At 52.7% G+C, this 138,216-nt stretch overlaps 3 protein-coding genes across 9 annotated transcripts; 1 reads left to right on the forward strand and 2 right to left on the reverse strand.

Moving 5' to 3' along the window:
- Window positions 1-7,413: 7,413 nt before the first annotated feature.
- TMCO4 (transmembrane and coiled-coil domains 4) lies at window positions 7,414-96,597 on the forward strand. Of its 3 annotated transcripts, none has more exons than XM_045898550.3 (16): window positions 7,414-7,487; window positions 14,699-14,805; window positions 18,821-18,968; window positions 23,231-23,408; window positions 27,150-27,324; window positions 27,949-27,976; window positions 41,290-41,422; window positions 48,178-48,275; window positions 48,546-48,689; window positions 49,319-49,438; window positions 53,374-53,538; window positions 54,420-54,556; window positions 57,519-57,603; window positions 83,603-83,720; window positions 89,499-89,616; window positions 95,501-96,597. In XM_045898550.3, exons 4-16 carry the CDS (start codon window positions 23,239-23,241, stop codon window positions 95,876-95,878), a joined length of 1,869 nt encoding a protein of 622 aa, XP_045754506.1. In that variant the 5' UTR covers window positions 7,414-7,487; window positions 14,699-14,805; window positions 18,821-18,968; window positions 23,231-23,238; the 3' UTR covers window positions 95,879-96,597. The 3 variants fall into 3 exon arrangements, with proteins under 3 accessions (XP_045754506.1, XP_045754507.1, XP_064445901.1); XM_045898551.3 differs by having other exon boundaries at window positions 18,873-18,968; XM_064589831.1 differs by lacking the exons at window positions 7,414-7,487; window positions 14,699-14,805; window positions 18,821-18,968 and adding an exon at window positions 22,404-22,423.
- A 993-nt stretch (window positions 96,598-97,590) lies between these two features.
- On the reverse strand, window positions 97,591-108,678 carry HTR6 (5-hydroxytryptamine receptor 6). Its single transcript, XM_045895502.3, has 3 exons — window positions 107,751-108,678; window positions 99,355-99,513; window positions 97,591-99,155 (listed from the first exon to the last, which is right to left on the reverse strand). The coding sequence occupies exons 1-3, from the start codon at window positions 108,462-108,464 to the stop codon at window positions 98,706-98,708; spliced, it is 1,323 nt and encodes a 440-aa protein (XP_045751458.1). The 5' UTR covers window positions 108,465-108,678; the 3' UTR covers window positions 97,591-98,705.
- A 5,720-nt stretch (window positions 108,679-114,398) lies between these two features.
- NBL1 (NBL1, DAN family BMP antagonist) lies at window positions 114,399-126,534 on the reverse strand. Of its 5 annotated transcripts, none has more exons than XM_064589833.1 (4): window positions 126,273-126,534; window positions 117,394-117,588; window positions 117,156-117,267; window positions 114,399-115,876 (listed from the first exon to the last, which is right to left on the reverse strand). In XM_064589833.1, the coding sequence occupies exons 2-4, from the start codon at window positions 117,558-117,560 to the stop codon at window positions 115,628-115,630; spliced, it is 528 nt and encodes a 175-aa protein (XP_064445903.1). In that variant the 5' UTR covers window positions 117,561-117,588; window positions 126,273-126,534; the 3' UTR covers window positions 114,399-115,627. The 5 variants fall into 5 exon arrangements, with proteins under 5 accessions (XP_064445903.1, XP_045755107.2, XP_054369079.1 ...); XM_045899151.3 differs by lacking the exon at window positions 126,273-126,534 and adding an exon at window positions 125,730-125,864; XM_054513104.2 differs by lacking the exon at window positions 126,273-126,534 and adding an exon at window positions 125,514-125,667.
- Window positions 126,535-138,216: the final 11,682 nt, after the last annotated feature.

Raw genomic sequence — 138,216 nt, forward strand, 5'->3', positions numbered from 1 at the left:
ATGGATGGGAAAATGAGGCTCAGAGAAGCCCAGTGACTCCCTCCTCCTCCTCCTCCCCCCACAAAAAAGTGCCCAACGTGTTAGAGATGGAGTTAGATCCATCACCCACATTTCCTAAATACCCTTAACCTTTGCGACAACCATATGAGAATTACTGAATTATTATCCCTGTTTCACAGATTAAAGACTTAAAACCCAGAGTCAGTGTCTACATCTTGCACGTGCTTTTCTGTACATATTTCATAGTTTAAAAACAACCGAAGCCCCACATAACAATGCTATGGAGTCTAAGCAGCTGGAGGACAAAGACTCAGTGTGAAACTGGTGCCCAGGGCTAATCCCGTGCTGAGCTGTCTGCCCCAGGGTTACGGAGCTTTGTGGGTTACTCTGCAGACAGTCTGGTTTGAGTCCCAACTCTACTACTTGCTGGCTGCATGAACGAGTTCCTAATCTCAAGCTCTCTGAACCTTGGTTCTCACATCTATAAAAAGGGGAAATAATCACAATCACAGATTCGTGAGCATCAAACAAGAGTACCTGTAGAGACCCCTTAGCACAGTATTTTGGCACAGAGGACATGCCAATTACCCAAACGCTAACTGCTTTAGTTAGGCAAAAAGATGAATGTACTGGCTCATTTAACCAAGTAGTGGCAAAGGCAGTCTCCTGGTGGACCTTGGTAGGGATGATGCTGGGGCCGGGCCTTCTCCATTCAGACCGTTTCTCCCCATTTCTGCCTCCTTTTCTCTTTGCATTTGGATTTTTTTCTTTCTGACCAGCTTTTTCCAATAGCTTGGAAACTTGACCATCTCCTGCTGACGTCTTCCTCGCTTCACCTCCAGAAAGAGATAAAGTTTCTTCCTTGGGTAAATGATGACAAATCCCAAGGAAAGACTCTGATTGGTCCTCTTGGGTCACATGCCCTCCTCTGTGACCAGCAGGGCTGTGACTGGCAGCCCCAGTAGAATCTTGTGATGGGGAGGAGAAGGACCTGGAACATTCTGCTGTTTGCAGAAGAATGAGGGGCACTGAGCAGACGGACAGTAGTGGATGGCCCTGTAGAGAACATAGTGTGTGCACCAATCCCCCACCCTGACCCCAGCTAATGAGAAGTGACCTTCCACCTTGATGGGAGTCCTCTTTGAGGGGCTGGCCTCCTCCCCACCCAATCTCTGTCCAGGTGGGTTCTCATGGTAATAATACCATATTTGTCTTTTGAGGGGAGGCTTTGTGTCTCAAACCTGCCAATCAAAGCATGACGTGCCCTGGCCACAGGGTCTGGTTCAAGGCTAAGCCAGTAACAGCTTTACCCAGGAATCTTGCTGGAGCTACCTGGAGGGAGTGTTTTCTCCACCAGAGCTGCTAAGCTGGTAGAATGTTTGACTGGACTATCTGATGGCAGTCTTGCCACCCCCAAGGGAAAGATTTTTCTACTGGTAACGCCAACCCAGAGGAAAGCTGAGCCCAGCTTTCTCTCTAATAGAGAGAAGTTCCCAATCATATTATTTGAGTACCCGGATCTGGCATGCCTGAAACCTGATTTTCCTCTGGAGTTTTCAGTAGCTACATAAGTCAATAAATACCCTTTCTTTGCTTCCACCATTTTGACTGGGTTGTTTCTCTTGTAACCTAAAGGAACCCTGACTCATTTGCACATGCTTGAGTTATAAGGTCACGTGCAGTGAAAGTTAAGGAGCTGATACAGAGCCAGGTGCGTATCAAAGGCAGGAAGCTGAACACAAGTGACTAATGGAGCTGACACTCACAGAGAGGCAGACAAGAGGGAGGTCATGTGGCCTCTAGAGGCAGAGAGAGAAGCCTCCTGTCCTGACTTCCCCAGTCACCAGTCTTGGTGGGTCCTAGCTGTTTGCCATTCCTCTCCTGCCTGTCCACGAGACCCCCTGTCATATACTTTCACATCTCTCTTTAAGTCAGCTGGCTACCTAGAGAATTCTGATACCTCCTTCTCCCTTCCCCAGTGTAAGGCCTGTGCTCTTTGTTAAGTGGAAGAGTGTCTGGGGCAGGACAAGGCATATGTGAATTCCCACGGCAGACCTCAGGAAGGCTACGGGAACTGGCTGGGCTTTGAAGCCAGGATTTTATTTGAACAGCCAGGAAAAAACGGGCTGAACGAGAGCACTGCAGGCAGCAGGAAGCTGGTCAGTACACAGATAGTCAGGGGCCGAGAGCAGACCTGTCTGAGCCGGGGATTTGTCAGGGGGAGGAAGGCGGGCCTGATGGCGCGGAGTCCCATATGCCAGGTGGCAGAGGTCCACTCCTGGACAGGGAGGGCTTGGTGTGGGAACGCTCAGAGTTCCTAGTAGCCATAAGGCTCTGAAATGCCAACAGCAGACCCTTGCTGGCAGACCCCGGGGAGAAGGCTGTGGCCGTGAGCATGAGAAAGATGTGTGCCCTGGAGGTGAGCATGGTGTGGGGCAGGGGGACAGCGCACAAGGTGTCAGGAGTCCTGGGCTGTTGCTCCACCATGGACCCCGAACAAGCTCCCTCGGGCTTTCCCTTCTAGACCCTGGCCTCCAACTGCATCCATCCCTCTGGTTTCAAACAGTGCTAATAGTGATATCCGTCCATTCATTCATGCCCTCAATCATTAAGTATTTATTGAGCACCTACCATATACCATGCATTGAGTTAGGTCCTAGAGAGGCAGAGGTCAATAAGACTTAAGATCACTGAACTTGCACTGGGGCAGACATTGAGGGCTGCCTGCTCAACAGCCCTTCCACCTCCTGCCTTAAGAGGAACCTGATTTGGGGGCACCTGGGTGGCTCAGTCGGTTAAGCGACTGCCTTCGGCTCAGGTCATGTTCCCAGGGTCCTGGGATCGAGCCCCACATCTGGTTCCTTGCTCAGCAGGGAGCCTGCTTCTCCCTCTCCCTCTGCTGCTCCCCCTCCTTGTGCTCTCTGTCTCTGTCAAATAAATAAATAAAAATTCTTAATAAAAAAAAAGGATCTTTAAAAAATAAATAAATAAATAAATAAAAATTAAAAAAAAAAAGGAGAGAAACCTGATTTTTTCTGGGCAGCAAGGTGCCCAATCCACACTGGCAAGAGTAGTCTCTGCTCTGGGCCCCATCCTGCAGAGAGCCCCACTCTGACCCTCCTCCAGCCATGCCCATCCCCAGGGAGAGAGGAGTTCTACAAAACCAAGAGGATGTGCCTACCTAAGTCCACACTCTGTATACCTAGTACCCCAACATTCCCTGTCCAAGCAGCCCCAAGCCCACTTCCAGCCTGCAGGAGTGAGCCTCTTCCTTGACCCATTCTCCCAAGGGTGCAGCCAGTGCCCACATTCCTAGGTTTGAGGAGTGGCCAAGGAGGGGTTGTATGTGGGAGGGGTAGACAGAGCTCCAATGTGTGGGCTGGAGTGTCCACACACCTATGTGTGAGACCTCACGTGGTATGGGATGGAACTGGGGATGGGAGAGAAGGAAGATGGGCAGCAAGCCAGGAGCCACGTCCTGGCATGGAACTCTGATAAGTTGAAGGATTCTAAATTCACACCTGATCTTCCACATGGTTCTCAAGGTGTATCTGCAGGACTTGTTTTATTTCTCACTTCATGTTCTTGTCCTGAGTGCCACAAATGTTAGGACTGGCTTGTTCCCACCTACAGGGATCTGAGCCAGTCAATGATCCTTGCCAGAGCCTTGCTTTCCCAGACTCCCTTGCAGCTAGGGATGGTCATGTGAGGCAGACATGTGATCCCAGCAAGGGGGCTTCTGAGAAATCATTTCCACCCTGACCATGGGGGAGAAGCCCATGAGCAAAGGCTCATGGGGAGAGTTCCCTTTTTCCTCTTTTCTCCTCTGCTTTTGAACATAACTGCTGAAGGATGTGTGCAGCTGAGAGAGCTCTCTTTGGACCACAGGACAGAGTGGTCCAACATGCTGAGGATGACATACAGTGGAAAGAGTATAGGTCCTTGCTGACATCACTGAGCTACTGGGCCAACTCTGGAACCACCTCCCTCTGGCTTTTATGTTCCATGAGTCCTCAGTGTCATGATTTGGGCCACCATGCTGCTCGTGTCTGATATTCACAGCAGTGGCCGGCCATCCTAAGGGAAACATATGTTCTCAAGGCGAGTGAGAGAAACCAGTCTGGCTGGAAAACCACCCATCTGGCTGGTGACCATCATGCCAGCCCATGGTGAAGTCGACCCAGAGGAAATTGAGAATTTTTTTCCATGTCTGCATACCACTTTTACTATTATAGTTTTTTTTTAATAATCCCATTTTTCTTTGCTTAATGTTTTAAAAGGAAATAGATCACTGTCATACATTAAAAAAAAACTATTTGCTTTATAAAAAGTATAAAAAAAAAACTTAACAAGTGAAATCAAGGCTGAAAAAAAGACAACCCAAAAAACAGACTGTTGAATACAGAGAACAAACCAATGGTTGCCAGAGGGGAGGTGAATGGGGGATGGGTGGCAGAGATAAAGGGGATGAAGAGTACACGTATTGTAGGGAGCACTGAGTAATGTATAGAATTGCTGAATCCCCACACTCTACACTTGAAACTAATATAGTACTCTATGTTAATTACACTTCAATAAACAAAAAAGACTGAAAATAGAAAATAAATAACACTAAGTATGTGTGGTATCCTAGACCGGATTCTGGAATGGTAAAAGGACATTAGGAGAAAAACCAGCAAATCAAGTCCATACTTTCGTTAATAGTAATTTACCAATATTGGTGTCTTAGTCGTGACAAACGTAACATAATCATGTAAGATGCTAACACTGGGGAAACAGGGTAAAGGATACATGATTCTTAGGCAAGAATTCTGTACTACCTTTGTACCCTTTCTGTCGATCTGAGCTCATTCCAAAATAAAAAGTTTATTAGGGGTGCCTGGGTGGCTCAGTCATTAAGCGTCTGCCTTCGGCTCAGGTCATGATCCCAGGGTCCTGGGATCGAGCCCCGTATCGGGCTCCCTGCTTCTCCCTCTCCCACTCCCTCTGCTTGTGTTCCCTCTTTCACTGTGTCTCTCTCTGTCAAATAACTAAATAAAATCTTAAAAAAATAAAATTAAATTAAAATTAAAAATAAAAGGTTTATTAAATAAATAACAGAAGGATCAAATCATAACTCAGTATTTTGGAGAGCCAGAGGCTCTGAGCGGAGGTCTATTCCCCCTTTGTTAAGAAGGAAGATTAGCAAATGTTAGAGGACAGTGAATATTGCTCAGCCTTAGAAAAGAAGGAAATCGTCCAATTTGCGGCAACATGGATGCACCCGGAGGACATTGTCCTAAGTGAAATAAACCAGACACAGAAAGGCAAATAGTGCCTGATCTCACTCATGTGTGGAATATAAAATAGTCAAACTCATAGATGCAAAGAGCAGAATCGTGGTTGTCAGGGCCTGGGGGCAGGGGGGAAGGGAGAAATGAGGAGACGTTGATCAAAGGTCAAAGTTTTAGTTAAGCCAGATGAATGAGCTCTGGAGTCTAATGGACAGAATGGCGACCATAGGTAACAACACCATATTGGAGACTTGAAATTCCCTAAGAGGATAGGATCTTTTTTTTTTTATTCAAAGATTTTATTTATTTGACAGAGAGAAACACAGCGAAAGAGGGAACACAAGCAGGGGGAGTGGGAGAGGGAGAAGCAGGCTTCCGGCCGAGCAGAGAGCCCGATGCGGGGCTCGATCCCAGGACGCTGGGATCATGACCTGAGCTGAAGGCAGACGCCCAACGACTGAGCCACCCAGGCGCCCCAGGATCTTTTTTTTTAATTTAAGTTCAATTAATTAACATATAATGTATTATTAGTTTCAGACGTAGAGTTCTTATATAATATCCAGTGCTCATCACATCATGTGTTCTCCTTACTGCCCATCTCCCAGTTGCCCCATTCCCCAACCCTTCCCCTCCAGCCACCCTCAGTTTGCTTCCTATGGTTAAGAGTCTGTTATGGTTTGTCTCCCTCTGATTTTGTCTTGTTTTATTTTTCTCTCCCTTCCCCTATGATCCTCTGTTTTGTTTCTTAAATTCTACATATGAGTGAGATATGAAAATTATCTCTCTGATTAACTTATTTTGCTTAGCATAATACCCCCGGTTCCATCCACATCATCACAAATGGCAAGATTTCATTTTTTTGATGGCTGAGTAGTATTCCATTGTATGTAGAGACCACGTCTTCTTTATTCGTCTGTCAAAGGACATCTGGGCTGTTTCCATAGTTTGGCTATTGTGGACATTGCTGCTATAAACATTGGGACCCTTTCGGATCCCTACATTTGTCACAAAGAAAAATGGTTTAAACAGGAGTTTAATTAATGGCCTTGATTAGTAGTTTATAAGAAACAAATAAAAATTGTACCATGTCACCTTCTACAACTCTCTATCTCAGCAGAATAAAATCCATAGACAAGGCCCTACAACAGAGGTTCCTGAAGCTAAGCACACATTAGAAATACCTGGTGAGCTGGTGAGCTTGAGAACAGTGCCTATGCCTGGCCAGACCCCAGACCAACAGAATCAGAATCTCTGGGGATGGGGCTCAAGTAGGACTGCCAGATAAAATATAGGACACCCAGTCACATTTGAATTTCAGATACACAATGAATAATTTTGCATTCATAATATTCTAAACACCTACCAAGTGCCCAGTACAGTCCCTGGTGCTGGGCACACAGCAGGGGACAAGGCAGCCGAGACCCCTACACTAAGAGTTCAGTGGGGATGGCAGACAGTAAACTGCAAACAGGAAACATTCAATCACTGAAGACACAGATACCACCCTGAGTGGAGACCGAAACGGAAAGCTGGAAACAGACGCAGGAAAAGGGAGGTCTCGGGGTTAGAGTGCCAGGCAAGGGAACCTCAAACGCGAAGGCCCCGAGACTCGCCCAAACTTAGAGCAGTAGACAAACTAAAAGAAGAATCAGAGAGAGCATGGCTATCTCAATACTCTGGAAACTCCAAAGTGCTGTATATACATGCAGGAAGGTGTTTCTCTGGCTGGCACCCTTTACTTTTGAAGGTTTCCATCCAAGTCGCTTTCCGGCCCTCCACTCTGGGACCAAACCCCTGGCTAGCAGTGTGGCCCAGTGGAACCTGCAGGGCCCTCTCTGGCCCTGAGGTCCTGCTGCTTCCTGCAACGCAAACAGACCCACACGCCGCGTTTCGCGCCCGGGTTGGCCCGTCACTTCCTGATGCCGGCACCCCTGTCGCAGGGTGGCGGCGAGAAGAGCCGTATTGGGACACGCAGTACGTGAGGCCGGGCCCGGAAGCCCGGACCACGCGCCCGGGCGGTCTGCGCAGGCGGCGGGACGAGCCGGGGAGGAGGGGCGGGGCCGAGCGGGAGGGGCGGGGCGGCCGGGAGCTCGGGGCGGGGCAGGCTGCGGAATCGGCCGGGCGGGGCCGAGGGGGCGGGGCGGGGCGAGCCCGCGGGCGGGGCCGAAGGGCGAGCCGGGCGGGAGGAGTCCGAGCCTTTGCCGCCGCCGCCAGGTAGGAAACACGGGTTCAAATGGGCCGCGGGCGAGGTTCGCCCACGCCGGGGCCGCTCCCCACCGCGGGCCTCACGAGGGTTGCTCCCGCAAGGCCCGACCCGGCCCCGCGGGCCTTTGCCCCCCACCCCGCCCTCCGCCCCCCGTGGGCGCCAGGCCGCCCAAGGAGTGGCCGCACGCTGCTCCCGGCGCTGACTGCCAGGAGTCCAGGCTGCCTGGTTGTTGCTTGGTTGCTTTTAGAGCGGAAAGTGCCCTTAGGAATTACGTAGGGCGGCAGATGGGGAAACTGAGGCCGGGCGGAGTACCCAGGCATCTCCTGCCTTCCAGCTCGGGCTCTGAGCCCGCAAAGATCGCCCAGCACCTTCCTGGATAAGTGAGGACGCTGCTCTGGTCCGGGCAGAGAAAGGAACTTGGCCAAGGTTACACAGGGTCACTGGGCTTACCCTTGTCCCACGAGCCCCTCCACGGGCCAGTGAGGAAGGTCTCCCGGCACTCCTCACCCCCTTTCTCCTTGCCCTTACAGCCCTGTGAGCTCATAGCACACATTCAAACTGAGAATTCCAGTAGGGGACTGGGAATTCCTTCTGGGAAAAAGCCCAGGCCCTCAGTTACAGATGGGCCATGTTTCTCACTCTGCCACCTGTTGGTATAGCAGGAAAGAAGAACTGATACTAACTTTTGGGGGGACTATACAGTGAGGTAAACAGGCTCAGAGAGATGACTTCCCCAAGACAGCTCCCCTAGGAAGGAGAACATTTTCAGAACCTGGGTTACCTGACTCCAGAGGCTGACCCAGTGCCTGGCACAGGGACAAAGTAGGTTTTCACCGCATCCTTTCTCTGTTCTGCCCCGGAGAGCACAGCGGGCCTAGACTCTGGGTCTTGGCCTAGAGACCACTGCCTAACACAGAGTAGGAGTTAACATGTTACTTCTCTTTTCCCTGACTCAGTACTCATTTCACTGCCAAAAACATGAAACCCCTTTAAGTTTTAGGGGCATCCATTCATTTATTAGACACAGAGCACCTACTGTGTGCCAGTGTGTGAACTGTTTAGGCACTGAAAATACAGCATTGAACAAGAGAAGTGTTGCCCTTGGGGACTACACTAGGAAGAGTGGGACAAAACACTGCTCTCCATTCCGGGGGGGGGGGGGGGTGAAGGGGTGGGGAGGGCTGGGCAGAGAGGACCAACCGCTGGAATCTTACCAACTGAAGTATGTGCAGAGGGCAGAGAGAGATTGAACCTCATAGTGTCAAACCCTCGTGGGCCTTGTTCGAGATGCCCAGCCAGCCTGAGCTTTCTCCCGACTCCCCAGGGATTTGGTGGGGAGGAGCTAGGTGGGTAGAGGGTGGTCCAAAGGAAGCCCTAAACTAACGTCAGAGTCTGGAAACCTGGCATTGCCCCTTCCTAGCTGTGTGACCTTGGTTATGTCACATCACCTCTGTGGGCCTCTGTTTCACTTATCATTCAACAAGTGTCATAAAAGTGCATGGCATTGATTATATCGTGTCAGAATGCTTCTTAAAGCATTTGGATTCTCAATATATTTAAAAGATAGAGCTAATGGGGCGCCTGGGTGGCTCAGTTGGTTGAGCGTCCAACTCTTCCATTTCAACTCTGGTCATGATCTCAGTGTCATGGGATCGGGCCCTATGTTGGGTTCCTCGCTGAGTGTGGAGCTTGCTTGGGATTCTCTCTCTCACTCTCTCTCTTTCCCTCTCCCTTTGCCCCCCTCCCTGCTCACACATGCTCTCTCTCTCTCTCTAAAATAAATAAATAAATCTTTAAAAGGTAGAGCTAAACAGAATTTTCTTACAAATTGGATGTTGGGCATGAGAGAAAAAAGTCAAGAATGACTCCAGGTTTGGGGGTTGAGTATCCAGAAGAAAGAAGTTGGTATTTACTGAGTGGTAGCAATCTGGGAATACAGTAAGTTTTGGGAAGCAGCCAAGAAATTCATTTGGTTTTGTTATGTTTGGGACTTCCAAGTAAAGGAGTCTTGTAAGCAGATGTACACACAGTTCTGGAGTTCAAGGGGAAAGTTCTGAGCTAAAGTTATAAATGTGAATGTCAGCAGCCAATAGATGAAACTTAAAGCCATGGAAATTAGCAGGATAGAAAAGAGAAGAATTATGAGAACTGAGCCTTGAAGTACTCAAACATTTAGGGAAAGAGAAGATAACTAGGAACCTGCAAAGATGACTGAAAACAAGCCGGTGGTGAGAAAGAGGAAAACAGAAGGAGTGGTGTCTTGGAAGCTACTAAGCCAAATTTCAGAAGATTCTCCTCATATATCCTCCCTGTGGATAAGTACTCTTCCCATGAAGGCTTAAGGTTGATTATTCCCAAGAATTTAAGGAATTCAAATATATGTCTGTAAATTTAAAAATAGTAATTTTTAAAGTTGCATTACAGTAGCAGGATCATGAATAATATAATATTAATTTTATTTTAATTAAGTGTTTAATCATGTTTTCAATAAAATAAAGCTTCATGAAAAGAATTGGGAAAAAAAAAAAAAGAATGCTTCTTAAATGGTAAAGCATGGTCCAAAGTGTGGCCTCCAGCAGAGGCCCTGCCAAATCAGGAGTAAGCAAGGGTGGATTTTATTAGAGCATAGTTATTTAGAGGCTCCAGCGACCCTGTTGGTAACCTGTTACCACTCTCTGTAGAGAAATGTAAGAGGCAGGGGTGGAGGTGGCCAAGTTCCAGGCAAGGGGGCTGAGGCCCCCTGCCAGGGTCGAGAAATGGAATTTTTGCCACACAGCATTTCAGTTTCTACAGCGCTTGCTATCACGTGCGTGGTAGCAGACAGATGTGGGCTCAGGTCCTAGCTTAGTAGCCTCCTGAGTCATCTTGGACAAGCCACGTGACCTCTCTGTGCCTCAGTTTCCTCATGTGTAAAATACTGTCTCTAAGGTTGTTGTGAGGATGAAAGTAGCTGAGAACACAAAGGCCCTGGGTCTGGCGCTCTGGGAGCCTTTTTGCTTTTTCGACCAAAGGCCCAGGAGCAACTGGATGGGCACCGTTGACCGAGTAGGTTGCCACAGCTCAGCATGGAAAGCTCATGAAGGCTGGAGCCTAGAGAATTTCTCCTGAGCCTGAAACCATGTCTCCTTGCGCTGGTGCTCCAGACCGCAAAGGTGGAGCCAGCTACCTGGGCCCACACCTGTGAGACCTGAGACAGGTCGTGAGATTTATCACCGGGTCCTTTTTGGCCTGTGTGTTTTGTGAACACTGCTATACATTATAAACTGAGGCTGCAGATGAAATGGGGGCGGGGGGGGCTTGCTGCCTTGAATGTGTTCTAGTGGGCAGAAGGGGGGGCATCAGTCCATTTTCTACTTAGCCACCCTCCACTTGGGCAGTCAGACCAATTCAGCTGTACCACCCTCTGCTTAAAATTCTGCTGTGGCTTCCTGTTCGTTTTAGGGCAAAGAACAAAACCCATGAATATGGGCCATAAGGCCCTGCACAGTCTGGCCTATTATACCTCCAGCTACATCTCAGATCACTTTATCAGTAGCCCTGTGCTTGAGGCATGCTGCCCCCTCCATCCTCAGGGCCTTTGCACATGCTCTTCTAGACCACCGTTCCCCCCTTATCTCCCTTTTCCCAGGTTAACATCTCCTTATCCTTCAGATCTGAGCCCAACCCCAGGCCATGAGATAGCCCCAGGAGTGTGGGGGGTTTAGTTCCGGAGGGAGTTGCATACTCATTTGGGGGGTAATTTCTGCCTGTACCCTGTCCACCACCTCTAACGTAACCCTCCTGACTTTCAGGACTGGACTGAGTTTGCTGAGAGGTGCTGAGGGATGAAATCTACATTTAGGAGTACCTCTTGAGCAAATATGGAAACCTCACTTTATATAAAACTGTATTGTCCTTCTTCAAAAATGTAAGGCTGAGGGGTGCCTAGATGTCTCAGTTAGTTGAGCATCTGCCTTCGGCTCAGGTCATGATCTCAGGGTCCTGGGATCGAGCCCCGTGTGGGGCTCCAAGCTCAGCAGGGAGTCTGCTTCTCTCTCGCTCTCTGCCCCTCTCCCCCCCCGTGCATGTGTTTGCACGCGCGCAAAATATATAAGGCTGAAGTCATTTCGCTGTTGTAGGGGTAGGTGTTCGCGCATTCGTTCCTTCATTCATTCATTCCGCACACAGGGAGTGAGCACCTACACTGCCAGGCACCATTCCAGGGTACATCAAGGAAAGACACAAAAGCCACTGCCCTGGTGGAGCTTTCTCTAGACAGATCGCCCACAAACAAGTAAACCTGTAGCCTGCTGCGTGGGAAGGAAGTCATGCAGGGTCTGCTGGGAGGGAGGAGAGGCGGGTCTGCTCTTTCTGCTGGCCAGCCGGGGGAAGCGCTGATGTCCTGAGCCTCGTCCACTCTCACCCTGACCTTCCCGGGCTGGGAGACCGGCACTTAGGCAAGCAGCCTTTGGGGAGGGGGCTGCCCAGACGAAGCCTGGGGGCTTTAGAGGCAGCAGGCTCCAGGTCAGCTGAACAACTCCAGGGAGGCTCGTGGCAGTCCTTGGGCCCCTTTGTAAAGTGGAGAAAATCTTGGGGTTTGAAGTCACACAGGCCTGCAGGCTGCATCGTGGCACTGCCAGCCAGGTGGCCGTCACCTCCACTGGCCTCAGTTTTCCCATCCGTAAAATGGGGACAGTGACAGTTTCTTCCTCGTGAGGTCATTGTGAGGCTGAAATGCGTTCCTGAGAGTAAGCCCGCAGGAGATCTTTGCTGATTTTGTTATGAAACTGTGCTTTTGAAAAACAATCCGTTTGGACATGAGGGCCCACCTAGAGGTCAGCAGGAGTTGAGGCCTGAGGTGGGAATCCCGGTATGGGCAGGAAGCAGCGGATGGTGTGGTTTGGCTGAGGCCTGGCTGGAAGAAGGGAACTGGAGGAAAATGACCCCGGAAGGCAGGTTAGGTCTGTCCCAGAGGTGCTTAGGGCAGGCTGAGAAGTGGGGTATTAGCCTATGCACAGATGGGAGTGAGTGAGATTCGTCTAACCTGGTGGCTTTCAGTTTGTGTTTGAGATCTCCTGGCCCTGCCCAGGACATCGACTAGACTAAAGAGAGCCATGCAGCATCAAAGTTGAGATGGCTGCCTCGGGGCTAAGACCCAGGTGTGTTCAAATCCCACATTACTTGCCCTGTGGCTTTGACCTTCATTTCTTTTTTTTTTTTTTTTAAGATTTTATTTATTTATTTGACAGAGACAGAGACAGCGAGAGCAGGAACACAAGCAGGGGGAGTGGGAGAGGGAGAAGCAGGCTTCCCACAGAGTGGGAATCCCGATGTGGGACTCAATCCCAGGACCCTGGGATCATGACCTGAGCCGAAGGCAGATGCTTAACGACTGAGCCACCCAGGCGCCCATTGACCTTCATTTCTTAGGGCCTCTGTGTCCCTCTTGTAAATTGGGGATAACAGCACCTACCCTGGAGGACTATTGGGAAGAAATGAAACAATGGGGGAAAGGGGAGGCCCGTGGCTAACATTTACCAAACATTCACTGTTATAATTTATAAAAATTTAATTGTGATAAAATAACATAAAATTTATTGGGGTGCCTGGCTGGCTCAGTCGGTGGAGCGTGCGACTTTTGATCTCCGGGTTGTGAGTTCGAGCCCCACCATGGGAGTGGAGATTACTTAAAAAATGAAATTAAAAAAAAAACAAAACATGAAATTTACCATCTTAACCATTTTTAAGTGTGCAGGTCAGTAGTGTTAAGCCTATTCACATCACTCTGCAACCAGAACTTTTCCACTTGCAAATCTGAAACTCTGTATCCATTCAACAACTGCCCGTTTCCCCCTCCCCCAGCTCCTGGCACCCACCATTCTGCTGTCTGTCTGTATAATTTTAGGGTACCTAGGGTACCTCCCGTGAGTGGAATCAGACGATATTTGTCTTTCCGTGACTGGCTTATTTCGCTTAGCACAGTGTCCTCAAAGTTCTTCCATGGTGTAATTCCCTTCCTTTTTTAAAAGCTGAATAATATTCCATTGTATGGATATATTGCTTTTTTGTTGTTGTTCATCCATTCATCCATTGATGGACGCTCGGGTTGATTCTACCTTTTAGCTATTGTGAATAATGCTGCTATGAATATGGGTGCACAAATATCTTTTTGAGACCCTGCTTTCATTTCTTTTGGAGGGATAATACCCCCAAAGTGGTCTTGCTGGATTATTTACTGCTATAATTTGAAGGTGAGGCATTGAGGGTCCCCATCGTATCTCCTTTTGCCCACCAGAGTAAGAGAAATCCCTGGGGCCCTGTGGGACAGTTTGAAAACCAGCAGATCAAGTAAACCATAACAAACTTTGCCATTCCCCCCCCACCTCCTTCCTCAGCACATGTGCCTCCCATTATGTTTTAGTTATTCCCAAGTAGAAACCACCATTCATTCATCAGATGTTTATAAGTGCCTACTGTGCTTGCATAAGGGCAGAAAGAAATAGACAATAAGCAATGGGTGTAAACAAGTAAATGATCCAGTATGTCGGACAGTGATTCGTGCTGGGGACCAAGCAGAGGAGCCAGGGAAAGGGGATTGGGATGAAAGGCAGGGGCAGGGTGGTCTCACTGATCTGTGAGATTTAAGCAGAGATAGGAAGGAGGTGAGGGAGCTGGCCATGTGGTTGTCTGCAGTAAGAGCATTCCGGGCAGAAGGAACAGACTATGCAAAGACCTTGAGGTGAGAGCATGCCTGATGGGCTCTAGGAGCAGCGAGGAGGGTGTGCAGCTAGAGGAGAGCGAGTGAAGGGGAGAGGGGGAGGAGGGTGGAGAGGCTAGGGGCCAGATTGCATATAGCGCAGGCACCACTGGAAGAACTGTGACTCTGGAAAGGGGGTTAATGGAGGTTTGGAGCCGAGAAGGACATGATGACTTCAGGTGGAGATGGAGCTCTCTGGCTGCAGCGTGGTGGACAGCTACTGGGGAGAACAGACAGAGCAGGAGTCCAGTGGGGAGGCTCCTGCCGGGATCCACCTGAGATGAGGTTGGCTTGCACCAGGGTGCTAGTGGGGGAGGAATGAAGCAACCGTAATGTGGACGGAGTGTCATACAACCTGAGCGTCCATCCCAATGGCACACTGTCCCCCCACTCCACCACCTGCCCATCCTCCAGGCTGCTGAAGTGAGATGGGATAGGAACTTTCCCTCTGTGCCAACATCCCTCTCTTCCTCTGGTCTGTAGTGGGATTGTCCGAAACGCTCTGGATTCTTCTGTGTTGGAACTGTTGCCATGGAGACCTCCTGAGATGCTACAATACCAGTGGCTTCCAGTTTAACGTCCAGAGAGAGGTATCGAATGAATGGGCTTCTCTCCTAAAATGCTGGAGGGGGGCAGGGTGGGGGAGTGGACTGGGACTGCCTAGAATCCTCCATTCTAGGACCGTCTCAAGGTTGTGTGTGTGTATGAACTTTGAACTACCATCTTCAGAGTTTCTGGCCTAAGAACGGTGCTGTACCTCTATTTGTTTTGAAGGGTTTCTTCAACCAAATGCTTTTCTTTCTCCTCGGCTCCAGAACAGTTAGTCCCCAGCCCTCCCATAATACCATTGTTATCCCACTATCTGTTCTTCTGTTATCGTACTGCAGGCTCATTTAAAAACTCAACTGTAGGGGTGCCTGGGTGGCTCAGTCAGCTAAGTGTCCGACTTGATTGCAGCTCAGGTCATGATCTCAGGGTTGTGAGATCAAGCCCGCCATCAGGCTCTGCGCTGGGCATGGAGTCTGCTTGAGATTCTCCCTCTTCTTCTCCCCCTCCCTCCATCCCCCTCTCTAAAAAAAAAAAAGAAAAAAAAATACCTCAATTCTAACCAGTTCACCAGAAAAAGAAGGAAAGAGAAAGAGAACACCTCTCCCCACCTGCCCCATACACATACATTCACATCAAATTTGACCTTGGCCTTTACTGGCTGCTCCGCGGGGTGAAAAAGGCCATAATGGGCTGCCGTGTAAGGAAGTTTAGGGGCGCCTGGGTGGCTCAGTCAGTTAAGCATCTGCCTTTGGTTCAGGTCATGCTCTCAGGGTCCTGGGATCAAGCCCCGCATTGGGCTCCCCACTCAGCAGGGGCTCTGCTTCTCCCTCTCCCTCTCCCTCTGTCCCTCCCCACCACTCATGTATGCGCTCTTTCTCTCTCAAATAAATAAATAAGATCTTTATTTAAAAAAAAAAGAAACACAAAAGAAGTTCATTCTTGCATGTGATCTCCTAAAAGCTCCGGTCATGGAGTTTTAAGGATGATTTAAAGGATGGTCCAGGATGATATTGATCATATTTGTTTTCTCCTCGGTGCTGACTTGGGGACTTTCATCTCCCCAAGAGGAAATCCTGCTGAGTCGTTTACAGCGTTACTTAACAAATACGGGCTGGGCACCTACTGTGGGTGCTTGCAGAGCCAAGGACAACTGTTGTGGAATGGCTCTCTACCCCCACTACTGATAATAACAGCTCAGCCAGCATTTTCTTTGGCGGTAGGTAATGTAGCTGGCTAGATAAAACTCACAATCATAGACCATCATGCCACCGCCCATGCCGACGTAATGCTCGTCTATCCTGGGCCCAGGCTTTGCAGTCCAGCCATGGGTGAGCGTTCGCCGTGCTGGCTCTCGCTATGTATATGTTCTCTCCCTGCCAATTGGTGCTCTTCTGGGTCAAGTGCAGGACTCTGAGTCTCTTGGTGTCTTCACAGCACCTGGACAGGGACAGATCCCCAGGAGACCCGTGATATCGGGAAGTTACTCCGTCCATCAGTGACCTCCTAGGCCCTGGGTGCCGCTGGACCAGCTCTCTGCACACTACTTGGCCCCAGGGCGTGGAGTCACCACTGGCCCTGACCACTGGTCTTTTTCTCACTGCGGGAATCCAGCACTCCGTCTTAAAACCAGTTTAGCTTCTCAGACATACTTGAGAATCTCAGCTCCTCTTAGACAGACCCTGATCCCAAATCAGACCAAGCAAGGGGTAGAGTCCCCTGAGGACCAGTGTACACAGTTCAGATGATAGATTTTCCAGCCCACAGCTGCCAGCACACTTCCTCAGCTGGGAGAGTTTGGGGGCCCAGCCCATCCAAGGGGACAGTCCACAGGGTTGGAAACAGTCCTCCATCACGTCATCATGGGTAGCTGGGATTGCCTCAGCCTGTCATACTACCCTTTGTCCATTTTGTTGATTACAAGACCTGGTTGTTGGTCAGTGGAATGGGACTTAAGTGTGACCTCAGCCCCATGGGCTTGGTGGGCCACACGGGGCCAGGGCTGTTCGAGGTAAAGCACTCTTCTTCTGGGGATCGAGAGCAAAATTGGTTTTGATTAAAAAATTTTTTTCGTTGGGCGCCTGGGTGGCTCAGTTGGTTAAGCGACTGCCTTCGGCTCAGGTCATGATCCTGGAGTCCCGGGATCGAGTCCTGCATCGGGCTCCCTGCTCAGCAGGGAGTCTGCTTCTCCCTCTCCCACTCCCCGTTTGTGTTCCCTCTCTCGCTGTGTCTTTCTCTGTCAAATAAATAAATAAAATCTAAAAAATAAAAAAATAAAAAATAAATAAAAATAAAAAATTTTTTTCGTTATAAAAGCACCAATGCGCTCAGGATGGAAAATGTTAAAAACACAGAAAACTGGGGCACCTGGGTGGCTCAGTCAGTTAAGCGTCTGCCTTCGGCTCAGGTCATGATCCCAGGGTCCCAGGGTCGAGCCCCGCATCGGGCTCCCTGCTCTGCGGGAAGCCTGCTTCTCCCTCTCCCTCTGCCCTGCCCCTGCCTCCCCACCTCCAACCTCGCTCTGCTTGCTCTCTCTCGTGCTCTCTATCAAATAAATAAAATCTTTTAAAAAATACAGAAAAATAGGAAGAACAAAACCCAATTACTTCTAGTCCCACAGCCCCGCCACCGAGAGACAATGATCATTGACTTTTGGCTAGATTTCCTTGTGATCTTTTTGTTCGGTGAAACGTTTTTTTAAAAAACCTACCTGGAATCATATTGTATATCCAGTGGTAGGCTGTTAACCATCTCTCTGGAAAATAAAATCCGTCATGGGTAGCATCTGCCACTTTCTGTGGTGTCACTGCTCCCACTATGGCCCATCTCAGGCTGCCAGAGTCGTGCAGAATCAGTTCTCCCCAGCCAGAATGAGCCTGTGTTGGCACCAATGTTATAATTTAAAATCATGACCTTTTTTTTCTAATCTTAAAATCAATATATACTCATTACCACAAATTTTTAAAACATAAACAATAAAGAAAAACAGTCAACGGTCCAGAATCCAAGACCCTCCTACTTAGAGATAAGAGACACTCTGCTGGCCTCCACATACACTAGGGAGCTTTCTTCAGAGTTCAGAAGCAACACATATTTATGGCAGAAAATTGGGAAAATCCAGAAAAGTCTCTGGTATCTCGCCTTTCATAGAGAATTTGGGAGAATATCCTTCCAGCCGTTTTGTCTTCTCTGCATCTTTCTAACATGAATGGACTCATAGCTTGAATCTCGTAGTTTGTAGGCGTGGTGTTGGCACATTCTCACGCCCCAGGGGAAGGGGCTATCCAGGAGAAGGACCTTATCCCTGATAACTCCTTTAAAAAGGATTAAAGAGGCAGAAAATAATGTTCTGGTTCTTTGGCATGGAAAATGGCCATTAGGATGAAACTCAGATTATTTGAAGTTTTGGGGGACCCTGGGTAATTCCAGATACTTGGCCCCTGCCCCATCTCCCTTCCTCATCTGATGCTCGATTTAAGTGTAAGAACAGGAGTGCCTTTGGGGAGAGAATTAGCAGGAAAATCTAGCTCTTGCTTAAGCCTAAAAGCTAGTTCATTCATTCATTCCTGTAACAGACATCTTTTTTTTTTTTTAATTAATTTATTTTTTTAAAGATTTTATTTATTTATTTGACAGAGAGAGACACAGCGAGAGAGGGAACACAAGCAGGGGGAGTGGGAGAGGGAGAAGCAGGCTTCCCGCCAAGCAGGGAGCCCGATGTGGGGCTCAGTCCCAGGACCCTGGGATCATGACCTGAGCCGAAGGCAGACGCTTAACGACTGAGCCACCCAGGCGCCCCATCTTTTTTTTTTTATTAAAGATTTTTTTCATTTATTCATTTGAGAGAGAGAGGGCGAGTGAGCTAGAGCACAGGCAAGGGGGAGGGGCAGAGGGAGAAGGAGAAGCAGACTCCCCACTGAGTGGGGAGCCCGATGTGGGGCTCGATCCCAGGACCCTGAGATCATGCTGGGGCCAAGGCCCAGAGGTAGTAGGTAGAAGTGGTAGCGAGGCTCCCCTGAGCCCCAGGCTAACCCGATCCCTCTGTCTCTCCTCCTCCAGATCCCACACCCTATGGACCCACAGGCTGGTTTTTCTGGTTTGTTTCCCCTAGGGCAATTGGCATATTTCTCCAAGAACCTTCAAGAAGCTGAACAGCCTGTTTTCAGACTTAGAGAGGGGAGGCCAACAACTGTTTCCTGAAATTTGGGTAAGTGTTATTTAAGGTTTCTTTTCCTTCACAACCTCACCATTATTTAAGATTGTCTTATTTTAAATGTTATGAGTTTGCATATTGTCTATCTCCTTCGTGGGAACATACCTCCACGATGGAGGGGTGCTGTCTGCCTTTGTCTCTGCTGTGCCTGCAGTGTGTGGGGTGACACCTGGCACCTATAGGCGCATATATGTATTTATTAAATGCACTAGTTCATTTGGGGTGAGGTGGACATTTATTTTTCATTTACTTAGAACTTAAGAAAAGGTCTTTAAAATTCTGTAGAGACATCCTGCTGCTTTTTTCAAAGCTTTGTGTCTTAAAATAATTACAGTCTCACAGGCAGTTGCAAAATAAGTACCGAGAGGTCCCACAAACCCTTACTCCGCATTCCCGTGGCCGCTGCCTTTACAATGAAGTCTGACTCCTGAGCTGGAAGAACGTGGTCCGGCATGGTGTGGCCCCCAGCAGCTTCCCCACCTGCTCATTTCTTCCCTCGCACCCCTCCATGCCCACCTACTGTCCAAGACCTGGCTACACTGAGCATCTTTTTGGTTCTTCAAAAGCATCTTCTCTCTTCTACCTCTGGGTCTTCATACATGCCATCCCCTGTGCCCAGAACGTGCTCTTCCTACCACCCCACCCCTATCTGATGCCACCTTCTCTTGGAAGCCACTTCTGGGCTGCAGGCCCCTGTTTGTATCCCTCCATCTGTGCACCCCACCCCCACCCCATCCCAGTGTTTGTCCTGCTGGTTTGTCATCGTCTGTTTGCTTGTCTGTCTCTACCATGGCGCAGTTTCTTCTGCGGAATACCCTCTCCCATCCACCTGCTGGGCTGTCCCCTTGTTTCCTGCAGACACCTTTCAACCATATACTGTTGTCACCCCCTCCTACCCCATCACTTCGTAGCCCCTCACCCTAATTGTTCTTCCCAGATGATGGCTTCCTGACCCAGTTGTTTAGGGCGTGGATCCTACAGTCAGACCTGAGTGTGAATCTTGGTTCCACCACTAACTACATGATCTTGGGCAAGTTACTTAGATTATTATCATGTATTGCTGTATTCTTTTTTTAAAGATTTTATTTATTTATTGGGGCACCTGGGTGCCTCAGTCATTAAGCGTCTGCCTTCAGTTCAGGTCATGATCCCGGGGTCCTGGGATCGAGCCCCCCATCAGGCTCCCTGCTCGGCGGGGAGCCTGCTTCTCCCTCTCCCACTCCCCCTGCTTGTGTTCTCTCTCTTGCTGTCTCTCTTTCTGTCAAATATATAAATAAAACTAAAAAAAAAAAAGATTGTATTTAGATTGTATTTATTTATTTATTTTAGAGAAAGAGAGCGAGTGAGCTGAGGCAGGGGCAGCAGGAGAGGGAACCTCAAGTAGACTCTGCGCTAAGCACATAGCCCAATGTGGAGCTCAGTCTCACGACCCTGAGATCTTGACCTGAGCCAAAACCAAGAGTCGGACGCTTCACCGACTGAGTCACCCAGGTGCCCCCTGTCTCCCACCAGAATGCAAGCAGGGAAAAGCACTTAGCCTCTCTGAGTTTGTTTCTCAGCTATAGGAGGGGTGAATCATAATGGCTCACGTCATACTTAACCTTACATGATACTTGTGAGAATTAATTGCTTGGAAAGTGCTTTGTAAACTGTTACATGCTGTACAGATGTTGGTTTGTTGCCTTTAACTACTTCAGGGTTATTTTGCAAAGCTAATGAAATATTCGCTGTGCGCAGACTTTTATTCATTTTTTTAAATATTCATTGTTTATTTAATTTTTTTTTCTTTAAAGATTTTATTTATTTATTTATTAGAGAGCGAGCGAGAGAGAAACAGCATGAGAGGGGAGAGGGTCAGAGGGAGAAGCAGGCTCCCCACCTAGCTGGGAGCCTGATGCGGGACTCGATCCCAGGACTCTGGGATCTTGATCTGAGCCGATGGCAGTCACTTAACCAACTGAGCCACCCAGGCGCCCATGCACAGACTTTTAAATAAGTCCTCTGTAGAAGTAATATTTCAAGGACAAAAATTTTTATTGCTCAGCTGGATGAGAATGAATTTAGGGACCAAAGCCAGTGTGGAGTGTGGATATTAGACTCGAAATCTCTTGATCAAGGACAAAAATTTTTATTGCTCAGCTGGATGAGAATGAATTTAGGGACCAAAGCCAATGCAGAGTGTGGGTATTAGACTCGAAATCTCTTGATAATATGATGAGTGTTTAAGCAGAAGTGGTGGCCAAGAGCTCTGGCTTTGGGCTCCAGCCTGCCATTTACTGGCTGTGTGATTCAGGCCCAGTTACTTCTCCTCTGTTTGCAGACTGGACATGATGGTAGTGCCTGGCTCATAGAGTCAGCTGAGACTGGGCGCGTTAACACTGCAGCCCCAGGGCCTGGCCCCCAGCGACAGGCACATAATGTTAGCTCTTGCCATTATGTGGGCACCTCTGCTATGTGCCAGGCACTGTGCTGAGCATTTCATTGATTTGTTTGTTGGTTTTTTAAAAAGATTTATTTATTTATTTGAGAGAGAGTGTGCATGCATGTCAGCGAGCACGAGTGGGGGGAGTCAGATGCTTAACCGACTGAGCCACCCAGGCCCCATGTTTGTTGATTGTTTAATGCATTTATTTCTTTAACAAACATTTATGTGGCATGAGTCCAATGCCAGGCTTTGTTCTAAGTGCTTTACAAATACTAACCCACATAGCTATGTCACTTGCTGCCAATCCAGGTCCTCCAGGCAGATACTGTTATAGTCCCATTGTCAGATGAAGAAGTGTAAGTGCAGAGAGGTTGAGTTGCCCAGGGCTCCATAGGTGCTTGGATTCATGCCCAGGTCTGTCTGGTCCTGAGCCTGCATTCATATCCATAATGCCATGTGGTCAAGGAAGGTTCCCTTCCTAGTACTCACTCCTAGGACCCTTCCTGCCCCTTGGATGTCTGACTTGGCTTGGTCTGTCCCCTCCCCTGCTTTCCCTGCTTCCCCTTCTGCCCCTTGGAAAGAAGGAAAGAATAAAGGGAGGGGAAAAAGGAGAGCTCCCCCATCCCTTCCTTCTCTCCTTCCTTCCCTTCATTGAAGTGTAACATATATAGAGTACACAAATCTTTTTTTTTTTTTTTAAGTGGGAAACAAAGCAGTTTATTGAGTGATAGCAAAGTGATAGTACAAAGCTCCCAAGGAGGGAGGGGATCCAAGAGGATTGCCCTAGAGTACACAAATCTTAAGTCTTAAGCCTTAAGCTTGATGAATTTTTAAATATATTTATACCCATGTAATCACACTGGGTGATACAGATACAGAACATTTCCATCATCCAGAAGCCTCACTGTGCCCCTTCTGAGCCAGTACTTACTGCCTTCCATGGGCAACCTCTCTTCCATCTTCTTTCACCCTAGATTGGTTCGACCTGTTCTTCAAGTTCATATGAACACAGTTCCACAGATAAGTATGTCTGCTTATCATTGTGCCTGTGGGGTTCGCTCCTGTTGTTGTGGTTAGCCAGACTTCATCCTTTTTCACTGCTTTGTAACATTCCATGGTCTGAATATGGTGCAGTTTTTCCATTCCACTGTGGACAAACATGTGACTTGCTTCTGGTTTGGGACTATTGTGAATGAAGCTGTGAATGGAGCGTTCATGTACATGCCCTCTGGTGGACATAAGTCCTCGTTTCTCAGGAGTAGAATTACTGGGGCACAGAAAAGACATACATTTAGCTTTAGTGGAAAATGTCAAACCATTTTCCAAAAGACTGTACCACAAATAACTCCCACCAGCAGCATGTGGAAGTTCTGTGTCCCTTTCCTCATCAACACTTAGTATTGTCAGACTTTTAATTTTAGCCATTCTGACGAGTAAGTAGCAGTGTCTCTTTGGAGCTTTAATTTATTTCTCTGATGACTACAATGTTGAACTTCATGTGCTTATTGGCCATTGGGTATCTTTTATGAAGTACCTGTTCAGGTGTTTTGCCCATTTTTAAACTTGCCTTATTTCTTTTTCTTCATGACTTATAGGGGTTGTTTATATACTAGGGTACAAATCCTTTGTTGATACACATTGAAATATCTGCCCTAGTCCATGGTGTGTGTTTTCACTCTCTTGAAGATGATGAATAGCAGCTCTTAATTTGAATGAAGGTTCATTTATCAGCCTTTTCTTTCATGATTGGTAGTCATTGTGTCCCATTTAAGTAACTTTTACCTTCCCCCTGGTTGCATTTTTCAGAGATTTTTTTTTTTTTATCCTGCAGGGCTGGAAATGGCCACACGGGACAGAGCGAGCCAGAGGCTGCCTCTGGTGGCCGAGCCGGCCGTGGAGGGGGGTCCGCATCTGCCCACGGGCCGCGAGCTGGCCGAGGCCAGCCGCTTTGCCTATGCTGCCCTCTGCGGCATCTCCCTGTCCCAGCTCTTTCCAGAACCTGAGCAAAGGTGAGTGCTCTTGTATCACAGAGGAAATGTCATGATTCTTCAAGGAGACCATTATTAACAGCCAGGCCACCTACTGGGTGCTACCGGCAAAGGGGAGAAAGTCATTGTCCTTACCTTTAAAGAGTTCACAATCTGGGGGATAAGACATACCTCATTCAGTACTTACTCATTTACCTACACCAAGCATTTTCTGAGCACCTACTGTGTGCCAGGTATGATTTAGAGTACATGGAAGGTATACATGAATGAGATGAATACAGACACTCCCTGCCCTCAAATAGAACACAGTCTAATGGGAGAAAAGATACTTATTCATGCATGCAACATGCATTTATTGAGCACCTACTCTATACTAGGTGTACTGCTGGGAGAAAAACAAGGCCTGGCTCCTGCCCTCTAGGGGCTTATAATCTGGGGTAGAGCACCCGAATAACTGACTACCATTACTAGAAGACAGGGTAAGTGCCTGGATAGGTTTAAACCAGGTGTCACAGGAACAAAAGATGGACAGGTTGAATGACACCAGGAGGAGGGCCGCACAGGTGAGACAGACTTTCCTCGGGGAGAACAGAGTTGACTCAGGGACAGATTAGATGCTGTGGATGTTGCAGAGAGAGGAACTCACTATGGCCCCAAAGCTCCAGGTGGTGGGCGGAGCTAGAAGGACAGAAATACCATTACTGTGGCAGGAAACAACAGATGGGAGCAGGAAAAGACAGGAAGATTTTGGGTCTGCAGTATTTTCAAGACTTACCCCAAAAACGTCCCCCATGAGTAAACTTGCCCACGCCTTAGGTCTTACCTGGGTTTTTATTTGTTTTGTTTGTCTTTTCATCTCTCCCACCGGATTGAATACTTGAGCGTATTCGTCTCCTTGGGCGTCACCTCCAGGAAGCCTTCCCAGAGCCTCCCCAAGCCCCAGACCAGGGTGTTTCTCCAGCCATATGTTCGGCGACCCAGCCCTGCAGCCACCATGCTGCCCTGCAGCTCTTCCCACACCCACCACCCCTCCGGTTTGGGCTCCTGGAGGGCGGGAGCTGCCTTGTTCACCTGTGAGCCCCTAGAGTCTCTGGTACAGCTCGGTGTACCCCACAAACCGGTACATGGTGGGGGAAGACCTTTGTGTACTTTGTTTCCATAAACAAATGTTCATGAGCCTGCACTGTGTGCCAGGCCTGTGCTGAGCACCTCCTGGGAGGGCACATAGAGAAGCGAGTCATTGTCTTGTGTGCCCCCCGCCCCGCAAACACACACACATCTGGGTACCACTGTAAGTCCACGTGCTCCTGCCCGGCCAGAAGCCCGGAAGCATTTACCCTGGGGTGTTTCCTTCCTGAAAGTTTCCCTTTCAGAAGGCCAGTTCATTCCACGTGGTTGATCTCTGTGTTCTTAGGCCCAAAACACATTTGAAAAACAATTTTGACCATGTTACAACTCAGATAGGCCATTGCTTTCAGTAATCTTTAGAAGGCACCCTGTGGACGTTTTTGTTCCACACAGGACATGAAAGCAAGCCTTTTTTACTGTATTTCGTATCTGAGCCGTAAACGTCGCAGATGCCATTCCCTACAATTAACTCTGTTTATTAAATGTGGAGAAATTATGGGGGGGAGCAGGGACGGCACATGTGTTCTGTGAAGGGCCAGGTGCCTTAGGCTCACAGGCCATGTAGCTTTTGTAGTAGTCAGAGGATGGGTGTGGCTGTGTTCCAATAAAACTTTATTGGAACAAAAGCAGGCTGCAGGCCCACTCTGGCCCACATGGGTACTTTGCCAGCCCCTGGCGAGTAGGAGGAGCTTTGGACTCAGGATGAGAAACCCTGGATTTCGGGTGAGGTTTTGCCCCTTCCCAGTGCTGAGACCCTTGATTTAACGTCTGCAGCCAGGTGCTCCATCAGCAAGTGGGGGCCAGGACGCAAGGGAATGTTTGGTGCACCTGCTTAGCGCCCGGCGCTTGGTGAGCGCCCAGGCAGGTAATCACTGAGGAGGAGCAGTGTCTGTTGTGGTTAAGCAAGACCTCTGGTGTCGTGGAGATAGATGAACCCTAGACCTGTCACTTCAGCTCTCTGGGGCTGCCTTTCCTTATCTCTAGACTGGGGGTAAAAATAACACCTCCCTCTCTGGTGGGGGTGTGGTGAGAAGTAAATGAGTCGGTGTGAATAAAGCACTTATCTGGCCCAGAGGCTGACAGATCATTGCTCTGTGATTGTCATTTGTTATCATTGTTGCTGCTGATTTTCACCCATTTTGGCTAAACCAGCAAGCACATTAGAAGCAATTTCCAAAGCCCTGCAGTCTAGAACACTGTTATGTAATCTGTTGCTGTATTGCCAGTTTATGTACGTATTCATTAATTCATTCGTTCATTTATTTTTTTTTAAGATTTTATTTATTTATTTGACAGAGTGAGCGAGAGAGAGCGAGAGAGAGCGAGAGAGAGCACAAGTAGGGGGAGCTGAAGAGGGAGAGGGAGAAGCAGACTCCCCACTGAGCAGGGAGCCCGATTCCTCAACTAACTGAGCCATCTGGGCACCCCTCATTTCTTCATTGAAAGAAACGCATATGTAGCGCTTTATATGGGCCAGATTTTGTTCTAAGTACAAGGACAAATGTTAACATAATCCTTTCAGCGACCCTATGAAATGGGTTTCTTCATTATCGCCACCATTTTATAGATGAAGAAACTGAGGCTCAGAGAGGTTGAGTAACTTGTCCAAGATCACACAGGTAGTAGCAGTGCTGGGACTGGAACCAGAGTCTGTGCTCTTGACCCCTCCTCTCTTATGATGAGGTGCTTTTCTACATCCAAGATTTTTTTCCTGGACACAGGGCCAGGCCATGCCCTCGTTGACCTGTAAGTAATGTTTAGCTCACGAAGTCATTCCCTGCCTCCGTACGTACCCACATAACCGCCCCGGGGTTATCCTGGTAGATTGCCACGGGGCAAATGATAATAACTGTACTAGCAGTAGCTAACATTTATTGGGGGTTATCAGGTGCCAGGCCCTATTACAATGTCACTTAATCTTTCTATCTAGTCTCTGAGGCATATCCTGTTATCGTCCGCATTTTATAGCAGAGGAAAACCAAGCTAAGAGAGGTGAAGTACGGGCATGAAAACAGTCACCGAGGGAGCCAGGACTCCCCACCGGGCCCTGGACGTCAGAGCCCGACTCTGAAACCTCTTCTCCACTGCCTTCCCTTGGTCACCTTAGGAATAAAAGTCGGGAGGCCAGCCGACATTCCTTGGGCATCTCCTACAGGCTCTGCTCTGGGGGCTTCATGTGCACTGTCCCGTTGAATCCTCAGACAGCCTAATGAGGTTGGTCTCTTAAATGCATTTGCAGATAGGGAAACTGAGGCACGGGGAGGTCAGTTTACTTGGCAGTGTGCTGCGTTGCTCAGATGTCCCTTTGGCAACGGCCTCCTCCCGCTGCAGAGAGGGCTGCCTCAGCTGAGCAGAGCCACCCTGCCCACGCTTCCGCCCCCCTCCCCCGGCGTGTGCATCCCGTGCCTGTGTCCACCCTGCCGTGAGCTTCTCACCCGACATGGTGTCTTGCACCTCTGGTTCCTCAGCCCCTTAGGTGTCTGGCTGTCCATCTTCTTCCATGGGCCACCATCACCATGGTTTCCGTACGTGCTGGCTGTTCCCACCCGTGACTGTGTCTGACCTACACTTCCCAGCGGCCTTGTGAGACCTGTTCTGGAAGCCTTGGGGATCTAAGGCACGTCTGTCTTTCAGCTCCTTCTGCACAGAGTTTGTGGCGGGCCTCGTGAAGTGGCTGGAGTTGCCCGAAGCCGTCTTGCCAACCATGACTGCTTTTGCCAACGGCCTGGGAGGCGAAGGCGCAGACGTGTTTGCTCCGATTTTATTGAAGGACCCCATCTTGAAGGACGACCCATTGGTGATCATTCAGGTACACCCACCACCCAGGGGGCGGCTTCTGGGGAAAGGAGAACAAAGTCAGTCTGAAAATCGCTTCTAGTGGGGTGGTATAGTTGAAAGATCAAATATTTTGGGGCACCTGGGTGGCTCAGTCAGTTGAGCGTCCGGCTCTTGGTTTTGGCTCAGGTCCTGATCTCAGGGTCCTGGGATCGGGCCTCACGTCGGGCTCCACACTCAGTGCAGAGTCTGCTTGTCCTTCTCCCTCCCCCTCTGCTCCTCCACCCCCACTCACTCATGTTCTCTCTCTCTCAAATAAATAAAATTTTTAAATAAATAAATAAATATATCATTATAATATCACAGGATGATGATCATAGCTAATAGTAAATTATCATATTGAATATTTACCATTGATTTAATGTAATACTTACATGGTGCTTATTATGTACCCTATAAATACTAACTCATTTAATTCTCAAAGCAACTTTTTGAGGGTAAGTAGGTAGTATGATCCTCCCCTTGTTATAAATGAGGAAACTGAGCCACAGAGAGGTTAAGTGACTTGTTCGGAGTGATGCAGGTGACAAGTGGCTCGGCCAGGAGCAGGCTAATTACCTATCAACATATTGCTAATTCCTGTTATTTTTTTCCCCAGGACCTTCTGAGCTTCTCACTCAAGGATGGTGAGTTGATTTTTCTAAGTTCTATAAATTTTTTTTTTTAAGTTCTGTAAATTTGGGGTGCTCATCTTGACACTTGGCCAATAAAGCCAGTGATGGGTGTTACCACCTGTGGGACCATCCCCCATGGTCTTTTTAGTGCAGGGAAAGAAAGGGAACCCTGTGTAGTCAGGGAGCCAGTGAGCCCCTCGTTCGTGCCAAACACCATTGGGGCTCCGTAGCCATTATTTCAACTCTCCTCACAGGGTCCGGTGGTTTTACCTGCTAAGTAGCTCTTGAATCTGGTCCCTTCCCTAGCTGCACCCACCGCCCTGGTCTGAGCCACCATCGCCCACTCCTGGATGACGGCAGGGGTGTCCTCACTGTTCTTCCTGCCCCCACTCTGGCCAGCAGTTTGGTCTCCGCACGGCAACTCAGTAATCTTTCCAGAGGCACATGGGACGATGCTGGCTCCCGGCTCCGTCCCCACGTGACTCCCCCTGCCCTCAGGAGGGTGGCCCGTGTGGGCTGGCCCCAGCCCCAGCCCTACCTCATCTCTCAGCACACCCCTTCCCGCTCTCCACGCCGGCCTCCCTCCCCGAGTGCCTGTGCTTCCATGCACTTCGCAGGTGCCCTTCCCCTGCCCACAGAGCGTCCTGCTCCTCTTGCCCTCCTCCCTCTGCTCAGGCAGCACTCCCTGGGGAAGCCTCTGGCCTCTGCCTGGGATGCTCATCCCAGCACCATGAGGCCATGGCTGTGGTTGAACAGTTACCGGATTCTTTGCGGGCTTCCCCTCACACCGTAGCTCCAGGCAGGCAGCGCCACATCTGGTTTCCTTCACCGTGTGTTTCTAGTCCCTAACCCAGCACCTGGAACATAGTACATACTCAGTAGATATCTGATGAACGAATTAATGAGATAGATCTTATTGCCCTGTTTTGTGGATGAGGAAGTCGGCTCAGAGAGGTTAAGCAATTTACCCAAGGCTGCACAGTAAGTGGCAGTGTGGGATTCCACCTACTTTCTTTCCTGTGGCTGTCGTAACAAATTACCGTACGCGGGGAAGCTCGAAGCCACAGAAATGTATTCCCTCACAGCTTGGGAGGCCCAGATTCAGGAAGCAAGGTGTCAGCGGGATCTCGCTCCCTCAAGGCTGTAGGGGAGAATCCCTCTTGCCTCTCTCTGGGCATTCCTCAGCCTGCAGCCGCATCTCTCTAGTCTCTGCCTTCATCGTCCCGTGGCCTGCTCCTCCCTTTCCTCTCCTCCCTGTACCTCCTGTAAGGACCTTGTACAGGGCGGCCTCATCCAGAGCCCTTTAATTTAATTATATCTGCAAAGACCCTCTTTCCAAATAAGGTCACCTTCCCAGCTTCCAGGACGTGGCTGTATCGTTCTGGGGAGTCACCATGCAACGCACTGCAGCGCCCAGGGTGTCCCACATCAGACCGCTACAGGGCTCCCTCACGAGCACCTCCCTGCCCCCCGTAGCTCCGCATCCGTTTGTCCCCACCCCTCTCTGCCTGGGCCCCCCTGTCATTGTGTGTGTGGCTTCTTCTATTCCCTGTGCTGGCGAGAGGTTTTGGCACAAAGACCCCCGATGTTTATTCTGATGGCAGGGAGGAGAGGCACAGAACTGCAAGTGAAATCCCAACAGCCTCCAAACCATCGCATGGGAAAAAGGTTATACCTTTATGAAAAATTACGTAGGGAAAGTTGCACCAGCCCCTTGGAACCCCGGATTTTGGGGAGTGGAGGGGCGGGAGGAGGAGGAAGAACAGGATTAGGAGAACAGGAAGAGCAGGTGCATGAACATAGGCAGGAAAGAGCCCACAGGGGAAGGTCCCTGGGGCAGCAGCCCAGGGGGCTGGGCTTTGGGCCCGTTGGCGGCCTCGGGCAGGTGAGCTGGGGAAGGGAGCAGGATGCATTTCACCTGGGCAGACTCTAGGAGGCGTCCCCATCAGCCCAGTGTGAGGAAACGCAACTTCAACGAGGGAGCAGAAATCTGGGGGTGAAGAGCTGACCCAGGAGTCGTTCTGATGGAAGAGACGGCAGGATCCCTGACAGACCAGATAGAGGGAATGCAGGAGAGGAGCAGGAGTGATGTCTCAGCTCTGGAAGTCTGGTTGCCTGATGCCAGTTGCCAGGGTGTTGGGATCCACCTGATACTTGTCTTGAGTGACCCTTTCATGCAAAGTGGGTGGTTCAGGGACCCTAAGAGAGAAGGGCACTGGGACTTCCTCCAGCCCTACACAAGAGGTCATAGGGACTGTCTTCCCATGCATGCCTGTTCATAAAGCTGTGTTCAGCATGGTCAACGTCCATGAGGGTGGCAGGGTGCACAGGTCACTGCACCTTAGGGCTTCTGATTATGAGACTAACACATTGTCATTTTTATTTTTTAAAAAGAAAGAACCTTAAGTCCTTGCTCTTCACAGTATGGTCCCGTAGACCAGCAGCATCAACATCCAGGAGCTTTGTTAGAAAGCCAGACTTCCGGGCCCCACCCACACCTCCTAAATCAGAATCTGCTCATTGACCAGACCCCCCAGGCGCTTCCTTGATAGTCTGAGAAGTGCGGCTCTCAGGCTCAAAACCCAATGTATATTTTTGGCCCTGTTCTACCCAAACAAAGTATTTTCACTTCCTATCTCAGAGCTGAATGGGACCTCAGGGATGATCTGCTGAGCCCCTGCGCTCAGGTAGGCATGGCGTTAAGTAATTACTCCCATTTGCTGTTGAGGCTTGCCCCAGGAAGTGGCAGAGATGGTCTGAGAACATTGCCCAATCATAGCACTTTTTTTTTTTTTTTAACAGAAGTAAGGGAGGAATAATCCTATCTGATGCTCCTGGACACTCATAGAGTCAGGGGTTGAGTTTGCACAGAGGTTTGAGACTCCAGTAGCTAGAGAGTACAGACACGCTCACGTTATAATCCTGTAACAACAAAGCCATGTGTTACTGAGCGCTCACTGTGGGCCTGGCCCGCGGCAGAGGGGCCGCACAGGCATGGAGCCCACTCAGCCCCCTGCGGGCGGTTGGGGCTATAGATCCGAGACGCGTGGTCCCAGGGGCATCTTGGATGAGCCTCTCATTTTTCCAGGTGGAGAGGGGAAGGGGCTTTCCCTGAGACACACAGCGCTAGAAGCAGACTGGGAGTCAGAACCTGGTCTCTGGCCTCCGAGGCCAGCACTTTGTCCCGTTGCCTTATCACCGGGTAGGAGGGGCAGGTGTCCCAGTGAGCCTGCCTCTGCCTCAGTTTCTCCCTTTCCTTACCTGGAGAGCCATGTTCATCTTACCCCCTGCCCCCCACCCACAAACCACAAACCACAAATCCTCCTGAGCCCTCTTGAGCAACTAGGACACGACCTAGCCCTCTCTGCTGTGGGGGACCTCAGCCTGGTTCTCGCAGAACAATTGGAGTGGGTTTAAAACAGCATGTCTCATGTCACCACGTGGTACTTTGTGCCCTCCCAGGGGCATTCTCTGAGCAGCACTGAAACCATTATTATCTGATAGCCTCCCCAGATCCCTGCGGCTTTAGCCGCGCAGGGACCCCACAGGGGCAGGTGCTAGGGCTCCAGAAGGCCTATAGAGGTCAGGGGTGGGTGGATCCTCAAACCATCTAGACCACCCTCTCAGCGCATAGATGGGAAAATGAGGCCCAGAGGTGGGCCTGGTTTGCCAGTGATTGTGGTGTCCAACTCTTTAACCATATTCATGAAGAACCAGGGACCAAGAAGTGGGGGCATTTGGGGAGTCAGCCTGCCCGGGTGTTAAAATTCAGGCTCCACTTTGGCAAGTTACTGAATGGTTCTGTGCCTCGGTTTCTCACGTAGCAAATGGGAATAACAGTAGTCTTTACCTTAGAGGGCAGTGGTGAGGATTAAATGAGATACACCATGCAGAGTGCTCCTAACAGAGCACATGTGTGGTGATGGTTAGAGGTAAAGTGGCAAAGCCCTGTGAATCAGAAAACCTGGATACTCATCCTGTCTCTGACACTCTCTCGTTGTGTGACCTTGGTCAAGTCACTTAACCTCTCTGAACTGCAGCATCAAATCCAAATAAGGGGCAAGAGACAGATACTCCTTAAAAACAAAAAACTAACAAAAAACCTGTCTAGGACCCAGCATTCATCCATGTCACGTGGGGCCGGTTTATTTGTAGCCGATCATCTTTGTAAGTTATTCTAGTTGCCCTCCTAGGTCCTGTGAATTGCTGCATGGTATATAATCCTCAGGTCAACTGCAAAGGAAGGTAATATTACCCCCATGGACAGGGGAGGAGGTCTGGCTCAGGAGGTTAAATAAGTAGCCCAGGGTTCCCTTTAAAAGTAAGTTTCAAAATTCCATGTAAGGCAAAGTGAATGTTACTGTGAGCTCTGCACTGCTGTCCAGGCAACTTCACCCGAATCACAGGGTTCGCCCTCTCACCCTCTGGACTCTGAATCCAAAGATAACAACTCCAAGCCACGGAACTGAAGGAGGTGCATGCCACATGGGACAGCTGTCTTACCGCAAACTTGACTCCACTTTGTGCTCTGGTCTTTATTACTGAATTGCAAACCCTACCTCCCTGATGAATGAGAAAAGTTTGAGATATTGGTGTTCTGACATGCTGAAATGGCACACACTGGGTTTTCTGTCAGCATCCCTGAGACTCATGCGACCTGTTATCAGTATCAAAACTGACTGGTTCATCAGTCAGCCAGAACCAAGCACCCACTGTGTGCACCAGATCCTGTGTGAAGCCCTGGGAGTAATTCTCATCATAGCTGATGCCCCTCGGGGGCCCACTATGTGCCGGCCCTGAGCCAAATGCTTTATACTCATTCATTTAAACCCCACAGCGACCCTAGTACACAGATGCCATTACTGTTTCCATTTTATGAAAGAAGAAACCGTAGCACAGAGAGGGAAATGACGTGCCCAAGGTCACACAGCTACAAAGTGGTGGGGCCAGGATGCAAACACAGGCAGTGTGGTTCCAGAATCTTCTCTTAACTACTGCTATGCTTCCCACGTGCATAGAAAGTGATAAAAGACCTCCTCCTTATAGCTGACTTTAAGGAGATTTGACAAGGTCAGAACAAAGAGTGGGGGCCCCAGGTGGCAGGAGCAGAGGAGCAAGAAGGCCAAGCTGAAGGAGGGTCCCAGAAGTGGCCCCTCTACTCCCATGACCCCTGGTCCTGAAGGAACCTTGTCACCACCTTCATGCCCTTATTGTCCCCCTAAAATACAAGCCAGTGGGAGAAAAGGCAGGAGTCATGCCTGAAACAATCTACGTTCAATTCCTGCCATGTTGGGGGGGGGGGTCCATCCTCAGAGTCCCATTGCCCCAGCTGTGTTCTGCCTTGCAAAGTGAAGACACTAAGCAGACATAAAAGCTTAAACCCAGTGCCGAGTGGTGGCCAGGGTGGGGTGGGGTTGGAGTAAGGCGTAGATTCTTCATATGCAGAAAAGCTCACTTAGAGTGAAAAATGGGGATAGATTTTTTAAATTTTCTAAAAGTTGGTCAATTGGGGACGGTGGTAGAGCAGGCTGGGTGACAGTTGTGTGAATACAGCCTGAGAAGTGTGTCCTCAGACCGTAGGGGGAGAAGTAAAAAAGAGTCCCTGGCCTTCCTGACACTAGCAGGGTGGTACCAGCAGCCCGGGTTTCTTAGCCAGGGTCTTAGCCTAAGGATCAAGGAGGTGTCAGAATCTACTATGAAAAGAGCAACATTAGCCACCCCTTACTGAACAGGTACGGCATCCCAGGTGTTGGCCAGGCGCTCATGGGCGTCCTCCTATTTCATCTCAACAAAAGCCAGATTAAGAAAATATTCTTCTGCCCATTTTACAGACAAAGAAACTGAGATTCAGAGAGGTCAAGATACTTGCCTGAAAACAAACTGAGGGTTGCTGGAGTGGGGGGTGGGGTGGGAGGGATGGGGTGACTGGGTGATAGATATTGGGGAGGGTATGTGCTCTGGTAAGCGCTGTGAATTGTGCAAGACTGATGAATCTCAGATCTGTATCTCTGAAACAAATAATGCAATATATGTTAAGAAAAAAAAAAAGAAGAAGAAGGTAGCGGGAGGGGAAGAATGAAGCGGGGGAAATCGGAGGGGTAGACGAACCATGAGAGACGATGGACTCTGAGAAACAAACAGGGTTCTAGAGGGGCGGGGGTTGGAGGAGGGGTTAGCCTGGTGGTGGGTATTGAGGGGGGCACATTCTGCATGGAGCACTGGGTGTTATGCACAAACAATGGATCATGGAACACTTCATCTAAAACTAATGATGTAATGTATGGGAATTAACATAAGAATTAAAAAAATAAGTAAATAAATGTATGCCATTCCCAAAAAAAAAAAAAAGATTCTTGCCTGAAGCTATTCAGCTAGGTAGCTGAGAATTCAAACCCAGTCTGTGTGACAACAAAGATGAAGGTGAAGCTTCTGCCCCTGGGCTCCCTTTCTTTGGCCTAGGGGGTGGCCCCCAAGGGAAGGGAGTGACCATGAACTCTTCCCAAAGGTCTGGGATCCTGCTGCTCTGCAGGAAGTACAAGGTCAACTCTGGGCCCACCATGTGGCTCTACACTTGGAGATGGGGCCATACTGAGAACAGAGTCTGGTTCAGTGCCTTGCAATGAAGATTATACCACCCCCTCCCAGGGGGATGCATTTGAAAATGTGGGGAGAGTGGGGTTGTTCTCACAACACCTGAGGTGCAACTGGTGTTTAGTGCCAAGCTCCAGGGGTGCCGCTCATCCTTCGATGCATAGGACAGCCCTGGACAGTGAAGGACAGGATGCAATAGCAGATGCTGGTGGAGGGAAGAGCCCAGAAGTGTTGGTTCTGGCCCCTGCCCTGTCATGAACATAGCGGGTGACTTCGGACACACCCCCTTGCTCTTCCTAAGCCAGAGGGACCAGTTGGGCACCAGGGGCTTCTGCAGTATGGGGTTGTATGTCTGGGGTGGGCACCTGGGCTGTCCGGTAGTTATGTGGGGCTGGTGCACTCCTGCCCCCTGGTGGCAGAGCTGAGATCCCTAGGTTCCCCCCGCCCCATCACCACCACCCCCACCAAGATTTTCCAAAGAACAGGGTGACCTGTCTTGTGGACCATAAGCTAGGGCTGTGCCTGGAATTGTGTGTGCACACCACATACCCCTGAACACAGAAAATAGGATTCGCTGCTGACCACGTGGGATTGTTCTGGAACCCTCAAACTCACTCAAGAGTCAATCTGCTTTTAAGAGACAGCCACACTGGACTGGACAGAGATGTTGACATCAGATAATCCTGGCTTGTTATCCGAGCTCCCCCACTCTCTCAGCTGAGTGACTTAGAAAGTTTCTCTGCACCTGTTCTTCCCTCTTAAGCAAAGCCAAGCATTGTCATACCAAGCTCCTAAGACCGTTGGGAGGTTGAGCAATCAGTCGCATGGGCTAACTCCTCTGGTGATGCCTGGCACTTAGTAGGAGCGCCACGGATCACGGTTTTCCTTCCTGCAGAGACAGCACAGGGCATCTCGATCACTCCCCTGCCTCCGGGCGTGAGGGTGCCCAGACCTTCTCAGACCTGGAAGCACTAACCTGCTTGCCCACTGTTGTGTTTCTCAGAGTGGGGACCACCTGCTTCAGAATCACATAGGGAGCTTGTGAAAAGTACAGATTCCGAGCCCCACGCCAGGCCTGAGTGCGGGGCCGGGGAATCTGAATTTTCACGAGCTTCCCTGTGACCTCCCATTGTGGGTCTCAACCCTACATCGCATCATCTGGATTCACGTGCTCAGTGACTTGCAGACTCTGGTCTCCTGAGGTCGATGAAAGATAGGGCAGAGGCTGCTTTGGAGCTATTTCAAGTCCAAGTGACCTTGGACTTTTGAAGTTTCCTCCCGGGGGGTGGGATAGGGAACAGACACCCAGAGGCTGACCCTTAGATCTCTGAGCTGGAAGGGACCTCGGGAGACCAGTTTCTCTGGCCTTGGTCCTTCGGGTGGGTTTCCAGAAATGCCGGCCCAGGCTCTGGACTGGGATCTGAGCAGTCCTCAGGAGTAGCAGGGGCGACCTTGTGTGCCCACTGCCCACTGCTGGGCAGGCTGGGGAAGATCAAGGCCTGACCCAGATTCAAGGGGACGCCAGGCGGGAGGAGCGGAAGCCAAAAGCAATATGTGAGTTTTGTTGCCTCAGCCACGGTTCCCATGTCCTGGGCAGGGCCAAGGGCACAGCCTCTGCAGTCGGACCATCCGCTTCACCACCCACCAGATGGGTGGCCCAGGGCAAGTGACCCAGCCGTCTCTGTCTCTGTGTCCTTTCTGGATTGAATGAGCTATGACAGCAGCTGCCTGCTGCGGTGGCTGTGAGGATTCAGGGAACCGGTACATGCGGAGGGCACCACCACGTCTAGTTTCGAGGAGGCAGGGCGTAAATGAAGCTTCCAGTATTGATATGAGTATTAATCATAGGGTGTTTCTGCTGGAAGGAGATACAAATCTTATCCAGCATAATTATTCTCCCCTATTTTGGACCACTCCCAACAGAGATCCGTTCATTCATTCATTCCTACAAATAGTCTATTCTTTACTCTTACAAAGATAATTACACATCCGCTTTGTTTTGGGCACACACCTGGATGCTAGGACTGTACAGTGAATTTGGAGCTTCTGTTCCAGAGGGGGAAACATCATAAACAAGTCGGCCAATGTAAAAATCAATTTTTAAAAGGTGATAAGAAAATACCTCCTGATAAGGGAGTAGAAAGCAGTGGAGTCAGGGAGGACTTCTCAGAGGCGGTGACATTTGAGGAAGAAACTGAGTGATGAACAGATCCAAGAGAGGGTGTTTGAGGCGTTGTCAAGACTTTGACATTTAAAAGTAACTCGTCACTGTAAGAGATGACCTTACCCAGAGGAGGAGAGAGGCCTTACCCAGCAAACCCAGTGTCTCCCTTGTCCCTGGGGATGCAGGGCTCAGAGGGTACTGGAAAGAGAGAATAAGTCTAAGCTGGCGGTGGGAGGAGAAATGGGTGGGCATATCAGAGAACCTGGCAGACAAGGGAGAGTTTCAGTTAGTTACTGAGCCAACACATCTTACTAATTGCTGGGCATCATCCTGGGCACTGGGAGACAACAAGGAACAAAGCAGAAGTTTCTGCCGTCATGGGTCTGACAGTCTGGTGGGGAGAGCCAGACAGTCAAGCTCTTCACAGATACAACAGTGGTAGGAACCACGAATGGGACGGCGTGACCAGCAGTGGGCTGCTGTACTTCAGAGGCTGATGGCTTCTGTAAGGAGATAAAATTTGTGACCTGACTGATGAGAAGGGACCAGCCAGGCAGAGCTCTGGGGGAGGAGCCTTCTAGTTAGAACAGCAAGTGCAAGGCCCTGGGGTGGGAAAGAGCTTGGCTTCTTGGTGGGCCAGGTACTGGTGCGTGAAACAGGGATCAGGGGAAAGTGAAGGGGGAGAGGGTGGTGGGAAGGGGCCAGGTAATGTCCAGCCTTGTGGACCACGGGAAGAAATGTGGATTTTATTCTGAGTGCATTGGGAGAGTTTTTAGTTGGGCAGAGAGCACAATTAGCCATATGACTTTGCCCCTCTGACTCTGGGCGACACATAGAGTGCTGGCATGCGTGAAAGATGAGAACCAGGGTGATGGCCGGTAGTTGAAGAGGGAAGGTGGTCACAGTGGCCGTGGCAGGCAATGGGTGTGGAGTGCCGGGATCTGACTCAGGATACATTTTGAAGGTGCAACTGACAGCATTAGCTGGTGGATTGGATGTTGGAGTAGGGCAACCAGAAAAACCAGGAACGATGCCCAGGCTCTTGACCCGAGCTCCGCAACAGGATAGTCAGCCCCTTGAGTGAGTTGGCCAACCTGGCAAGTTGGCAGTAGAGCCAGGACCAGAAAACCCCAGTGTCGGGGTCGCCTCAGACTCATGCCCCTCCCCAACCACCTACCATCTGCCTCATATAGGACCTCAGCTCCAAGTCCAGCAGCCTGGCCACCAGTGACCCTTACACATTCCAGAACCCCGTGCCTGAGTATACATTGGAAGCTGACCACCTATGTACCTGGCAACCTTTATTCCAGAAGCTGAATCACAGGAGCTTTAACCAGCAGAGTATGAATTCACAGCTAATTATAATTGCCACCGATTAATCACCATGGCCAAGGCTGGCTGGCTTTCCACAGCTCAACTATCACCTGGATGCAATAGTCTGTGAGAGCGGGGAGCTCCTTTATGAAGCTTTAACTGACCTAGTAATCCCGAGATAAGACGTGTCTACTCCCCAGCATGCAGACAGTTGCAGTCAAGGACAGGGGGGCAAACACTGCCAGTTCGCAGCTCGCTGAGTGCTCTATGCCAGGAAGGAACTGGTTTATCCTGCAGAAGCTGAAACTTCAAACTTCAGGGCTTTGGAGGGCCGTGCATGGTGAAGGCTAGCTGCTGCTCTTTTAGTATAATATAATTGCCCACATCGCGGGTGCCCAGCGGAGGAGTCTAATGCCGTAACGTTCATTAGGGGCCTCTCGTGGACCGGGAGTCCTCTCCTCAAACCTTTGTGAGGTGACTCTCACCATTTCCACTTTCCACCCAAGCAAGGATGAGCTGTTTGCCCAGGGTTTGACACACAAACAGGATCCCTCCCCAAGTCCGTCAATTTATTCATTGAACATTTGGATGACTGGAGGCTGTGGTGGAGGTTTGGGGGCTTGAGGTGCTGACGTGCTGCACCCCAAGGGGCCTCACTGCCCCGCTATGCCCACCATGTGGCGGAACACGCAGGTTCTCTACAGAGAACAGAGACCCCCAGACCGGTCCCAGTCAGAGCGGCCACCCTCCCAGTGGGGGCTGGGAAGCCGGGACAGGGATGCAGTGATTTTTTTTCCCCCCCAGTGGAGATTTTTTAGATAAACTAACAGTCTCGGGGACTTTGGGTGTGCGGGGTGAAGGAGGAGGATGGGCGAATCCCCCGTCTCCAGCTTGGGCGGCTGAGTGATGTCATGTTCGGAGGTAGGGCACCCTCACGTCCCTCGTGCCTCACTAGCCAGGTAGTAGTAATGCATTCGTACAAGCTTCTGGGCTTGGACAGACCACCTTTGGTTAAATTTTGATTGATTAATTTTTCCAGTTATAAAATTAACCCAAGTTCATTAGGGATAATTTTGAAAAGACCAAAAAAAAAAAATCCTATTTGACCTCTCTCTCTCCCTTTTTCCTCAGCAGTGGGCTTTTTTTTCCTTAGCTGGGACCCTATTCTCAAGTAAATCTATCTATTTTAAAAATTCTGTTTCGGGCGCCTGGGTGGCTCAGTCGTTAAGCGTCTGCCTTCGGCTCAGGTCATGATCCCAGGGTCCTGGAATCGAGCCCCGCATGGGGCTCCCTGCTTGGCAGGAAGCCTGCTTCTCCCTCTCCCACTCCCCCTGCTTGTGTTCCTGCTCTCGCTCTCGCTCTCTCTCTGTCAAATAAAGAAATAAAATCTTTAAAAAATAAAAAAATAAAATAAAAATTTTGTTTCATTATATAAGCATCTTTTTCAGATTTACAAACTTTTCTTAAGAATCTTTTTTTTATGGGGGTGCCTGGGTGGCTCAGTCGTTAAGCGTCTGCCTTCGGCTCAGGTCATGATCCCGGGGGTCCTGGGATCGAGCCCCGCGTCGGGCTCCCTGCTCCACAGGAAGCCTGCTTCTCTCTCTCCCACTCCCCCTGCTTGTGTTCCCTCTCTCGCTGTGTCTCTCTCTCTGTCAAAAAAAAAAAAAAAAAAAAAATCTTAATTAAAAAAAAAAAATCTTTTTTTTATGGCTTATTCTCCACGGGGCGGATGTGCTGTAGTTTACATAACGGATCCCCTGATGTTAGAAATCTCCAGATTGGGCGCCTGGGTGGCTCAGTTGGTTAAGCGACTGCCTTCGGCTCAGGTCATGATCCTGGAGTCCCGGGATCGAGTCCCACATTGGGCTCCCTGCTCAGTGGGGGGTCTGCTTCTCCCTCTGACCCTCTTCCCTCTCGTGCTCTCTGTCTTTGATTCTCTCTCTCAAATAAATAAATAAAATCTTTTAAAAAAAAAAAGAAAAGAAATCTCCAGATTGCTATCACTTCTGCATTATAAAGGCAGTGGTAGGGTCTTTACTTACTATTTGCCACATTCAGGATTGTTTTCTTAAGATTAGCATTTCAGAAATAGAATTCCTGGGCCAGCGGGGATGCACATCTTTCCCCCCTCCTTTTTTTTATTGGGTAAAATACACATAACATAAAATGTAGTATTTTAGGCATTTTTAAGGATACAGTTCAGTAGCATTAAGCATATTCACTGTGTCTGCCACCACCACCGTCCATCTCCAGAGCTCTTTTTTTTTTTTAAGATTTATTTATTTTAGAGAAAGAGAGAGAGCATGAGCAGGGGGAGGGACAGAGGGGGGAGAGAGAGAGAGAGAGAGAGAGAGAAATCCTCAAGCTGACTCCCTGCTGAGTGTGGAGCCCGACATGGGGCTCAATCCCACAACCCCGAGATCATGACCTGAGCTGAAACCAAGAGTAGGCCACTCCACCGACTGGGAGCCCCCCAGAGGGCCTCCCCTTCACTGACTGAGCCCCCCAGGTGCCCCTGCAGAGCTCTTTTCATCTTGCAAAACTGAAACTCTGTCCCCCTAAATGCTAACGCCCTCCTTTCCCCCTCCCCGAGCCCTTGGTCACTGTTCTACTTTGTGTCTCTATGATTTTGGGAGTACACGCTGTTCTCAGGGTTTTTTTGTTTTTTGTTTGTTTGTTTGTTTGCTTTTAAAGATTTTATTTATTCCTTTGAGACACAGAGATACAGAGAGAGAGAGAGAGAGAGCATGAGCAGGGAAAGAGACAGAGGGAGAGGGAGAAACAGGCTCCCCGCTGAGCCAGGAGCCCGATGTGGGGCTTGATCCCAGGACCTTGGGATCATGACCTGAGCCAAAGGCAGACAGACGCTTAACCATATGAGCCACCCAGGCACCCCTGTTCTCAGGTTTTGATCCGTATTGTTAAATGGCCCTCCGGGCCGTTTATATCAATGCACACTCCCACCAGCGAGGTCCTCGAGCACCCACCTGTTTTCATCACCTCCTTAACAGCTTTGGGATTAAAAAAATTGATCTTTGCTAATTTGGTGAAAAATACCACCTTGCCTCTGGTCGGTGGTTTTCAGCGTTGCACCGTATCCCATCCAGGAGGCTGGCCTGTGGTTTAGCTGACCACCTCCGGTGGGGTTGTGCATGTAGGGCGTTTCCAGGCTTGGGGCTGTACCTGTTACACTGCCGTTAAGGTCTCTGTGCTTAAAACCTAAACTGATTCTCTGCCCTTGTTTCTCTCTTTCAAGGGCGCTATGATGCACGGGCCCGCGTCCTCATCTGCCACATGACCTCCCTCTTCGGAGTGCCTTTGGGGGAGCTGGATCTCCTTGAAGAGACGTTCCTTGAGAGCCTGAAGGAAACCAAAGAGGAGGAATCTGAGTAAGGGAGCCCCGTGACCCCAGCCCTGCCTGCCAGGAATTGAGGATTTCCACTTGAGTGCCCTGCAGATAACAGATGCTCCCCTCTTCCCTCCCCACCATTAAGAGCTGGTGCAGGAGGATGGAAGGAGCACTGGACCAAGAGTCCCAATGCAGCCCTGACTCGATGTGTGGCCTTAGCAAGTCACTTCCCCTCTCTGGTCCCCAGTCCTCAGTTGTACAAAGTGGGGATTCAATGGATTATGGCTGGGGGAGAGGGGCGTGAGTCTGTAACATCAATAGTCTGTGACCCTGGCACCCCGTTTCACCACCTCAGGCTCTTGGAATACCTTGTCCATGGGCCAGAGTGGCCTGGATCAAAATCCTATCTCTGACACCCATCTACTTGTTGACCTTGGACAGCGCCCCCCTTCCCTAAACCACAATATTCTTATCTGTAAAATGGGAATAAGGATAGCATCTTCCCAGGGTCACTGTGAAAACCTAACATGGTCATGTGGAGGGCTCGGCCCAGGGCTGGCCCATAGCAGGGGCGCAATAGATAGGAGTCCTTCCCTTCCGGTACCTTCCAGCTGCAGAGCGGCTTTGCTATCTATGCATGGTCAGGCGTGTATAGAGGGAAATTGTCCTGGTCGCTTGGCCAGAGCTCAGCTCTTGGCGGAACACGTTCCATGGGATCTGATACCACAGCAGTCAATCCCGGTCACAGTCTAACTGCGGGCTCTTTGCACCAGGCATGTCTCCCAGCGCCCTCTTTGTCCAGCACGATGGCTCTCTTGGAGTGGCCAGTTTGCGCCAGTCCCACGTAGCTTTGAAGCCAACTTCAGAGCTGGGGAGCTGCCCTCCTGCCTGGGGTTAGTAGGGCAAAGGAAGGGGCTGTTTCCTGGAGAAAGGAAGCAACTTGATCTGTTGAAATAACCTGAGAACAAACAGGCTTGTGTTAATTCCCAGAGCTGTGTCAGTAAAGAAACACCTGGATCCAGGCCCATGACCATAGTCACGAGCAGGGCCCAGAGCCTTGTCTTGTTGCACACGGACACGCACATGCATGTATGTATGCTTGGAAAATCTTAGCTGTTTGTTTGGAAATGTTATTATCAGAAGAAAAACATGTTACCGAGAGGATCTGTTTTGCCGATACTCATAATGCCAGATCAGAGATGATGCAGAACAGAAGTTCTAGGAAAGCCCAGCTCAGCGTGTGACATTGGGGAAGTTATTTAACCTCTCTGGGCTTCCATTTTCCTCATCTGCAAAATGGGACAATAATAGCACCCTCCTTATAGGGTCCTTGGGAGGGCTCAAATGAGTTCATATATGGGAAGTGCTTCGAGCAGGACTTGCACAGAGTAACTGGTTGAAAAATATCATTATTTGCTGTAGTACATCATCATCGTTCACATTCCTACACATGAGCCCTTTCCTCAGAAAAATACTCCACATGTGTAAGTTTTAAATTCTGCTTTAGGGACTCTGGAGACCTTTCAGATTCTTCCTGTGGTCTCTGGAAGGGTCTGATGCCCAGGGGAGGCCTAGAGACTATTGGGCCAGGAGACCTAGTTCTCAGTGTGATTCTGCTACTAAATGTCTGTGTGGCCCTGGGCATGTTGCTTTCCCTCTCCGGGCAACGGCACGTTTTTTTCACCTAGACAAGTAGAGGATCAAATTCTGTGCAGGTTCCTTTTAGCTCCACGGTTTGTGTTTCTGCAAGGTGAGCTTATCACTCGACACCCTGAGGCGATCCTTTGCAGCTCGGGTTCGGGGGATGATGTACATTTCTGTTCTTGGGTTCCCCCCACCCCGCAGAGCCCAGAGGCCACCCGAGCTTCCCCCACATGTTCGGTGACTTCACTTCCCTGTGCCTCAGCTCCTTCACCTCCAGCAGAGGGGTGATGGCTGTATCTCCATCGCAGGGCTATTAGGAGGATTAAATGAATGGATGCAGATCAGAAGCTTGGACCAGCACCTAGCACATAGTAGGTGCCCATAAATGTTAGTGCATGTCCTGCTGGCTTAACACTGACCACATCAGAATGACATGGTCAACACGTAGCTGTCCCTGAGCGCTCAGTAGATGCAGGACAAGATGCCATCTCATCTGATGCACAGACAGTCCCCTGATGGTTCTGCAGAGGAAGAAACAAGGTCAGAGGGGTGACGTACCTCGGCCAAGGTCACACCACTGGCCAGTGGCACCATCGGATTCAACCACCGTATCCATCTGAACGGCACTCAGTGCATCCCTCACGGCATGGTTGACACCCCCAGGTTCCCTCCTTAATTCTAAAGAAAGCAGTAAAGATACTTTTTTTTTTTTTTTAAGTAGGCTCCATGCCCAGTGTGGAGCCCAATGCGGGGCTTGAACTCATGACCCTGAGATCATGACCTGAGCCGAAATCAAGAGTCAGATGCTTCACCGACTGAGCCACCCGGGCGCCCCAGTAAAGATCATTCTTAATGGGGCTTTCTGTGCTTTTACTTAGGAATCTGTCTCTAGAACTCCCAGAAATAAGCTCTCCCTCTATCAGCTGGAGAAGGTGATTTTAAAAAAAGACAAGGTGTCGATAATGGTGCTAAGGATAAGAAACACCCTCTCATGGTGGGAGATGAGTGGCAGGGGGTGACCTTTATTTGTGGATCCATGAGATGGGCAACATAGGTGTCTTGTTCTTCACCATGTATCCATGGCTTCAACCTCTGTCCTTGGAAGGCTGACGTGGAACACCAACTCAGGGTCATTTCTGGCACCCCAGAGCATGAGCGTGGCAGAGATTGCCATGGTATCTGACCTGTGGGCGGTCAATAATGGGAACGGGGCTCCATTTGGATTTAGCGTCATGCCCTGAATTCCCATATCCAAATATAGGAAGCATTGTAGACGTAACTCCCAGCCAGCATCTCCTGTGGTGCTTTAGACGTTGAAATTCAGTCAGACAATGGAATTAACTGCAAGAGTAAAATGCTGTGTTAATTAATGAAGAATGGCAAAGCCCTTCATTTCATGTACAAAACAGTTATTAAGAACGTTCGAGTACTTAAATAAGTAAAGAAATCAGTTTGGGTTAATATTGAGAGAGAAGTCCTTAGCTAAATAACTTGGGGGGAAATACTGTATTCTCTTTGATTCAGCAAATTTTTATAAACATTTAAATAATAATGCTAGAGATTAGAGTATATCATCCATCTAATCTTTGTTAAATGGATTTGATACACTAGGATTCATACATTTAAGTAAAACAGCTTCAAGAACCCTATTTACTGTATAGGTATTTTATTCCCTTTAGGGTATGAGCTCCCCCCCACTACGCATAAACTCCGCTAAAAGGGAAGATTATCTAGTATCATGGTTGCACAGATGTCGCTGCAGGAGGAATCTAGAAGCAGAAATTTATATAACTTTACAACATTTCAGATGGGTCCTAGTAGCTCAGAAGTTTTATGCTTGATGGTGACTGGCCTGTTCTCTGGCTAAATAAAATATTTAGCCAAAATGCCTCGCCGGCTTTATAGATGTGGGCAGTGCATGGGGGAGTAGATACTGTTGCAACATGTTCACGTCCAGTCCTTGTCGGAATGATTAGGTTCTGTTCAAGAGAAGGTTTTCTGAGCACCCTCCAGGTCCCGAGCCCAGGACAAGCTGCTGAGGGTAGAGAGCAAGAAGGGTCCTGTCCGGGCAATTGTCCAACTTAAGATACAGCAGGTCCCTGGAGGGCTTGCTGTGGGTACAGCTCCCTGACCACCTGCATGCCCAGAGCTTCTGGCCCAGAAAGCTGTGATTTTAACAGCTACCCTGGGGGCTTGTGATGCAGTTGATACAAAAGCCCCACCCTTTGAAAACCAGTGGTCTAGAATTCCATGCTGAATACAGAGGGTCAGGGGCCCCAGAGTCCAGGCATTTAGGCAACCCTGGGGCTCAGGCAGGCTTCCTGGAGGAGGTGACTCTTGAATAATGACTAATGTATAGGCAGCCAGAGGAAGGTGAGAAGGTCCTTGACAGCCAAGGCCCAGCAGGAGCACAGGGGCTGAGGCCCAGGCCGTGCCCGGGGGCAGTGCAGTGTTTCTGGAGGGCAGACCATGAGTGAGGAAATAATGAGCAACTAGGCTGGAAAGGAGGCAGGGGCCAGGTCCCCGAGGGCCTCAGTGTCATGCTGGAGAGGTGACACTATCCTCACTCAGGGCAGAGGGAAGGGACACGGAGGCTGGGAGGGAGGGAGGCAGACGATCAGGGTTATACTATCTGTCACTATGGTGGTGTTGTCCTCATCCCCCCATTTCCAGTCCCTACGTGAGAAAATTGTAGCTCAGGAGTATTGGGTGACCCGGCGAGATCATGGTGGAACTGGGCTCGGATACCTCCGCCCCAAATTTCCGCACTGTGTCCCAGCCCGAGTTTGTGAAATGAGATGCCGCCGATTCAGAGACAGCTGCTTGGTGCATGCGCGTTCCTGTTGCACGTCCTCAGCAGCCGAGTCTTTTCCTCAGACCTTGAACTCTGCCAAAAACAACTAATTGCCAACGTTCCAGTTTGCACGGAGTGGTGCTAGCAATCAAGGGCCAAAGTATATCTCCAGCCTACATGTAGGAGACAGTTATCGTAATAATGAAAGGACCGATAATAGCAGCAAACATACTGGCCGTTTACAATATGCCAGTCGCTGTGTGTGGATTATCTCATTTGCCCTCCCAGTGCCCCCGGGGATGAAGTGCTATTATTCCCACTTGCAGGGGGAGGCAAGTCAGATGGGTCAAATAATTGGTCCTTAGTCACAGTAGGTAGCTCAACCAACAGGATAGACTGGCTTTTGCTGCAGTTAACAAATGACCTCCGAATCTCAATGGCTTACAGCAACAAAGGTGCATTTCTTGTTCATAGTATGTGTCCATTGCAGACTGGCAGTGGCTTTAGTCCACACTGCACTGTCGGTCCTGGGTCCTGGGTCCAGGGTGACGGAGTGACCCCTATCTGGAATGTTGCTGGTTCGTGGCAGAGCAGAAGGAGGCTCATCAGACCCCTGCGCTGACTCTTAAAGATTGTTCCAGAAATGACACGCACACACCACTTCCACTGACCTTTCATTGGCGACAGTGGGTCATGGGGCCCCTCAGTGCAACAGGGCAGGGATGTGTAATGTTTGTGCAGGGAGGACCATTACAGGGAGGGATAGCCGAACCTGGTGGATGGTGCTCCACTACCACACAGCAGAGGTCGAGGTCAAGTTCACAAGGTCAAATCCTGACGTCAGAACCCACGCTCTGTCGCCATCCTGCCTTCTGCTTTGCTCGATGCACACAGTTCAGCCTCATCCCACGTCCGATGGCATGAATTTCAGCCACCAAGAAGCAGCGCCTGTGGTGTACGTGGTGACATTGATGTTGGGTTTCCGCTTCCCTTAGTGAAGTAGCTGTGAAGGGCTGTACTCGACACCCGGGAGGGGGGCGTGGGAAAAGGATTCATTGAGGTGAGCCGGCAGAGAACCAAACGGCGGAGCAGCTCCTGAACGCCCAGCTCAAATCCCACTTCTCTTCGATGACTGGAGGATGAGCTACTTCTCAAGACAACGTGCGGTTCAGGAGGAACGAGATGGGAAGGAAACGAGTCTTGGTCGAGGGCTGCGTGGTTCTGCTCACAGATACTCGACGTGCAGAAGTACCAGCACGAAGCCCACCCTTGGTGACGGGTTGTTGGTTGGGTGGATGAAGAAAGAATGCGTTCCATCTTTACAACCTGCAACCTGACGTGATAGCTGTTATTAACCCCATTTTACAGAAGAGGAAGCTGAGGCTTGGGGAAACGCACATAGTCTCGTGAGAATAGCAGCCACCTTTTCGGTCACCCCTTGCAGTGTGCCATCATGCTAAATGCGAAACAGGCATGCTCTTCCTCGATGCCCACAGCCCCTCAGGAGGGTGATGCTGTTGTCCCTTCACTGGTCTGTCTCTCGGGCACAATAATAAAACTGCTCCCAGGGTAAGAGAAACCATGTGAAGTACAAAGCACGGCGGCTGGCAAGAAGGATCCCTCAGTAAATATTAACCATTTTCCCTCTTGATCATCATGCTGTCACGCTATACATTGAGTTGTTGTCCAAACTCCAACCTCAGCTCAGAGTTCATGCTGCACCGACCTGCCCTGGGTCCCTCATCCTGCTCCTGATAGCCCCGCAGCATGGGGGCCGCCGACCTGACACGGGGGCCGGGCTTGATGCACGCTAAGGGCAGCCGTCCTCAGCTTCACCTGACCCAGTTCACCCCAAATGCTTCCTTTCTGCTCGATTTTATAGCTTTTAAAGGTCAAGTCTGGCTGACTGTAGCTATTGCCCCAAGGCCAAGGTCTCTGAGAGCTGACATTTTCAGCGGGAGATGGGATCAGATGGTGGGGAGCAGGGAGGGGAAGGGCAGACGGGGGCGATGGAGTCTGTGATTGTATTTGTACTTGTTCTGGGTCCATCTGTTCAAAGATATTTTTTGTGCTGCTTTTGCTATTATTATTTTTTTTGTCTTCTTATTATTGAAATTGCAACCCTGTTAGGACGGATCCATTGGGTAAGTAGCACATCCCACACACTGGGATTTCCCAGCTGGGTTTTGGAAACTTCTCAGCTTCTTAAAACCATCGACCGGCCCAGGGTGACTTGGGTACCTCGCTCTGCATGGCAGCGTGCAAGCATGGATCCTAGCTGGGGGCTTGGTGAGGCGGGGTGGTCTCAAGGGGTGCCAGGCACAGCCAGCCCTAAAGACCAACCTCTTTTCCCCCAGGACGGCTGAGGCGTCCCGGAAGAAGAAAGAAAACCGGAGGAAATGGAAACGCTATCTCCTGATAGGCCTGGCCACTGTCGGGGGCGGGACTGTGATCGGTAAGGCCAGGCCAGGTTGGGCGGGGGCCACAGGGGCTGGGGCGGTGCGGAGCGAGGCACGATGCCAGGCTCGAAGCTAGAGAGGACAGTGTAAGGGGGTCCGCTGGGAGGTGGCCCCCAGCGCACACCAGGTGCTCGGTCAGCAGGAAGTGCGTTCATTCATTCGCCTTCTTAGAAGCATCCGTGGAAGGCAGTGGGCGGCCAGTGGAGGAAGAACCAGGAAGGCCGCATCTTCCCGCCTTTACCTCCCATGGCCTGTTTTCCTTGCAGGCGTGACCGGGGGTCTAGCTGCCCCTCTCGTGGCCGCTGGGGCCGCCACGATCATTGGCAGTGCTGGGGCGGCGGCTCTGGGCTCGGTGGCCGGCATCGCCGTCATAACCTCGCTGTTCGGGGCGGCTGGAGCTGGCCTGACAGGTAAGGTTCCAAAGGAGTGGTGGCCCCTGGGGGATGTTCAGCCAGGGAGGCCCGGCTCTTACAGGACAGGCCCAGATTCTCACCCGGGATGGCTCCCCAGGGGACAGAGGAGGACACGACTCTTCTCACGCTGGGTCCCAGCCCTGCGGGAACTCGCAACAGGCTTCCTGCGTTTACCAGTATCACCGGGGGGGGGACTCCAAATCATATGTGTCAGCAGCCCCCTAGTCACACAGAGATCCCTGTTCCACTCCCCTGGGGGAGGGGGATCCATCCCTCCCCACATGGAGAATCATGGTCAGTTTGATCCACTTTTTTGGGAGGAGTGTGTTACACCGGTGATGTTCGTGGGAAGAAAAGATCTAGAACCAATGGGGTCAGGATGGAGCAGTGAGTTCCAGCCCCAGCTCTGCCGTTGGGAGCCGGCCAGCCTTGGGAAGTGTCTTAGCCTTGGCTGTAATCGGGGACAATAATGGCAACTACCCTGTAATGACTTAAAAATGAGACATTTGTCCAGGGAGAGGACACGCAGTTGGCACTCACTGTGAGTGTGCGAGCACAGAGAGCCACTCAAACATTCCTGGGGTCCCCAGTCATCTCCACCTTCATTTTTGTATCTGGGTCTTTAGGATACAAGATGAAGAAGCGTGTCGGGGCCATTGAAGAGTTCACGTTTCTGCCTCTAACAGAAGGCAGGCAGCTGCATATCACCATCGCCATCACAGGATGGCTGGCATCCGGCAAATACCGTGAGGACCAGGGGCAGAACAGAGAAGGGTGGGGGGAGAGGGGAGGTGTTAACTGAGCTGGGACAGCTGCTGTGGGCCAAACCCTGGCCTAGGCCCTTGCTTGTGTATACCGCTGGAGGGGTGGGGGAGGAGCCCCATTTTGCAGAGGAGGAAACTGAGGCTCAAGAAGGTGAGATGACTTCATCCCATACCCATCCACTCTTCATCTATCCATCAATCTGTGCACATATCCATCCATCCATCCGTCCATCATCCACACACCCACCCATCCATCAACCATCCATCCACCTACCCATCCACCTGTCTACCAATCCATCCACACATCCATCCATCCATCATCCACCCAACTATCTATCCATCCACCCACCTATCCACCCATCCACCGATCCATCACCATATACCCACTCACCTATCTACTCATTCAGCTGTTCACCCACTCATCCGTCTATCCATCCATTGGTGCATCCATCCATCCATTACCTATCTATCCATCCAACTATCTATCCATTTGTCCAACCATCCACCCACCCATTCATTCATCGATGCAGGCATCCATCTACCCACCTATCCACTCAACCATTCACCCATTCACCCATTCATTCACCCACCCATTCACCTATTAATTCATCCATTGAGCAGTACTTATAGAGTATTGTACACAGCACATGCCAGACATTGAGCCAGACCCTAGGAATTCAATGGTGAGCAGCACCGCCATGGCCTTGGCTCCCATGGAACATGTGATCCAAGGGAGAAAACGGATGACTGAGCAATAATTACAGGGAAGGTTTATGGATGGCACAGTACAAGAAACAACAGAGTGTTTCTGGAGAATGAGGGGAAGGTTCCTGGAGAAAGTGACATTTAGGCTAAAGACTGGGAGTTAACTGGGTAAAGAAGGAGCAAGAAGTATAAACCAAGCAAAGGAACAGCATGTACCAAGGCCCAGGGGTGCAAAGGAAACACAGGAAGACTGGAACAGGGAGCTAGAAGGCAGAGGTATTGACAGGGTCAGATCATGCTGGAGCATGTGAGGTGAGGCAAGGAGTTTGAATTTATCCTCAGAGCAAGTAAGAGAGAGCAAAGGATTTTAAGCACGTGACTTAAAGTTGAAAGGACTTGAAGTAGGTGAGAGATCCGTGCATCTTGACCTCAAGCAAATTACTTAACCTCTCCGTGCCTCAGCTGCTTCATTTGTAAAATAGAACAAATTATTCCTGCCTTTCAGGATACTTGCAAAGTTTAAGTTAAACAAGCTAACACATGGAAAGCACCTGGTTTCTCACTGACATTCCACAAACATTTGTCCCCTTTGCTGCTCTAATTTGAACATGCGTTTCGGGGCGATTCTAACCAGGGTGGTGTCAAGGACTAACACCGTGGTCCACCCCCTGCCTGGCTCACTGTTGCAAGTGTCCAGTGTGAGGCTCAGCAAACAGTTCATCACTGAGAGAGAGAGGGAGAGAGAGAGAGCACGGTGGGTCAAGGAACCCGGAGCATCTCAACCAGACACGTGCTGGCAGCCTCCTGAGTTTCCAGATCTCTCTCCTGAGTTTCCAGATCTCTCTCCTGAGTTTCCAGATCTCTCTCCTGAGTTTCCAGATCTCTGGGATCTGAGGGTAGAAGCCACAGCTCTTCTAAATAAGACAGAAGAAAGCAAGTGAGAAAATGTCCAGGCTCTGTATAGAGGCATCCATCCCCCTGCATCTGGTCAAGTGCCAGAGCCTTATTGGTGTGGGATGGCCAGGCCCCGTCCCCACACAGTGAGCCTCCAACGTTGACTGAGCGCGTAGTCTGTGCCTACCCCGAGTCAGGCATTTTACCCACAAAGTGGGAACTTGATATGCCTTACCCCACGGGATCCTCACATCCACCCCCTGAGGTGGGGGCTGTTCCTGTCCTGATCTGGCAGAAGAGGAAGCCCAGAGGGGTCTCATGAGGTTCAGGAGAGAGGCAGATGTAGGATTCGAACCCTTGTCTCCCGACCCAAAGTTCATGGGTGTCTCTGTTCACTCCTTTCCGTGATACCACGCTGCAGGCAGGACCAAGACAGGAGGGAAGGAGTAAGAGCAGGCATCTAAGTTAAGGAATTTGTGATTCTGCCCAATCTGGAAACAAATTCCTTCTCTTTGCTTTACCCTCACTCGCTCTGTTGGCTGCAGGTCAAAGGCCAAATTCAGTGCGATTTGCTCTGTTGGCCCCAGGTCGAAGGCCAAATTCACTGTAGCGGGAAGAAACCCTCTTCAGTGTTCTCCTCCAGCAGCCTGGTGCAGCGTGCTCTCCAGACCAGGGCGGAGGGAGGGTGGGGGGGTGGTCAAAGAAACGAGCAAACTAGATGAAGTTCAGGAGGGAGAAAAAGGTAGCTTTTCCCGTCTCTGCCGGGAGAGAAGCCGTTGCTTCTGCGTGCGATAGGGACAGTTGGATTCTCTGCCCCCCAGCCCTTGGTTAAATAGGATTACTCACACTAGTGATAGCAGTTTTGCAGTTACCCGGGCACTAGTGCGAGCATCTTGGGGGGCCTTGCTCACTGAGTCCCTCGCTCCAGGCCAGGGAGGTGGGCATCATTGTCACCCCCGTTTTATAGATAAGGAAACTGAGGTTCACAAGGGCTGCTCGGGGTCACCTGGCTAGCCAGGGACTGGGGCAGACTTACCACTGTTCTGTCTGGCTCCATAGGGCATGTCTGGGGCCTCGGGGCGATACAGCGCTTTACAGTTTATATAATGCAGTGCGTGCGACCTCTCACGTGATCCCCACTCAGGAGTCAGGTGTTATCATTCCATTCTTAGAGATGTAGGACCCGAGGGGGCATGCCTGGCTGTGAGCCAAGCAACCAGGAAGCTGCCGAGCCGGCATACAGCCCTCCACACCTTATCCTCCCCCACCCCAGCCCCTGCTCTCCACCCTGAGCTGTCGCGGAGCCGTGACAGGGTCCCTGCAGAGCGGGGGAGCAGCCTCAGGATGGTGCTTGCGTTGGCCTGGCACCATCCGGTAGGCATGAGGCCTTTGAGTCAGGCAGGGAGCTGACTCCCTAGTCCTTCTCGCCGAATAGAGTGACTGTGTGATGTGTGCACGTCCCTGTCCCTGCCGACCGAGGCCTGGATGGCTCAGTTTCCCCAGCTACGAAGCAGGGCAGTGGTGGCCCCTATTTCAGAGGCCGTGGAAGACGCAGAATTTTTCGGGGGGGTGGGCAGAGTGTAAGCGAGAAATTGGGGAGCAACGGGGCTGGGAAGGAGGCAGGAACCAACTCCCCGAGGGCCTCAGTGTCATGCTGGAGAGGTGACACTATCAGGGCAGAGGGAGGGGACGGAGCAGGGGAGAGAGGGAGGCAGACGGTCAGGGTTGGACTTGTGTCTGACGTTGGTCACTGTGGTGGTGCTGTCCTCATCCCCCATTTCTAGTCCCTAAGTGAGAACACTGAAGCTCAGAAACACCGGGTGACCCAGTTAGATCACGACAGAGCTGGGCTCAGGTGCCTCTGCTCCAAACTTCCAGATCGTCTCCCAGCCCGAGTTTGTAGAATGACTTCCCGCTGATTCCCAGAGCCAGCTGCTTGGTGCAGTGCACATTCCTATCATCCATCCTCAGCAGCTGACGCCAGAATGACTGCAGGGTGAGAGAGAGTAACACTTCACACATAGAGAAGTTCCAACACTTCATTCCTACGACTACACTCTAAAGGGAGCTAAATATTCATCTGCCCACTGCGCAGATAAGCACAGTAAGGCTCCGGGTGGGATAGTGGTGTGCCCAGGGTCACCCCACTAATGAATGCAGAGTTGGGACTCGAACCCCAGCCTGCTGACTCCTGGGGTGGTGCCGTGCTTCACTGACAGCTGCCGCTCATCAGCAGGGGTGGTCCTCTGTCTGCCCGCAAGGACACGTGGTCCCCGTCACAGACAGGAGAGACCCCACCTACCTGTGTTCTCCCCTAGGCACCTTCAGCGCCCCATGGACGGCCTTAGCCCGCAGCCGCGAGCAGTACTGCCTGGCGTGGGAGGCCAAGTACCTGATGGAGCTTGGCAATGCCCTGGAGACCATCCTCAGTGGTCTGGCCAACATGGTGGCCCAGGAGGCCCTGAAGTACACGGTGTTGTCCGGTAAGCCCCCCGACCCCACACCCCGCCCCACCACTAGCAGCATGCCCATTGCTACCATATCTTTGCACGCCCAGGGCTCCCAGGGAGCCAGGCACTGTGCTGGGCTTTAGGAACACAGAGAAGTTAAGGCTGCATTCCTGTCCGTGAAGTTTATGGTCTTTGTGGGGAGGGGACAGGTAAACAGCCAACCACATTGTCACACAGCTTATCCATTAGCTATTGCTGCATAACAAGCAAGCCCAAAACCCAGTAGCTTAAAACAGCAATCATTTCTCATAATAGCAGAGAAGTCACAAGGCTTCATTTGACTGATCCTAGCTGGGCCTGCTCATGCATCTGTGGATCAGCCGACTGTCCAGTGATCTAGGCTGGCCTTGTCTGGGGCAACGAGAGCAGCTTGGCTCTGCTCCGTTTGTCTGTCACCCTCCCCCTGGGATCAGCAGGCTAGCCCACACCAGCTGTGGAAGTGCACAAGAGGCTGGCCCCCATGCACAAAACCATTTCAAGTCGCACATCGACTCATATCTCGTTGGCCAAAACAAGTCCCATGGCTGAGCCTAGTGTGGATGGCAGGGCAGGGCTGGGCACCGCTGAGTAGAGCACAAAGTGGGAGGACACAGGATGGAGTGACAGATCAAGGCCATCTTTGGAATCCCAACCATGACAGATGCTTGAACAGAAGGAATCTAGTCCATGAATCAAAAATGCATGAGCTGCAATTTTCTTCATTGCTATCTAGCAGTTTGGCGGCCCTTGGAAAACATGTGGGTTCCAAGTTCAAGACTCTGCATGCATTCACTTGGGCATCCATTAGCCAGCCCGTCACTTCCCTAGAAGGACCTCCCCACACTGCTTTCCTCACTGATATCCCACCTCTGCAGGCATTGTGGCTGCCCTGACCTGGCCAGCCTCACTCCTCACTGTCGCCAATGTCATCGACAACCCCTGGGGTGTATGTCTCCATCGGTCAGCGGAGGTCGGCAAGCACCTGGCCCACATCCTGCTCTCCCGGCAGCAGGTACCTGGGACTGGCTGTGGGGCGGGGGCAAGAGGGGAAATGAGTGAGCTGACCTGTGCACAGAGGTCAGCCCTAGAGACAAGCCCACATGGAGACAGTCTAGTGGCTTTGGGGGGTGCTGAACAGTCTTCACTGCCCCATCTTTCAAGTCACAAAAGTACCCCAGGATGGACCAGTGAGAAGAGAATTTGAGACTGTGCATTTCTAGCAGATAATTAGGTAAGCACTGAATAATGGACATCTGCGGGGATGGGCGGGACCAGGAGCCCCTTCCTGCAAGCATAGAGCTACCATCTGAGCGGATCTTCAGTGGTCCAAATACCCCGTACGATGGTCAGGAAGATAAATGATCATCAGACTTTTAAAATTTGGGGGCGCCTGGATGGCTCAGTTGGTTAAGCGTCTGGCTCTGGGCTTCAGCTCAGGTCACGATCCCAGGGTCCTGGGATTGAGCCCTGCATTGGGGTCTGTGCTCACTGGGGAATCTGCTTGAGGATTCTCTCTCCCTCTCCCTCTGCCCCGCCCCCTTCATGCATTCTCTCTCTGTCTCTCAAAAAAATAAATAAATCTTTATTAAAAAAAAAACAACAACAAAACTTTAGGGCACCTGGGTGGCTCAGTCGTTAAGCATCTGTCTTCAGCTCAGGTCATGATCCCAGGGTCCTGGGATCGAGTCCCACATCCGGCTCCCTGGGAAGCCTGCTTCTCCCTCTCCCACTCCCCCTGCTTGTATTCCCTCTCTCGCTGTGTCTCTCTCTGTCAAATAAATAAATAAAATCTTTAAAAAAAAAAAACTTTAAAAATTTGAATCCAGTACTTACCAGGGAAATGAAACTGCCCCCTTCAAAATAAACTTGAATAAATGGAGACAGAAGTTTGGAGAAAAGTTTCAGAGATGACTGTATGGTTAGGATTAGTTTGAGCTGCAAGTGAGAGAAAACCCCAAAGCACGGTGGTTCACACAAGGCGGAAGTCTGTTTCCCAAGGAGAAGCTGAGGAAGGCAGTCTTACACAAGAATGCTTGCCATGAAGAGGTTCTGGGTGCCTTCTGGCTTGTTGCTCTGTTGTCTGTGGTCTTGACCTCGTGGTCCCAGATGTCAGCATCAGCTCCAGCCAGCAGGAGAAAGGAAGGGCTGAAGATGAAAGAGCAAAGGCCTTGTAGCATTTCCACCAACGTCTCATTGGCCAGACCCTGGTCCTAGAACCATCCCTACTGGCGCAGAACCTGGGGAAGGTCATCTTTCTTCCGCGTGTCAGTGAACCCAGCTGAAGTTCAGCTATGGGAAAAGGGGAGGATGGGTATTGAGGGACAACCAGCAGTTTCTGCCACAGTGGGTAAACTGCTTGAGAAACCAGACCCCCCCCCCCGATTTCTGTGTCTTTGCCAGAAGAAAGAGAGAAGTCCTGTGCCAGGTTTGGCTGTAAGGCAAAGACCAGAGTGGTATTGGCTTAAACAAGGCAGGAGTTTACCCTCTCCCTTGGAACAGCCTAGATGTCAGCATCCGGGGCAATGCGATGTGTCTTCGTTTCCTCTTGCTGTAACATAGGACCATAGGCTTAAAACAACACAGATTTATTGTCTTACAGCTCTGAGGTCAGAAATCTACCATGGGTCTGCAGGGCTGCATCCCTTACAGAGGCTCCCGGGAGCATCCACGACCCCACCTTTTCTGGCTGCCAAAGGGCTACCTACTTTCTTTGGCCGGTAGCTCCCTTCCTCCAGCTTCCGAGCCAGCAGTGTGGCATCTGCAGATCTTTCTCTCTGTCTCTTGCTCCTGCCAGCACATCACCTGTTGACTCTGACCCTCCTGCCTCGCTCTCTGTCACATAGGTGGCACTCACGGGGCCCCAGGGTTCGGATGAGACCATCCTCAGGGGGGCCATTACTCTACCTCCCGTGTGGGAGGCTTTGCAGTACCAGGAGCCCAGACTCTCTTGACGTCATGGTCACGCGTCCTGAGCGTTCGGTCTCTCTTTTGGTCCAAGATACATCTGCTGGCACAACTTCCCCATCCAAACAGAGGCAGGACAGCAGAGTGGAGGGCATGGAAATCACGCCGTTCTTTGCTTCTCATGCCTTGGCCCTCCCGAGCTGCAAGGGAGTCGGAGTGACTTTGTCTCTGGCCGGAGAGCTGTGGGTCAGCAAAACTGAGGAGTTCTGTTAGCACGGACCAAGGGGGGTGAGCGGGTGTTGGGGGATGACAACCAGCTGCTGCACATGGTTCCTGCAGAACTGCGCTACTGTTTGATCAAGGGTTTCCTGTCGTCGTACGTAGATGGGGGTGGGGCGAGGGAGGGTCAATACGCACGTATGGCACAAAAACAAGGAAAAGGAAGAGACTGGCGGGACCAGACCAGACCTCTGGAGCTCCTCTGCTCCTGTCCTCTCCTTCCATGGAGAGCTGGTACCCAGATACCCCCCGTAACCCTTCTTCTTAGGAGTTGTCTTTCCTACAAGTTCTTTAGTCAGAAAATCCTTCTCCGTGTCTAACTTACTACCTTCTCTTATTTAAAGCCAATATTTCAGTCCCACCTTCCTATCTAGAAACGGAACAGTTCTCCCCCCATGTGTCCCTGCCTGTGTGCCCATCATCACACCCCGGGGTACCTTCTGACTCCTCTCCCTGGCACCCCACTTCACTGTAGTCATCTGCCACCCAACAGATGCATCCTGTCCCCTGGGCAAGAAGAGATGGTGGCCGGGTAAGGGTTCGAGATGAAAGGGAATCAACCCAGCCAGAGGCTGCCTGTCGGCCCCGGAGGAAGCAATTCCTGCATGAATGAGGGTCCTGCCTGTCCTGATTAAGACAACAGAGCTCTGGGACCAACCGGGGGTAGCAGATGCATGATTCATTAAACGTGAAGCAAGCACTAAGGAGTGTGCAAGGGCCGTCCTCATCAGGGCCGATGCTGAACTGGCAAGTGTACCAACCCCCAGATACCTGTGTCCTGTCTCCTGCAGGGTCGGAGACCTGTCACCTTGATTGGCTTCAGCCTGGGAGCCAGGGTCATCTACTTCTGTCTGCAAGAGATGGCTCAGGAGAAAGGTGAGTCTGGCTTATTGTCACAGATGAAAACCCTTCCCAAGTTCATTCCCCAGGCAGAGGGTTCTGGGCCAGGGATCGTGAGCCTTGTGAATGTGTTCCCAGTTCTTGGTGATAGAAGTTAAAAATAGTTTGAAAATAGACAAAACGGTTAAGTCGTTTCGAAAATGGTTTTATTTTTTCTGTATGTTAATTTGAGTGGATGCGAAAGAGTCCTGTAATAATGACATCGACCTTGGTGTTCTCATGTGCGTTCTTGAGCGGGAGGGAAGGGAATCGGATGAGAAGTCTGCAATTGAGGTGTCGGCAAGGTAACGTTTCCTCTGAAGTTCCTAGGGGACGATCCTTCTTTGTCTTCCAGCCTCTGGGGGTGGCCAGCAGTCCCTGGCCCTCCTTGGCTTGTAGATGCATCCCTCCATTCTCCGCCTCTGTCCTCACGTCATCCTCTCCATCCTGTCTTCTCTTCTAAGGACAGTGTCATTGGATTTAGGCCCCCCCACCCCACGCAAAGCCAGCATGATCTCATCTCAGGATCCTTAACTTCATTACAGTTGCATAAGTCAATTACATCTGAAGATACCTCTTCCTAAGAAGTTCTTATCCACAGGATCCGGGTGGACGTACCTTCTGAGGGAGCCACCATTCAAACCAACTAGGGACACCTCTGGGTGTGTGTCTTGCCGTCCGATGACACGAGCTGAGTGTTGGGGCAGTGGAAAGCTTGAGTGCCATTGCTCAGACCTTGGGTGGGAGAGGTCCCTTGGATGGAGTGCCGGTTTGGGACAGATCTGTCAGCGGGGGACAGCTGGGGGGGAGATGCAGAACTTGGGGCCCTGGGAGTGGCACGCGGTCTGTGGGACCCAGACTCACCCCTCTCCTGGGGGAACACAGCAGCTGCAGACCCCTGAGGCAAGAGAAGGAGCTGACTCAGTGACCCCCCTGGCCTGGGAGCAGAGGGTGGGCAGCAGAGAGGGCCGGAGTTTGCCCGGCGGTCTCACTGGGGATTTCCTGGAATGCCTCTCTGGGCCTTGGCTTCCCCACTTATAAAACGGAGTTATAATACCCAGCCTGTGTGCTTGCTTTGAGGTGTCCTGCATACAGTATTTCTGCACCTTCTAAACCCCTCGTCGACCAAATTCAGCTCCGGGATGTTCGTTGGCAGCTTATGCTCTCAGAGCTGCAGCCTGCTTGAGGCTAGCCCTATAGATGGCCCCTGGCCACTCCTCGATCAGCCCAAGTGTGTGACCCGATTGCTGACCCATTGCCGGAGAAGGAGTGGGAATGTTCGCCGTTGGCTGGACCTGAGGGAGCCAGGCGGGGCTGACTGGTGTTATCTTCGGCGTTGGCATCCCCGGAGGGTGTGCGAGAGACCCTGGACCTTAGGGGCCTGACTCATTCCTGTTCTTTTTCTTTTGCTAAAATGTCTCCCCACCTTGGACTGAGGACCAGAGCTGTTTTCCTGGTTTCATGGGCAAGATGTGCCATCCTTGGCATTTACCATGGAAGGGCCAAACCCCTGTGGGTGAGCCCTGCAGAAGGGCCTCACACCTTCTCTCTGTCATTTTGGAGGACTGCCCCACCCCACCCTACTCCCTCGTAGCTTTCAACAGCCCCCTTGTCACCTGGTTTTGTCTGCATCACTAAGCAATGGGGAGACACCTCTGTCCTATTTCCGGTAGCTTTGGGTAATCTGGGACCACCATGCAGAAGGGCCTGGGGAGCCAGCTTGGAGGTGTGTTCACCAGGAAAATCCAGGCTGGGGTCAGAGGTCAGGCAAAAACCAGCCTGGAAGCAGGGCTGAATCTGGGGCTCTAGTGCGGGTGAGTTTCCACTTCCACCATAGAGAACACCATACTTTCTGCTTAAGTTCTTCCCCTAACTAGACATCACCAGAGCAGAGCAAGTCAAAAAGACATCCCTTACGTGCCTTTCCTGCTCTACCTGGTAAAATAATCCACCTGGAACCTTCTGGCCAGCTGGGAGGAACCCCCTCCCACTATGTCTCCCCGCCCTCAGCTCTTCATCCCCTGCAGTAAAGGGCTTTGTCGGACCACAGCGGTACCATTCACTCCCCCTGCATAACGCCATGTTCTGTGCTCCTGCGACTTTGTACAAATGATAACTGGACTGTCAGAATCTCTCAGGAAAATTAGGGGGATGGCATTTCTCATGCAGGACACAGGACCTTTGTTAAAAATGTGTGGGTTAGAGGCACGATGGGTGTACCAGTCAGCTTTGGCTAAGGTGATGCTGCATAACAAGCTACCCACCCCCCCAAACTCAGAGGGTAACAACACCAAATAGTTCCATGCTCAGGATCTACTGTGGTTTGGTGGCTGGCTCTAGAACTGGCTCTGTTTCTGGCCGCGGGTTGGACAGGCTTGGCCCCAGGCTGCAGGCTAGGCTCACATCTGCCCCGTGTGCGTTTGTCTCTGTGAGCTTGAAGGAGCAGCGGCCCCCCAGGGCATGTTCCTCTCAGGGTAGATCACAGAGTGCCAGAGCCAAGGCAAACCACACACACACATTTTAGACCTCTGCTCATGCCATCTTTACTAACGTTCTGTATCAGCTGTTCATTGCTGCAAACAACCTCTCCAAACTGAGTGGCTTAAAACAGCAGTGACTGGGCATTTCTCACAGTTCTGTGGGTTGACTAGGAAGTTCCTCTCCTCCTCGCACCTGGGCTTGCTCGTGGGGTTGCAGTCAGAGCTGGAGTGCTTGGAACATGCAAGCCGGCCTCCCTCCCTGACTGGCCACTGGCTAGTGGTCACCTGGCATGCCTCAGTCCTTCCCTGTGGACCGCGCATCCTCCAGCAGGCTCACCTGACGTCCTGACATGGTCCTCTCTGGGCAGCGTTTCAAGAGGGCAGTAGTGAACGCAGCAAGACCTCTTAAGGCCAGGTTCCAGAACGTATCACTTCCGCCACATGCTGTTGGTCAAAACAAGTCACAAACAGATCAGATTCAAGGGGGCAGAGGGAAAATGCCTTCCCCATAATGGGAGGAGTAGCAAAACGTTTTTGGCAGTTTTTAATCTTCTGCACATTCTGTTGGCCTAAACAAGTGATGTTCAAGCCCTGGGTGGTCGGGGTGGGGCAGTGCGCTCCGCCCACAGTGGTGGGGAGGGGAGCAAGTCTTCGCCAAAGGGCAATCCAGACTCTGTGCCAGGGTAAAGAAAAGCCTGGCTTTGCAGTCTGCAGAGACCTGGATCTGAGTCCTGCCTCTGCTCAGCTGGGTCACCGGGGCTAGGGAAGGACGCAGCCTCCCTGGATGTCCATATGTCTATTTGCAACCAGAGGCTAATGTCACATGTGGGCAGTGGCAAAGGCCAGAGAGCGTGGAGGTCAGGCACCCGGCCCCATGCTGGGTCCTGGTGAACACGTCCTCTAGCACCTCACTTAGGCCCCCCCTTTTCTGAATCTGCTCATCTCGGGGGGGGCATGGAAGAATTGTTATTCTCTGTGCTGACATCATCTTGCTCTTCCCTAGCCGTCTCTCAACCCAAGCAGCAGACCACCAGTCAGGCTCCTCATTACCTGGAGTGACATGGTCTTCTAGTAGGACCCATTCTCAGTTCAGGGGAGAAAGGCATGTCTGTGGCTCCAGCTAGCATAAATTACACGTTAACGTCAGATCACTACTATAAGCCAAGTCTTCAATCTCCCTGCTGAACAAATTGAATTAATTACCATTGACCATTTGGCTGTGACAGTCAGAAGTGAGATCACCTATCAGCTGAATGTGAGGCTGGGAACTGCCAGGAGGGAGGCAGGTGGCCTCTCAGTGGCAGGGCAGGTTGGCAAGACATTGAGATGTTCCTACACCTCAGCATTTTGGGGGATGGTTCCCAAGGCGACTTCCTTCCTGCCTCTTTCCTGGTCACTGCTCCCTCCCCTGGGTCTTCATGGCCCACCCATAAGAATTGGGGCTTTGGTATTAGGCAGACCTGGATTTGGGTCCCAGCTTCGCTGCTGACCAGCTGCAGGACCTTGGACAAGTCACTTAACCTCTCTGAACCTCGGCTTGCTCATCTAAATATGGGGCTTGGTACCCGTACCTCTAAAGCTGGCCGGGAAACAATGAGATGATGAATGTGAAGTGGCTGCCCTGATTTGGGGCCAATCAGTGAGTGTTTCTGCTTCTAAACTCTGATCTGAAAACCTACTCTGCACAGGGAGCTTTGGTGAGTATGGTATAAAGGACCTTGTCATCTGTGTCCATTTCCTGGCCCCCAGGTGAGACCAGGAACTCCAGGTGGGCAGGGTCTGTCTGGGCCCCACCCTCTCCCCCTGCACCTGGCACATGTTGGGTGCTCGGGAAGATGGAGGAACTTGACTTGGGGCCAGGGACTCAAGCACACGCTGATGGGCTCTTGCACCAGGTGCAGACTCACTGCACGCCAGGCCACATACAAAGCACTTATGTGCAAGATCTCATTCGATCTCATAGCGACCCTGGGAGGTAGCCATTCTCCATGCTTTGAGAACAAGATAACACAGGCCTCCAGGGTAAGCCATGCAAATCCCAAGTGCCAGAGCCAGGCTTCAACCTTCAACCCCAGGGCACCTGGCTCTAGAAGCTTCACTCTCAACCCCTGTGCTATACTTTGTGGAGGACCTTGACCTTGAACGGCGGGTAGGGGTCATCCAGTGGGGCTAGAGGAAGGGCATTCCAGAGAGTCAGGCCGGCACAGCGAAGGAGGGGGTCTCTTGGTGTTTCTGTAGCTGTGAAAGGGGACTGAGGTGGTACAGCAGGAGATGGTTAGGACAGGGGCCTGGCATAAGTTCTCAATGCCAGGCTAAGCAGCTGGAATGACTTGTTAGATGCTCAGCCTCTAAATCATGGAGGAAATGAGTAGCTGAGTGGGTCCTGTGAAGGGAGTCCGCGTAGGGCAGCCTGTCATTCACCCATGTGCCTGTGTGCATACTCACACAGTCTGACGCTCTTCCCCTCTATCGTCTCACGCAGTCCTCCCCAGCAGCCCCATCAAGTTGATGCTGGTATCGTGCCCATTGTACAGATGAGCAAACTGAAATACAGACGTAGGTAACTTGCCCAAATCACACAGCTAGCGGGTGGCAGAGCAGGCAGTCTGGCTAGAGGCTGTGTGATCTCCACCCCAACGCCCGACCATCTCTCCAAGCCACCGTTCCATTCTTGCCCGAGCATCTTCCCCGGCACCGGCGTCACTGCTAAGAACTGCCTGTTTACTCGTCAGTCCTGCCGGCCCACTAACTGTAACCTAGGAGGACGCAGCAGGACTACCTGGGCAGTTCTTTTCCCAAAACATATGTGCCGGGGCCCTCCGCAGAAGGGGTCAGTCACCCCCTCTCATGGAAGTAGCTCCCCTGGGCAGCAGTGATGTACAGCCCTGGCCAGGAACCACAGCACAGACAGGGGCAGGAGGTGCTGCTTCTCTTTCTCATCCCTGCATCCCGAACCTATCACCTGCCCACGTCTGGCACTTACTAGGTACTCAGTGGACCCGTGATGAGTGAACCAAGTGGAGGAATGAGGCCCCCCGCGGGTCGGGCGCAGAGGTCTGCATGTCGGCTTCCCCCGCTGTTGAAGCTCCTTGTAGGGAAGAACCATGTCCTGCTCAGTTTTGTGCCAAGCACAGATGCTCGTAAGTTTTTACACGAAAAACAGAGGCCTTTTTATGTTGGTAGTATAGCTCGTCTGCATTTATAGAGAAAACCTGTGCATTTTATTTTTATTTTTTTATTTTAAAGATTTTATTTATTTGAGACAGAGTGTGAAAGAGAGAACATGAGCGGGGGAGGGGGGAGTAGGGGCAGAGGGAGACGGAGAAGCAGACTCCTTCCTGAGCAGGGAGCCCGACGTGGGGCTCGATCCCAGGACCCTGGGATCATGACGTGAGCCGAAGGCAGACGCTTAACCGACTGAGCCACCCAGGCGCCCCTGAACAAGTCTTTATTCTTGATTGTTCTGATCTTTTCCCTCCTGTTAATAACATCCCATTGCCACCCTGTATCTGGACGGGAGGAGGGAGGGCTCTGGTAACCCTCTGCCGTGACCTTGGTCATAGACGCTCTAGGGGCTCTGTCCCTTAGTTAGCCCTGGCTTCTTCCCAGCACAGCGGCAGCTGTGTGCTCCCCAGTGGCAGTGTGGCCTGTGGCCTGGCAGTCTCGGACAGATGGCTCCTCCCCAGCCCGGGGTGTGCCGGCCACGCTTGGTTAGCCTGCTTCACGCCCTTGGCCTTCTCAGCACCTCCACATGGAGGGGCCATCTCTCCAAAGCTGGGCCTCAGAGCCGTTCATAACCACCCCCTCCCCCATTTCCTTTTCTCTGTCTGAAGACTAAGTGAGGGAACTCCTGACAGCTCCCAGAAATGGGAGGCTGAAAACAAAACACACCAACCTGCAAAGGGGAGCCGAAGGGTCCTGAATCCAGAGAACATGACTCCCTGACAGCCCGGGGCGGGAGGGGGGCAGGGGGGCAGGCCGAAGGAGCGGATGGGGATTCTAGCAGCACCTTGCAAGCCACACTTCTTTAACCCACACCAGAAAGTGAAACAAATAGAAACACGGATGCACACATGCTCACACAAATATGCACCTGCTCAACACACATGCATGTTTACGCTGGAGGCCCTCAAAGCCCGGCTGTGCAGCCCTCCTACCAGCCATCCGGCAAGCCCCTGGCCTCCAGGGCTCCACAGCCTACCATCCGGTCCGCCATTCAGCAGACCGGGCCCGGCAGGGAGGAGGGGAGCAAGATGCAGGGCTGGGCGGTCACACCGTGACGGGCCACTCGGCTCTTCCCCACTGAGAAGCTGCCAGCTTAGGAGCCGCGTGCCTGTGGGCTCTGCAGTTAGAGTGTCTGCTGGGAGTCCCAGACCCAGCACTCTGCAAGTCACCCGACCTGTCTCCACTGCACTGATTTCTATGAAACACAGGGGAAAATGAGAGTATATCTGGGGTACCTGGGGCGCGCTGTCAGTTAAACGTCTGACTCTTGATTTTGGCTCAGGTCATGATCTTAGGGTCATGAGATCAGGCCCCGGGTCAGGCTCTGCACCCAGTGGGGAGTCTGCTGGAGATTCTCCCTCTCTCTGCCCCTCCTTGCCCACGCACGCACACTCTCTCTCTCAAATAAATAAATCTTTAAAAAAGATTTTCTTGGGGCGCCTGGATGGCTCAGGCATTAAGCGTCTGCCTTCGGTTCAGGTCATAATCCCAGAGTCCTGGGATCGAGCCCCGCATCAGGCTCCCAGTTCAGCGGGAAGCCTGCTTCTCCCTCCCCCACTCCACCTGCTTGTGTTCCCTCTTTCGCTCTCTCTCTGTCAAACAAATAAATCTTTTTTTAAAAAAGTGTTTCTTGCAAAAAGGTGCAAACTAGTCAGACTTTGGAAGGCCAGGTTTACCAAATAGTGCACACGCACGCACGGCAGGCTCTTAAAGGGAAAACATACACTCATGAGTCCCAAGGTTACCCGTGTTCATCAGCTTGTTCTTGGTAGAAAAACAGCCATGTTCTCAGGAGGCTGTGGAAGTCACATGGGGCGTCCGTATCTTAGGACATTGACGCCCTGGCTTCTGGGGAGAGAGCTGTTCTCATGGAGGAGTCAGCAGCTGGTGGGAGGCGCTTGTTCACTTTGCGAACTAGACCTGGTGAGGTGACGTCTTATTTTTGCTCTCTCTCAGAGGTACAGCGCGGGCTTGCTTCTGTTTGGGATGTTGGCCGCGACAGGGCAGGATGCCGTGCTTAGGCCTAATGGCGCAATGTTAACTGATCCTCGCGACATCCTCACGAGGCGGGTATTCCTTGTCCCGTTTTATAGAATGGTGGAAAATGAGGCAGAGACCCAGAGAGCTGAAGGGATTTGCCCAAAGGCAGAGCCGGGAGGTGGTAGAGCTGGGATTCCCGCCCAGTACCCAAGCCCTAAATGGGGACCATCCTGCTTGGGCGGCCTACGGGTCTCCCTCCCCGACCAGAGGGTGGTCAGCATCACGAAAGACCTGCCTGTTGGCTTCAGCTCTTTCCCAGGACTTGGTCCATAGGAGGTGCCCAATACCTGTTAGTAGTTGATTCACGGAGGCCCATGAATGCAGCCAGGAAGTTCACCATGAGTGCTGCCTGCAGAGGACAATGCACAGACCCCCATGACCTGGGCCAGCCTCCCGGTGACCCAGGGCACCTGGGCCCCTCCACTTCCAGACTGCCCCGCAGGCGAGATCCGTCAGCAGGCACACACCCCGTGCAATGATCCTGCCCACTCCAAACTGAGACAAAATGTGCACCTGCCAACAAATGTTTGTGCCTTTGGGCAGGAAATGCATGCAGCCAGAATTCCCAGAGATGAACGGGCCCCTTCCGATGGCCCATCTGCCAGCCAACGGGATGAATATGCTTTGGGAGTGACGGACCCTCTAACCAAGGGTATTTCTGGCTCTGGCAGGTGGCAGGGGGGTAAGGGAGCAGCACCGGGTGCCAAGAAGAGCCACCGTCCAAGCACTCGCTGAGAGGCTCTGGGCCCCAGATCGTAACGGATTGTTCATTTTTCTATGTGTTTGCTTTAAAAGGTTTCAAAAATTAAGTAGTTAGAAAGTAAGCCCAACTCAGACTGACTCATGGTAGCAGGCTGAGCCAGGAAATGGCCACGTGAACCAAAAAATCAGTCCTGTTTCAGTTTATTGATGCATTTATTCTCCTCTTCGTTCCAAAAGGATTTGAGGGGAATTAATTAGAGGCATTACACATTGTCTCTGCCCCATAGCCCTGTCCACGTAGTCAGCAAGACATCTGAGATGCGCCAGCCCTCCTGTCGGCATATTCATTCCTCAAATAATAGCCTGCTGGGCCTGCTGCATTCTGGGCCCTGGAGTGTGTTCATTAAGTGGGTCCTGGCCCCCCCATCCCTGCTCCATCTGTAAGTTGGTGCCACCTGATTGCTTTTCCTGTATCTTCAAGATGCAAGGGATCGGGGCAGCCAAGGCAGATGACATCAAGAAGGAGCACTGGACCTAGAGTCTAGAAACCCGAGTTCAAATTCAGGCTCTGCTACTCTGTTAACTCTCTGGGTGCTCTGAAGGCAAGTCACTCCACCTCTGAGCTTCAGGCTAATTGGTAAAATAGGGATACTGATGCCTCTCAGGCTGGTTCTGGGATTTAGTAACTTCTATTTATTGAACACTTAACCACGTACCAGGCACAGTGCTAAGCACTTTGCATAACGTACAAACAAAGCTAAAATGTAGGAATTGATATTCCTGTTCTGCCTGTGAAGAGGTTGAAGGCAGGGACTCTGCCATTTCCTTCTCCCCTGTGTCACCAGCCCCTGGAACGGGACCTGGGACAGGGCAGAGGTGCGATCATGTATGTATGGCAGACCCAGGGATCAAATCTAGCCCCTCCACTAGCCTTTCCATGTAGTGGATGTGACAACACAGTGGACCCTCAGGAAACAAGAACTCCTTTCTCCTGTCTCCATTAGCTTATCCAGGCGGATGTCTCCAGGGCTGTAACGCACACCGCTTCTGAGCTTGTCATAAGACAGGAACATCTTTAGATGGCAGTTCCCAGGGGAGGAATGATTCAGCAGAACGTGGGATCCATTTGCTGTTTTCGTCTAAACTAACAGGGTCTTTCTGCCAGGCTTGGCCGCAGATTAGGCCGCTGACTCCCTTGGAAAGGCACTTACATTCTCTTGGAGATAAAGACACCCTTGACTTTGGCAGTTGCCACCTGCTGAAATGCATTTATTCACACGGGGAACCTGGGTAGTCACGGTTGTATGAAGAAGGCGAGGCTTGGAGGGCTTGTCTCGCCTGGCCTCTGGGGCTTGACCTCTCTGCTCCACCATCAACCCACAGGGCAGAGCCACCAGCCCCCAGTGCCTACTAGATGAGTCCACTTACCATTTGGGGGTCCTCCAGAAATCAACCTATCTCCCTGGCCTGTCTTTCCTACCACCCAGTCTAGGCATTTGTAGACGTGCTTCCTCCTCCTAACTGTAATGTAGGAGGGTTAACTCTATGAGAAGTTATAGAAGAATCTGCCAATAACTACCCAGAAGGCCACAGTTCTCCATGACACAGGGTTAAAATCATGGGCTCAGGGTCGGAGAGCCCTGGGTTCAAATCCTGACTCCACGACTAACCCTGTGACCCAGTGCAGGTTACATACGTTCTTCAAGCCTTCCTCGTGAGTGAAGTAGAACTAATGATACCCACCTCGTGCGGAGATACAATGAGGATAAAGAAAACAGCACATACTGGGCACCTTGCACCAGCCTGACACGTAGGAAATGCTTGATCACTGGCTATGATACGGTAGGTGGTTTGAGTGTTGAAAGCATTAGAACATTGGAAGGGCCACTCAACACTCAGTCTGATCACAGTTTGGTGATCCAAGGGCATTTCACAACATCCTTGGGGTCGGTCAGCAAGGGCCTCAGTTCAGTCTCCCATCCCACGAACACCAGAAGTACAAAGTTCTATATGCAGGTTCCAAGGGACTGTTCAGAATCCTCTGGTTCAGACCTCCACGCATACAGGATCCCCTTGGCCTCATCCATCAGAGGTGTCTACCAGCCTCTGCTTAATTGCTTCTTTTTTTTTTTTAAAGATTTTATTTATTTATTTGACAGAGAGAGAGATAGCGAGAGCAGTAACACAAGCAGGGGGAATGGGAGAGGGAGAAGCAGGCTTCTTGCCAAGCAGGGAGCCCGATGTGGGACTCGATCCCAGGACCCTGGGATCATGACCTGAGCCGAAGGCAGACGCTTAACGACTGAGCCACCCAGGCGCCCTCTGCTTGATTGCTTCTGATGACGGGAAGCTTACTACTCTGCCCCAGGGTGGTTAGGAATTTAGGAACGGGTCAGTTTCATCCGAGCATCAGTGGCCTGTGGCCTGGGGGATGTCAGGTTCTGTCCAGGGCATCTGCTAAGGCTGCTCATGTTCAGATGTTGTCCAGGGGGGCTGCTGGCATGGCGACAGAGCCCCAAGCCCTACAGTGCCTGGGTGGCCCACACGTCCCCAGGTCTGCTCCTGCGATTTTCAGAAACATGATTCTGTCTCTTTTGCACCCAGAGCTAATCAGAGTCCCATCAAGCAAACTCACAAGACACAGTGCTGGGAACTGAATGCTGATTCATTAGGTCACCAATAATTGTCACCCTCCGATGACAGCAGATGGAGCAGATGTCCATGCTCACTGCCCAAGCTCCTGCGGAAACAGATTATCTGCCAGAATTTCTGTGGTGAGCACAGAGCTAGGGAGGGAATGGTCTCTAGGAGTGTTCCTTTTCCTGGCCATGGTCAGCCCTGGTGACCACCACCCCCCCAGTCTCCCAGTCTCGTGGACAGATCCCACCAGAATGGCTCGTGGCCATTCTCAGTTTCCTTCCTTCCCTGGGCCTCCCCTCACTCAGAATTTTGTGTAGGTCAGTCCTCTGTGTGAGTCCCGGTTGATAAGCGTGGAAGAATCCAGACACTCTGTAGTGAAGGCGTACTCCCATGGGGGTTGGGTGGATTCCAACCAGGGAAGAAAACACTGCAAGTCCCATTGATTTACATATTAATTAACTATCTCAGTTCACAGCATTCTGTAATGGAAACTGTTGGGGTTTTTCCTTGTAGCTAAGATGCCCGCGATCATCAAGCCTGCCTAGCCAGTATTTGTCAAACTGCCGTCTTGTAAAACATGGCCTGGCCTGTTTTGCAACAGAAGATAAAGAGTTCCCACCTGTGGGTCAGTGTGTCCCCCATACTTGGCATTTTAATGACAGGGTCTGAGATTTGGGGCCCCTGTCCCTGCCACCCCAGCACGGGATGAACCATGTGAACTCTGAGCTTTCAGGTCTCTAGACTGTTCTTCATTATTATTTCTTCACTCATTTTCTCAAATGTCCATTTATTAACTTATGCAAAGCCCCATCTCCCTCAAAGGACTTGCAGGACTTCTCAGGGAATACAGCCTCAAATGTAACAACTTATGGATAAATGTAGACATCAGGAGCAGAAAGAACACGTGTGTGAGTAGAGGCCTGAGGCAACTGGGAAGCTCAGATGCAGGGGAGCAGGGCCTGGAGCAGAAGGAGCTCAGACCCCGCAGCCAGGCCTGGATCCAAATTCCAGCTCTGCTGCTCACTAGCTCCGCAGACAGGTGCATGCACTTAGTCCCTGTGCCTCAGTCTCCTCGCCTGTGAAATGGGTCTAGTAGTACTTTCTTCAGAGGCTGAGCAAGGGGGATAATATATGTAAGCACTCAGCAGAATGGCTGGCAAGTAGTCAGCATTCGGCAACCACTAGGTTTGTCACTGTTCCTGTTATTATATGTTCTCCTGTGATTACCCAGTTGCGATAACTGAGCTGTGAATTTCGCTATTAGCTTCCTAGCAAGCAAAGTCGTGGAAAGCCACAACTGCAGATTTTCCACTTCCGGGAGGGAGCATGGAGATGCCAGCTCCATGGGTAGCGAGACGCTCTGTTTCCCCCTGACTTACTCTGTCTGAGAGCACACCCTTGCCTTTTAGGAGCTGAGCGCTCAGGTTCAGAGCCTCAAACATCTCTGCCTTTGGTTAGCTAGGAAGTTCTCTACTGGAAGTTACAAACCTGGAACCGCGAGGACAATGTCATGGTTGGGAATGATCTCCCCAGGGTGCATCCTAGTTATCAGGAAGGTTGGCGCAGGGGCTTCTTTGGAAACTCAGACGGGAGGTAATGATCTCTTGAGCTGTCATGAGCAGCCGGGTATTTGGGACACTGCTAATCAGGTGACAAGTCCCCGGTTGCATTTCCATTTGGGTGATTTTACAATTTGCCATCTAGCGGTTGCTGGAGATTGCAGGGACCGTGGTTGAGCCTGGATCACAGGCTCAGACAACAGTGGAAAGCATGGTTTTTAGTTCACCCTGCCACGCTCTTCTGAAGTTTGATAGAGAACAACTGCTCATCTCCAAAACAAGAAACCATCTTTCCAAGGTGGAGAGTGGGGAAGGGAGCTGATATTCGTGGAGCACCCGCTCTGTGCCGGGTGGAAAGAGGACCCATCTCGATCTTGGAAGGTGTGGGCATTATTACACCTGGAAGCAGGCGTTACATTTTCCGTTTTTACCGATGGGGAGCCAGAAGCCCAGAGAGGTTAAGTGACTTGTCCGAGGACACACAGCTAGTAATCTGGGATTACACACAGCACATCTGGGATGCTAACGCGGGTGCGTCTGACTCCAAACCTTTTCCTATGAACCCTTCTCTTATGCCGCATCTCATGATAAGCTTGCTGCCCTCAGTTGCCTATAATCTAATTAGAATAGATACCAGCCTTAGAACATAAATAACAGTAGCAAATGCTGCATCGCATGGGCCTAGACATGAAGCAGTTCAAAGGAGAGAGCCTTTCCTTCCAGGAATGGAAGGCAGGAATGGCTTCAGGGAGGTGGTGGCAAGCCTGGAAGAAAAGGTGAGCCTTGACAAGCTGGGAGGAAGACAGGATGCTTCTGAGCTCAGGACTGGCAATAGCAAAGATCCAGAGGGAGGAAGGTGAACGGTCTGGGGAGGGCAGGCGACAGGAGCCCAGGTTTCTCTGGGAAGTTGGGAGAAGTAAGGTTGGAGATGTGAGCAGGGTCCAGAACTCAGGGGCCTGATCTGTCGAATGGAACGCAGAGACCAGGATGCAGGTGCTGCCTCGAGTCTCTGATATTAGCACCTCTTTCCCTTCCTGTGTTTGTTTGTCCACCAGTCAGCAGAGACCTGCTGAGAGGACCTCCCGTGTGTCAGGACCTGCGCAGGGCTCAGGGGACAGAGGTCAGCCAGACTCCCTGGGGAGAACTCAGACAGGATGGGACCTCCCTGCCAACCACATTCCCTCCCCATCCTTCGGCATCCCCACCTGCCGCTGCACCTGCCCGCCCATCTGCATGTCCTGGGGGCCTCTCTTCTCACTCGGCTTCCCCAGGGCTGGGGCTGGGTGAGCCGCACTTCGTGAAGCCCGCTGAGTGAGTGCCCTTCCCACGTGGTGTCATCAGCCATCACAGCCAGCCTGGGAGGGAGGGCCGTGCTATCCGGTGCTCAAGAGAAGAGGTTCAGAGAGCCCGGGGAACTTGTCCACAGTCACACAGATGTAAGTGAAGACTCCCACAGCAGGCCTCTCTCTACTGCTCACAGGGACCCTCGACTTGTCCCTTTCATTTTTAAAGATTGATTGAGAGAGAACATGAATGGGGGCAGGGGCAGAGGGAGAGAATCTTCAAGCAGACGCCCCACTGAGCGTTGAACCTCGGTCGGGACTCGATCTCACGACCCTGAGATCATGACCAGAGCCGAAACCAAGAGTTGGACGCTTAACTGACTGCGCCCCCCAGGAGCCCCCCGCCCTTTAATTTTTTAGCTGAGCGTTTACCCAACCTGTCCCGACTGCACAGCTGATAAAGGCAGGGCCAGGGCCAGACCCCTTTCATGGCTCCTCTCAGGGGTCCCGGGGGCACAGGTGCTCAGCAATGTGGTCAGCCCACCCCCTGGCAGGGCGCCCTCACCCTCTCTAACCTGAATGGCATTCCAGGAAGCCCCTCGCATAGTTCCTGGCCCTGGATTCCGCTGGTGGTCGCCACAGCACCACCTTGTGGTGGGAAAGGGCTCCTCCAAGCCCCACGCAGGCTGGTTTTCAGCAAGTGGTAGCTGGGGAGGGTCTACAGACTGCCCTCATTGAGGGCTTGTGCGGAGCCGAGAAGCTGCTCCTGCTTCCTGAGAAATTCCCATGCCACCCAGCTACAGCCTTCTTGTTTGCATTTATTAGGCACCAAAGATACAGAGAGCAGAAGGGGCTGATATTTATCGAATCCCCGCTGTAACAGGTGTTTCCAGACCTCATCCCCTGGAACCTTCCCAGCAGCCCTGCAAGTTAGGGATTCTTGGGCCATCTCCAGATGAGGACACGGAGAGGTGCCCTCTGGTCCTGACTCCCCCAGCTAGGCAGCGCAGGGCCAGCCTCAGACCCCTGCTTACACATTCTCCGAGCAAAAGCTCTCCCCATCCAAGCACAACTGCCCAAAGTGTGCTGCCATTTCAGTGACCTCATGTTTTTGCAGATGAAAATCAGGAGGAAATGGTCTGATAAAGAATTTCTTATAAGAAAATACAAAGAAAAATTGGATCTTTTTTGAAAATGACCAAAACTCTGTAACAGGTGTGTGGCACATTTTAAAAATGAAAGGGAACTCAGGTGGGGTTGTTTTTGAGAATTCCACAGCATCCTAGAGGACACCAGGAGGCCCCTGCCGGGTGAGAGACCCAAGTGGAGAAAGTCATTGCCAGAGAGATGGAAGAGCAATGGCCAAGTTCATGATGTGTCACCAGTGACCTGGCTTAGGCCCAGAGGTCCATGGATGCACACTCATGCTCACAGGGGCATTCAGAGATGCTGGCTGCTGCTGGATCTTGGCCGTTACACAATCTGTGGCTCTGCCGTTTGGCGGGGCTGCTCATGCAAAGAGATGGCGGAGTTTGTCCTACAGACTTATTACCACCAGCAGGTTGATCCGTGCTCTCTGCCCTGACCGTCCCTCGCCAGCAATCACTGCACCATCCGTTTTGAATGGAATAAAGAGTTATAAAGCAGCACTCCCCAAATTAAAGGAAATCATTCAGAGATGAGAAACAAGGAGGAAGCAGAAAATGAGAGCCATAAGCATGTTCCCTGGCTGGAGGGAGGAAAAAAAAATATCTCTTGGGGGAATTCAGAGACACAGGACCATGCCTCACTTGGATTTAGGGTCAAGATGTTTATTACCTACAGGATCCAGGAATCCCCCAAGTCAAACAACTGACACCAGACTACTCGGAGAAAATAGGTCCTCAATCCAGGCCACACAGATGGATCCCATATAAGACCAGCTTGAAAAACGAGCTCATAATCCAGACTTCTAAAACACCCAAGTTAAAGACCCGCCACCTGGGAAAGTTACAGAAACAACAAGCATCAGGGATAGACCCTCAGTCTTTGATAGAACCGGCTGAAGGAGCCCCTCTAAAAAAAATAAGTAGGTTTACAATTATTAAAGACCTAAATTGAAACGTTGTCAATAAATTGAAATTGGAAGACACCGGGGGGGGGTGGGGAGAACAGGGAGATTTGAAAATAAATCAAATTGAAACTTCTAGAAGTGAAAAAAAAAAGTCATTGGGATGAAAACTTTATGGGTTAAATGGCAGATTAGACAAAGGGAGAGAGAGAGATCATGAATCGGAAGATTAATGTGAAGAAATTACCCGCAGTGGGGGCGCCTGGGTGGCTCAGTCATTAAGCATCTGCCTTTGACTCAGGTCATGATCCCAGGGTCCTGGGATCGAGCCCCACATCGGGCTCCCTACTCAGCAGGAAACCTGCTTCTCCCTCCCCCAATCCCCCTGCTTATGTTCCTTCTCTCGCTGTGTCTCTCTCTGTCAAATAAATAAATAAAATCTTTAAAAAAAAAAAAAAAGAAAGAAAGGAATTACCCGCGATGCACCAGGGAGAGGTAAGGAGCCAGGATATGGAGAGAAGTTCAGAGCTTAATGGTTGTCTAATATCAGCTGTGAAAGAAGACAGTAGGAGAGAGATACAGTTTATTGACTGAGCATTTTCCAGAATTGATTCCTGAGATTCAAGGAGCATGAGTCTTGAGTAGGACAACTATTTTATACCCACACCCATCATAGTGAGATTGTAGAACTGCCAGGATGAAGAGATTTTAAAAGCGGCGGGGGGGGGGGGGAGAAAAGAAAAGATCACTTACAAAGAAAGCTCAGCTAGACTGATGAGACTTTTCAAAACAACAGTAGAAGCCAGAGGAAAAAGAAAAAGAACGGTCAATCTAAAATTCTATGTTTGGTGAAACTATCGTTCAAGATGAAGGACAAAATACAGCTATTTTCAAACTGAGCAAGTTTACTTCTAACAGACCTTTGCTGCGATAAACACCAAGGATCTACTTCAAAAAGCAGTGGATGGGGCTCCTGGCTGGCTCAGTCGGTGGAACGAGCGACCCTTGATCTCGGGGTTGTGAGTTCAAGCCCCACGTTGGTGTAGAGATTACTTAAAAATAAAATCTTTAAAAACAAACAACAAAAAGGAAAGGTTGTGACGATTACTGTGACAATACAGAGACCATCTAGCACAGTGCCCAGAACCCAGGACCATGCTTTCTCCCCCTTGGCAGTATCTGTTCACCCACTTGGTTTGGCAGATGTGCCAGAGATTACCAAAACAAAAGGTACCCTGGGCCTGGTGCACAAATCAGGATGTTAACCTTTTAGCAAATTTTAACCTGCTAATGTGTCTCCTGAATCAGCCAAATTGGAAATGTTCATCTTGGCAGGTTGTATGTGTTCTGTATTTAATATACAATTTTGGAAGATGTCACGGTTGTCCATAAACCTAGTCTGGTTCAAGGTTCTATTTGATAGCCAAGGGGAAAGGGACAGGAGGGTAGGAGAGAACGTGTAGGAATAATCAAATGTCATGACGCCACTTACTGTGTGAACTGGGACAAACTGCTTAGTGTCTCTGAGGCATGCTTTTCCCATCCTAGAATGGGAGTAGTCCTGCTTACCTCCTGGGATCCTCATGAAGAGTTATGAAATAATATGAACAGAAAGCACTTAGCCTCTCCCAATGTAAGCAGTGATGACAATAATGATGATAAAGAAACGAAGAAGGGGGATTATAAAATCAAATTCTAGAATTTTGTTGATGGAAAAAAAAGAAAGAAAACACCTTTGCTGCAAGATCTCTCTCTCTTCAATTTCATTCCCAGCCCCTACGAAGTTGGACCAACATTACCACCCCCGATGTCTGCAAAATAAACCCAAGGCAAAAGAGCTTGTGGATAAGCTCACAGAGATTCATTTCCGCCTCCTGGCCCTTGAATCCTTAAGCTCCCATTTGGCTGAAAATGATTTCTGAGTCGCCACTAGATACCAGCTGACATGCAGAGCAGACTGCCGTGCGGTCACCTGGCCCTTTCATCTCCGTGATAGCTGATATCACATTGGACGTGATTTATGTCCCTCACATGGAACTGCACTCCCCAGTTGACTTGTCCTCAGACAGACCAGGCTTTTGTCCCCCGGATGAGAGCGAGGAGAGGTCAGGCATGCAGAGGAATGTCCGGGGTCCCGGGTTGCTGGTGCTGGCCTCACCACTTTGGATGGCCCAATCAAAGAGAGGGGAATCGAAGGGTGGGGGGGTGATAAAGCCTTACTCATTCCCTCAAGAATTCATCCCAGATCCTTAGAGTCTATCCAGACGGGCTCCCTGAGGCGATTCTTTCCAGGGTGAACCTCATCCCTGGGGGTGCGGGGGACAGTCAGAGCCTCCCTTTCTCCAGCCCCCTTCCTGCCCGGCCTCCCTCCCTCTCTGGCTACCTCTGTCCGTGTGCTGTGTGTGTGTGTGTGTGTGTGTATTTGGAGCGGATTTTGTTTCTGTTAGATGCAGCTCATATCATTTCCTTCCAGGTTTGTTTTCTGGACCCGCAGTCAAGAGATAATGTCCTCCTTCGTTTCCCGCCTTATCGCTCCCTGCACACATGACTCCCGCCAGGAGGGAGAAAATGCTGCTTCTTTAGATTCTCAAGTTTGAGATCCTTTGGTCTTTGCAGGCCAGGGGAATCTCATTATTGACAACGTGATAGGCATGTGGGAGTGTGTGATGTCTCCTTTCCAGCCGTTTGATGAGGTTTCTGTGAACTCCTAGAGGGGTTGTTTGGAAATACCTGGAAAGCTCTGCACAGGCCTGCCTCACTTGAAGAAAGCCCACTGTATGGACAAGACACAATAACAAAGGGGTCGTTCCCAGTTACAAAGGGTCCCCTCACTGTACAGAAAGATTCTCCACAGGGCTCTTTGGAAGAACCAACCCTACTTGGTATGTTGTAAGAATGTTTAGTTTCACAAAAATTTATGCAGTTTTCAAGGCCAACGCTGTAGTGTAAACAGAACTCTGCTGTCATACAGAAGCTGTCTATCCTCAGCTCTTGATTTTTTTTACAAGAGGGAGAGAAGGGGGAGGGGCAGAGGGAGAGAGAGAGACTCTCAAGCAGACTCCCCACCCAGCGCCAAGCCTGACACGGGGCTCGATCTCATGACCCGAGCCGAAATCAAGAGTCAGACGCTTCCCCAACTGAGCCCCCCCAGGTGCCCCCAGCTCTTGATTTTTTTTTTTTTTTTTTTTGAAAAGCTAAGACCATCTTCAGAGGGTCAGGTGGTAAAAGGGTCCTGTCAGGATGCAGTGGGAACTGTGGGAAGCGTGAAGAGCGTGCGAGACAAGACATACACTGATTTATCTAGATTCTGCTTGGTGGAAGTGGGAACCCATAACTCGACAATGGGAGCATTCTTAATTCGACTGAACTGCACACTTAAAGATGGTTAGATGGTACATTTTGTTATGTGCATTTTATCACAATTTAAAATTTTGTTTAAAGAAAAGTAAGTGAGGAAGTGTTGAACCCCAGTTTAGAGCTCTTCGGCTGCTTCTCTGCAGAGGTTCCTCTCATGGCTGCCACCTACCAGACAGGCAAGTCTGGTGGGTCTCTGCTGAGCCATGTCAATGCCTGGACTAGCGGCCGGCTAAAAGCAGCCGTGTCTCTATCAATGGCCGGGCAGTCTCCAAAGACAGATGAACACACGGCCTCATGCCGGCCCTGGAGAGTCAATATTCTTTTATTCTATCTGCCAGATGAGGCAGCTGAGAACCCACATGATTGAATAACTGACCTCTGTTCAGACTGCGGTGATGTGGGGATTCGAACCCAGGTTTCTCTCATGCCACAGGCCAGGCCGCTTCCCCTGGACCCGTGATTCCCAGCCTTCTTAAGCACGTGGGCCCTTTCTAATGGTAAACGTCTTCACAGACCTGCCCCTGGCAGCAGTCCCATTTTCAAGGTCTCCTGGTTGAAAAGATATGTGATGACCCAAAGCAACCTTGACCATGACTCCTGGGAGTCACCATGGCATCCTCATAGTCTTGAAATCATGACACCTGATGTGTGAGTCCTTGGAGGCATTTGACTGGCCGACGGTGGTTGGTGCTTATGCAGTTTCTTAGGCCCTCAGAGTCGCTTTGGAGCTTTGCCCCCCAGAGATTGGGCACCCCTGAGCTGCACCATGGATCAGCTAAAGGGGCTGGCGACCCTGAGTCTTCTTAGGTAGGCCAGACACAAGGGAGTCTATAAATACAGCTGACATCAGGTTCTTCTTGGGAGGGTTACCGTGAGCCTTTGGATCACGTTGTCCAAAGCCAGGGGAGGAGACGGGCCAGCGTTAGCCTCAGAAGGACCACTCGCTCTTCTGCCCATTGCAGACTACGGTCGTGCTCAGTAGCATCCATCCCCCCAGAACAGAGTTCTGGAAATGACCAACTGAAGAGCTGAGAACAGTGATTAAAGACGTTTCCATTTACTCTCAGCTGGGGTAGCACTCTTCATTTGCTTTTAGCCAGTCTTCGGAGATCCCCAACTGTAGTTGCTGGGAAGGAGTTGTGCCAGAAGGAAAAAAAAAAAAGAAAAGAAAAAGAAGAAATAACCTCCTTCCATGTATTCTCACCGTGAAGCGTACCGCTCAGTCACGTTGCTTGCTTTCATTCATTCCACAAATAGATGTGGAGCTCAGCATCTGTGCCAGGCGCTGTTCCAGGCACTGGGGATTCACTGGAGAGCACCAAAAAACCAATCTCAGCCCCTGGGGAGCCTGCATGCTAGTAGGAGACAGACCATAAATGAGGCTTTTAAAAGCAAAACAGGCAGAAAGTCAGGTAGTCTTAAGGGCAATGGAGAAAAATCAAGGAAGGGAGGTGAGGCACGTGGTGGGTGCATTTGTCCACCCTGGGAGAGTGGCAGTTAAGCAAAGAGGTAAGGGAGGGGCACCTGGGTGGCTCAGATGGTTAAGTATCTGCCTTCGGTTCAGGTCATGATCCCAGGGTCCTGGGATCGAGCCCCATGATAGGCTCCTTGCTCAGTGGGGAGTCTGCTTCTCCCTCTCCCTCTGCTTCTCCCCCTCCCTCTGCTTCTCCCCCTGTGTGCTCTGTCTCTCTCTCTTCCAAATAAATAAATAAAATCTTTAAAAAAAAAAAAAAAAAAAGAGGGCGCCTGGGTGGCTCAGTTGGTTGGGCGACTGCCTTCGGCTCAGGTCATGATCCTGGAGTCCCGGGATCGAGTCCCGCATCGGGCTCCCTGCTCGGCGGGGAGCCTGCTTCTCCCTCTGACCCTCCTCCCTCTCATGCTCTCTCTCTATCATTCTCTCTCTCTCAATAATAAATAAATTAAAATCTAAAAAAAAAAAAAAGAAAGAAAGAAAGGTGAGGGAGAGTGGAGGTGTGGAAATCAGAAGGAAGAGCATTCAGGAAGAGGGAAGAGCAAGGCCATGTGGCCGAAGCAGAATGAGCAAGAAGAAAGCAGGGGACGGTCACTTGGGCCTCTGAGGGCTGTCACCATGGCTGATTTTTACTCCAGGGGACGTGGGATCCCCGGGAGAGTTTTGAGCACAGGATTGAAATGACTCGACTTTCCTGCAGCATAATTTACATACCACAAAATCCCCCATTCTGAGTGTACAATTCAGTGATATTTAGTCAATACACAGAGTTGTGCAGCCATCACCGTGACCCAATTTTGGACCATTTCCTTCACCCCCAAAAGATGCCTCATGCCTATGACTCGTGTTGTAAAGGGATCACTTTGGCTCCTATGTCAAGAATAAAAATAAGAGGGGCGCCTGGGTGGCTCAGTCGTTAAGCATCTGCCTTCGGCTCAGGTCATGATCCCAGGGTCCTGGGATCGAGCCCCGCATCGGGTTCCCTGCTCAGCTCCCTGCTTCTCCCTCTCCCCCTCCCCCTGCTTGTGTTCCCTCTCTCGCTGTCTCTCTCTCTCTGTCAAATAAATAAAATAAAATCTTTAAAAAAAAAAAGAATAAAAATAAGAGGTAGAAGCAAAGAAAGTGTGGGAAAGAAATGTTTTTCACCACACATGTGAACGACAGAGAGGACTAGAAGTGGAGAGGTAAAGACATGACTGGCAAAGCTTTTCTTTCTTAATTCCTGGAGGCTCAGAGCCTCCTTTACACCAAAGTTCTAACAGGGTGGAGGGCCTCCAGCTTTAACAAAGCAGGATATTTTTTAAAGATTTATTTATTTTGGGGATGCCTGGGTGGCTCAGTCGGTTAAGCGTCTGCCTTCGGCTCAGGTCATGATCCCAGGGTCCTGGGATCGAGCCCTGCATCGGGCTCCTTGCTCGAGAAGCAGGCGGGGAGCCTGCTTCTCCCTCTCCCACTCCCCCTGCTTGTGCGCGCTTGCTCACTCACACCCACTCTCTCTGACAAATAAATAAATTAAAATCTTTAATAAAAAAATATTTATTTATTTTTATTAGCGAGAGAGAGCGGGGGTGTGGGAGGGGCAAAAGGAGAGGAAGAGAGAATCCCAAGCAGACTTCACATGCACCAAGCCCAATGAGGGGCTCGATCTCACAACCCTGAGATCATGACCTGAGCTGAAACCAAGAGTCAGTTGCTTAACTGACTGAGCCACCAAGGGCCCCCACAAAGCAGGATATTAGTAACATACAGAGAATTGTTTTAAAAAGAAAAATCTGGGCACCTGGGTAGCTCAGTCAGTTGAGCATCCGACACTTGACGGCTCAGGTCATTATCTCGAGGTTGTGAGATCGAGCCCCGAGTTGGGCGGTGTCCTTAGCATAGAGTCAGCTTGGGACTCTCTCTCCCCCCTCTCCCTCTGCAACCCCCCCTTGCTCGCTCACTCTCTCTAAAGTAAATAAGCAAATCTTTTTTTTTTTTTTAAGTTGGAGAAATCCAAGGCTCAAAGGCCATGTCTCCTGACTTGAAGGTGACTGAACCCATGTTGGATCCCTGCCTCCCTTTACATCAAAGGTCTATTTGTAAAGCTAGAGAACTATCTTCATACCTTAAAAATTCACAAGAAGAGGGGCACCTGAGTGGCTCAGTCGGTTAAGCATCCGACTCTTGATTTCGGCGCAGGTCATGATCTCAGGGTCGTGAGATCGAGCCCCATGTTGGGCTCTGCTTAAGATTCTCTCCCTCTATCTCTGCCCCTCCCCTGCCCCCACAGATGCACACATTCTCTCTCTCTTAAAAAAAAAGAATTCACAAGAAGAAAAGTTGATGGTAGCAATAGGAGTAAATCCAAACATGTTTCAGCAAACATTCATTGTCCCTACAGCAAAAAGGCAGTGAGGACACTGATAGTAAAGCAGGACCTAGTGAGGGTTTTCTCTATTTTAACTGGAAGGATGAAATCTCCTGGTATTGGAAGATTTGGGACCAAACAGTGAAATTTGACATTCGTTCCTTTCCAGCATCTACTATAGCAGCCAGCATCCTCTTTCTCCTGACCCCAGATTTCCTTCGTGGACCATCCCATTCCCAGGACCGGGCAGGTGGCGATGACCTGGCATAGAAGAGTCTACCTTGGGTGGGTCTAAAGTAATTCTCGCCGACTTCCCTCAGCTAACGCCTGTGCATTACCGAGAGCCTGCCACCTGGCTTGTCTCTGGGTTTGCAGCCTCGCAGACAGCAAACCCCCTTTAAGGCACGTGTCTGAGTTTGGCAAATGGCCTGAGGACCAAGGGCCAGCCAGGTGTCATTGATGGGTAAATGTGTTTCCAGCTCACTGCCCACCCTGACTTGATTTGGCTGCATTCTGGACTGTTTTGTGAGGTTCAGCTACCGGTCTCAGTTCAAGGTCGTAGGCAACTACGTTTTTCTGGCTTTTCCTAACAGCTTTCTTTCAGCCACTGGCTCAGGGCAGCCCATCAGGAATGCTGCATTACCACTGCTGGCCACAAGGGGTCCCCACCCTCCAGAGAAGGCGAGATGATGCGGGGCGAGCAGGTGCCTTGAGCCGCCAGCCCCCAGAGCAGAGCTGCGGAGCTCAGTCACTGGCCCCAGGTCAACAACCGTTTGGCACTCTGGGAACTGTGATGACCCACATGTGATCACGGTGCTTCATGTTGTTTCAAAGAGCAGAGAGCATGACCCCAAGGACCCAGCCACTTCCGTCCAAGCAGTCTGGGTTCTGCTTATTCTCACTACCTGTATGACCTTGGACATGCCCCATCCCCTCTGAGACCCAGTTTCCTCACCTGTCAAGAGCAGAGGTTAGGATAAAATCCCATTCTCTACAGCCTTGCCAGCCACAGAAGCACCCAAAATAGCCCTTCTATCAAGGGGCCCCTGAGTCATCCTTGCTGTTCAGAACACACTGCCAGCTTCCTGAGGTTTTAAATCCTTCTGCCAGGTTATCATCGCTCTGGAAACAAAAGGGGTGAAATCAGAATTCTGTGCCGTGGCTTCTTTCAACATCAGAGACAGGGCAGCCCTAAGGACACATGATACTCCAGGGGTGCTCGGACACCTGTTAGCCTGGACCAGCGCTGAGCAGGAATCCCAGACCGAGAACAGTTGGAAGCGCTCTGGTTAGAATCTGGAGCCCAGAGAGAGGAAGCCACCAGGCCTGTGGCCCTCGGCAGGAATGTGGCAGACAGGGCAGAGCGGTCCCTCTTGGGCACATTCCCCAGGAGTGACACTGAGCATGCTGCTTCCTGGGACATACAGACACTCAGAAGCATAAGAAAGAGCCACCTTTGGGGAGAGGCGGGGGCTCAGGGCAGGGGGAGGCCGCACTCACTTCCCCTGTGCATCGCCTGCGCTGGGTTTTTCCCATGCTGTGACTTAATTCTCCTAAAGACCCTCAAGGTCAGTGGTGTCACCCACTTGTGGGCTCAGAGTTCAGTGACCCGGCCCAGGTCCCATACCCAGAAGTTATATGAAGCCACGGCTTTACAAAGACTTTGCAAAATACACATCCTGGCTTCCCTGAGGGACGGCACTTAACTTCCTCTTCGTTCATTCATTCACATCTTTACAGAGCGCCAGGCACAGGCCATGCACTGTTCTAGACCCGGCCATACATCTGGGATGGAGGCAGCAAGAGCACCCGCCCTCACTGCACCTAGACAGACAGAAACAAGCAGTACGTGCCAAGAAGAAAAGCACAGCAGAGGAGGGGACAGAGAGTGAAGGAGGGGGGGGACATGCGCCCCTCTCATTGGTCAGGAGCGGCACTTCTCAGGGTGTGCTCATGCCCGCCTGCGAACTGTTGCATTCTAGTCTGCCCCAAGGTAGAAGAAATGATGCTGTCCTCTTTCTATGTTTACAGGACAAACGTCCATGGGGCCAGCCCTGGTCTGTTGAATCGCACTTTGAATAACCCCGCCTAAAATGTATCTGAGCCATTTGGTCAGTGAAGCTGATGGATGTACCCCCTGCCCTGGGACCCATCCGCCCCCATCTTCCCTTCCCTCCCGCCTTCCCGCCACACCGCCCAGGCCCCAGGGAACTGCTGCCGAGGAGGACTGGGCATGTCCCCCCCACCCCCGGTGAACACGATGACCTGGGGCCCGCCGGTCCCTTCTAAAGATGTCCCCTCCAAGCCCATGGCTGGTTGGGAGCTTCACGGATGCTGAGAATAGTTCTGGGTCCCAACTCAGGCTGTGGCACTTCCAAGCTATGTGATCTTGACGATGTCTGGTTTACCTTAACTCTAAAATAGGGATAATGGGGGCGCCTGGGTGACTCAGTCGGTTAAGCATCTGCCTTCAGCTCAGGTCATGATCCCGGGGTCCTGGGATCGAGTCCCACATCAGGCTCCCTGCTTGGTGGGGAGCCTGCTTCTCCCTCTGCCTGTCACTCCGCCTGCTTGTGCGCTCTCGCTCTCAAATAAATAGAATATTTTATAAATAAATAAAAGAGGGATAATGGTGCTTTGCAGGAAGAGATCAGCCCCCTGGCCTGCGACTCAGTGTGTGGAAGCGCCCACTACTGTGTGTGCAGGTGTGTGTGTGTGTGTGTGTGTGTGTGTGTGAGCACGTGTGCATGTGACATCCATCTCCTCCCCCACTGTTGGAGTGTCCCTTCCAGGACCTGCTGTGGCCAGGGACACTGACGGCCTTTTCCGGGTCTCTCTCCAGATTGCCAAGGGATCATTGAGGATGTCGTCCTGCTGGGCGCACCCGTGGAAGGAGAAGCCAAGCACTGGGAGCCGTTCCGGAAGGTGGTGTCTGGGAGGATCATTAACGGCTACTGCAGGTCTGTCCCAGTCTTGCGCTGGGGGTGACGGTACTAACTGAGTACTTAATGTGCAGATGTTTAGTGTGCAGATGTTCGAGGCCTGGCCCCTGTCCTGGAGGATCCCAGGGACCAGTGGGGCTCTGGCCTGTTAGGAGCAAGGTGTTCTGACCGGGGGGGCCTCTGTCCCCATAGAATGAAAGAATAGGGGCTCCCTGTGTCAGGTCTGAGGCCAGCTTATGGGATGACAGGAGAGGCCAGGCTGGCCACCATGATCTAGGGGAAAGGAATTTGGTGAGTGGGACGACTGAAAACCAAAGCTTGGGCCCCAGCAGGGATCAGTGAATGCCGCCAAGGAGCTCCTGGGGGCGCCGTTCGGCAGTGCAGGAAGGGGTGGGCAAGGGTGTGGGCCGAGCCCCCAGAGCCCTGTTTCAGGTGGGGTAACAGAACAGTCAGCCGACAGTGAGGAGCCAAGACCCACACCGGGCAGCACCCCTCGGCAAGATGGGGGGACGCCTGTGAAGGCTGGCGGCTGTGAGGCTAGAAAGGAAGTACCCCTTGTTTGGGCTTAGAGAAGGGGGACTCGGGAGCTTTGGCCAAGGCCATGCCCCAGACTTTGGGGAAGAAAAGAGGAAGCCCACCACTGATAATGCAGGAGGGCCGCCTGAGAAGGTGCTTGGGCGCATCAACCTCCAAAGGCAAAGGATGGGGTGACAGTGTGGAAGAGCAGTGATTTAGAGTCACACAGACGTGGGCCTGAATTCTGAAACACAGCCAGCCTCCCGGATTTTAGATAAGGGACCCGCATTTTATGGTCGTGACCCAAAGTGCAGGGTATGGACCAGAAGGTGACATTCTAAGCCCAGATCCGAAGAATAGGTTTGGAGTTTAGAAAACCAGAAGGTTGGCTGACTTGTGGGCTCCATGAACACAACTTAAAATATGAACAATTTAGAAAACAAGGAGGTAGGACTCGGGGAAGCAGCTGATCCACTGGGTCATGAACATGACCTTTCCCCCAACCGGCTGGAAACACAGCACTATAGCTCAGAGAAGTCGGAGCTGGAGTGAGGGCCAGTGGGGTCCCCAGCTTCCGCTGAAGCCAGAGGACAGGGGAGATCACAGGAAAGGCAAAGCATAGAGAAAGAGCAAAGTGCTGGATTCCCAATTCTAAAGAATATGTTTCGGGTTTACAGGGAGAAAGAGGCTCCAAGCTGAGGTTGGGGGCGACGCAGGATCATCCAACATTCTGTGCCCGAGACCGTAGCTGGGCACGGGAATGCAAAGATGGGCCCGGTGAGAGAGGCTCACGTCTAGTGGAAAGGACACATACGGAAATAGACAACTGTTAAAAAGTCAAAACTAAAAATGCAACAATGCCGCAATGTGAGGGGGAGGATATCAGGAATATTAGACTCTTACCACCTGCCATCCTGTCTTTGTGATCATGATCTCCTTTAATCCTCCCCCAAACCTTGTGGTGTTAGTACTTTAATCCCCATTTACAAATGAGAAAACTAAGGCCAGTTAAATTTAATTTTGATCTAAGCCCAACCATCCTAAGTAGGACACAAAACTAAATGGAACAGATTTGGAAAGTCTTTATCATTTGATGATTTAGCCCTCAGCAACAGCTGTATAGTTCAGAGCTCAAGATAAAGATGACTTTTAGCCACAGACAGAGGACATTAGCCAGGACACAGGAGTTCTGACCATCAGTTTAGCTCTCTCACTTATACTCTAAGCTGAGTTCTTAGAATTAGGATATGGTAGGAAGAACAAAGAAACAAAAGAGCCATAATATATAAAGAGCCCATGCAAATCAATAAAAAAAATCTAATAAGAAAATGTTCAAAGGATATCTAAAACTCACAGAATAGTCAATTAATTTTTTTAAAGATTTATTTATTTTAGAGAGAGAGTGTGGTGGGGAGACAGAGGGAGAGGGAGAGAATCTCAAGCAGACTCCCCACTGAGCTTGGAGGCTGATGCAGGCTCTATCTCATGACCCCGAGATCATGACCTGAGCCAAAATCAAGAGTCAGACACTTAACCAACTGAGCCACCCAGGCACCCCACAGTAATAAATTTTTTAAAAGATGCCCAACCTCATCATGAGTGAAATAAATACAAATTAAAATCCGTAAGATACTATTTATCACCCATCAGATTATCAAACATCTGAACTATGAATAACATTCAGTGTTGGTGAAGATGTGGAGAAATGGGCACTGCCATACACTGTTGATGTGACAGTTGAATTTAGTAAATATTTTTTGGAGAACAAGTGGCCATATCCACCAAAATTTTTAATGTGCCAGTTTTCTGATCCCACACATTCTGATTTCTCTGATCCTGCTGGACTAGATACACAGAAACGGATGCACAGAGTCATTGCAGGTTTGATGTCCAACGGTCCTCAGTTGGGGCCTCAGCCTGGGTGGCTCAGCCGGTTAAGCGTCCAACTCTTGATTTCGGCTCAGGTCATGATCTCAGGCTTGTGAGGTCCAGCCGCAGGTCAGGCTCTGCCCTCAGTGGGGAGTCTGCTTGAGGATTCTCTCTCTCCCTCTCCCTCTGCCTCTCTCCATCCCCCCAAACTGCCCCCCTCCCCCCCCCAGCTCATGCACTTACTCTCTCTTAAAAAAAAAAAGGTCCTCAGTTAAAATCTTGGCTCAGCCAGTTACTTGTTGAATAATAGCCCCTCCTGCACAGGGATTCTGGGGAGATCAAATGACCTTATTTAGGAAAAGGGTGGGCACTTAGTAGGTGTCCAATAAACTATAGCAGTTATAATAACGGGGCCCGTTCACATAGCACATGATTTTTTGGTGCTTTTCATAAACAACAAAGGGAAAGAATTAAAATTGCATGGGTGCAATATGAAAGCAGCAAACACTTATTAAACCCATATGTTCTGCTGCAAACCTGAGGCTCATAAGCTTGGTTTTCAATTATTTTGTGAGATCCTGAGCCATCTCTCTAGGGAGAGAAAGGAGGAGGAGGAGGAAAGCAGGGAGAGTAGGAGGAAGGAACACAGACCACAATAACTGTAGTTTCTAGCACCAACCAAGATTTCATAGTCTGGGCCCCCAAAGGTGTTTTACTTGCTTTGAACCTCCTTAAGCATGGTGGCGGGGGCAGGGAAGGCGGAGAGTGTTCAGGCCAAAACTACCAAAAACTAAATATTTATGAATGTATAGTATAGGGGTGCCTGGGTGGCTCAGTCAGTTAAGCAGCTGCCTTCAGCTCAGGTCATGATCCCAGGGTCCTGGGATCAACTCCCACATCAGGCTCCCTGCTCAGCAGAGAGTCTGCCTCTCCCCCTGCTTGTGCTCTCTCTCTGTCAAATAAATGGATAAATCTTTAAAAAAAAAAAAAGCTCTCTGCCTAGAAAAGGAAAAGACTCAAGAATGGACACACAGAGGACATGGGACTCATGTCCAAAGGAGCATATATTCCAGGCACATGAGGGGCAAATTATTAATAATATCAGGTGGAGGGGCTCAGGGGCACTCCTTGGGGGAGGTGATACCCAAGCTGAATTTTGAAAGGATAGATAAGAGCCCACCAGACACGGGAAGACTGGGCCAAGCAAGAGGTTCCCAGAGCAGGAGGCATAATCAGACCAGATGTTTCCTGAATATTCACGTGCGTGAGCACCGTGTCCGTGATGTGCCATCTTAGTATACGCTCCTGCCCACCCTGGGCAATAAGATGTAGTGAGGAGACTGAGGCCCAGAGGGGCCAAGCAACTGGCCCAAGCTCACACAGCTAGGAACTGACAAGGCAGGACTAGAGCCTGGCTCTGTGTGATCCTGTGTGTGGGATTATGGCCCACCCCGGGCGAAAGAGACAGATGCTAGATGAAGAAGGGTCTTGAATGCCAGGGAAGACCCTGTGGTTTGCTCAGCACAGTTTAGAGGATATGGAACCTTCTAACATATGTTCCTGTTCTATCCCTAAATGTACACAAGGAAGCGCAATTAACTTTTTTTTTTTCAGCAGAAACATGGCAGGCCAGAAGCAATTAACATTTTAAGTAGAGTGTTGTCATAATGAAGACAGAAACAATGTGGAAGGGATGATGCCGACTTGGTTCATTATAACTGTCTATAACAGAAATGTTTATGGACCACCCTCATACCCAGTATCTGATGCACATAAGTCATGGTTAGTGCAAGAGAACAACTTGAGTGAATCTTTCTTCTCCACTTGGCCGTCCGTTCTTAGAGACAGTGCTTCTTGGGCCCCCTCTATTAAGATAATCACTGGGACTGGCAAGCATTGTTCTCTGGAGAGAGTAAAGGAATTTTCTAGAAGAGATAGCCTACAGGCAGTGGGGAGACACGGTCAGCTTCTAAGAGAGAAGGGCCGTGGTCAGATGGGTGTTTCAGGAAAGCCATGGTGGCATGCGGGAGGAGAGGCCAGGAGCAGGGAGAGCAGGGAGGAGGCCATTGCGTTGGTCCGTGGAGGCTGGATTGCCTTGATCACAGGGCTGGGGCAGAGGGACCAGTATGGGTGCAGGTAAGAAGACTCAGCAGGACTCTGGTGGGTTGGCCACTGGGGAAAGGGGGCCTGACGTTGCCCCACTGGTTTCTACCTGGGGCACCAGGCGGATGACAGTAGAAAGGGAGTCAGGGCTGGGGCACTCAGTGTGGGACACCAGAGGAGGGTCTGTAGAGGGCCCCCTCAACTCTGTGCCCCAGTCCTTCCAGGGGTTTCTGGGGTGGTAAGCACAGGAGCACCCTTGTGGTCAGAGACCACCTGCGAGGGGGCCTGGAGAGCGCCCAGGGACCCCGGACTCTGAGCCCCTTCTTGGTTCACGCGGCACTGCGAGAGAGACCCTTCTTCCACGTGAGCACACGAATACCATGGTCTCACGTTGCCATGCAAACCAGAGTGAGTCGGTCCCAATAAAACACAACCAGATGTGCTAAGTTGGATGCAAGCCCCCCCCCCCTGCAGAGGGGAGATGAGCAGTGTCCACTTGCACAGACCTGCTGAGCAGTGAGGCCAAGTGCTGTCTCAGCTGGCCCAGCTTCAACCAGACGAAGTCAAGGGTTCGAGGGAAGGCTGTCTCGTGGGCCCCTCCGACCATGTCCTCCGTGGACAGTGCTCACGGTACCTGAAGAAACAGGTAGCATGGGGTCCAGGGTTATTTTCCCTCAATACTGTAGGGGTGTGTCTGGCTAGGGATGAGGGTGCGGGAGCGGGCTTCACCACACCCGAGCAAGTGAAGGAATGTTCCCAGGGCGGGACCTGCCTGGGCAGCCAGCCTTGCTGCCTCCAGGATGGCTGAGGGCAGGGAGGCCTGCAGGCTGGGCCAGACCTGAGTCAGAGGGCGAGCTGGGCCCCCCAGCTCACAGCCAGACAGGAACCCAGGCCCCTGAGTTCCGTCCCCCAGAGCACAGAAGCCCCCAGCCCCCACAGTCCGCTCACCCCAGGAGGACGCCTGCTGCCTTTCTCTTGCCATGGAGCCCTAGCGCAGCCACCCACCGCCCCCCCAGCCCCGAGCCGGAAACCCCTCCAAAGGCACATGCTTACTCGTGAGAACGTCGCCCAGGGTCCGCATGCGTGCATCCCACAGGCACTCGTCTGCTGCATGCCAGGCACTGTTCTCAGCTCTGGGGACCCAGCAGGGACAAAACGGGCAGCTTCTGGGGCTGCCGTGGCCCGGGCAGCACCCCCAAAGAGGCCGCCGCTGTTCCACCATCCTGCCCCAGGTGCACGGGTCCGACCGGGCTTCCCAGGGCCAGGTGGGAGCCCCAGGGCTGACGTCACCCCCTTGTCTGCCCGCAGGGGGGACTGGCTGCTGAGCTTCGTGTACCGCACGTCCTCCGCGCAGCTCCACGTGGCTGGCCTACAGCCCGTGCTGCTGCAGGACAGGAGGGTGGAGAACGTGGACCTGTCATCTGTTGTGAGTATTGCCAGCTCTGCATTTGCCAGCGGGGGTGCTTTGTGACTCCAGCCCAGCCACCCCCGGCCCCAGGGAGGTCATGAGAATTTGCTTGGGGGGGAAGGGTGGTAATTCCTATTTACAGGCACCGTCTCTGTGCTGGGGCTTTGTCACCACGTCCTTCACACACATTGTCTCTAATCCTCACCCAGCCCCCAGGGCAGCCATGATTATGCCCATTCCACAGACTAGGAAACTGAGGCTTAGGAAAGTTCCTGTCACACAAGTGGCCATCAGCAGTCCGGATGTGCACCTCCAGAGCCCCTGCTCGGGGCCCTACATTAGTGCCCTCCCTGCCCCTCCCCACCCCCAGTTACTCATCAGGACGGTCCGGTTCCCCTGGAAGTACTGAGAGCCCCCAGAGGACACAGGTGGAGGGACTGGGGCCAGACCCCAGAAGCCCCTGACGGCCAGGCTGTGACACGGTGGAATGCAGAGCAGGGAAGGTGTTCCAGGAACCCCCACCTTGGAAACATCTGGGGGTTTATTTAAAATGCAAGACACCCCCCACCAAGGACACTGGGAAAAAATAATAAATAAAATGCAGACCCCAGGGCCCCATGCACAGACCTTTAGATCAGTCTCTGGGAGCAGAGCCTGCCAATTGAACAGGCCCCCCCATCCCCCTCACAATAGTCCTGGACATCAAAGACTAGCTTAGGTCGGGGGGTACAGATGGTTCAAGAGAATTCTTTTTTTTTTTTTTTAAGATTTTATTTATTTGAGAGAGGAGAGAATGAGAGAGCAGGAAAGGGGAGGTGGTCAGAGGGAGAAGGAGACTCCCCGCTGAGCAGAGAGCCCAATGTGGGACTGGATCCCGGGACTCCGGGATCATAACCTCAGCCAAAGGTATCCACCCAACCACTGAGCCACTCACGCACCCAGTTCAAGAGAATTCTTGCTGGGGATGGGGTGGGACGCACCGAACTTGAGGTACTAGGGCCAGCTCTCGGGCTTGAAGGAACCTCAGCCTCCTGCACTCGCCTGTCACAGAGAGCTAAGAGCTTCACGTGGGACAGTCTCCATATCTAGCTCTGCCCCAAGCCTTTGCAGGCTCCAGCGTCCCCATTGTACAGATGAGAACACTGAGGCTCGGAGAGGCTAAGGGACTTGCCCAGGGTCACACAGTGGGAACATGGCCGAGCAGGCCTCAAACCCAGGTCTGAGGCCAGTAGGCATTGCTCCTGCTCAGGGAGATATGGCCAGCAGTGGGAGAGGTGCCCGCTACCCGGAGGGTGAGGGCGCTAAGCTGCAGTTACGTCCCCAGGCAGGCTCGGGATCCTTGCGATGCAAGGGGCCCATGAGAGCAAGAACCCCGGTTTCCAGTTACTGCATGGTTGGCTGCCAGTGGTCAAGTGCCAAGCACTTCCCAGCGTATCCCTGTTCGCCCAGGTTCCATAAGGCACCACCCCGCCTGAGAGCAGACAGACCAGACCCTCCCGAGGGAAGGGCACTCTGGAGGACTCGGGCTTCCCCCCGGGCTTCTAAGCAGCCCGTGCCAGTGACCCCCCCCCCCAGCCCCCGCACCTGGATGGTGGGTGGAGCCGGGCACCTGGACCCCGCCCCCAGAACACTGTGCCACCAGGCCCAGGGCTGCGCCGTCCACCTCCCTGTGGGGTGAGGTGAGCTGACTGACCAGACCGCGACACCACAGGACCAGAGCGAGGCCTCCTGACCTGTGTCCTGGGGCCACTGTCCTATTGAATCAAAAGTAAAAAGGATCAGAAGAAACCCTTGTAAATGAAATTCCCTTTAAACACCACAGAACCCTGGCAAGACCCACCTTCTGCCCTGGGAAGCCCCTGAGGGGGATACAGTGGCAAGAGCGCAGCCTTTGGCCCCAGAGAGGCCAGGCTGTGCCGCTGGCGTGTTGGCTGTGTGACCTCAGGCCGGTGACTTAACCTCTCTGTGCCTAAGTTTTCTCATCTATGAAATGGGGGGAATCACTTTCCAGGGCAGCACGTGTAAGATGCTCGGCCCGTACGAGGCCTTCATTTCAGTGCTAGGTCCCTCCTCTCCTGCCCCTGCTACCCCCTTTGGCTCTTTTGCCCCTGAGACCCCTCTCCCTCCTCGGACCGTCGTTGAGGCGGCTTCGTGGCTCTTACCTGATCGTAGCTCCTTATGACACATTAGGGGCACAGCACAAGAAGCAGTGGCTCTCTCTTCGGGGTAATTGGAGGTAATGAGCATTGCCTTTGTGCTGCCCTCTGGTTTTTCTGGAGGATTCTTGCTGGAGAGAGTCGCTGTTACTGCTGGGGGGGCCGCACCGGCTGCCCGGTGCTCAGAGCGAGGCCTACACGGTCTGCCTTCTCCCTGCTGGGCCGACGCCCGCAGAGCCTTCGTGAACCAGCCCCGCGTCGGCCACCGACCCGGACGTGGCGTGCAGTGGCTCCTGGCCTCGGGGGCCTCCACCCAGCCCAGCACCAGCCCTGCCTTTCGGCCTCTCCCGTGTGGGGCCGGGGGTGCAGCAGGTGGGGGGGGCCGACTCGTGAGGTTTCTGGAGGGCACGAGAGCCAGCACAGGGGTCTCCGGACTCCTCGTGTCCCAGAGGAAATGCCAGCTGACTTCTAGAACTTAGCCCAGGGCGCGGGGCAGGAGCTCAGGCTAACAAAGACTGCGTGTGCGGGGCGCGGCGCCGCTCGCGTTAGAGATCGTGTGTCATCAGTCCGCACAGCATCCCGGTGATGGGGGGACAGCGGCCCCGCCATACAGGTGTGCAAGCTGAGGCTGCCTGTGAGGGGTGGAGCCCCGGGAACCTACCAGAGCCTGGGCTCGAGGCCACTGCGCTCACGTGTCCGTGACTCTGCCCCGTGTGTCAGCTCCCTGGCTCCTCACACCCGCGCGCACAGGGCAGGTGCCCTCACCGGCCCCGTTTTACAGATGAGGACACGGAGGCCCAGAGGGAAAGGAACCCGAGGGGGCCTGATAGGCTTGGAAGGCGTTGGTGGCAGGCGGAGGCAGGGACAGCGGCCCCTGTTTGGGCAAGTCCCGCGGTGCCTTGCGAGGCCGCAAACAGGTGGTGCCGAGGCCCGTCCACACTGTGTGGATCAGGGGCCGCTGCACGGGGCCAGCCGTGGGCCCCGAGTGAGTCACAAGTGGCCCGTGCACTCCCTAGGCTCACAGTCCGTCAGAGAACAAACGTGTGAGCAGATAAAGACGATGGGGTGCAGCGAACACCGTCACAGGGGAGCCCCAGGGACCGTCCCCCAGCCAGCGTGGGAAGGTCAGGGAGGGCTTCTCAGCACCAGTGACCCCCAGTGTGAATCCGGATGGGTGGCCCATTTCCATCCAGACAGCTGGGGAGATGGTCCTGCATCAGCCACAGCGGACCTTCCCGCCACCAAGAAGAGATTCTTCTCCCACCCCCCTCACCTCAGCTCTCCCATCCCTTTGGCTAAAGTTGGTAAAATTGGAATTCTGCCAGCAAGTGGTCCCCCTGGGTCTTTGCAGAGTGGCAGCTCAGAGACCAGGGTTGGCTGAGACCCGAGCCAACGTGGAGCCAAGGAAGGCCAGAGCTGTGCGTTCTAGGAGAGCTGCATGGTGGGATTTCCCCCTGGAATCAGCTACAGCCAGTGGCCACGAGCACCTCCCTTCCTTCCTGTCTGCCTCCACCCAGCCCAGCACCAGCCCTTCAACAGTTCTGGTTTGTCCCTGTGGGTCTAGGTTTCTGCTGGCTGGAATTGAGATGTGATGGCTAGAGCTTCAGCAGCCATTTGGGGTTCCCAAATGGATCAGCCCCATTAAGGCCCTGCCTTCTGTCCCCCATCACCCCTTCCAAGGACACTAAGGCAAGGGAGCTCATATTTATGCAGCACTGGCCATGTGCCAAGTGTAGTACCTCATGGTTTGTATGTATTATTTCTTCCCACCCACCCCACGAGGTAGGTATCACTAACTGTAATTAGGTAATGTCCCTATGAAAGTGTTTTGGGCCATATATGGAACATAATAGTTAGAGGTCACGTATGCTGATTCCTACAAAGTGCCCGGCCCTTGAACTCTCGTAGTAGAATTTCAAGGTAGGTGTCATGATCCTCATTTTACAGATGGAGAAGCTGGAGTCCAGGACACTGTAAGGACTCCCCCAGTTACTAGTAAGAGAAAGCTGAGGCTGGAACCCCTGTTTCGCTGATGCCAAACTTAGGTTCTTTCCAGTGCCTTGCAGCCAGTAATGTCCACCCTCTGTGGGAAGACACTGCCCCACCTTGACCTCCACCCTGAACCCAGGGATCTAAAAAGCCCCTTGTATGCGTGTATACTTGTGTGTGTGTTCACTGAACATTGTTTAAAAGCATTTGTACGGGACGCCTAGGTGGCGCAGTCCGTTGAACGTCCGACTCTTTCTTTCGGCTCGGGTCATGATCTCAGGGTCGTGGGATCGAGCCCCGCATCGGGCTCCCTGCTCTGCAGGAAGCCTGCTTCTCCCTCTCCCACTCCCCCTGCTTGTGCTCTCTCTCGCTGTGTCTCTCTCTGTCAAATAAATAAAATCTTTAAAAAAATAAATAAATAAAAATAAAAATAAAAGCATTTGTAAAGAAAGGAATGAGGGGCGCCTGAGTGGCGCAGTCCGTTGAACGTCCGACTCTTGGTTTCGGCTCAGGTCATGATCTCAGGGTCGTGGGATCGAGCCCCGTGTCAGGCTCTGCGCTCGGCATGGAGTCTGCTTGGGATTCTCTCGCTCCCCCTTCCTCTGCCTCTCCTGCTTGTGCTGTCTCTCTCTCTCCCTCTCTCTCAAATAAATAAATAAAATCTTTAAAAAAAAAAAAAAGGAAGGAAGGAGAAGTCAGCAGGTTCTGCTTATGAGAAAGTAACAAAACCTTACAGGGAATTGTCTTCTTGTGTTCTTGAAAACTCATTTGAATAGCTCAGTGTGATTTGTGATTCAAATGGAAATGCAAATGTTATCAACTGAGCCTTTGTGTGCTTCCCTAAGTGCCCCCAGTGTCCCGCCCCCCCCCCAGTCTTCTTTCTAAACAAAAAGGAATGTTTTGTCTTGCACTTACCTCTGGCACCAAGCAGACCCCGAGGACTGGGTGTAGGGGGGCGGGGGGAGGCTAGCGCAGGGCTGCATTTCAGGAGCAGATCTGAGCTGAGCAGACTACACATGCAGCATCTCACGCCGAGCCCCATGCGGCTTTGCTCTTCACGTGTCATGTGTATTAAGCAAACCACCATCCTTCTATGAACATTGCTTTCCTGTTTGGTAAAATGGCAATGATTTTCAAAGTTCCCCTCCCCAACTCATTTTCTATGAAGAGAACAGGCCCAGATTCAAAATCCAACTCTGATACTTCTTAGCTGTATGACCTTGGTCAAGTCACCTTAGCTCTCCTTGGCTCAATTCCTTCATCTACAGGTAGGAGCCAACGCCTGTCAAAGGACTGTATCCAGTAAGTTCATCCACAGTGTATTAAGGATATACTACGTGTTGGGCATTGTCCGTGATCACCGTGAGGTATCGGGTGTTCTCAGTCACCCCTACTTTTCACTCACTGACACATCCCAACACAAAAGTGGGGTTATCTCTATTCTCTGAGAAAGAAGGTGGGCCCTTCTTCTGAGTTCTCAACCTTTGTCTTAGTGACGATTCCTGCCCCCAAAGGAATTTTATAAAGAAACATCCTTCATCTTTGTTTAATAAATGCGAGAGTGGCCGTGGGCCCAGAGGCTTCCCAGCCCACTCTGGATTTGAGGTCACTGAGAGCTGGAGTCCTGGCGTTGGGGATCAGGTGGCTGAGGCTGCGGAGGAAGAGGGTGAGGCCCAAGAGCTCCGCTGGGGGCCCTGGGGAGGGCAGGGCTCTGACCGCCCCCACCCCCCTGGCCCTCACTCACTGCCCTCCTGCAGGTCAGCGGCCACTTGGACTACGCCAAGCAGATGGACATCATCCTGAAGACTGTGGGCATCCACACCAAGCCAGGCTGGGATGAAAAGGGGCTCCTGCTGGCCCCGGGCAGTCTGCCCCAAGAGGAGCCTCCCCAGGCAGCAGCCACCTCCTCATCAGACAAGACCACACCCGGGGACAACCCCAAAGGGGCCACACCCGCTGACCCTAGCCGAGCCCAGGTGCCAACGGGGCTGGACCAGTCTGAAGGCGCCTCCCTTCCTGCCACTGCCAGCCCGGCTGAGAGCCCCCAGATCTGCAGCCACGGCATGGGCCCCAATCCACTGGGCTGCCTCGACTGTGCCAGCGAGACCCAGGGGCCCTGCCCAGGGCTGGACTGACCACAGAAGGGGACTCGAGCTGCCTTCCCAGGTTCCTCCATGTAGCACTCCCTTACCCCTCCACCAGCTGCCCCACGTGAGCTCTGAATTTCCACCAGTGCCTCTCCCAAGTTTAAGGCACTGGGACTGAAAAGGAATTGGAAGGAGGGGAGTCGAAGAGAGACAGCGTTCCCTCCCCGAGGAAGCAAGGCCGGAACCCTGCAGAGACGACCAACCACAGTTTAGAGCCCCAGGACTCTACCAGCCTTGGGCTTCCTGTATTTCAGGCTGCAGCCGTGGGGGCTGGCTGGCCATGTGGGGGCCCAGGGGGCTTCCCCAGCCCCAGTAAACCCAGGTGGATGCCTGCTCTTCCATCCACACACCAGGGCTGCCCGCCAGCCCACAGACACCACTGATGCTCCTACAGAGCAGACGCAGGTGGGGAGTCCGCACCTGACTCTCTGCTCTGGGGAGGTGCGGCCAGATGTGCCTGTACGGTCATGCAGGCTGTGCACTGCAGAACCCCAAGAGCATGGATTGCACGGATGTGATGTGAAGGGTCCCCCCAGTTGTGCTACGTGGTGCTCTGGATGCAGCTCACAGCGTGATGAATATATGCTGAATCAGCATGCACTATGGGTGGGAAGTGGGCCCAGGGACAGGAATGAATTACACGGGGGAAGGATTTCCCATAGCAGGAAAGGGGATAATGATTATAATAAAAATAATAATAGGTACCACTCATTGAGAATTTAGCAAGGACAGAGTGCTTCCATGGGTTGTCTCGGCTGACCCTACCGATAACCCCATGAGGTAGCTACTATTATTATCTGCATGTTACTGAAGGTTCTTGAGACCCAGAGAGGTTAGGTAACCTGCTCAAGGTCACACAGCTGGTCAGGTCTCAAACTCCAGTCAGACTCCAGAGCCCGAGTTCTCGGCTACTGTATCTGTCTCCACGGAAGCCTCCTCCTGTGTTCCTTCCATTGTCCCTGAATGAGGGGCCAGAGATGGTTCTACATTGTGCAGATGGGGAAACCGAGGCCCAGGCAGAGAAAGTATTGACAAGCCCTTGGGGGGAGGCAGCCCGGAGGAGGACAACAGAAGGAACTAGACTATTAAGAGCTGAATGGGTCCCCACGTGTGTGTGTGTGTTTGTTCGTTCAACAAATATTTACAGAACTGCTACTGTGAGTCCACACAGCTCATGTTGCCCAGGGTCTCATCCCACTCCCACCAGCTGCTTCTCCAACCCCAGGGACCCCTCAAGCAAATCCAGTCCACACCACGGTCATTGCCTCAGCTAGGGTTTATTGGGAGTCCACTCGGGCAGGCCTGGGGGCAGAGGGGAAGCCCCAGCAAGCACCATGACCCCTCTGTGGCCAGTGACCGGGGCCAGAGTTGAATCTAATCAGCACCAAGGAGAGCCCCAGGCCACTAGTGGAGGGCTCCCTGGGAGTTTGGATAGATCTGGGGGGGCCTCAGACTGAAAAGGACCTTATGGCAAGTAAACTGTGGGAACCAAGAGTCCCCCTCAAAAACAACCCAGGTCCCTGTGCCAGGGTCCACCGACCTGCCTGAGGGCAGCAACCCACACCAGGCTCTTGCACTCTGCTCTGCAGACCCAAGTGGCCGACACTCCTGTTGCCCTGGCTGACCCAGGCAATGCCAGGAAGAGGTGGGGCCGTGGGCTGGTCTATCCCTATCATTAGTTCCTTTCCAGGTCCCAGGAAGTCCAGGCTGGAGGGAGACCTATTCCTGGTGTTGAGCAAGACACCACCAGCTCCCGCTTTGCCCCCTGAGGAGAGGCGGTGCAGCAGCCTGGGAGCGGGGATGGGAGCCCCGCCCGGCATCCAGAGCAAAAATGTGGGGAGCCATGGTCAGTCGGGTGGTGGGATCAGGACCAGTGCTGAAGAGGAGGAGGGAGATGGGAGAAACAGTGGGAACAAACAGCCCTTCCTGGCCCACAGCGAGAGGCCAAGGGGGCTGGATGCCCAGGAGTTGTGGCAACACCTGGTACCACCTACAGCAGGCCCACCTGTAGGTACTGGGTACTCTACACATGCTCTCCTGATTCTCCTGACACCCTAGGAAGCAGGCATTGTTACCCCACTTTGTATATGGAATACCAGGCTCAGAAAGATTAAGAGACGTATGCAAGAGCTAGTGAGTAGTGGAGCGGAGATTCGGATTTCTGCCTTCCTGACTCCCGGGCCAGGTGTTTTTCTGCGCAGCCCCACACGCATCCTGAGGCGCTGTCCAGACTGAAAACAAATCATCCTCACGGTTAAAGATCATCCAAGCCAGCGTGGCTCAAACTATACGGTGTGCACATTCACCTGGGGCTCCTGCGAGCGTGCAGAGTCTGACTCAGCAGGTCTTGGCTGGGGGGGTGGGTAGGGGTGTGCATTTTTAACAAACTCCAGGGAGGTGCCACGAATGCTGGTGGCCTGAGGACTACCCTTTGAGGAATGAGGGACTCAGCCCAGCACTCATCCACCTCTGCAGACAGAGGCATCCCTCCCCTGCAGTCTCATCAAATGTCAAAGATGATTGTCTTCACCCTAACCTGAACCCAGAAGTCCTTTTCCCCTCGGCCAGAGTCCTCCAGCCACCTCCACACACAACCACAGGTGGCACTCAGCAGTGGGGCGTCCTGGAGAAAACCATATCTGAGCCAGCTGTCCCCCCCGGGGGGGGCAGTGGGGCCTGGCTCAGTGCACCCCACTGACACTCCGAGGGCCCCCAGGACACCTGCAGCCTGCCAGCCTTGGCCAAGAGCTGGTCCAAGGCCTTGGGGACTTGGTTCTATCCAGTCCAGCTCCCCCCGACCGGCTCCAAGCCCGGGTCAGTTCGTGGGAGCACCAAGGGGATGCAGCTGCAGCTGGGGCTCTACAGGATCGATGTTGAAGAAATTGACCACCACGGCAGCCCTGGCAGGGGGCGGGGGCTCCCGGGGGGCCTCTCTAGGCAGCAGGGGCTGGGCCGTGCGCTGCAGGCCCGAGGAGCCGCCGGAACCTGAGCCTGAGTCAGAACTGGAGTCAGGTGGCAGAGGCAGCGGTAGAACGTGCTGCAGGCTCAGGCCGGGCCGGGGACCGCTGTGAGAGGTTCGCATAGAGGGTGAGGCGAGGCTGGCCTGGCGCTCCCCAGGGCAGTGGGGACACGGCAGGAACCTGCCCAGGGCCCGCTTGAAGTCCCGCATGAAGAGTGGGTAGATGATGGGGTTCATGGTGCTGTTGCAGTAACCCAGCCACGTGAGGACATCGAAGAGGTCTGGGGAGATGCAGTCGCACACAGCCTGGAGAGATGGGGTACGTCATGCTCCGTCCCGGAGCAGGGTCACAGACCACCCCGGCCAGCATGGATGGGACAGGGACCCACAAACACAGATGCCATGAGAGGCAGCCCGCCCTCCTCTATCCCCACGACTGGGCTGGGGTGGAGTTGGGGGCCTCCCCAGCGAGGCCTGGACTCACCCCCCTCTGCGGTGGCATTACCTGGGCTATGTTGGCCACAAAGAAGGGCAGCCAGGTCACAAAGAACATGCCCAGCAGGATGCCCAGTGTCAGACTGGCCTTTAAGGCCTTCCTGCTGTGCTTGGTGGCCAGACGCCTGCTATCAGCTGACTCCATCCCTGGGCGTGGGGTCCTGGGTACCTGTGGAAGGAAGGCCACATACATAAGTCACCTGCGAAAGAGCCCCAGTCTGACCCTGCTCCCAGCCACAGACTAAGCCTCAATCCTAATTCTAGACTGAGCCTTAGTACCAGCAATAAACTGAGCCCTCCTGATCCTTGACTAAGCCCCAACTGTAGTGCTAGATTCCCCAACAGCAGACCTGACCCTGGCTCTAGACCAAGCCCTGACATCAGCAAGAAACCAAGCCCTGCTCATGGTCCCAGACTGAGCCCGGATAGTTACCACAGAAATTCATAACCAAGGTCTCAAACGGAGCCTGAACCCTGGACCGACTGAGCCCAGCCTTAGCCCCACACTGTGGCCTGAGCTCAGCAATAGACTGAGCCCTGATCCTGGCCCTGCCCTGAGCCCTGACCCTGACACAAGGCACTCTAAGAAGGGTAGTGAGACAGACTAACACTGTCAGACAGTTCAGGAGACCCCCCTACCCACCTCGCAAAAGACAACACTCAGCACAAGTCAACACACGTGACCGTGAGCCCCAGCACCACACAAAGCCTCTGGCCCTACAAGAATTAGTTGCAATTCAACAGTATTTGACAAAAGAGGTCTTGCTGCCACCCAAGGCATGACAATCTCTTCATAGACAGATTCTCCTCATATTTGGGAGGAATGATTTTGCCTGCACCATTACCCTCATGCTGCACAAAATAGTCCTTTTCTGAAAACATGTGCACAGAGTAAATGTTTGCAGTGAAATCAATTTTAGACTAGCAGGGGTGCTCGTGACCTCGGCATTTTACAACTCAAATTACACTGTGGACTGACAGACATCTTCATTCCCAAACACTGACCTCAAGAGCTGGAGTGTGGGGAAGAAAAGAAGGAGAAAGAAGCGGCCCCACAGCAGCCTCGAAGGGGACGCAGGCATGAGAAGGTTAGAATTTGACTTTGCAAACTAGTGACCAGCAGTCCCAAAACATTAGAAAGCTCTGAACTGGCCGATCCTTTAGCCCAGCTGTTTCCTTAACTTTTTCAAGCTCCTGAGCTCATTGAGAATCCGATGCAATCTACAAAACCTTTCCCCAGAACACAAAAAGCGTATAAATTGTTACACATGCACACACAGAGAAGGAGAAAACATCCCACATTTCCAGCGGGTTCAGAGACCACCTCGAGGCCCGGCCATGAAACCCCCAAATCCCACGAAAGCTGGGACATGAAGCCCCCCTCTAAAGAGCGTGTTGTAATCAATTTGGATTTTCATACATCAGTTTTACACAAAGTGGGACCAACTTACATTTATAATTTAAGTAAATACCAGTATGCCAAGGTGTGCACAGTTCACTGAACTGTGTAAAGGTCGTGTGTGCAGCCTGGGAACACGCCTGGCCTTTGGGAGCAAGGGATTCCTCCAACGTTTCCTTTTTTTTTTTTAAGATTTTTAAGTAATGTCTGCACCCAACGTGGGGCTCAAACTCACAGCCCTGAGATCAAGAGTTGCAAGCTCCTCCGACTGAGCTAGCCAGGTGCCCCTCCTCCAACATTTCCTAAACTGCAAGAGAGCCCAAGCTTAGCTCTCCAGGGAGCCAGAGGTGGGTTGAGTATAGGGTAATTGGAAGAGTCAGAAGGAGGCAGGAAGGGAACCTGATTCCCAGGCAACCCTCGCAGATGGAAAGGGGGCGGTGGAGGCAAAGCCAAGAAGATGTGTCAGTCCCCCAGAGCACCCAAGCCAAAACCCCACCCCGCTCTCAGGCGCGGGGGGCCGCCATGCCTCTGCAGGGTATCCAGACTTGGCGTCCTGTCCATGGTGCTGAAAGCCCAGGTCTATGCTATCTTTCCATAGCATCAAGGAGTCCAGAATGGCGGTGGGCAGGAGGGGGGAGATGAAGCACACCGTAACTCCCACCCCTCAGTATGTTTATCCATGTGAAATCTGGTTATATGAATACCAAGGACAAATTCACAAAGAGCAGCCTAAGAGAAGATCTTGATTTCTCCCCTCTGTCTGGGTGGGGCAGCATTGTGCGGAGGCAAGAGCTAGATTGTAAGACAAGTAATCTGGCTTCAAGTCATGCCTCTACCACTTACTCGCTCTGTGATCTTGAGACAGTCTCTGTTTCCACATCTGTAAAATGGGAAAAACAATACTCAGCTTGTGGAATCATAGCGAGGCTGTGGATAATAAATGCATGCAGAGTGCCCGATACAGAGTTAAGTGCTACATACGTGGTAGCCCTGAGGTCGGTTCAGTGGTATGTGTTGGAGGTTGGGGAAATTTTGAGCATCCTCAGGAGCCTGTCCTTCTGCCAGCAGCTCAGGCTCCCCAAAGCAGCACAGATGTCAGGACAAATGCTCTGACTCACCATGCTACAGCAAGGGAGGGGGGAAAGGCTCTGCTTTTCTCTTCCATCATCTCCTTTTCTCCCTTCCAGGGTAGACTCTATATGGCTTCTGTGGCCCCACTGTGGTCAGCCTGGAGGAGAGGTTCCTGCTTACCCCCAAAGATCTGCCATCCCTTCAAATTGCTGCCATCGATGGGGATAGATAATAGGGAAGGAGGGAGCCACCATCTCCAGAGGAGCCACTCACACAGGTACCCTCCCTGACTTCTGGCAACCTGGGCGGGGCAAGAGACAGCCCCGATCTTGTCAGAGCTCTAGGGCACTGGGGAACTGAGACACTGGAGAGATATCTGGGTGGGAGGCCATCACTGGGAAGGGGGCTCCAGAGAAGGAATTAAAGATGGCCTCAGATTCCCTCTCTAGGAATCTTCCTGGGAAAACCCTGGGTTGTTTTTTTTTCTCTTCTTCTCCCCAAAGAGTTGACCCAAGAACACAGGCAAAAGGGAAGAGAGAAGGAAACCAAGGCTCAGAGACGATAGGGGACCTTCCCCAGGTCACAGTGTCCCAGTACAAGGCCTCAAAGCAAAGCACTCCAAGTGACCCCCAATCAGCACCATCATCCACATTTAGGGAGCGCTTACTATGTGTCAGCATCTGATACCCATCGTGCCATTCAGTCTTGACCTGAGGTAGGTATTATTATCCCCATTTTGCCAATGAGGCTCAGAGAGGCAAAAGAACTTGCCCACAGTCACACAGCAGATAAAGGTTGAGTCAGGGATTGAAAGCCATTTCTAGCTCCAGAAATTGCACTTCTGCATGTGGGGGGTTACAGAGACCCTCAGCACTGTCACCAGAGGCCCTCATGGAGCAGAGGCCTGTGACAGCCACTGGCCTCACCCTGAGCCCAGCTGATGCCCGCTGCACCTGCCCACTTCTCTCTGCCCTCACGGCCATGTGCTGTTGTCCGCATGCCCCTTAATGACACCGAGGGCAGCTGCCTGGACGACAGGCTGGCATTGCCCCTCCAGGAGGCAGTCCCATGTACAGGTTCCCCTGTGCAATAAATACCCGAGCACGTCTGCACACTCGGCATACATGGACATGTGTATTGCAACACTATTCCTGGAAAAAACTGGAAACAGCCTACATGTGCATGGAAGGATGGCGGTTAAATAAACCATAGTACCTTCCCACTGTAGTTGACAACATAGATGTTAAAAGAATATAATTGGTCAAATGACAAGATCTCCAAGACAGAACATCAATATTAAGTGGTAATGGCAAGTTGCAAAATAATAGGTACAACAGGACTCCATTTGCTTAAAAAATACAGAAGACAGGGGCGCCTGGGTGGCTCAGTCAATTAAGCGGCTGCCTTCAGCTCGGGTCATGCATGATCCCAGGGTCCTGGGATCGAGCCCCGCTTCAGGCTCCCTGCTCGGCGGAAAGCCTGCTTCTCCCTCTCCCCCACTTGTGGTCTCTCTCTCTCTCTCTCTCTCTCAAATAAATAATCTTTTAAAAAAATTTTTAAATAAAAATTTTTAAAAATACACAAAACAAAGCACTAAGTCTCTTTGGGTGCATAAACAAACATGGAAACACAAAGATACAGGAGTAGAAAGACATATCCTAAATCGATAAGAGTGTCCCTGGGAACGGAAGGTGACTGGGTGGGATTTGGGAGGGTCTTTCACTTTATCTCTATGGCTGGATTTTTTTTTTTAAGTAGGCTCTATATACCCAACGTGGGGCTTGAGCGCACGACCCCAAGATCAAGAGCCGCATGCTCCACCAAATGAACCAGCCAGGCACCCCCTGGATTTTTATTTTAAAGTGCATTTATGTATTCCCTTGTGTAATTCAAAATTTTTACGATCACCTACTCATAGCGTGAGGGTTCTAAGACAGACTCCGGAGCCAGACGGTCTGGTTTCAAATCGTGGCTCTGTTACTAACTGGCTGTGTGACCTCAGGCAAGGGGTTTCACCTCTCTGTGCCTCAGCTTTCTCATCTGTAAAATGGCAATTACAGTGGCGTCTGTCTCACAGGGTTGTAGTAAGAACTAACGAAGATAACATGCACAAAGTCAGCTGCTCAATGCCTGGCACACAGTAAGCCCCATGTAAGCGTCAGCCAGCATTTCTGCTGTTCGAGTCCAACTCAGCTCTTTGCTTCTGGTGGTGATGCTGTTATTGACAGCAGTGGCAGATTTTTTTTCCCTAAAGAGGCTCAAAGGGGTGATGATTTCTCCAGAACCACATATCTTACCACCAAGAGGAAAGGGGACGAACTAACACATGCTGAGCACCTAGTATGTGCCAGGCTGACATATGTTATCTCACCGATTCCTCAAACAGCCTCATGTGGTAAGTGGCATTACCCCTGGGGCAGTGGGAGCTGAATGACTGGTCCAAAGTCATCAGCAGGGAGGGAAAGGAGGCAGGATTTGAACCCCTGTCCAGCCGGGTCCACAAGCTCCTGCAGCCAGTTGTGGCCACTCCGGGCCACCTTGTTCCCAGCAGCAGCCAAGGCTGCCATGCTCTCGGCGCTGCTCCTCTGTCAGCCTCTCCCAGCTCAGCCCCCTCCTCCTCCTCCGAGATATTTCTGTGATCACAGCCTCCTCCTCTGAGGAGGAAGGACAGCGATGGAAGGGAAGACAGATCGCTAAGACAAAGTGATGCAGAGTCGGGTGAGGGAGGGTGGAACAGGCTGGTGGAGGAAGAGAGGGGGAGAAACTGATGGGAGAGAAGGGGGAGAGGCAGATGGGAGGGTGTAGAAGACAGAGAAGGGGGCGAGATGGCCCCAGAGGAGAGAGGGGTGGGAGAAGGGGAGGAAGAGGAGGTGCGGAGGAAGACAGAGGGGCAAGGGCTCCAGACCAAAGGCACAGGTCCTGACACAGAGACAAAGAGGCTGGGGAGGCAAACGCCCCAGCAAACCTTCTTCTCCCCTGCTGCTCTCCATCCCTGAGCCCACACGGGTCCCTCCCGAAGATGAGCACCATCCCACCCTGGCACAGATCGCTCTGTCTCTCTCTCCCTCTCTCCCCTACGCTGGCGGCATCTCACGCACTCTGAAACCACTCTCCCCATGCCCTGCTCTTCATCCCCAGCCCAGTCTCTGCCTCAGCTGTAAGTGAGACCCCTACCTCACAGCCGCGGGGCTGGGAAAGCCTGGCTGAGACCACTGAGCTGGCCGGTGGCTTCTGAAAAGCCTATTCACATACCTAGCAGATGTGGGGGGTGGGAGGAGAGATTAAAATACTCAAGCCTGCTCAGTTACCACGTCCTCAAACCCAGAGGAGCTGGGGCTTCAGAAACCCATGTCCCCCTCTGGTCCCCCGCCCTCCATGGAGAAGCTAGCGGCTGGATTGGGGAAGGGAGCTCAGGGCTAAGTAGGGCTGAAGACAGGAAGAAAGGGGTCCAATGCACCCCAAGTTTTGTTCATTCTCATCAATTCCTTTAGGTCCAGGTACTGGGAGCCTCAAGTGCCCGGCTGGAAGCCTAGTCTCAGGGGCCGGCCAGCTTGGGTGGGAGGAAAGGGGGTCGTGACCCAAGAAGATGGAGTAGAGGCTATGTCCCAGAAACAGATTCCCAAAACGCAGGCAGTTGTGCACAGAATAAGGAAAAGAGGCAGGCAGGAGGCTGGCTTAGGAGCTGAGTGGTTTGGGAAGTGTTGGGTTCTGACCCCTCCCCTCTCCCGGAACCCCAGGCTCCCCATCTGTCCAACAGGGATGATGGTAGTCCTTGCCCGGGTGGGTGTTTGGGGCACGAGCTTGGCCAGGTGCCGGCACGCAGTGGGCACTGAGAAACCGTGGGACTGCCGCAGTCAGCACCCCGGGGGCTCCAGGCCACCGTCTCAGGGTCAATCCTGGCACCCCCCAATTAGCCTCAGGGACAGAAAAATGTGTCACAGGTGACACTGGCACGGAAAATCCAGACCCATTCCACCCCAGCCTCCCCAAGAGCAGCCACCTCCTCACGTCCTTAGTCACTGGCGCGGAGCTCCCCAAAGCGCGGAAGAGGAGGATGACCCGTAACAGAACTAAATGAGAGAGTGAGAACACGAGCCTTCTCCAGCACTCTTCCGGCTCCTTTTCCGGTTGTGCCAAGAGGAAGTGAGTGTTGGTGCTGCTGTGTTGAACACCCCCTAGCACCAAAGAGGAAGCGAGCCTGGGGCTGGACCACTTGGAGCTCGCCTCCGGGCTTCAGCAACCCTGCTGGGGTTCCCACCACGCATTGCCGCCGTCTTTGGGACCACTGTCTGTTTATGGCAAAGGGACCCGAGTTTCCATTTCCAGAAGAGATAAGAAGTTTCCTTTCGAAACAAATGCATGGAAGTAAAAAGATAAGTGAGGCGATGGAGAGAAAAATGCAAACTACAGGAGAAGGAAGCCGCCTGAGGCGTGTGGGTGGCTGGAAAGAAGGCGGATGGCCCAAGGTGGTTCCAGATGCCTCGAGTTTGGGAAACGCTCCTTTACAAGAGCCCAGGGAGAGAGTGTGGATGGCCTAGGGCAGCCTTCCTACTGCTGGAGAACAGAGTCAGGGTCACAGCCACCTATTGTGATTCAGGAACGTTCTCCAGCGAGCACAGAGGGAGGGAGGAAGACTGGAGCCTGGACCTCCTGTCCACCCAAGGCCTTTTCTCCTGGTTGATGGGGCAGGCAAGCTGCTCGGAGGGCCCGCCTTTCAGCCCCCATCCACCCAAGCCCCCAAGTACCCGCCATCCTGCAGGAGCCTCCTCCGCCTGGGGCTACATCAAGACTGGAGAGCCCCATCAGGACCTTCCTCGGGGCCTGTGACCTAATTCTCTGGGCCTCAGGCCTCATCAACCTAAACTCCCGTTCCTTGTGGGTTTAGGACAATAGACAGTAAGACTCTGGTGCCATATGGCCTGAGTGACAAGAACAGCCACCACACTCCAGACCTTGCAGGGCCTTAGCACTCACAAGTCATTAGTAAGCACCTAGGATGTACAGTGGGAATCAAAACCGCCCCAGATGTGCCCAGCTTACACTCTCGTGGGGGAGAGACAAAATGAACAAGTCAACATATAAACCTACAGTTGGGAGAAATAACAGGGTGAGGGAGCACCGATGGGTCTGCAGACAGGGTGGTCAGGGACAGACTCTGGGAAGAGGTGACCTGTGAGCTGAAAAGGAGTCAGACAGGGCAGCCCCAGGGGAAGAGCTGTCCAGGCAGAGGGAACAGCGATGCCAAGTCCTGGACACTGCAGTCTGGTGCCTTCCAGAAACATCAGAAGGGCTGGTGCACAAGGAGAGAGGGCAAGGGGAGGAGGTGAAGCTGGAGAGGTTGGCAGGACCACATTCCCAGACCAGATCCCCACATGGGTCTCTTCTTTTATCTTAAGAGTGACGGGCTCACTTCTTTTGTCAAGTGCTCTGGCTCCTGGGCAGAGAGTAGACAAGAGTGAGTCTGAAGAGGAAGCAGGGGAAGCCAGTAGGAGACTATCGAGGGCTTCCAGGAAAGAAGCAATGGGGGCCTGGTTGAGGGGGGTGGCCTTGGGGTGGTACGTGTTCAGGAGGACAGCACCAACAGGCCTTGATAATGAACCCCATGAGCATGAGGGAGAAAAATTATTCCTGAGTTTCTGTGGAGTACTGCCGTGCTGGTGCCATTTGCCACGACGGGAACGACGGGGAGGGTGGGGACACCCTGAATTCCCTCAGCACATGCTACCTTCTGGAAGCCTGCCCCGCATGCTGACGCAGCCGTCCTGTGGACAGTTAGCACCGAGTCTAGAATGCAGAAGAGTCATGTGTGTTGGAAATGGCCACTTGGAGGTCACCAGCAAGTGTATATATTAAGTGATGGATGCCGCGTGGGCCCCCAACGGCTGCTCATTCCTCTCCATCCCACGAGCCCGGGTCTCCCTGCGCGCCCCGGGTACCTGCAGCGTCTCCAGGGCCTGGCCCGCCGTGCCGGTGGTGAGGGAGGCCACCTGCACGGCCTGCTTGCGGGCGGCCAGCAGGATCCTGCAGTAGGTGTAGCAGATGGCGCCCGAGGGCAGGAAGAAAGTGAGGCCCGACGCCACGAGGACGAACGGCAGGCTGGCCAGCAGGCGGCACTGGCCCGGGGCAGGGGCCCGCACGCGGCCCAGCTGGTGCCAGCCCAGCAGCAGGGGCAGGAAGGAAGCGAGGGCGGCCAGGCTCCAGGCGCCCAGGACAAGCCCCAGGGCGCGCGGGGGCGTCATGCGCAGCTTGTAGCTCAGCGGCGAGAGGATGAGCAGGTAGCGGTCCAGGCTGATGAGGCAGAGGTTGAGGATGGAGGCGCTGCAGCACATCACGTCGAAGGCGGCCCAGAGCAGGCAGAGGCCGCGCGCCAGCACCCAGCGCCCGTACAGCGCGTTCAGCATGGCGGGCGGCATCACCACCAGCCCCACCATCAGGTCCGACGTGAAGAGCGACACCAGGAAGAAGTTGGACGTGTTGCGCAGCGCGGGCTGCGTGCAGATGAGCGCGATGAGCAGCGCGTTGGCCGCCGCCGTCAGCGCGATGACCACGCACAGCGCGGCCGCCACCCAGCCGCTGCCCGCCGGCTCTGACGGCGGCCCCGACCCCCAGTTCGGGGTGCTGTTGTTGGCAGGGCCGGGTTCCGGGACCATGGGGGCGGGGGCGAGGACGTCAGGCCCGAGAGGGGTCCCGAGGACGAGGTAGGGTGGGCGGGGCGCCTGGGTGAGGGACCTGGAGGAGCGGAGGCTGGATGGGCGTCGTCGGTGGGAACAGACGGCCACCAGGGGTCAGGTGGGAAGACAGAGACAGGGGCACTAGGTCAAGGGGCAAGGACCCAAGGAAGATGGAGAGGGGTTATATGGTGTGAGGTGGGGACACGGAGCAAACGGGTAGGGAGTTTGGAAGGGCGCACCTGAGGAGGCGCAGTGTCCCCGAGAGGGGGCGGGCGGGAAGTCAAGGGCCGCAGATAACTGGGAGGTTGGACTTGGGGGAGCAGAGCCCCCTAGAGGGGGCGGGCGGGAAGGTTGGGGCGGGGACGTCCGCCTGAGGCGGGGACCTGAGGAGCTGGGAGCCGGGGACGGACGTGCGCGCTCAGCAGGGGGCAGCCCCCTCCGCGGCAGGTGGGCGTACGGAGCGCTAGGTCGCGAGCCGCGGTCACTTGGGGTGGCAGGGCGGGAGCCCGTGAGCCACAGCAAAGCCCCCGGTGGGGAAGGCAGGTCTCCGAGCCGACGCAGAGGCAGCCAGGGCTTGGGCGGTCACGGTCCCCTGCGGCGTGCGGGAGGACGCCCAGCTGGCCCGCGGGGACAGGAGCAGCAGCGGCGGCCGCGCCGCCGCCGGGTCCCCGGCCCCGCTCCCGCCCGCGCTCGGTACCTGGGCGCTCGGCGCTGCTCCGCTGCCAGCGACTGCGACAGGCGCCGCGGGGCTGGGGAAGAAGAGGCGGCCGCGGGCCGGGCAGGCGCCCAGGGAGCCCGGGAGGCACCGCGAGGGGCCCGCGCGCGCGGAGGAGCCGGTGGCGCTTCCAGGAGCGCGCGGCCCCAGCGCCGCGGAGCCTGCGCCCCGCCCCGCGGTGGGCGGGGAGAGCCGAGCCCCCGCCCCGCAGCGCGCGGGGTCCTCCGCACCTCGGGTCGCGGCCTCCCCCCTCCCCCCCCGCCCCGTCCCCGCACACCCCTCTCCCACCTGACATGGCTGCGGCGCAGGAGGAACTCAGAGGAGGGGCTGTGGCCGCCTTCATCTAGGACTGCTCCCCAGTTGGGGGGCTGCCCACCCGCAGCGGGGGTCGCCGCGCTAGCAGCGGGAGCCCATTGGGAGCTACTGGGGAGCTCGCTTGACGCCCAGATGTCACACACATATATATGCACATATGTACCTGTATATCATAGTATATATAATATATAATAACCCATATAATGCTTCCTTCAAACCTTCAAACAGCAGGTTACCTTCTCCTCGGGGTCCTTTGAGCAGAAACCTACCACACTCCCCGACAGCAGCAGGCACGAAGTGCCTGATGTGCTGGGACTCCCAGTCTAACAGAGTGCGAACAGATTTGGGAATCCCAAGGCCAGATGCGGTAGAGGCACTGCAGATAGCACCCTCGGAAGGTGCTCTCTCCCCCCCCAGCTAAGAAGAGTCTCTACCAGATGCTTCACAGATCAGTACTGCGGATTCCACTCATTCATTCAATAAACATTTATGGAGCACCTACTAGATGTTAGGCACTGTTCTGGCCAATTAGGACACTACACTAACCACAACAAAGATCCAGCTTCATGGAGTTTATGTTCTAGTGGAAGGAGACAGACAATAAACAATAAGCATAATAGACTCTTAAAGTCGTCGTAAAGGGATCACTGCTTTAGAAAAAAAAAGGGGGGGGCGCCTGGGTGACTCAGTTGGTTAAGCGACTGCCTTCGGCTCAGGTCATGATCCTGGAGTCCCGGGATCGAGTCCCGCATCAGGGTCCCTGCTCAGCGGGGAGTCTGCTTCTCCCTCTGACCCTCCCCCCTCTCATGTGCTCGCTCTCTCTCATTCTCTCTCTCTCAAATAAATAAATAAAATCTTTAAAAAAAAAAAAAAGAAAATGAAGAGCAACATAAAGGGAATCTGAGAGCAAAGGGGGTCTTTTTCCCTCTGCAGAAACAGAAAAGTCATACCCCCCCACACATATAAGATTCCTGCTATGTTCCAGGGGCTTTATATTCTCTTATTCCTACCACTACAATAGTGCTGATAGGTAGGTGTTAAACTGAGGCTGAGAGAGGCCAAGGGCCTCATCCAAGGTCACCAGCAGCAAGAGACCAAGTGGAACTGAAACTCGGAACTGCCCAACACCCAAGACAGAAAAACCTCAAGACCCTGCAGCACCCCACCCACCCCCAAGCCACTATTTGGGGCCCAGAGTCCCAGTCGTGCCCAGAGACGGGTCTATGTAGCAGGAAAAGGAGGTCTGTCCTCCCTCCCATATGACACCCCTATAACAACTTCTGCCATGTCCCAGAGGACAGGATATGAGGCACTAGGCTGAAAACATAAAGACCAGACTTGGGATCCCATTGCTGTTGCTTACCAGCTCTGTGGATTCGGGGCCTTTATTATTTTTTTTAAAGGCCTAAAGAAAACATGACAAATTTGTTAATATTTGTTCATCCTGGGTGACAGGTTCAGAGACATTTGTTATATTGTGATCTGTACTTAACTATAATTTTTTAAAGGTTTTATTTATTTATTTATTTGACAAAGACACAGAGAGAGAGGGAACACAAGCAGGGGGAGTGGGCGAGGGAGAAGCAGGCTGTCCGCAGGGCAGGGAGCCTGATGTGGGGCTCGATCCCAGGACCCTGGAATCATGACCTGAGCCTAAGGCAGACACTTAACGACTGAGCCACCCAGGCACCCCTTAACTATAATTTTTTTTAAAGATTTATTTATTTATTTATCTGAGAGAGAGAGAGAGAGAGAGAGCGCGTGCACACGCGCACACACACGCACACACGCAGGCTCGGGAGGGAGGGGCAGAGAGAGAGAGGGAGAGAGTCTTAAGCAGACTCCACGCTGAGCATGAAGCCCAACAGGGGCTCGATCTCATGACCCTGAGACCACCACCTGAGCTGAAACCAAGAGTCAGATGCTTAACCCAGTGCGCCACCCAGGCACCCCTTAACTATAATTTTTTTTTTAATTTTTTCCAAGATTGGGCCTGGGTAGTGGTGCCACCTTGTGGCCACACTATTATCTTGAATTCAAGAACTTTTTCAAAAGTTCCATGTGTGTGCTCATGCTCCTAAGTTTATCATACCCGTCATGGAATAATAAAGCCCCAGACTTCCTTAACCTTTCAGGGTAGAGAGGGACCTTCACGGATGCTCAGCCTTTGCTCAATTACTTCTAGCCACGGGAGCTCCCTCTCTGGAGGAGAAGGCCGGTGCCACGCTGGAACAGCTGACTCTTCTGAAGTCCCCTGCCCCAGACCTCCATGCCCGCCAGAGCTCCGCATTATGGGGATGGAGTAACCGAGATCCAGGGAGGCTGTGAAGCCTGCTCAAAGCTGCTCTCACGGAAGGCGCTGATTAACCGGATAAACTCCATGAGGCCGGGGATTTGTCTGTTTTGTTCACTGCTGTATCCTCAGCACATAACAGGCTCTCAATAAACATCTGTTCAATGAATGAATGAACAAAACTATCAGCCCAGCCACCAGCAGTTGTGACCCAGTCTTTCATTCTCAACAATTATAGTGACAGCCAGCATTTTTCTTGTGTGTGTGTGTGTGTGTTTTGTTCTGCAATGTAAGCTCTACACCCAGCATGGAGCTTGAACTCAGGACCCTGAGATCAAGAGTCACATACTCTGTGGACTGAGTCAGCCACGTGTCCTTACTACATGCCGGGCACTGTTCCAAGCTCCACTCGTACATTAATTTATATAAAGCTCACCATGACCCTGGGAGTAAGAGAGGTGTGATCATTAGTCCCCATTTTGCAGATGGGCAAACTGAGCCTCAGGGAGTTTAACTGACCTCCTCAAGATTACACAGCTAGGAAGTGGCGCAGCCAGAATTTAAACCCAGGCTGACTGGATATCCCCAGAGGCTTGGAGCAGGGGAAGAAAACGAGCTGGGAGTTGTAGGCTCCATGTAGGCAAATAAGGCGGGGTAGCTGGTGCTAATTACTTACCCACCCTTTGCCAAGAGGGGCCTGTGCTGTCAGTGTTAACCCCTTATAAAGATTTTAAGATCTTTCCACCATTGCTGTGGGCCGGGGGGAGAGCGAAGGGCAGAGGAGGACCTGAAATGTTTTTTCTGGGCCCTCTGGGTGGTTCAGCTTGAGGTTGACAAGGAAAATCGAAGTCACTACTCCCCATCTCACGCCCATTTGCCCATTTGCAGGCTGGCATAACAAGTGATGTCAGCACTCAAATCTGGCTCCTCCCATTTGCTGCTCCCGAATCCAATCAGCGGCGCCTCTCCTGCCTGGTTCCACCTCCCCTTTGCCCACACCCAATTCTGGCCTCTATGGTCTCCCGTCTCTGTCTTCTGCCCGGACCATTGCAGTCACCGCCGTCCCGTCTCCACTCTCTCGGAAACCCAGCTCTGTGCAGAGCCCTCCGGGGCTCTTACTGCAAAGAGAATGAAGTCTGAACTCTGGCTAGCATTCCAGACCTGCCACCAGCCACGCCAACCCACCTTCCTGCTTTCTTTTCAACGAGCCTCTTAATTTCTTTATATGTCTACCCTGCCTGGTTCCATACACAAGTTGGAGGCGGCTCCTGACCAAGATTCATCCTGCCAACACGGTGCTGGGTTCGCAGAGGTCCAGCACCGGGGACACGGCCCCAGGAAGTCCTGCATTTGGACCTGGTCTCTGAGTCCTTGGAAGCCCCGCAGCATCTTCTCTGCGCCCTTGGGTCAGGCCTCACCGCCAGCCGTATAGAATGGCTATTAACATGACCAGGGCTTGTCCCTACCAGACTAGGGGTCACTGAAGTCTGCACGCAGTGGGTATACTTCTCTCCAATCCAACTCCACGTCAGGGACGCAGGGCCCCCGTGGCTGGTTACGTCCGCACAACTGCAAGAAGCGCCATTCTGGAGCTGGGAAGTACACAACCCGCACAACAGCGCAGAGCGGCCATGCAGGGAAGGCCGTGTCCGCCGAGGAAATCACGCGTGTGATACACCACCGTCGTCGCTAGAGGGCGCGAGACTAGACTCCGGGCGCCGCGGCTTCCCCGCCCGTGCACAGCACTCCCAGGGCATAAACGCGCTCAGTTGCAAAAGGAGGATTTTCCATGGATCAGAACTAATATATGCAAATTGCCTGGTATGTGGCGTTTACAGCAATGTGGGTGAGGAAGAAAGGGTCCGGGCCCTCACCCAGCCCACCAGCCCTGCTGCGTCTCAATGATGGAGATTTTGGGGGGACCGAATGGCATGGGGGTAATGATCCCAAGCCCACAGGGTCACTGTGAGGTGGTCAGGCACCCACGTGGCACATGGCAGGAGACGGACAAATGACAAGCGCTAAGGTTATACTGACAGCAGTGATCAGGCCTGGGCTCAAGCCCTTGGCTGCCATCTCCCAACCGCCCGGCCCTGGACAGATGACGTAATCCCTCCCCTCTTCCCACGCCTCATCCGTACAGTGCGGGCAACATCTGCATCACAGGGTGGTGCTGAGGATTCAGTGAGCGACTTTATGTAAAGTACTTAGCATAGCACCCCACCTCATATATTCCTTTATAACCACTGGTTTTGTCTCTTTCCCCTTCTGGGCCGGGCTAGACTGGGGTCCAGGGAAGGGCTGATGCTGGGTCACTGTGAGGGGGAAGAGATGGCATGAGGCAAGCCCAAGAGGCCCCCAAGGGTCAGGATCAGACGTGCCTGGTCTGGAGGCCCACCCAAGGTACACACAAGGCTGGAAATGGGCGCCCAAGGAAAGAGGTGGGAGCCAGGGAGGCAGCGGCCACTGGGCCGCACAGAGGGTCTGCTCGCGGGGCTCACCGGGCAGCCTGATCCCCTCCCCCAGGCCTCGCGGAGGGCCCCCTGGGGGACCCTGGGTCGGCAGAGCCACCACTGAGGAAGAGAACACAAGCATTGAACGAATTTATTCATGAGAAAACTCAGGGAAACAATCTACTGGTTACAAGCTCCGGAAGCTCTTGTCGGGACAGCCATGGGGAGGGGGGGCCAGGGCGCCCCAGGCAGGAGGCCAGGGGAGCGGACAGCCGCCCTGGGGACAGAAGAGCAGATACGGGCAGGTGTGGGTGCCCGCCCGCCCGCCCTGTCCCCGGGACCCCACTCCCCCTCTGGGTTAAAGTGCAGCTGGGAGGGAGGTGATGGGTGGGACGGGGTGCTGGAGAGCTGTGGGGACACTGGCCGCCAGGAGCCCTCCCCCCTCCTCTTCTTGGTTTCTTGAGGCTCAGCCAGAGTCCATCCCACCCAGGTCCCTCCTTGGAGCCTTCCCGCCGTCAGACATTTGGAAAGAGCTCCCCAGGAGGGGAAGGCTGGCTCCATCAGCTTTCCGAGGGGCCCAAAACTTGGGGGGCGGTGGGAGGCACTACCATCTTGGAGGGAGGGGGAGAGGGATACTCCGGTGATGGTCCGGGAGCCCTCCCCTCCCCCTGGCCCAGGTAGTCTCCTCCCTTGCCTTCCTCCACCGCCTGGAAAGCCAAGGAAGCCAGAGAGGCCCCAAGAGCCTGGCTCCCAGCTCCAGGGCCATGAGTCAGCAGGGTCCTGCCCAGACCTGACTCCCAAGCACGCCACTGAGGGAGGGCGGGCCATTTCGGTGCCACTGGGGAGAAGCTGTCCTGGGGATGGGAGGCCTTTGGGGAAGCCTACGGGGCTAGAGCTTCTGCCAGGGGTCTTCCTATAGCCTGGGCCCAGCCCCTCTCTCAAGGCTGCTGCTGGCAAGGAGCCCACCCTCAGCTCAGGGCCCCCGCTCCACCATCTGCACCCCAGGGGCCCTGCCCCACCAGGGGCGGTGAGGACCTCACACCCACCTCAGCAGCTTAGCCAACCTCCTCCCCCTCCCGAAGGCACATCTCTAGGAGGCAGAAAGGAAGAGAACCACCCCCCCCATCTGAAAAAGAACCCTGAAGACCTCTGCTACCTCCCCTCTCTCTTGAATATATTAAATTGTGCAGCTTGGCCCCAACCCCTCCCTTCAGATATCCATGGCAACCGGAAAGCATTCCCAGTCCAAGTCTGAATCCAAGTCCATCCAGTGCCAAAGGGGGGCTCCAGCCTTTCTCCCCACCGTTCCCCCAAGGGTGAGACCCAACATTCCACAGGGGACGAGAGGGGAGGAAGAGTTGGGGCCTCAGTCCTCAGCCCCCTCTTCGTCCACGTGGGGGGCCCCGGGGGGATCCTCGGGCTCGGGGGTCTGCCCGCCAGGGTGGGGGTGGGGATGGGTGCCCGGCTGGGAGCCCGGCGTGTCCTCGCCCTGCACGTAGACGCTCAGCCCGTGGCTCGGCTCCTTGCCGCATGCCTGGCAGCTACAGTGCAGAATCTTCTCCACCAGCTTGTCCACCCGGGGCACCTCCTCGTGGCCGGGGCACTCCAAGGTCACCTGCAGAGGACAGGAGAGAAGGGAAGACATGTTTCCAGAGGCCCCAAGGGCAACAACACTCCTCACAGGACCAACAATCCCAGAGACCCCAAAATGCCTGAGCCCACCTGGGGGGGTACCCCAGTTAGCTCTGTGGGCCCCTCCACAGGGAGGAGGGCGAGCCCCTTCAGGAGCCGCCCGACTTGTCTCCTCTCAGCCAGTCCTGCCACCTCCCTACCCATTCCCTCACAGCAGCCTGAGGGGAGAAATCCAACGGGGCTTGCCCTGCCCACAATCCCCCTCAGTGCTCCCCACTGCACTTGAAGAAAAGTCCAGACTCCTTACCAAGGCCCCCCCAGGACTTTCAGGCTGCCTCTCCACCCCTGACCTTGTGCCACTCCCACCAACTCTGAGCTGCCTGATCTGCCCGAGACTTTGCACATGCTGTTCCCTGTGCCTGGAAGGTCCTCACCTAACCCACCCTGGACCACCTACCCCAAACTGGCCCACTTAACTTCCACTTAACCTTTGGGTCTGCGCTCAGACATCACTTCCTCAAAGAGCCCCATCCCAAAGCCGCAGCCCAGCCTAGGTCTGCCCTACTGGACCTTGCAGGGTCTCGCTCTTCTCCTAATTAACACTTTTCCAACAGCTCTTCCGTTTTCCCATCCTTCCTCCCTTTTCCACAGAGCACCTACTCCCTGCCAGTGCCGGGGACACAAGGATAGGCATGGTCCCTCAAAGAATGCAGAGCCTAGCAGGGGGGAAAAGACTTGTCACAATCACCCAAATGCAGATGGAAAACTGTGAGGCACACGGTGCTCAGGGGGATGGGAAAGGGCACTGAGAATAGTGCTGAGCCAAGAGCAGAAGAATGTAGACATTAACTGGGTGAGGAGAAGAAAGTTATTCCAAACAGGGAAAAGAGCATGTGCAAAGGCCCCGTGGTAGTAGCAAGCAGAGCAGGTGTAAGAGATTGAAAGAAGGCACGTTGATGTCAAGTGTCAAGCAAGTAAAAAGGATGAGAGAGGCGAGACAAACTCAAGAGCCTGGGAAGCCAGGCCATGCTGGGCACTGTGGGACCCAGCAAGGATTTGGGTCTCATCTGAAAACAACAGGAAACCACTGAAAGGATTTCATCGTGTGACTGACGTAAGAAAGCTCTCTTGTCCCGTGCACACTGGCGTCAGACGCATAAGCCATCCCGCGGCAAGGGCCACGTCTGGATCCCCAGCACAAGGCTCGGCCGTGGCACACGGTGGGTGGAGGCCGGGCAGGCAGGGGCGGCGGCGGTACTCACGATCTCCCACATGGACTGCGCCGGCATGCAGGAGTCACAGTGAACCAGGGACTCGGTGGACTGCGGGAAGGTGTTGGGAACGCTGTAGCTGAAGCACTGTCCTAGGCACGCCCTGCGGGAGGAGAGGTCACTGTGCCCGTGACACCGCGGCGGCGGGGATGGGCCGCCCCGTCCTCTGCCTCCCTCCTGCCCCCCCGGCCCCGGCCCCAGCCCCTCCCCCCATGCCCCTGCATCGCACCTGTTCTGGATGGACTTGGCCTCACAGCCGCTGTGGCCCACGATCTGGGTGATGTTCTTGGCCTCACACCAGGCGCTCTTGTCCGGGAACAGGGCCAGCTTGTTGATGGGCGGCGGGGCGGCCAGCAGCATTGCGGGGAGGACGGCCCCAACCAGGACCCGAAGCATTGTGCCCGTGGCCTCCAGAGCCCTAGGACTGAGCACAGACTGCAGGTGAGGCCAGCGGGGCCCAGCGGGCCGTGGACAGAGGGGACGGTGGTGCGACAAATATGGGCTCTGACCCCCGACTGCCTGGGTTCGAATGCTAGCTCCACCTCTTGCCAGCGAAGCACAACCTTGGACAAGTTACTTCTCCTTTCTGGACCCCGACAGTGGGGCTGCTAACATATGCGCGTGGGATGGGCGTCAGGAAGACGGCACGAAAGCCCTCAGCGGGAAGGCTAGCAGAGAACGCACGCTCTGCGGGTGTTATTTTGATACCCTCCTGTGCAGCTTCGAGCAAGGTACTTTTTATGTCTGTGCCTCGGTTTCTTCATCTAAGAAATGGGGATGGAGAGACGGGATGGCAGAGGACTGTGATGCTTCAGGCCCTCTGGGAAACACAAAAGCTTGCCCAGGAAACGCAGTGCCTGCCCTCGAGGGGCTGGCCACCCGGCACGTCTCCTGGGCACGGCGCCCGCGGGTCAGCCACCAGGAAAGCTAACCTCCGTCCAGCACTGTGACTTCTTGGGCCACCTTGGCTGGCTGGGCGTCAGGCGAAACAGCTAACCCCGGACCAGGCTATTTCTTTTTTGGATGCCCCACCAGAGCCTCAAGCCCTGAGTCTTTACAAACATCCTTATTTATCCCCAGTTCCATCCCAACCTTCAAGAACAAAACAAGCGCTTGACCCTCTGTAAACTGGATGGAAGGAGACGCTAATACCAGAATTTGCCAGAAGATGGCGCTGCAGGGCAGCGTGTGTCTAAAGGACTGCTCTTAGAGGGGGCTCTCCCAGTGTTCCCCAACTTCAACCTCCCTAGGCTTTGCCCTCTCCCCCACCTCCAAATGTATGGAAGAGGGAGGCTTCAGAGCTACTTGGAAATGAGGGCAAGGCCTGCAAGGGGGTGCTCTGGGGACAGGACATGGGAAAGGGCGCTGGATGGGGAGCAAGGAGTCCGCACCTGCTGTGCGACCCTGGACACCCAGGCCTCAGTGTCCCGACCTCTAAAATGAGTGAGGTGCCCTGGACCGCTGGTTTCCAAACCCGGCAGATCATGAGAGTCCCCTGAAACCCCTGGGGACTTGCGGAGTGAGGTACTAGGGTGGAGCAGGACTTCGAATTTCTAGCAAGCTTCCAAGGTGCCTTTGACATGGAGCCAGGCTCGGGAACTGGTCCAGCTCAGTCAGTCTGGGATCCCATGCCTTGGGACGGTCCCAAGAGGGGCCCGGGCATGGCCGAGTCGGGACCAGGGGCCAGGTGCTGTCCCCCAGATGTCCAGCACTAGAGTGCGGACGTTCCCGTTCAGAACGATCCTACCCTCAGCCCGCCTCCTTGGTGAAGTGGTCAGGAAGGGGGAGGGGTTGGGGGTCTTGCCTGCTGCTCCAGGGAAAACCTAGGTGGGTTGGCTCAGCTGGGCTCTAGGGGATGGCCCAGGCCAGCTGCAGGGCTGTGACCACCTCCACATCACTGTGTTCCCTCCACCCACGAAGTTCTGCTCAGCCCCTTCTCCCTGCAGGAGGTCTCCAGAAGCAGAGACAAGCCCCATCTCACTGGACCCCAACGCCTGGGTGACCCCTGCTCTCAGCCAGCAGGGAGGGGTGAAGCGGGGAGAGCAGGAGGAGGTGAGTCGGGACGGCCTGCCCCATCCCAAATGCGTTTGTGTCATGACCCTGGCTCTCACCCACGTATTTCCGGTCTCACTCACAAGATGGACAGCAAAGCCCATGTTTTCAATACAACCACATCCTAACCAAATAGAACGGACTCATTCCTAACTGGCGGCCTAACTCATTTTTCAACAAGCTGGGCACCCAGGAGGCTCCCTGACCCCACGGAGTCCTCTTCTGTGCCCAGGGAATTAGGCTCTGAGTCGGGGTCTGACCACAGCACACGAGGGGCCTCGCGGGGACCACCCAGGGCCGCAGCTCTCTGACACCTCAGACAGGTCTGGGGACTTTGTCCTCTACCTGACCCTGCGGCGATTCCTCAGGAAGACCAGGCTGGGCGGGAGGTGACTGGGAGTTGAGACCGGGGTGGTATGGAAGTAGCCTGGAGCTCCGCGGGTCTGCTTTGCAGCTGAATCTGGTGGGGTTTGGAACGGCAGCCATGGGCCAGGACCAGGCTAAAGGGGGGGCAGAGCTGAGACTGGGGGTGGGGAATAACAAGGCTTGTTGAGAGACAGGGCAGTGGTGAGGTTTTAGGGGAGTCACGGGCCTGGAGCATGGGGACTGGTTATTAGGGTCAGCTTATAGCAAGTACACAGGCCAGAGCTAATCCAGCGGTGCCCACGGAGTAGGGGGGGGTGTCCTGTAAGCCAACCTCAGAGGGGGCTGGAGCCACGGTCTGCTTGTCCAGGCCAGCAGCCCTGAGCTCTGGCCAACTGCCCTGCCCCCACCACAAGCATGGCCCCTGGAGTCCCCCGGTTCAAGTCTGGCCTTCCCCCCTGGGAGCTGTGTGACTTCTAGAAATAAAGCTCACCTCTCTGCACCTACTTGCCCCTACCCTAAGATGGGGAGTACAGCACTGCTGGGGAGAAGGCCTGGGAGGATGCAATCAGCAGGCCCCCAGCTCAGGCCAGTCCTCATCCCCTGGGAAGGCGCAGGGAAGGCGGGGCAGGCCTCAGGCCCCTGGGCGCGAGCAGGAGGCAGGGGGGACCCCGGGCTAGTCTCTCCCCCCCACACACACTTGCCATCGGATGCACCCATGTTCTGGCCGCCCTCACACCCAACCCCCAAGAATCCCTGCTGCCCCCCTCACGCTGGGGTGAGCTCTTTGCTAGCAGGTTTTCTTTTTTGTTGGTTTATGCTTTTTTTGTTTTTTCAAGAGCCAACTCAGCCAATTTTTTTAGACAGCAGGGGGACCTTCCTTCCTCCGACAAGAGCCTCACCCATGGATTCTCATCTCTTCCTCCCTCCCTGAAGGTCACGCCACAAGTCATGGGACTCCTAGAACGCCAGGGTGGGAAGATGGATTTCCCCAGGCCAACAACCCCCCTTGCTTTGCCAAGGGGTCATCCCCAAGGCCCCCCACCCCGGCAAATCGGGCCAAGCAATGCTCTTCCACTGAGACGTGCGGTTCCCTGCAGTTTAGCGCTCAGTCCACTGAGCACCTTCTAGGTGGTGGGGGAGACAGAGGCAAGGGTGAGGGCAAGGGAGCTGGGGCCCCAGACCCTACACCCACTCAGAGCTCAGAGCCTAGAGGAGGAGGTAAAAGGAGGTGGGTTTCGAGGAAGCAGCTGTACAGATAGTCAGAGATGGCTGGAGTGCAGAGGAGAGATTCTTAATTCTGGATTTATTTTTAGGAATTTATTTATTTATTTGAGAGAGAGAGAGAGAGAGGGAACATAAGCAGGGGGAGTGGGAGAGGGAGAAGCAGGCTCCCCACTGAGCAGGGAGCCCAATGCGGGGCTCGATCCCAGGACCCTGAGATCAGGACCTGAGCCGAAGGCAGATGCTTAACCGACAGAGCCACCCAGGCGCCCCCTTAATTCTGGATGTAATTCAGGACTGCAGTGAGTTGCCAATGATGGAGAGAGGGGGGAGCTCCTGGCTGAGGGGACTGCACTCGTAAAAGCAAGGAGAGGGGCTTCATCACTAACAGCCCAGCACATTCCCTGCCTGTCTCACAGTAGGAAGAGCTGGTACTAACTGTGGACCAGGCACTGTTCTGGGTGCTTCTAACATGTAGGCATTTATGCGGTCCTTACAACGACCCCATGAGATAGATACTACCATCTCCCCCATTCTATAGAGGAAGAAACTGAGGCACAGGGAGGTTAAGAGATTTGCTCAAGCTTACAAGATCAGGATTGACTAACACCAGGATTTGAGCATGGATAGTAGCAAGGTAAGCACCTGCTACCTTTGCAGATGGAAAGGCTCCCAGAGGATAAAGCCAGAAACAGAGGAAGAGAAGGTGTCCAGGGAAGGGTCCGGAGCTGGCAAGAGGCCTGGGACTCCCTGCCCCAGCAGGCTACGTCTCTTATCCTTATTCACACTACCTGGGAGCAGAGTTCAAGTCCCACTCCTGACTCCAATGCCCATGAGACCCCACACACACACCCTCACACACACACACACACACACACACACACACCAACTGACAAGAATGCAGCCAGGGCTAATCCCTGGGTCCTTAGAGCCTCAGGAAAGGCCTAACACAACCTGCCTCAGAGTCGTGGGGAGATTTCAATGGGGGCATCCTCAGCCCAGGGCGGGGGGGATGTCTTCTCACCACCCCACTGCCACCCCCAAATCCAAACCCCCCAGATCCTCAGAGGCCTTGTGCAAACACCAGACACATCCCGAGGCTGCGAACAACACAGAAAGAAAGTTCCCTGGGGGAGGGGAGGGGTCGCTGGCTGACCCACGCCAGCACCGTGGAAACTGAGGCACAGACCAAGGAGGTGAGCACCCAGATCTCTCACACCAGAGAACAGGGCAGTGGACAAACACAGCAGAGCCGCTGGGTGGCTTTCTCAGGATCCTTGGTTCAGAAGGTCCCTGGGGAGGGGCCGGGGGTGGGGCAGCAAGAACAGGCTTCGTGGTTGGGCCTTCGGGGTCCTCTCTCTCTGTTTCCACCCCTCCCAGAACCTAGCATCTTCCCGGAGATGCTTGCCAAAACCCACATGCCCGGGCCCCAGCCCTGGATATTCTGACCCCACAGGTCCAGGCCATGGCCTGGGCATCATCTACAAGCGCTCTCACGTGATTCTGAGGCCCAGCCAGGTTAGGAGCTATGGCCCCCCAGACTCCCCAGGGAAGTGGCCCCCATAAGAGCACTGCTGACGGGAGCCACCCACCCCGCTTCCTGGATTCTAGGGCCTGGAATGAAGTCTTCAAGTCACTGGAGGGGCCTAGATTTCCAGGGAGACCTCTAGCCCACCCACACCTACCGTGAAACCCTTCGTAGAGCAGAGTCAATTTTCTATAAGAACTGAACAATTGCTGCCCGTTTCCTCTCTGGGGCAAACCTGAATATTCAGGCTACGTACACCAGGATTTTCTTGCTAGAATGGTCCACTCACCGCCAGTCACACATCCACACAGGCCCCTGGTGTCACCGTTCCCTACAGCAACCAGCCTGGTATGGGAGCAGGTGAGGGCAGGCCTGGCAAATCCTTGGGGGCAAAGGCAGGTTCTCCCCAACTTCAACTCCTGCTCCCATAACCTCTCCTGGCACCTTTCCCACCTACAGCCCCACCTGAGTCGGATGGAGGCTTCTATCTGTGGGGCCAGCATCCGGGCGACATGGAGATTCACACAGCAAGCACATGGCATTTGTGGTGTGTTGTTCTTGAACTGATCAGACCAGATGACCCCAGCACCCCACCCTGCTTTTCCTGTCCACATACACACAGGGCCAGCTCTCGGTTCCCCACCACTGACTGCCACAGACCCAGGTTCACATCCTACCTCAGCCAACTTAAACTTTCTGTGCCTCAATTTCCTCATCTGTAAGGTGGGCACACGAAGTGCACAGAAAGGCCTGCAGAGGGTGGCTGCCACGGAATAAAGCCTCCGTAACGTCACCCTTAGGGCTAGCCTGGGGTCCCTGAACTCTGCCCCCACCCCCCTGCCTCCTGCAAGATGCCCATTGCCCTCCCCCTCCCTCACCTCCTCCCACCAGATCCTGGGCGGGTCCTGAAAATATCTAAGTCCAGGGTTGCAGTTGCCCTGATGAGAGTGGATTTAGGGGAAACTCAACCATATGAGATGATAGCTCAGAAAGGGTATTATAAACTGTAGAGTGCTGCCCCCCACCCGGACCGGACAGGGCGGGAGCCGAGAGGAAGAACTCACTCAGGCTCTCACCCTGGGGCCACTGACTGAAGAGACAGGGTCTTGGAGAGATCAACCCCTTAGGACCCTCCCCCCCCCCCCCCCGAGAAAACAGGCTGGGCCTGGCTGCCAGGCTGTCCCCGCTGCGGGTGCGGAGGGCGTGGCCTCTGTGGCCACAGCCCTAGGCTTGGGCTCAGCCAGGCTGGGGCAGTCCCTGCAGGTCTTGGAATGAGCACAGGGACTTCCTTGAATGGTGCAGCTAGAAAGGTCGCTCTGGGATGCAGGCCAAGAGGCGTCAGACCCCAGCCCTGATCCGCTCAACAGGCTCTCCCGGGCCCACCCTGGGGTCCAAGGACAAGTTCAGGCCCAAGCTCATCCATTGACTCACTGTGTGCCTGGGTGCGGGAGAGTCTAATAGTTACAGACGGAGCCACTGAACATTCGCTTTGCCTTCCTGAGCCCCACGTTTGCCTGCTCTAGAAGAGGGAGCATGGCCTGGGAATGTCCATTTAAGCAGATTCCCTCAAGGGCAGTCTGGCTCCAGCGTGTTGCTTAAGGCCACTGTGATTCCATGACCCCAGTCTCACCGCAGGGTGGCTTCCTTCCTCCCTGCGCTGGCAGAGCATGAACTAACTGTCCAGGGGGCTGACACACAGGGCCAGGCCCATGCTCCAAAGGCCTGCCCGCCTCTGCCAGGCGGCTCCAGCTTCCGGGCTACAGCCCCCAGACCCAGGCCACGGCTCTCCCACCTGCAGACCCTCCTGCCCACAGACCAAAAACGGTCTCCAAAACAAATCTATGCTAATGAGCTGCTGCAGGGCCCGCCGCACATCTGCTCAGCAGAAGTCCCACTGCAGACCTCACCAGCATCCCTGCCCACTCCGCAGCCTCCGACCCTTGGGGCTGGGGGTGGGGAGAAAAAGCCAAACTCAGTCTGAAATCTCACTTTAAAAGAATGAGGATATACCCGTGGCTAATGCAGACCACCTACTCCCCCCATCCACCCCTCCAAGGCGCAGGCCCAGGAGAAAAGAGGTCCAGCTTGCGGCGGGTGGGGGGGGGCCAGGGTCACCAAGGAAATGCTCCAGTCTCGCCTTTTCTTTGGCCCCAACTAAAGGCAAACCACACCCAAGCAGTCGCAGCATCTGGGGGAGTTTCTGGAGGCTGGTGGTTTCCACAGTAACAAAGGGTGAGGGGCTCCTTGTTGACAAATTGCTTCCCCACCGCCCTCCCCAGCCAGCGCCCAGCCTTTGGCCTCCAGCCCTGACCTCTGTTTTCCTGGGGTTCCCGTAGTTACAGGCTGGTGTCCTCCAGCTGGGCGAGGGCCTCAGAAAGCCTGAAAATGTGCCCTTCTCCCCTGATGCCTGCCAAGCCCCTGGCCTCGCCAAGGCAGGCAGCTGCCCCCTTTACAGCGGCTTGTAAAAGATCAGAACCGCCCCGCCCAGGGAGTGGGGCGGGCAGGTGGCCGGCAGCGGGGCCCCGTTGTCCGGCCGCCTCGCGGGGGTGGAATTCTTAAGAAAACTGAGCCCCCGGAAAGGCTGGCTCCCCCTGCCCCAGACTCAATTCCAGGGGGATGACCCAGGCCAGGCCCCGGGGGCAGGCGGAAGGGGGGGGAACGGTTTCGCTTCTTTTACCGGGTCTAGGAAACTATTCATGAACCCCACTGGGGGGGCTCGTGCCTCCGACACTGGGGGGTTGTCTGAATTTGAGGGTGGGGGGTCAGGGAGATGCACAGACCCTGAGGGACTCCCCCAGAGGGGCAGGACGGAGAGACAGAGAGAACATAAAGGCAGAGGCACAAGCCCGGGGAGACTGAACACGAAGGCAGAAGGGGAGAAGAAACAGAAAGAAAGGGACCGAACAGAGAGGGGGACGGAAAGAGAGAGACGAGAGACACGGGCAGTCGGATGGGGAGACCGAAAGACAGGGAGCGAGACAAAAAGGAGGCAGAAACGTACCGGAGCGGAGCGGCTCGCGGGCGCGGCGAGGCCCGGGCAGAGCCGGGGAGACGCGCGAGCCCCACGGCCGAGCTTCGGCCGCTGCCCCGGCGCCCGCGCGGCCCGACCCGCCCTCGACCCGCCCGGCGTGCGCTCGCCACGCACCTCCCTCCCTTTCTCTCCCGGCCGCCGAAACTCTCACCGAGCAGTGGAAACCCCCGGCGAGTCCGGGCACGGGCTCGGGGCGCAGCGGCGCCCCCCAGCCACCCCGTTGCCGCACCCACGTCCCAGCCCCGGCGTCCGGAGGCGCCCCCGCCCCGGGCCCCGGGCCGCCGGACGGGCCGGGGGCGCGGCGCTGCGCCTGCGGCCGAAGCCTCTGGAAGCCGGGCGCCCGCGGGCCGGCCCGGGCGGGACTTACCGCGCGCGCGGCGGCAGCGGCGGCCGGGAGCGCGGCGCGCCCGCCGGTTCCTGCGGAGCTGTCTGCGGGCCGCGGGGGCGGCAGGCCCGGCGCCCCCGGGGAGGCTCGGGAGGCGGCCGGCAGGGCTGGCGGCGGCCCCGCGAGGCTCGGCTGGGCTGCGCTGCGCGCCGTCTGCGGCCCCGAGCGGGCGCGCGGTGCGGGGGAGCGGCGAGCCGAGCGGCTCCGACGTCAGGGGTGTCTCCGCTCCAAATAGGGAGCGAGGGCGGGGGCAGCGGAGGGAGGGACGCGAAAAAGAAAGAGCGGGCGGGCGCGCACGGCCGCTCCCTCCGGGCTCGCGGGAGGGGGCGCCCCGGCCGCCCGGCCCGGCCCTTCTCCCCGCCTGCGAGCCTCGGGCCGGCCTTCGCGGCGATCCGACGGCGCGGCGGAGCTGCGGGGCCGCCCCGGCCGGCGCCCCGGGCATCAGGCAGAGAGCCCGGCGCCCCGGCCCGTCCTAAAGCGCCCTCCGCCGGCTTTCTCTGCGCTCCGAACTTCCCTCCGCCTCACTTTTCCTGACACTGGCCGGGCCTCGGGGTGACAAAGATGGAGGTCTTCCCTTTTCTGGGGACCGAGGCGTTGCGGTCTTGCTGCGAGGCTGTGGCGCTCCAGTCCACCGAGTCCCGGCGCCAGGCGACCGTCCCGGCTGCGCAGTCCCGCGGTGCGCGCAACCTATCCGATCTCGGGCACGGCCCGGCTCAGGTCCGGCTCTTGGGACCCCGCTGTCCCTCGCCGTCCGCCCAGCCTCCTCTCAGCTCAGGCACCGGTCTCGGCATCCGGAGACGGGTGTGAGAGCCCCGGAAGGACTCTACAGAACGGGGGCGCCGACCAACGGACTCACTTCTCTGGCTCCCGGGAAGGGCAGAGCGCAGGCCCGGCGCCCAGCGTCGCCTCGGCCGTCCGACTAATCAGCCCGCACTTCGGCGGGGGGCGGCTGTGCCCTCCGTTCTGCGTGCTCTCAGGGGAATGGGGAAACAGCTTTGCTCCTGGAAAGTAGTAGCCCAGGACACCATCGGGGGACTTGCAGATTTTGCTTTCTATCAGAGTTCGGGGTGTCTGTGTATTTTGCCCCGGACCGATCGGTGTCACAGGTAGCTGAGCATCTTGGGTGGCGCCTAGTGGCCTGCCGGTAACTCCAAGGTGCGCTCCAATTGCTCCAAACCCAGACGCATCCCCATGCCTCCCAGCTCCTGCTTATGCTGTTCCCTCAGCCTGGGGTTCCTTTCTCCTTTCCTCTCCTGGCAAAGGCATTCCTTAAGCACCAGATTGGAAAGACTTCCCAAGACCCTCGGGTAGCGTAAACCTCTCCCTCCTCAGGTGTGACGCTGGGCATGGAATCGTACGTCTGGCAGTGCCGATTTCCCTCTATGCTGGTTGTGCGTGTCTCTTTCCCCCTTTAGACCGTGGGCTCCTTGAGGGCAGTGATGGCCTATTTCAGTGTCCCCAGTGCCTAAGGATGTGTCTGATATATTTGGCTGAATGGAAGTAATTATTAACCGCCATAGATAAGTGTTCCCAGGAGAGTGACAAGAATAACAATCCTACAATACATAATATGTATATTACTTACGGTGTGTATTTGTATGTATAATAACAATCATAAGAGCTCACACATACTGAGCACCTCAGTGGGTGCCTGCTCCCATTCTAGGCACTTGCCCCTGGCACAATAATTCTATAAGATTAACAGTATTGTTATCCCCATTTTATAAGTGAAAGAAGCAAAACCTAGAGAGAGGTTAAGTAACTGGCCTAAAGTCACACAGCAGGAGACGAGGCCAGCTACTGTCTGTTAGATGACCATGTCCTGAAAAGCCTAGTGTCACTGCCTGGTGCTCAGTAGGCACTCAGGGAATATTTACCGTTGTGCTTACCACCGCCGTTCTCAATGCAGACTCCAGGCAGGGTGGGCAGTGGATGTCTGCATTTTGAAAGAAGCCACTCCAACACCGCAGGAAGCTAATTGTGTAGCCTCATGAGCTTGTCAGATCGCACAGAGATCAGGGACTAGTAGTCCTTGACAGTTCAGCCATGACTCTCTCAAACACAGGGAGGTTCTAGAACAATCCCAACCACCTAATCAAGGACACGGGGCTTGGTGTTGAGTCACCCCTGCCTGGGGAAGACTGGTCATCACAGAAGGACTACAATGTGCGTAGGGGGTCTGGAAGGTGACTTGTCAATAATACCAGCAGCTACCAGGGGTGCCTGGGTGGTTCAGTTGGTTAAGCGACTGCCTTCGGCTCAGGTCATGATCCTGGAGTCCAGGGATCGAGTCCCGCATCGGGCTCCCTGCTCAGCAGGGAGTCTGCTGCTCACTCTGACCCTCCCCCCTCTCATGTTCGCTCTATCTCATTCTCTCTCTCAAATAAATAAATAAAATCTTAAAAAATAATAATAATAATACCAGCAGCTACCAGTATGTGCCCGGTATCATGCCAAGCACTCTGCCCACTTTATCATATCGAATCCTTACCACAGTCTCAACATTATCCCTGTTTTAGAGGTGAGAAAAATCGAGACCTCAAAAAGTTAAGTGACCCATCCAAGATCACACCACTAGTGACTGAGAGTCGAACTTGAACCCAGACCCGACAAGCCCAAAACCTGTGCTCCTTCGCCCGCCACACCCTCTTGGCTGCCTCAGAGCCTCTCCCCATCAGGCTGCAGTGAGGATGCTACCCCACTGGGAGCCAGGGTGACGGGGCCCCTGCAGGAAAGGCAGAACCTGTCACACCAGAGTCCCCGAGCTCACGGAGATGCACCTGGTTGGCAGCAGCGAGCCAGTTGCCCCGACAGGCCTGGCTGGCACAGGGCACGGGCCTGAAGCCAGAGCCTGCTGGCCCCAGGCCAGCCTCTTGGGGCCGAGTAATGTGGGGCCCAGAGCAGGGGTAGAGGGCTGAAAGCCTCTCTCCCCAGCTCATTAGCAAACATCTGGGCTCAAGAAAATGACCGACCTGGAATGTGGCCGGGGCTGTGGGGAGCTGCTCCCTCCCTGAGTCCCGGGAATGTGAGCTCCCTCCCGCCGGGCACGGGCTCGGGCCAGCTGTTAACTCTAATCCAGTCAGCCTGGCCTCGACAGGGGTGCAAACCTCTGCGCTCTCCTGGAGAGTGAAAACAAGCAAAAGGCCTTCCTTCCCAGTCCGGCCCACTCAGTCAGAGGGTTGGTACTGCCCACCCCCCCACCCCCGGGAGAGGCACAGTCCTTCCCTCTTCTATGAGATAAGGAACACGCATTTCCACACGTGCACGTTTGCAGTTGGGAGGGGCCGCTAGGACTCATCACAGAAGGTTCCGGAGTCTTCCTGCTTGGGTCCGAATCTTTGCTCCATCACCCGCTGACTCTGGGACTCCATGCAAGCTGTTTCCTGCCTGGGTCTCGGTTTCCTTCTCTGCAAAGTGCAGCTGGTCATGGTACTCCACAGGGTTGTTGGTCAGGACTCATTCATGTATTTAACAGATATTTATCGTGCCTACTGTGTGCCAGACGGACACAGAGTGTGGAGGCCACAGCAGCGGACCAGACCAATAAAGTCCCGGCCCTTGAGACGCGTGTGTTCTGGGACAGGGAGCGGAGTCCGAGGGAACAGATGAATGGGTTTCTCATCATTAAGTGCTCTGAGGGAACGAAGTGAGCCAGAGGGGGTGAGGGGAGGAGAGAAGGGCGCGGAAGACGGCTCGGAGGTGACGTTTAAGGGAAAGTTGTGACGAGGAGCCAGGACTCGAGATAAATGGATGCAAAGTGCTCGGCACAGTTTCTGGAAACCAGCATGTGCTCCAGAAACTGAAAGCGATCTTAGGAAGGTTCGTACATAGCAGAGGGAAGGCGGGGGTCGGTGTCCCTGGGCCACACCTAGGCTTGAACACAACTAATATACTTCCTGAGCCTCAGTTTCTTCATCTGTGAAATAGGAATTCTAACAGTGCCCAACTACAGGCTCACCGAAAGCCGTGCACACGAAGTGCAGAGCCTGAAACATGCTCCCCTCTCAGGAAGTGGGAGATGCTCGTGTATTATCCTCTCCCATGGAGGAAAGGATATGCCTCAGTTTGCCCAGCCAGTGAGCAGGGAGCCCGCTTCTCCCTCTCCCACTCCCCCTGCTTGTGTTCCCTCTCTTGCTGTGTCTCTCTCTGTCAAATAAATAAATAAAATCTTAAAAAAAAAGGCCACCTCCATGTGGCCACACCAGAGCTGGGCTGTCCAGAAAGGGGCACGCATGTCTCACCCTGCTGCTCGTGGTAAACACTAAACAAGGTTGCCGTGGCGGGGGCCACACCAGGCACGTCAACTCCTCAACAATGTCACTTGTCCATTGTTCTCTTACAGTGTTTCAGCTGCCAGCGGCCACACAAATCTACAGAGAACAGAGCTTTTCTCCCTCCTCAAGAGTTGATGCATATTTAATATCCTACAGAACAGCTTTTTTTCTTAAGGTTTTGGTGCTCCAGATAAATTTGTTGAAAAATCCCCTTAAAAGGGGCCCCTGGGTGGCTCAGTCAGTTAAATGTCTGCCTTCAGCTCAGGTCATGATCCCAGGGTGCTGGGATCGAGCCCTGCATCAGGCTCCCTGCTCAGCGGGGAGCCTACTTCTCCCTCTCCCCCTCTTGTGCTCTCTCTCTCTCTCTCTCAAATAAATAATCAAAAAAAGAAAAGAAAAATCCCCTTTTAGGAACGTGGGGATTGGGGGAGAAAAAGAAGGCACAAAAGAATATCATCTGGGTGTCTCTCCTCTACTAGGGTGACGGCCTCCAACTACTGACCACTGACTACTCGCGCTGAGTGGTTCTCCTTGAGCCTGCCCTCCTGGCCAGAGCAGTGGGACCAGAGTGGACAGCTGACCCAGGCTATGCCAATCAGATGCTCTCCGAGGAATCTGAACTGTAAGGCCCAGGGGCCATGCTGGGCAGCTGAATCCCGGTCAGAGTGGGATTCTAGAGAACTCTGGGCTCCTGAAGAAGCCGACAAGGGCTTGGTTCTCGTACATCCTTGACATTCAGCTGTCCTTGGAATCTCTGCATTTCTCAAGTGTCTTACAATCTTAAGCTAATTTGCAGAAGTTTATCATTTACCTCCCCCAAAAGTCTGATAGAAATAATGTCTTTCTGTGAGCACTTCCTAAGTGTCCAGCACAGTGGCAGGTACTAGGGACAAAATAAGGCAGAAAGCCTGCCCCGTACGGGAAAAGGGCAGACACACAGACAATGAGAAGTAGCAAAGTCCCAGGGGGCTCACGAGGAAAGGCTGGAGGAAAGGCTCGCTGGAGGAGACAGGATTTGAACAGGGGCTTGAGCAAGTCAGGAAAGTAGTTCATACTAAGAAAGAAAAAGCCAGGGGAGCGCCTGGGTGGCTCAGTCGTTAAGCGGCTGCCTTCGGCTCAGGTCATGGTCCCAGGGTCCTGGGGTCGAGCCCCACATCGGGCTCCCTGCTCCTCGGGAAGCCTGCTTCTCCCTCTCCCACTCCCCCTGCCTGTGTTCCCTCTCTTGCTGTGTCTCTCTCTGTGAAATAAGTAAAATCTTGAAGGAAGGAAGGAAGGGAGGGAGGGAGGGAGGGAGGGAGGGAGGGAGGGAGGGAGGGAGGAAGGAAGGAAGGAAGGAAGGAAGGAAGGAAGGAAGGAAGGAAGGAAGAGCGAGCCAGGGAAAGGGGTTTGTATTTGACCAACACATGGCCCGCGGGCCTCCACAGTGCTCCAGCGGACAACAGTAACATAACACGCCTGGATGGGCCCAGACACAGCCCCAGAATCCTTAACACAGTTCCTCTACAAGTCACCACCAAATGGATACATTTGGCTTGTGAGATGAAACTTGGTTGAATGAATGTACCACCCATAGGAAAATGTGTCTTAGGAATAAATAACTAGTTTGATTGAAACAGAGTTAATGGACTACTGTTCACTTAGCAAATAGTTATTGAGTACCCACCATGTGCCAGCCCTGTTCTGGTGCTAAGGATACAGCAGTAAAACAAATGCCAGTCCCTGCCTTCAGGGAGCTTACATTCTAGTGAGAGGAGACAACCAACCAACAGATGATGTAGGTAAAGATACAGACTGGCAAGATTCAGGGAAAGGCCGGAGAGAAAAATCCAGCAGAGCTGAGGCGGGAGGGGGGTGTGGTTAGGGTGTGTGTAGGGTTAGAAAGACTGGAGTGGTCAGGGAAGATCTCACTGAGCACAAGACATTGAGTAGAGGCTGGAAGGAGACAAGAGCATGAGCTTTGGGGGTACCTGGGCGAGGCGAGGGCAGAGACCACAAGCCGAGGACAGCTAGTCTCAAGGCCCCAGGGTGGGAGTGCACCAGAGCGTTCAGGCACAGAAGGACAGAAGGACTGGAGCAAAGGAGCAGGGAGAGGGTGGGAAGAGTCAAGGGCAGACAGGTACTGGGAGGGCCAGAACTTGCAAGGTCTTTGGAGTGCACTGGATTGACTTTGGCTTTTTCTCCAAATGGGATGAAAGGCCACTGGAAGGTTTTGAGCAGATGACTGACATAATCCAATTTATGTTTTAACACTGGCTGCCGTGTGGAGAATAAAGGGGGGAATAATGATATAATCCAACGTTACTATAGGTCAAGGCACCATGCAAAAGGCTGCTTTTATAGTAATGAAGACATATGTGGATGAATTTATTCTCATAATAGCCTTTTGAAGGAATCATCATCATTCCCATTTACAGACGAGGGAAGCAAGGCACGGACAGCGTAACTTCCGGGAGGACCCCATAGCAAGTAAGTGTCGGAACTGAAATTCAACCTCCCGCCCCCCGAAAGCGTGGCTCCAGAGCTCCTGCTCTTAGCCTTTAACTTACTCTGTGGAGAGAGCAGTGGGCAGAGTAGGAGGCCGAGGCAGGAGCTGGTTGGTGGACAGCCTTGAATGCTAAGCTAAGAAATTTGGACTGAGTTCTGTGCATGAGTGGGGAACCACTGGAAATTTATGAACAGGCATAAAAGTGTTAAAACTGGTGGAGAAGCAGGGGGCGCCTGGCTGGCTTCATCCGTGGAGCGTGCGACTCTTGATCTCGGGGTTGTTAAGTTTTTGTTTGTTGTTTTAAGGTTCTATTTTTAAGTAATCTCTACACCCAACGTGGGGCTTGAACTCACAGCCCTGAGGTCAAGAGTGGCATGCTCTTCCAACTGAGCCAGCCAGGCACCTCCTCCGGGTTGTAAGTTTGAACCCCATGTTGGGTGTAGAGATTACTTAAAAATAAAATCTTTTAAAAAAAAACCTCAAGAGCTGGGGGAGGGGGGTGAGGCTGGAGGCTGAGAGGCCACTGGAAGTCTTACAGAGATTCTGGTGAGGTAAAAGAAATCCCCAAGACTCCCCTGCCTTGACTGAACAAGGCTCTACAGATCACAGGTTTGGGCCAAAAAAGCAGCTTTAGGGCTGGTTTCTGGGGCCCAGGGTGAGGAGTCAAGAAACCTGGAGGGATGTGGATACCGACTGCCTCGTTCTAACATGCACCTTCAACGGCTCTACCTCCTGGTCTTTAAGAAGGGTATCTAAAGGGATCAAGGGAAGGTCTGTAATTACCTTATATTCCTCGACAGGAGGACTTTTCCTGGTAAAACAAGTGGAACTTTGAGTTTTATGCATGAAGACCCTACAGAGGGAAGAGGAAGTGAAGTCTGCAATAGGGGTAGGCCTTTCTTTCTGTGCTTATAAAAGAGTCTGTCGTGTGATGTCACAATTGATAGGCCCTCGTTTTAAATGGGAAAGTGATTCATTTGATCATAATTTGTTGCACAGTTGATTATATCATAATATTCAGCTGGCTGTTCCACTTTTCTCCAAAATAACAGGGTGCGCGACCTCACATTTGTACAGTGTGCCAGGAAGCGATCATTACCACCGTCTTACAATGAGGCCCAGAGAGATCGAGTGACTTTCTCATGATGACAAAGTGACCCAGGGAAGCAGCTCAGAAGAGAACAGAGGATGCCCTATAGTCAGAATTTGGGGAAGCCTTTCTTCCCATTGAAAGTCACTGACCCATACAAATGATCAGTGAGGGCCACCCACTTAAAAAAGCAAGTTAATTTAGGAGTTTTGAAAATATATGAAACGTTAAACTCAACTGCCTACCTGAAAGCTAGTAAGGACAAAACTGTTTCATAAACACCAGGACAAGAAAAATGTGCCCTGGGCCTTGATGGCATCCAGAGGTGTAGATAGCAGAAGAGGTAGAAGGTAAGGAAAGCGGAACTGGAAGACATGCCGAGAGGCCAGAGGGCACCCACACTGACTCCCTGTCGAAGAATCCCAGCATATTTCCACTCAGCTATCACTGATAATACTACTTTCTAGAAATTAAATCCCCAAAGCCAGGTTTCTCACTGTTAGATAAGGGAGTTAACAAACTGGGATGGGCTAAGGCCAGACAAAACCCTAGGTTTTGGACTTTGGTTATCAGTAACTCAAGGTTACAGACGCGCGCGCACACACACACACACACACACACCCCTACCTATTCCCTAGCTCTGCTGAACAATGACACATGGACAGCAATGCGTGCACCTGCGGATCTCGGTTTCAGACTACCATTCTTCTCTAAAAGGAAGTAGGGATTCCAAGGCTGGGGTAAAGAAAATACTGGAAGGGTCTGGACTATCTTGTCCTCAAAGAATGGAGTGGGTGAGTCTAAAGGTAACCAGGCGCCGGTTCGGAAGAGCTCCTAACAGGCATATCTGGACAATCTGAGTGATAAATATTGACAATCACAGATTATAATCAATTTAATAAAATGAGAATCCATGAGTCCATAATGATAGAAATAAATTAACAAATAAATTGGGAGGAAGGGAAAGTTCTTCCTCATAGTGACTCCAGGTCGTAAGGAATAATGAATTCTGAAAATTGCCACTGGATGCTAAAACTCACAATGGCTTGATATGGAACAGGATATTTACGGTCTCAAAAGTATCGCCCCACAATTTATTAATTAGAAAGAAAAATAATCAACGTGCACTGGAGAAACCAGGCAGGCAGCACTAACACCAAGTAACCAAAGTTCACACCACTATTAAGACACATGGACATCCTGGTCACTGAAAAAGATACACCTCTGCCCAAACTGCAAAACCTGAATCTAATCATGAGTAAACACACCAGACAAACCCAAACTGAGAAACACTCCACAAAATAGCTGGCTTGTACTCTTCAAAGATGTCAAAAGCAAGAAGAAAGGCTGATGCACGGTTCTGGATTAAAGAAAGTGACTTGACAACTAAATAAATACCCTGCATGATCTTGGATTGGGCAAAGAGTGGGACAGTGTTATTGTTCCAACAATTTACAAAATTTCAACATGTACTATGGATTAGATGATACTATTGTATCAATGTTAATTCCCTGATTGATTTATTGTTTTTATTAAAGATTGTATTCATTTATTTGAGAGAGTGAGAGTGCCTGCTCAAGTGGAGGAGCAGAGGGAGAGAGGGAGAGAGTTTTTTTTTTTTGGAGAGAGAGAAAATCTTAAGCAGACTCCATGCTCAGCAGGAGCCCCAAATAGAGCTCTATTTCACAACTCTGAGATCATAACCTGAGCTGAAATCAAGAGTCGGATGCTTAACCGACTGAGCCACACTGGTGCCCCTTATTGTTTTTAAAGATTTTATTTTTAAATCATCTCTACAACCAATATGGGGCCCAAACTCACGACTCCGAGATCAAATCCCATGCGCTACTGACTGAGCCAGCCAGGCGCCCATCAATTCTCTGATTTACACAATTGTACTGTGGTTATCTAAGAATTTCCTTATTCTTAGAAAACATACACTGAAGTATTTGTGTGTCAACGGACATGATGTCTCCACCTTACTCTCATACGGCTCAAAAAATACTATACACACACCCAGATACAGAGGGTAAAGCAGACGAGGGAAAGTGTGAATAATTGGTGAGCATGGGTAAAGGGTACGAAGGAGCCCCTTATTTTCACTTTTCTGTAAATGTAAAATTCTATCAAATCAAGTTACAACAATATTTAGCCTCTTAAAAGTAAAATATAAAGCTATACATTATAAAAAGGTTTTCATTTTTGAACCAGGTAATGGGTGCATTTTACCATTTGTAAATTATGTCTTTAAAAAAAAAACTAATTGGAAAATGTAGTTTTTAAGATGCATAGGTCAATAAAATGTCATGATGCTTTATCACATTTGCAAGGATTTAGCAAAACTCATCAGTAACACTGACCTGAAGCTCTGATTGACCATTGTGTTTCTGATTAATAAGCATAGGGATTGTTTTTTAAATAAATACAGCTGATTTGAAATTGAATCAACTTGTTCTTACCAGTTTAAACTCAATGAAACTGATCGATTTCAACTAGTTCAAGTGTCTCAAATCGGACTTAAACTGGATCAAGCCCCTTTGAATGACCCTTCCCAGTTTCAACTGTTTTCAACTGCGTAGTTAAGAGCTTGGGTTCTGGAATCAGGTAAAAACCCTGCCTGTATCACTTCTTAGCTGTTAGTCCTTGGGCACGTTAATTTATCCTTTCCAAATCTGCTTCTTCATCTATAAAATGAGATAAAAGTACTTCTCTCATAGAGAGTTATAAAAATGAAGCATCGTGATGTATGTAAAGCCTGAGAACAGTAACCGGCACCAAGCACGTGCCCCATAAATACTATTCACTCGAAGTGATCAAATTAAGTTCTGCCTGGCTCAGACCGGCTGGACCAGGAAGAGGGAAAGATGACTTGGCTGACAGTTGATAATGAGCTCCTTTTTCTAGTCCCAGTTTCTTCCCTATTAAAGACTCCTCTTCTGCCCACTCCCAAATTCCTCCAAGAATTCTTGACATCGCCTTCCCCCACTTACATCTCCTGGCTGGCTCCGAGCTCCAAAGTGAGGATCGCACAATGGAAGCCAATTACCCTGAATACAAATGTTCACTCGAGGTGCTGTTTCCTACCATGCCCGAAGCTCCATGAGGAGGTCTCAGGTTCCCATTCCACTTCCTTAGTGTCCCCTGTCTGCCTGCCCCCGCTAGCGTACCGCGTGCTGAGCCAGTAACTGAATTTTAGCTCGGGTCATGTCGGAAGAAGAGACGCCACAGTGGCTGTACTCATGTGTATCTCAATGGAACAGAGTGAAAACATGACATTTAATACTTACGAAGATGCAGTGTTTTCTAACTACTTTATTACGAGAAACTCATTTGAGACATCCATTCTCTCTTAGATCTTGCTCGTTTACGACTCTAAGAACCGGACTCCTTGAGCCCAAGGATTATGCCCTTTCTGTTCGGGAACAGTCCCCTACCCACCCTGAGTAATACCCCGTACTCCATTCTGATTCAAAGAGCAACAACCTCTTTTTAATGCTCGTGTTAGCACATGTATTTCTCTCTCCAAGCCTATAAGGTAGGAATTCTTTTTGCTCCCTTTACAGCAAAGGGAGTCACTCGGCGAGTAAGTGATGGAATGGGAGCTTGGACCCAGCTCCTCGGACTCCACATCTTTCCGGCTTTAACGGCGATCACTGACTCTCACCCTGGCTCCACACAGACGCTGCTCAGTGAACATGGGAACCCCCGCCCTGCTCCTGCCCAGGTCAGTGTTCACCCCAACCGACCTCATCCTTTGGTGTCCGAGGCGAAGGGGTGCTTGCAGCATGCTTAGGAGAAAAAAGTGGTGATGGCTTCCAGATGAGCTTGTTATTCTAAACTTAACATTCCTTTTGGTACTTAGAATTTCCACTTTCTCTCTTCCACCCCTTCGCGTTTATGTAATTAGAAAGCATGCAACAGGAAACTTGTTTGTGTCTCCAGACCACTCGGGAGGAAGGCTGCTCCAGCCCCACGGAGTACATCCTTGTGGAAATACTTTGCAGAGTTTATTTGGACAGGTTCAAAAATAGTCCTTCAACAATACAATCAGATTGAACCACGACAAGTAAAATGTAATTATGGCTTGGTTACATAAAAAAAAAAAAAGAAAAGAAAAGAAAAAAAAATGTAAACAGTGAGGCTTGGGAAAACTAAAAGCAAATCTACATAGATCTCTCCTCTGTTCCCAGTCTTGGCATTTCCTACAAGCACGATTTCAAGACTTCGTCCTGGGATCTTTTGAAATGGATGAGAGGATGACACTCGCTTAAGGGGACAGCTCAACAAGAGTGTGTTCTGAGGCCATGTCTCAGAACAAAGGCCTACTGCTGCATAAGGCAAATGCAGCCTGATAAAGGCTCCCCCAGTGGGTACTTGGAATGCCAAAGTCATTCACCTAAATGAGTTCAAAATACATATTGTTCTGGGCCAAATTATACAGTGTCAAGCTCAGACTGTATGAATTTATATATGTTGGCAGAGCAGGCCACTTTCGGGGCGCCACAGCCTTATCCCAGTATCCTGTGCCCAGTTGGGTTCCCATCACTCTCTCCCCAAACCCATGAATTTCCTTGTATTTGGTTCCAGAAGGGCAGACAAGAAGCAAAGTCAAAGTTTCAT

Source organism: Mirounga angustirostris, unplaced genomic scaffold (genome assembly GCF_029215605.1).
Source record: "Mirounga angustirostris isolate CCGP_5_RB_7025 unplaced genomic scaffold, mMirAng1.0.hap1 SCAF_4, whole genome shotgun sequence".
Lineage (NCBI taxonomy): Eukaryota > Metazoa > Chordata > Mammalia > Carnivora > Phocidae > Mirounga > Mirounga angustirostris.

Excerpts from the sequence above, each read along its gene's own strand:
- HTR6 (XM_045895502.3), bottom strand. The coding sequence starts at position 108,464 with ATGGTCCCGGAACCCGGCCCTGCCAACAACAGCACCCCGAACTGGGGG. Across the intron at positions 99,514-107,750 it reads AGGCCCTGGAGACGCTGCAG|GTACCCAGGACCCCACGCCC; the intron begins GTACCCGGGGCG and ends TTCCTTCCACAG. Across the intron at positions 99,156-99,354 it reads TTGTGGCCAACATAGCCCAG|GCTGTGTGCGACTGCATCTC; the intron begins GTAATGCCACCG and ends CCATCTCTCCAG.
- TMCO4 (XM_045898550.3), top strand. The coding sequence starts at position 23,239 with ATGGCCACACGGGACAGAGCGAGCCAGAGGCTGCCTCTGGTGGCCGAG. Across the intron at positions 48,276-48,545 it reads CGGGGGCGGGACTGTGATCG|GCGTGACCGGGGGTCTAGCT; the intron begins GTAAGGCCAGGC and ends TTTTCCTTGCAG. Across the intron at positions 57,604-83,602 it reads AGAGATGGCTCAGGAGAAAG|ATTGCCAAGGGATCATTGAG; the intron begins GTGAGTCTGGCT and ends GTCTCTCTCCAG.
- NBL1 (XM_064589833.1), bottom strand. The coding sequence starts at position 117,560 with ATGCTTCGGGTCCTGGTTGGGGCCGTCCTCCCCGCAATGCTGCTGGCC. Across the intron at positions 117,268-117,393 it reads GCCAAGTCCATCCAGAACAG|GGCGTGCCTAGGACAGTGCT; the intron begins GTGCGATGCAGG and ends CTCCTCCCGCAG. Across the intron at positions 115,877-117,155 it reads CGCAGTCCATGTGGGAGATC|GTGACCTTGGAGTGCCCCGG; the intron begins GTGAGTACCGCC and ends TGTCCTCTGCAG.